The sequence below is a fragment of the Nerophis ophidion genome, linkage group LG11, assembly GCF_033978795.1.
Source record: "Nerophis ophidion isolate RoL-2023_Sa linkage group LG11, RoL_Noph_v1.0, whole genome shotgun sequence".
Lineage (NCBI taxonomy): Eukaryota > Metazoa > Chordata > Actinopteri > Syngnathiformes > Syngnathidae > Nerophis > Nerophis ophidion.
In genome coordinates, this window is record NC_084621.1 from 8704928 (window position 1) to 8849106 (window position 144179).

General features: G+C 39.5%; 4 protein-coding genes across 8 annotated transcripts in view; 1 reads left to right on the forward strand and 3 right to left on the reverse strand.

Moving 5' to 3' along the window:
• The first annotated feature begins 12660 nt into the window (after positions 1 to 12660).
• LOC133561620 (meprin A subunit beta-like) lies at positions 12661 to 68979 on the forward strand. 3 transcript variants are annotated; one of them, XM_061915027.1, is made up of 19 exons: positions 12661 to 12814; positions 20403 to 20493; positions 20564 to 20641; positions 20710 to 20737; positions 23775 to 23813; positions 23904 to 23926; positions 24012 to 24090; positions 30299 to 30416; positions 34983 to 35161; positions 35232 to 35444; positions 38572 to 38712; positions 38795 to 39025; positions 43273 to 43725; positions 51085 to 51258; positions 51342 to 51447; positions 51506 to 51544; positions 60192 to 60248; positions 60326 to 60367; positions 68767 to 68979. In XM_061915027.1, the coding sequence occupies exons 2-19, from the start codon at positions 20479 to 20481 to the stop codon at positions 68840 to 68842; spliced, it is 2091 nt and encodes a 696-aa protein (XP_061771011.1). In that variant the 5' UTR covers positions 12661 to 12814; positions 20403 to 20478; the 3' UTR covers positions 68843 to 68979. The 3 variants fall into 3 exon arrangements, with proteins under 3 accessions (XP_061771011.1, XP_061771010.1, XP_061771012.1); XM_061915026.1 differs by having other exon boundaries at positions 12661 to 12807; XM_061915028.1 differs by having other exon boundaries at positions 12661 to 12807; positions 20719 to 20737.
• Positions 68949 to 83448, reverse strand: tomm40 (translocase of outer mitochondrial membrane 40 homolog (yeast)). 2 transcript variants are annotated; one of them, XR_009808741.1, is made up of 10 exons: positions 83324 to 83448; positions 79155 to 79392; positions 73367 to 73527; positions 73182 to 73283; positions 73001 to 73106; positions 72802 to 72924; positions 70727 to 70803; positions 69529 to 69631; positions 69241 to 69462; positions 68949 to 69169 (listed from the first exon to the last, which is right to left on the reverse strand). XR_009808741.1 is itself a non-coding variant. In XM_061915029.1 (9 exons), the coding sequence occupies exons 2-9, from the start codon at positions 79369 to 79371 to the stop codon at positions 69323 to 69325; spliced, it is 1029 nt and encodes a 342-aa protein (XP_061771013.1). In that variant the 5' UTR covers positions 79372 to 79392; positions 83324 to 83448; the 3' UTR covers positions 68949 to 69322. The 2 variants fall into 2 exon arrangements, 1 of the variants encoding a protein (XP_061771013.1); XM_061915029.1 differs by having other exon boundaries at positions 68949 to 69462.
• Positions 83449 to 86776: 3328 nt separating this feature from the next.
• LOC133561626 (probable ATP-dependent RNA helicase ddx6) lies at positions 86777 to 109166 on the reverse strand. Its single transcript, XM_061915037.1, has 13 exons — positions 108958 to 109166; positions 105900 to 106520; positions 105663 to 105726; positions 104009 to 104113; positions 99195 to 99324; positions 98912 to 99058; positions 94444 to 94538; positions 94246 to 94368; positions 94045 to 94173; positions 91915 to 92095; positions 91745 to 91846; positions 91467 to 91687; positions 86777 to 87461 (listed from the first exon to the last, which is right to left on the reverse strand). The coding sequence occupies exons 2-12, from the start codon at positions 106070 to 106072 to the stop codon at positions 91476 to 91478; spliced, it is 1461 nt and encodes a 486-aa protein (XP_061771021.1). The 5' UTR covers positions 106073 to 106520; positions 108958 to 109166; the 3' UTR covers positions 86777 to 87461; positions 91467 to 91475.
• Positions 109167 to 113031: 3865 nt separating this feature from the next.
• The window catches only part of bcl3 (BCL3 transcription coactivator), a 75341-nt gene continuing 44193 nt past the window's right edge, over positions 113032 to 144179 (reverse strand). Inside the window, exons 4-9 of one of the 2 annotated variants that reach the window (XM_061915040.1) lie at positions 123290 to 123491; positions 121258 to 121346; positions 121074 to 121151; positions 118156 to 118323; positions 115471 to 115567; positions 113768 to 114021 (exon numbers count right to left, since the gene is read on the reverse strand). In XM_061915040.1, the coding sequence (XP_061771024.1) occupies positions 113915 to 114021; positions 115471 to 115567; positions 118156 to 118323; positions 121074 to 121151; positions 121258 to 121346; positions 123290 to 123491 (741 nt within the window). In that variant the 3' untranslated portion in view covers positions 113768 to 113914. Of the gene's footprint in view, positions 114022 to 115470; positions 115568 to 118155; positions 118324 to 121073; positions 121152 to 121257; positions 121347 to 123289; positions 123492 to 144179 lie in introns of both variants that reach the window. The other variant, XM_061915038.1, reaches the window with a different exon arrangement.

Sequence of the window (144179 nt, forward strand, 5' to 3'; positions counted from 1 at the left end):
AGTACCTTGAAGGTAGAAAAGCGCTATACAAGTACAACTCATTTATCATTTATCATATATATAATATATCAACTAATCATCAATCAAAGTTTACTTATATAGCCCTTAATCACAAACGTCTCAAAGGGCTGCACAGGCCACAACGACATTGATCCTAGGAAGAAGCAAGCTTATTAAATCATTTTCCATTTCCATACTTACACATTATTCACTTCCTGTTCTTAGTTTTTATATCAGTGCATTACAAATACAATTCTCTTCATAAATAGTTAAGTCAGTTTTGATTTACTTAATGACATGACTATTTTTTTATTTTTAATAAATTCAAACCACACTGTTCCTCCTGAATCCGAGGTTGGACTATCCGGCGTAGTCTCCTCTCCAGTACACCTGAATAGACCTTACCAGGAAGGCTGAGGAGTGTGATCCCACGATAGTTGGAACACACCCTTCAGTTCCCCTTCTTAAAGAGAGGGACCACCACCCCGGTCTGCCAATCCAGAGGTACCTCCTCCGATGTCCACGCGATGTTGCAGAGTCTTGTCAACCAAGACAGCCCCACAGCATCCAGAGCCTTAAGGAACTCCGGGAGGATCTCATCCACCCCCCGGGCCTCGCCATCGAGGAGATACTTAACTACCTCGGCGACCTCAACCCCAGAAATAGGAGAGTCCACAACAGATTCCCCAGGCACTGCTTCTTCATTGGAAGATGTATTGGTGGGATTGAGGAGGTTTTTGAAGTCCATCCATCTTCTTCCGCTTATCCGAGGTCGGGTCGCGGGGGCAACAGCCTAAGCAGGGAAACCCAGACTTCCCTCTCCCCAGCCACTTCGTCTAGCTCTTCCCGGGGGATCCCGAGGCGTTCCCAGGCCAGCCGGGAGACATAGTCTTCCCAACGTGTCCTGGGTCTTCCCCGTGGCCTCCTACCGGCTGGACGTGCCCTAAACACCTCCCTAGGGAGGCGTTCGGGTGGCATCCTGACCAGATGCCCGAACCACCTCATCTGGCTCTTCTCCATGTGGAGGAGCAGCGGCTTTACTTTGAGTTCCTCCCGGATGGCAGAGCTTCTCACCCTATCTCTAAGGGAGAGACCCAAACTCTTTTGGGCCGCTTGTACCCGTGATCTTATCCTTTCGGTCATAACCCAAAGCTCATGACCATAGGTGAGGATGGGAACGTAAATCGACCGGTAAATTGAGAGCTTTGCCTTCCGGCTCAGCTCCTTCTTCACCACAACGGATCGATACAACGTCCGCATTACTGAAGACGCCGCACCGATCCGCCTGTCGATCTCACGATCCACTCTTCCCCCACTCGTGAACAAGACTCCTAGGTACTTGAACTCCTCCACTTGGGGCAGGGTCTCCTCTCCAACCCGGAGATGGCACTCCACCCTTTTCCGGGCGAGAACCATGGACTCGGACTTGGAGGTGCTGATTCTCATTCCGGTCGCTTCTTCGAAGTATCATATAATATTCATATATTATTCTATATTATACGAATAATATAATTATATTCTACATATATTCTACATTTAAGCGCAGTCAAGAAGGAACACATGCATTCTACAGTCTGATGGCTGTCGGTATGAAGGACCTCCTGTGTGGTTCCGTGTTACATTTAGGGAGTCTGAGCCTTCCACTGAACATGTTCATTGTCTCCGCTAGGTCCGAGTGTAGTGGGTGGGAGGTGTGGTCCATAATGGCTAGGAGTTTTGCTAGACTATTTTCTACCGTTTATTCCCTTTGAGGACACAGGGGGCGCTGGTGCCTATCTCAGCTACAATCGGGTAGAAGGCGGGATACACCCTGGACAAGTCACCACCTTATAGCAGAGCTGTGGAGCTCTTCAATCTGGCCCACCGGACATTCCCCAATTATTTTTTTTTAGTTTTTTAAGATGGAAAGTGTATCTGCCATTGTGATGTTTTTAAATGACCGTAAGTCTTGAACTACACAAAGTAGAGACGGAGAAGGGTCAGCAGTGCAGAGATGTTCCCAACCAATACACAGGCGAGCGGTCCACTCCGAGTCCTGACTCTGGACAGCCAGCACTTCATCCATGGCCACCAGACCTGTGGGTCCCCCCTCATTTTAAAAACATTTTTTCTTGTTTTTGAACACTTGTATAGCACTTTTATACCTCCAAAGTAGCGCTTTGACACTATTTCCACAGTCACCCACTCACACACTGATGGCAGGAGGCCCTAACCAAGACCCATCAGGAGCAAGGGTGAGGTGTCCGTAAATTAAGGTAGCCAAATGCCTCGTCATCTAATTAGTGACGCGCATGAATGGATGAATGAGATTCCCACAAGGGAGAGGGGGGCAGGGGAGAAAAGAAAAGAAACGGCAGATCAACTGGTCTAAAAAGGCGGTCAATTTACGGACACCTCACCCTTGCTCCTGATGGGTCTTGGTTAGGGCCTCCTGCCATCAGTGTGTGAATGGGTGACTGTGGAAATAGTGTCAAAGCGCTACTTTGGAGGTATAAAAGTGCTATGCAAGTGTTCAAAAACAAGGACAAAATTTTTTTAAATGAGGGGTATTTTATTTGAACCAAGCATAATTATCTGCCAAATGAACAAGAAGATTTGGCTTGCCAAGACTTTCCAAAACAAAGGAGTGAATTAGTGAAGTGAATTATATTTATATAGCGCTTTTCTCTAGTGACTCAAAGCGCTTTACATAGTGAAACCCAATATCTAAGTTACATTTAAACCAGTGTGGGTGGCACTGGGAGCAGGTGGGTAAAGTGTCTTGCCCAAGGACACAACGGCGGTGACTAGGATGGCGGAAGCGGGAATCGAACCTGCAACCCTCAAGTTGCTGGCACGGCCACTCTACCAACTGAGCTAAAATTGTTATAGCCTGTAATGTAATGTTATTAGCTAACCTCAATGAACCCAAAAATACCTTAAAATAAGTATATTCTCAATAATAACAAGTGTAATTTTCTTGGTAGAAACTAAATATGAGACCTTTCTTCTCAGTATGTTGAAAAATATTCTTGAATTAGGTAAAAGCTAGTGCCATTATCTTGACATCATGATATGCTCTCGGCATTACATTTCTTGCATTTTCCCCATCGATAAAATGACATCATCGCGCCAAGTGTGTGTGCAAGGAATATATATATATATATATATATATATATATATATATATATATATATATATATATATATATATATATATATATATATACACACACACAAACCCTGTTTCCATATGAGTTGGGAAATTGTGTTAGAATTTCATGGCTGCAACACGTGCCAAAGTAGTTGGGAAAGGGCATGTTCACCACTGTGTTACATCACCTTTTCTTTTAACAACACTCAATAAACGTTTGGGAACTGAGGAAACTAATTGTTGAAGCTTTGAAAGTGGAATTCTTCCCCATTCTTGTTTTATGTAGAGCTTCAGTCGTTCAACAGTCCGGGGTCTCCGCTGTCGTATTTTACGCTTCATAATGCGCCACACATTTTCCATGGGAGACAGGTCTGGACTGCAGGCGGGCCAGGAAAGTACCCACACTCTTTTTTTTACGAAGCGAAGTTGTTGTAACACGTGCTGAATGTGGCTTGGCATTGTCTTGCTGAAATAAGCAGGGGCGTCCATGAAAAAGACGGCGCTTAGATGGCAGCATATGTTGTTCCAAAACCTGTATGTACCTTTCAGCATTAATGGTGCCTTCACAGATGTGTAAGTTACCCATGCCTTGGGCACTAATGCACCCCCATACCATCACAGATGCTGGCTTTTCAACTTTGCGTCGATAACAGTCTGGATGGTTCGCTTCCCCTTTGGTCCGGATGACACGATGTCGAATATTTCCAAAAACAATTCGAAATGTGGACTCGTCAGACCACAGAACACATTTCCACTTTCCATCAGTCCATCTTAGATGTTCTCGGGCCCAGAGAAGCCGGCGGCGTTTGTGGATGTTGTTGATAAATGGCTTTGGGTTTGCATAGTAGAGCTTTAACTTGCACTTACAGATGCAGCGACAAACTGTATTTAGTGACATTGTTTTTTCTGAATTGTTCCTGATCCCATGTGGTGATATCCTTTTGAGATTGATGTCGGTTTTTGATACAGCGCCGTCTGAGGGATGGAAGGTCACGGTCATTCAATGTTGGTTTCCGGCCATGCCGCTTACGTGGAGTGATTTCTCCAGATTCTCTGAACCTTTTGATGATATTATGGAGCGTAGATGTTGAAATCCCTAAATTTCTTTCAATTGCACTTTGAGAAACGTTGTTCTTAAACTGTTTGACTATTTGCTCACGCAGTTGTGGACAAAGGGGTGTACCTCGCCCCATCCTTTCTTGTGAAAGACTGAGCATTTTTTGGGAAGCTGTTTTTATAGCCAATCATGGCACCCACCTGTTCCCAATTAGCCTGCACACCTGTGGGATGTTCCATATAAGTGTTTGATGAGCATTCCTCAACTTTATCAGTATTTATTGCCACCTTTCCCAACTTCTTTGTCACGTGTTGCTGGCATCAAATTCTAAGTTAATTATTACTTGCAAAAAAAAAAATAGTTTATCAGCTTGAACATCAAATATGTTGTCTTTGTAGCATATTCAACTGAATATGGCTTGAAAAGGATTTGCAAATCATTGTATTCTGTTTATATTTACATCTAACACAATTTCCCAACTCATATGGAAACGGGGTTTGTATTTATATATTTACAGCCCTGACCCTGATTAATTTTTTTTAAATCTAATTTTGAAGATTTTATCTGAATGTGCATGAACTATTTATGTTCAAAATTGTTAGAAATGTCACATGTTAAATGCTTAAATATTAACTCTCAGTTTGCTGTACTGTGCTAACTACTACTATATGAGTAAGTATGTTTTATTGTTTGTCCATTTAGCTGTCATCTGTTTTAGATATGAAACACAATTGTGTCAAAGTCAGGGCAGCACGGTGGGAGAGGGGTTAGGGCGTCTGCCTCACAATACGAAGATCCTGAGTAGTCCTCGGTTCAATCCCAGGCTCGGGATCTTTCTGTGTGGAGTTTGCATGTTCTCCCCGTGAATGCGTGGGTTCCCTCCGGGTACTCCGGCTTCCTCCCACCTCCAAAGACATGCACCTGGGGATAGGCCCCTCCCACCTCCAAAGAAATGCACCTGGGGATAAGCCCCTCCCACCTCCAAAGACATGCACCTGGGGATAAGCCCCTCCCACCTCCAAAGACATGCACCTGGGGATATGCCCCTCCCACCTCCAAAGACATGCACCTGGGGATAGGCCCCTCCCACCTCCAAAGACATGCACTTGGGGATAGGCCCCTCCCACCTCCAAAGACATGCACCTGGGGATAGGCCCCTCCCACCTCCAAAGAAATGCACCTGGCGATAGGCCCCTCCCACCTCCAAAGACATGCACCTGGGGATAGGCCCCTCCCACCTCCAAAGACATGCACCTGGCGATAGGCCCCTCCCACCTCCAAAGACATGCACCTGGGGATAGGCCCCTCCCACCTCCAAAGACACGCACCTGGGGATAGGCCCCTCCCACCTCCAAAGACATGCACCTGGGGATAGGCCCCTCCCACCTCCAAAGACACGCACCTGGGGATAGGTTGATTGGCAACACTAAATGGTCCCTAGTGTGTGAATGTTGTCTGTCTATCTGTGTTGGCCCTGTGATGAGGTGGCGACTTGTCCAGGGTGTACCCCACCTTCCGCCTGATTGTAGCTGAGATAGGCACCAGCGCCCCCCGCGACCCCAAAGGGAATAAGCGGTAGAAAATGGATGGACGGATGGAATTGTGTCAAAGTCATGATTTTTTTTTTTTCTCATGCTTGAAATAAGAAATTCCTACTTTGAAAAAAGCCGTTTTATGTCACACCTGTAAGATTATGTTTTGGATTTTTTCCATGTTTGGTCAGGTTATGTTTAGTTTTTGGGACATTTACTTCTGTTTTGGCCCTTTCTGGTTCGTTTTCGTCTCCATGCCAACCCATTACTTTTCCCCTGTCATGTCACGTCAATGTTCTCAGCCTCACACTTATCTTCACTAATCAACACAGCTACTATTTAAGTAATTTGTTTTTTGTCTCCGTCCTGGGATCTCCACACACGCCACCCATGCTGCACCTCTTTCATGTCCTCGTCCATAGTTCCATGCCGTGTAACTTTTTGTATATATTAGGGGTGGGCAAATTAACGCGTTAATTATGAGTTAACTCATCAACCTATTAACGCCGACAATTATTTTATCGCACATTTGCGTATGTTGTTTACATGCTTTTATTTTGTTAACACCTTTTCTTAACAAGATGGCGTGGAGGGGCTCTTGGTAAAGATGGAACATTTGGCAAAAATACCGGACAATTCTGCAAATTTCCTGGCTGGCTTACAGCGTGGTCACTCCGGGATCACTTACGACCGCCAGACAATTCTGGATGTGGATAGATCGGGCCGTTTTGGACTGAATGAGGCGTGCTTGCTAGACCGGCTAGCTAGCATGGGAATACTTTGCCGGCTACATCCAGCGGCCTGTGAAGCAGCGGAGTATATGTGTTGTCTGTCTATTTATGAATAATGCAGACCAGGAGTGTTGGCTGATTTCTTAACGTTTGCTTTCAGAGCGTGCATATCACAACATACAAGATGCCGTCATGGCGACACAACCTATACCGGGCTACCGCGCATGCTCCTCACTCCTGTTGCATGCTGGGTAGGGTAGTTCTTTTTTTCCCTGGCTCGTAACATCACAATATAGTACCATGTATATGATGCCTTCAGTTTATCAAAGCACCAAGCAAACAATCGGAAAATTCCCATCATATCAATTCCTAGATATGGTCATAATTATTTTAAGTGCACTACGCAGAATAAACACAACATTATTAATATTGCTACTACAGATAATTTGATCCAAAATTCCCTAAAACAGCCCACTACCTATGATATAGGTTTTTTAAACATAAGATCCCTGATAAAAAAAAATGTTTCTGCTGTTACCTCAGAAATTGCCTGTTCAGATGTTATGATTGTGGCTCAGAGATTTGTATGTAGATTATATTTATTTTCCATAACAAACAGGATAACTTAAATACCCTGGCAGTGGCAATAAGCTTAAATGTTTGTATTTACATTTTTGGAGTTGATTTTCATCAAATATGCTATTTAACTGCTACTGTTTAACAAGGACTGATTTAAATTGTGTTTGCACAACAAATGTTTTGGCGCTTTTGTTCATGTGGGAGAATATTCCAATAAAGGTGCACTACACACTACTTTTGAATTCATTATTGGGCTTTGTGTATACAATGCAGTTAATCGCGATTAATCAGAGAAATAGTGCGATTAACTTTGATTAAAAATTTTAATCGTTGCCCAGCCCTAGTATTCATGCCATTGTGCTAGTTTTGTTTATAGTTCATTATTATTCATGCCAATCGAGCAAGTGTTTTTGTTTCGTGTTTGAAGTTTGCAGCATTTATGCTCGTCTTTTGTTTCCCAGCCTAGTTTTGTACTTCCGCCCTCGTGCGTGCGTGCCTTTTGTGCGTTTTATTAGTTATAGTGTTAAATAAATAAAAGTTGTATTTACAGTCACGTCTTGCTCGTGCTAATCATCATCTGCGTCGAAGAAACAACCCAAATTCATGTCACGGCTTGACAGTTTTATACTTGTGAGTGTTGATGACACAGCTTTGCATGAGTTGATATTCTAATTTCAAGCATGTTTTACTCAATAAAGGTCATTAAATCTCAGCTACAAGCTGTAATAATTTACTGAGATCATTTAGGATTAAAACTCTTAAAACAAGTAAAACACTCTAACATAAAATCTGCTTAGTGAGAAGAATGATCTTATCAGACAGAAAATAAACAAATATCGGTCTTATTTGAGATATTTCATCTTACTTAGATTTCAGTTTCTGCAGTGTATTTACCATCTATGTCTTCTGTTGATGTTTCAAACACGTGACTTAAGCTAAAACACCTTTTCAACATTTTCACACAACAAAGAGTCAGGTCTTTTTTTCCGCTCGACTGGCAGACGTCCGCACACAATGTGCAACCTGGCGTGGCGAGGCCACCTCCGTCATCGTCTTTTCACACGCTCGTCATCACAAAGTCGATATATGCTGGCCCCACATGATGAACGTGCTAAAGGTCGTCATTTACGCCAGGGGTCACCAACACGGTCGCCCGTAAGGACCAGATGAGTCGCCCGCTGGCCTGTTCTAAAAAATAACTCAAATAGCAGCACTTACCAGTGAGCTGCCTCTATTTTTTAAATTGTATTTATTTACTAGCAAGCTGGTCTCGCTTTGCTCAACTTTTTTAATTCTAAGAGAGACAAAACTCAAATAGGATTTGAAAATCCAAGAAAATATTTTAAAGACTTGGTCTTCACTTGTTTGAATAAATTAATACATTTTTTTACTTTGCTTCTTATAACTTTCAGAAAGACAATTTTAGAGAAAAAATACAACCTGATCCGCCTCCGCTTGAGATGGTTTCCTGTGGACGGGACTCTCGCTGCGGTCTTGGATCCGCTTTGAACTGAACTCTCGCGGCTGTGTTGGAGCCACTATGGATTGAACTTTCACAGTATCATGTTAGACCCGCTCGACATCCATTGCTTTCGGTCCCCTAGAGGTGGGGGGGTTGCCCACATCTGAGGTCCTCTCCAAGGTTTCTCATAGTCAGCATTGTCACTGGCGTCCCACTGGATGTGAATTCTCCCTGCCCACTGGGTGTGAGTTTTCCTTGCCCTTTTGTGGGTTCTTCCGAGGATGTCGTAGTCGTAATGATTTGTGCAGTCCTTTGAGACATTTGTGATTTGGGGCTATATAAATAAACATTGATTGATTGATTGAAAAATAGTTTTAGGATTTTTAAACACATATTTACCTTTTAAATTCCTTCCTCGACTTTCCTGACAATTTAAATCAATGTTCAAGTAAATTTATTTTTTTTTATTGTAAAGAATAATAAATACATTTTAATTTAATTCTTCATTTTAGCTTCTGTTTTTTCGACGAAGAATATTTGTGAAATATTTCTTCAAACTTATTATGATTAAAATTCAAAAAAATGTTGGTCTTTGTTAGAAATATAGCTTGGTCCAAATTGTTATATATTCTAACAAAGTGCAGATTGGATTTTAACCTATTTAAAACATGTCATCAAAATTCTAAAATTAATCTTAATCAGGAAAAATTACTAATGATTCTTTTTTTAATTTTTTCATAAAGATTCGAATTAGATAGTTTTTCTCTCATTTTTTTTCGGTTGAATTTTGAATTTTAAAGAGTCGGAATATATTTACAAAAATATTTATCTGTTTCTTTATATATTTGTTGTGAGAAATCATTAAAATGGTCAGTATTTCCACAAATATAAATATCATTAATTATTAATAATAACTTAGAGTTAAAGATAAATTGAGCAAATTGGCTATTTCTGGCAATTTATTAAAAGTCCTACTGAAAGCCACTACTAGCGACCACGCAGTCTGATAGTTTATATATCAATGATGAAATATTAACATTGCAACACATGCCTTTTTTGTTTTTAGCCCACTTACGGCTAAAAGTCGTCTCTTTTCATCGCATGATTCCACAGTATTCTGGACTTTTGTGTTGCTGAATCTTTTGCAATCCGTTCAATTAATAATGGAGACGTCAAAGAAGAAAGATGTTGGTGGAAAGCGGTGGATTGCAGCTGCCTTTAGCACCGAAACACAGCCGGTGTTTCTTTGTTTGTTGTGAAGCTTTAACACAGAGCGGTCAAGCAAACATGTTTTGTCTACGTCAACCAGCAAGTTTTTGGATGGGAAAATTGTGATATTAAGTCAGCTCTTACCGGAGACTTGAGTGGATTATGCGGCCTCCTCCTGCAGCTGTCAAAAAGGCAGCTGTGATCTTGGGGTCGGCGTGGCGCAGTGGTAGAGTGGCCGTGCACAACCTGAGGGTCCCTGGTTCAATCCCCACCTAGTACCTACCTCGTCACGTCCTTTGTGTCCTTGAGCAAGACACTTCACCCTTGCTCCTGATGGGTGCTGGTTAGCGCCTTGCATGGCAGCTCCTTCCATCAGTGTGTGAATGTGTGTGTGAATGGGTAAATGTGGAAGTAGTGTCAAAGCGCTTTGAGTACCTTGAAGGTAGAAAAGTGCTCTACAAGTGCAACCCATTTATCATTTATTTACTCCTGTAGCTTCTCTCAGAGATACTGGCGTTCACCGCAGCCCTCCGACTTTCAGGTATGACTTTATAATCTCACTAAAACAGTATTAACACAATAAGCAGATAAGGGATTTTCCAGAATTTTCCTAGTAAATGTGTCTAATAACATCTGAATCGCTCACGCTTCCGTCGCCTGGAGCCGTCGCCTTTTTTTTTGTGCTTCACTCCAACTTTCCTCATCCATGAATCTTTCATCCTCGCTCAAATTAATGGGGAAATCATCGCTTTCTTGGTCCGAATTGCTCTAGCTGTTGATGGCCATGATTGTAAACAATGTTCAGATGTGAGGAGCTTTGATCGCATAATTACACAATATTTTGGACATCTGTGTTGCTGAATCTTTTGCAATATGTTCAATGAATAATGGAGACGGCAAAGAAGAAAGATGTAGGTGGGAAGCCGTGTATTGCGGCCGCCTATAGCAACACAAACACAGCCGGTGTTTCCTTGTTTACATTCCCTAAAGATGACGATGAACCTTTAATATGGAACAGAGCGGTCAAGCGAACATGGTTCTCTACCACATGTCAACCGGCAGGTTTCGGTGAGAAAATGGTGGTAATAAGTCGGCTCTTACCGTAGACATGAGCGGAGCTTGTGTTGTTCCTGCAGCAGCTGTCAAAGAGGCAGCTGCAACTCTCTTGGCCCCTTTCGTGGCTTCCCTCAGAGACACTGGCAATCACCACACTCCTCCGACTTACAGGTACGACTATATAATCTCACTAAAACACTAGTAACACAATACGCAGATAAGGGATTTTCCAGAATGATCCTAGTAAATGTGTCTAATAACATCGGATTCGCTCCCACTGCCCTTGTCTTGTTTTTCTTTTCTTTTTTCTTCTAGTCCTTCACTCTCACTTTCCTCATCCATGAATCGTTCATCCTCGCTCAAATTAATGGGGAAATTGACGCTTTCTCCGTCCGAATCGCTCTCGCTGCTGGTGGCCATGATTGTAAACCAGGGGTGCCCATTACGTCGATCGCGAGCTACCAGTCGACCGCGGGGGGTGTGTCAGTCGATCTCCATCCAGGCTTTTAAAAAAAAAGACCTAAAAATGAGTGATCATCAATCTTCACCAAGACGTCACTTAAATGACATTCACGGTACCGGAGGGTCTTGTGAGATGACGCTGGCTGCTGCAAGATCATTATTATGAAAATATGACCGAGAGGAAGGCGAGAAACACTTTTTATTTCAACAGACTCTCGCGCCGTACCTTCCGTCAAAACTCTAAAGGCCGACTGCACATTTCCTATCTTCACAATAAAAGCCCTGCTTCATGCTGCCTGCGCTAACTAAATACAGAGTCTCGGAAAACTGGCGTGCACAAGCGATCCCTCAGAAAGCTGGCGTGCACATCACTTGTGCACGCCAGCTTTCCGAGACTCTTATTTTCTTAGCGCAGGCAGCATGAAGCAGGGCTTTTATTGTGAAGATAGGAAATGTGCAGTCGGCCTTTAGAGTTTTGACGGAAGGGACGGCGCGAAAGTCTGTTGAAATAAAAAGTGTTTCTCGCCTTCCTCTCTGTCATTTTTTCATAATAATGAACTGGCAGCAGCCAGCGTCATCTCACAAGACCCTCGGGTGCCGTGAATGTCAATCAAGCAAGCTACGGAATTTGCCGCCAATGTTTTTCTTGTAAAGTGTATGGAAGCTGGATGAATTAGATGCCAAAAACCAACCACTTTCATGTGGTATTGTACAGAAAGGACAACTTTTTTTCTCCTCCATTTGAAAATGTGGGCGTTATCATCATTACTGTCTGATTCCAATCAATGCAAGTCATCAGAATCAGGTAATACACCAACTTATATTCTTGTCTTCGTGAAAGAAAGACATCTATATGTGTTACACATGCTTGTATTATCATTAAACATATTTAACTTGTTTACAAAAATGTCTCTTTCATAAATAAATAAATATAAATGATATATATAAATGAGGTAGATCCCCTCGAGTTGGTCAATTGAAAAGTAGCTCGCCTGCAGAAAAAGTGTGGGCACCCCTGTTGTAAACAATGTTCAGATGTGAGGAGCTCCACAACCCGTGACGTCACGCGCACATCGTCTGCTACTTCCGGTACAGGCAAGGCTTTTTTATTAGCGACCAAAAGTTGCCAACTTTATCGTGGATGTTCTCTACTAAATCCTTTCAGCAAAAATATGGCAATATGGCGAAATTATGAAGTATGACACATAGAATGGAGCTGCTATCCCCGTTTAAATAAGAACATCTCATTTCAGTAGGCCTTTAAGTGTGTATCAAACTGGTAGCCCTTCGCATTAATCAGTACCCAAGAAGTAGCTCTTGGTTTCAAAAAGGTTGGTGACCCCTGATTTACTCTTTCATGTCCTCCGTCAAGATGCAAAACAATGCGATAGCGTTACGAGCATCAAAGGGTTACTTTTTCCTCTGCCTTCTTTGTGAAAGGTGTAGCCTCCGAAGCGACCAACCTGAGAGGAGGAACAACACCACATTAGTCTGTGACGTCGGGTTGCCATCACAAAAGCCAGATGATCCAGTTTTGAGGCCTTTAGAAGACATTCTCCTCATCCAGCGACATCTGCGCACTTGAAGGTACGCCGTGAGTGCTTTTTTTTTTTTTAATTCCGCTTCCCCGTGGTTTGAGCTTGCAATCATTCAAATTTTAAGTTTTTTTACGTGTGCGTGTGTCGGCTGGGGAGTCGCACAACTGGTGTGCACGTGTGTTGAAGTCTGGCCGAATGCATGAGTTGGCGCATTGAAAGGACGGAAGGTAGGGGGGGGTGAGGATGGCATTTGTTGCGTTCACTGCCCGATATGTCCTGCACATAGTGCCACCACAAAAGGCGCTTTATGAACGTTATCACCTTTACTTGTTTCAGCTCTCATCACGCCGCCATCACCTTTATCTCTGCAGCGGCCTCATCAAGCAACACCTGACAAGTCTTACACCAGGGGTGTCCAAACTTTTTCCACTGAGAGCCACACACGGAAAAATTAAAACATGCGGGGGTTGTTTAGATCTTTTTCATTTTCTAACTAAATATATGGATTCTTTTTTTTTTACCTTTAGGACTCCCAGGGACTATAAAGGGTCTCCGTCATTAACATGTTAAAAATAAGTCAAATTATTATTTTCATTTTTTATGTAACGCTTACAGTAAATCTGTATATCAACTTCAGGTTCATATAAAGTAAAGAAAAGAAAAAAAAAGGTTTTAATCGGTAACCGAATATATTCGGCCGAATATGGCAAAAAAAGCCACATTCGGCCTTCGGTGGAATGAGTTAAAAACAAGGCCGAATAGTGGCGTGTGACGCAATTTTTTGACGCGGTGACGCAATCAACCAACGTGCAGTGACGTTGGGATATGTTGTGTACCTGTATAAGTGTATGAGGTTACAAGCACACACTTATTGAGATTTACTTGAGCCTTCTGTTTACATTATTAGCATATCTACTGTGGCTAAGCAGACTTTTGCCAAAAGGACAATAAATCATTTGTTGTGGGTTTATCCACTTTAAAGCACTTTATTTTTTTTTTGGAATGCATGTTTTGTTTGAAGGCCTAATATAAATGAAAAACTTTGTGCTTTTTTTGAAAAGCAAAGGCTACTGGAATATTAAAAAAATGTCAATATTCCCCAAAAAAATTCTTTTTTTGAAAAACATGTCTAAATATTTATTCTAGGCTATTTATGCAATATTAAAAAAATTGTGAAAAACTGCCATTCGTTATTCGGTATTCGGCCTTCGGCCAAGCGTTTAAGTTTTATCCGGCTTCGGCCACAAATTTTCATTTCGGTGCATCCCTAATTTTATGCCTTTTCAGTCAAAGACAACTTTGTTTTTTCTAGTAAAACTGAAATATGCAGTATTTCCCCCATTGCCCAAAACATTCATAAAGCAATGTTTGATCTGAAGTAATTGGAGCCCTAAAAAGATCAATAAAGCAGGACACCATTGATTTAAATGTATTATTATTTCTGAGGGGCTTCACGGTGGAAGAGGGGTTAGTGCGTCTGCCTCACAATACGAAGGTCCTGCAGTCCTGGGTTCAAATCCAGGCTCGGGATCTTTCTGTGTGGAGTTTGCATGTTCTCCCCGTGAATGCGTGGGTTCCCTCCGGGTACTCCGGCTTCCTCCCACTTCCAAAGACATGCACCTGGGGATAGGCCCCTCCCACCTCCAAAGACATGCACCTGGGGATAGGTTGATTGGCAACACTAAAATTGGCCCTAGTGTGTGAATGTGAGTGTGAATGGTGTCTGTCTATCTGTGTTGGCCCTGCGATGAGGTGGCGACTTGTCCAGGGTGTACCCCGCCTTCTGCCCGATTGTAGCTGAGATAGGCGCCAGCGCCCCCCGCGACCCCGAAAGGGAATAAGCGGTAGAAAATGGATGGATGGATTATTTCTGAGTAATCACAGTGAAAAATAAACAAAATCCCACTAAATATCTTTGGGATCCAAAAGGTCCCCCACTCATAAAGTGATACATTTTTATTATTATTTGTTTTACTTCCAGCACTTAAGTTACGAGATCAACTTCAGATATATCCGTCCATTTTACATTTGAACTATTATTTTGTTGGTTTTATGCTCTTTTGTCAAAGAAAACACTGTTTTTCTATGGCAACTAGACAGTATATGCACATAATATTGTCCACATGAAACATAAAGCGAAATATTTGAAGTAATTAAAGCCTTAAATAGGTCAATAATTCATTATATTTAAAAAAAAAATGTTTTCCTTTTTTTTTTTTTTTTTTTAGAATCGGCAATAACAGCAAAATAAATAAAAACCAAAGAATAACAAACAGCCTGCATGGCAGCTTTGTGTCAACTCTGCAACTTTTCCCCCGTTAGATTTCACCTCATTCTACTTTTTTTTCAATAGTATTTCCAGAATGGTTGGCGGGTTACCTGGGGGCCGCAAATGGGCCCCGGGCCGCACTTTGGACACCCCTGCCTTACACCATACAAAACCCAAAACCAGTGAAACCCAAAACCAGTGAAGTTGGCGCGTTGTGTAAATGCTAAATAAAAACAAAACACAATGATTTGCAAATCCTTTTCATCCTTTATTCAATTGAATGGACCACAAAGACAAGATAATATTAACTCATTTGGAATTTGATGCCTGCGACGTGTTTCCAAAAAGCTTGCACAAGTGGCAAAAAAGACTGAGAAGATTGAGGAATGCTCATCAAAACACTTATTTGGAACATCCCACAGGTGTGCAGGCTAATTGGGAACAGGTGGGTGCCATGATTGGGGATAAAAGCAGCTTCCATGAAACGCTCAGTCATTCACAAACAAGGACGGGGCGAGGGTCACCGCTTTAAGAACAAATGGGCGAGAAGATTGTCCAACAGTTTAAGGACAACGTTTCTCAAATAGATATTGCAAGGAATTTAGGGGATTTCACCATCTACTGTCCGTAAAATCATCAAAAGGTTCAGAGAATCTGGAGAAATCACTGCACAGAAGCGATAATATTACGGACTTCCGATACCTCAGACAGTACTGCATCAAAAAAATGACATCAGTGTGTAAAAGATATCACCAAATCGGTTCAGGAGCACTTCTGACAACCACTGTCAGTAACTACAGGTCGTCGCTACATCTGTAAGTGCAAGTTAAAGCTCTACTATGCAAAGCGAAAGCCATTTATCAACAACATCCAGAAACGTAGCCGGCTTCTCTGGGTCCGAGATCATCTAAGATGGACTGATGCAAAGTGGAAAAGTGTTCTGTGGTCTGCCGAGTCCACATTTCAAATTGTTTTTGGAAACTGTGGACATGGTGTCATCCGGACCAAAGAGGAAAATAACCATCCGGATTGTTATAGGCGCAAAGTTGAAAAGCCAGCATCTGTGATGGTATGGGGGTGCATTAGTGCCCAAGGCATGGGTAACTTACACATCTGTGAAGGCACCATTAATGCTGAAAGGTACATACAGGTTTTGGAACAACATATGTTGTCATCTAAGCGACGTCTTTTTCATGGACGCCCCTGCTTATTTCAGCAAGACAATGCCAAGTCACTTTCAGCACGTGTTACAACAGCGTGGCTTTGTAAAAAAAAAGAGTGCGAGTACCTTCCTGGCCCGCCTGCAGTCCAGACCTGTCTCCCATGGAAAATGTGTGGCGCATTATGAAGCGTAAAATACAACAGGGGAGACCCCGGACTGTTGAAGGACTGAAGCTCTACATAAAACAAGACTGGGAAAGAATTCCACTTTCAAAGCTTCAACAATTAGTTTCCTCAGTTCCCAAACGTTTATTGAGTGTTGTTAAAAGAAAAGGTGATGTAACACAGTGGTGAACATGCCCTTTCCCAACTACTTTGGCACGTGTTGCAGCCATGAAAGTTCTAAGTTAATTATTATTTGCAAAAAAAAATAAAGTTTATGAGTTTGAACATCAAATATGTTGTCTTTGTAGCATATTCAACTGAATATGGGTTGAAAATGGTTTGCAAATCATTGTATTCTGTTTATATTTACGTCTAACACAATTTCCCAACTCCTATGGAAACGGGGTTTGTACATGTTTCAAATACAAAAGCTATTTTTGGGGGGTGCCTTCCTAGTCACTAACATTGTGTCCTTGAGAAAGACACTTCACCCTTGCTCCTGATTGTGGTTAGGGCCTTGCATGGCAGCTCCCTCCATTAGAGAGAGTGTGTGTGTGTGTGTGTGTGTGTGTGTGTGTGTGTGTGTGTGTGTGTGTGTGTGTGTGTGTGTGTGTGTGTGTGTGTGTGTGTGTGTGTGTGTGTGTGTGTGTGTGTGTGTGAATGGGTGAATGTGGAAATAGTGTCAAAGCAATTTGAATACCTTGAGGGTAAAAAAAGTGCTATTCAAGTTTCACTCATGTTAGGGCAGTGTTTCAAGAGTACAAGTGGCACTAAGGTGAGTGGTTGTTTGATGATTATGTGTACTTATGTAACGAGGGAGGCCTAGAAAGATTACATCCGGTCTGTCAAGGTGCACGGAATGATTAAGCAGCTTCTTTTGCTTCTGGCAAAATGGGCAAGACAGTCGAGTTACCGTAGGATTAGATTTAGGTTTAAGTTTGAGGTTGAGAAACGGTCGGTAATAGGGTTCTGTTGGGTTGGGTTTAGGGTTAGAGTGCAGTAATAAGTTAAAGGCCTACTGAAATGAGATGTTGTTATTTAAACGGGGATAGCAGGTCCATTCTATGTGTCATACTTGATCATGTCGCCATATTGCCATATTTTTGCTGAAAGGATTTAGTAGAGAACATCCACGATAAAGTTTGCAACTTTTGGTCGCTAATAAAAAAGCCTTGCCTGTACCGGAAGTAGCAGACGATGTGCGCGTGACGTCACGGGTTGTGGAGCTCCTCACATCTGAACATTGTTTTCAATCATGGCCACCAGCAGCCAGAGCGATTCGGACCGAGAAAGCGACGATTTCCCCATTAATTTGAGCGAGGATGAAATATTCGTGGATGAGGAAAGTGAGAGTGAAGGACTAGAAAAAAAAAAGAAGAGGGCAGTGGGAGCGATTCAGATGTTATTAGACACATTTACTAGGATAATTCTGGAAAATCCCTTATCTGCTTATTGTGTTACTAGTGTTTTAGTGAGATTTTATATTCATACCTGAAAGTCGGAGGGGTGTGGCGACCGCCAGTGTCTCTGAGGGAAGCCATAGAGGAGACAAGAAAGTCGCAGCTGCCTCTTTTGATGACAGCTGCAGGAGGAACGACGGTAAGAGCCGACTTATTACCACAATTTTTTTTCTCACGGACACCTGCCTGTTGACATGTGGTAGAGAAACATGTTCGCTTGACCGCTCTGTTCCATAATAAAGCTTCACAACAAACAAAGAAACACCGGCTGTGTTTTGGTTGCTAAAGACAGCTGCAATCCACCGCTTTCCACCAACAGCATTCTTCTTTGACGTCTCCATTATTAATTGGACAAATTGCAAAAGATTCAGCAACACAGATGTCCAGAATACTGTGTAATTATGTGATTAAAGTAGACTACTTTTAGCCGTGATCGGTGCTGGGAGAACATGTCCGCTACCACCGGTGACGTCACGCGCACACGTCATCATACGCGTCATCATTCTGCGACGTTTTCAACAGGATACTTTGCAGGAAATTAAAAATTGCAATTTAGTAAACTAAAGCGGCCATTTTGGCTTGTGTTGCAATGGGTGTAGGTTAGTGTCGGTGTTGGTGTTAGGGGTTAGAGGTAGGGATTGAGAGTTTTAAGTCAAAGTTAGGATTTGAATAAACACCAAAGAACAATCTGATGTCTATGTTTCAGTAAATAAACACAAGGAAATACAGATTTTTGTGTCCTTTGATTCTTGTCATGTTTGCCAATTATGTCCACAGTCACAAGTTCTAACACACGGTATTTAACCAATAAAACCTGCATAACAGAATCAAGTCAACATTTCCCAAACTCTGACGGACGCATCGCCCTAAAAGTCTTTATGAACTTCTCTTTGCAGGAAATCTTCTATTTATAGAACTGTATCGCTCTGGAATAACCTGCCTCGAATTCTCACCAGCATTGAAAGTAAACCGTTTTTTAAAAGGAAAGTAATATTTTATCTGAGTCTGTAATTAGATCTATTCAGGTGTACTGGAGAGGAGGCTTCGCCGGATAGTCGAACCTCGGATTCAGGAGGAACAGTGTGGTTTTCGTCCTGGTCGTGGAACTGTGGACCAGCTCTATACTCTCGGCAGGGTTCTTGAGGGTGCATGGGAGTTTGCCCAACCAGTCTACATGTGGACTTGGAGAAGGCATTCGACCGTGTCCCTTGGGAAGTCCTGTTGGGAGTGCTCAGAGAGTATGGGGTTTCGGACTGTCTTATTGTGGCGGTCCGCTCCCTGTATGATCAGTGTCAGAACTTGGTCCGCATTGCCGGCAGTAAGTCGAACACGTTTCCAGAGAGGGTTGGACTCCGCCAAGGCTGCCCTTTGTCACCCATTCTGTTCATAACTTTTATGGACAGAATTTCTAGGCGCAGTCAAGGCGTTGAGGGGATCCGGTTTGGTGGCAGCAGGATTAGGTCTCTGCTTTTTGCAGATGATGTGGTCCTGATGGCTTCATCTGGCCAGGATCTTCAGCTCTCACTGGATCGGTTCGCAGCCGAGTGTGAAGCGACCGGAATGAGAATCAGCACCTCCAAGTCCGAGTCCATGGTTCTCGCCCGGAAAAGGGTGGAGTGCCATCTCTGGGTTGGGGAGGAGACCCTGCCCCAAGTGGAGGAGTTCAAGTACCTCGGAGTCTTGTTCACGAGTGGGGGAAGAGTGGATCGTGAGATCGACAGGCGGATCGGTGCGGCGTCTTCAGTAATGCGGACGTTGTATCGATCCGTTGTGGTGAAAAAGAAGCTGAGCCGGAAGGCAAAGCTCTCAATTTACTGGTCGATCTACCTTCCCATCCTCACCTATGGTCATGAGCTTTGGGTCATGACCGAAAGGATAAGACCACGGGTACAAGCGGCCGAAATGAGTTTAGAGATAGGGTGAGAAGCTCTGCCATCCGGGAGGAACTCAAAGTAAAGCCGCTGCTCCTTCACATCGAGAGGAGCCAGATGAGGTGGTTCGGGCATCTGGTCAGGATGCCACCCGAACGCCTCCCTAGGGAGGTGTTTAGGGCACGTCCAACCGGGGAAGACCCAGGACATGTCGGGAAGACTATGTCTCCCGGCTGGCCTGGGAACGTCTCTGGATCTCCCGGGAGGAGCTAGTCGAAGTGGCTGGGGAGAGGGAAGTTTGGGCTTCCCTGCTTAGGCTGCTGCCCCCGCGACCTGACCTCGGATAAGCGGAAGAAGATGGATGGTTATAAATTAGTTTGTGTGTTATAATGATTTGTGTTTGGTTTTGTATTGTGTAGTTATACTTATATGGACTTTATTATTCTGTGAGTGTAAATTGTTTGCTTTCATTTGTTTCTGTATTGTCGTTATAATTATACACTTTTACGTGCGATTGTATTGCGTTCGCGAACCCCAGGTAGACTAGTGGGTTGTTATGGCAACCAGCTAATATAAATACAAATACAAATCAAATCTACATTGACACATCTGCTGTGTAGATTCACTGAAGTAGATACAGTGATGCATCATTTCAATCAGATAGGTGGTATCTACATGTGAGTCTGGAATGTTTTGGACATTGTGTGCTTTTCAACAGGTGCACGTGACGAAAGATGTAACAACGAGCGGGCATTCAGGCGACCTTATAAGTTCTCCTCCAGCTCATTCGGACAATGGTCGAGGCAGAGGTACTACGAGTACGGTATAGTAATATTTAGTTTCACTTTAAATGTTGTAAACATCTTATTTTATGTTTAGTTTGGACTGGTAAGGATGAGAGGCTTCATTTTCCTGCTGGTGACCTTGGTCGTTTCAACAGGCTCGCCTGTTCCCGAGGTAAGATTTTGCGCGGCTTTATTCTCAAAAGAATCGCACAATTCTAATATGAAAATATGTTTGCTTAGTTTTCACAGATGGCACCAGAGATTACGGGTAAGTTTTGTTGTTTTAATTCAAATGTAGACACTGAAGTTTATTTGCATCTTATTTAAAATGCAATGAGCTTATCTGTTGATGTTTTATCAATTGAACAGCTATCTTTAAATTAGGGCTGGGCAACGATTAAAAATTTTAATGTAAGTTAATCGCACTATTTCCCCGATTAATCGCGATTAACTGCATTGTATACGCAAAGCCCAATAATGAATTCAAAAGTAGTGTGTAGTGCACCTTTATTGGAATATTCTCCCACATGAACAAAAGCGCCAAAACATTTGTTGTGCAAACACAATTTAAATCAGTCCTTGTTAAACAGTAGCAGTTAAATAGCATATTTGATGAAAATCTACTCCAAAAATGTAAATACAAACATTTAAGCTTATTGCCACTGCCAGGGTATTTAAGTTCTCCTGTTTGTTATGGAAAATAAATATAATCTACATACAAATCTCTGAACCACAATCATAACATCTGAACAGGCAATTTCTGAGGTAACAGCAGAAACATTTTTTTTTTTAACAGGGATCTTATGTTTAAAAAACCTATATTATAGGTAGTGGGCTGTTTTAGGGAATTTTTGATCAAATTATCTGTAGTAGCAATATTAATAATGTTGTGTTTATTCTGCGTAGTGCACTTAAAATAATTATGACCATATCTAGGAATTGATATGATGGGAATTTTCCGATTGTTTGCTTGGTGCTTTGATAAACTGAAGGCATCATATACATGGTACTATATTGTGATGTTATGAGCCAGGGAAAAAAAGAACTACCCTACCCAGCATGCAATAGGAGTGAGGAGCATGCGCGGTAGCCCGGTATAGGTTGTGTCGCCATGACGGCATCTTGTATGTTGTGATATGCACGCTCTGAAAGCAAACGTTAAGAACTCAGCCAACACTCCTGGTCTGCATTATTCATAAATAGACAGACAACACATATACTCCGCTGCTTCACAGGCCGCTGGATGTAGCCGGCAAAGTATTCCCATGCTAGCTAGCCGGTCTAGCAAGCACGCCTCATTCAGTCCAAAACGGCCCGATCTATCCACATCCAGAATTGTCTGGCAGTCGTAAGTGATCCCGGAGTGACCACGCTGTAAGCCAGACATGAAATTTGCAGAATTGTCCGGTATTTTTGCCAAATGTTCCATCTTTACCAAGAGCCCCTCCACACCATCTTGTTAAGAAAAGGCGTTAACAAAATAAAAGCATGTAAACAACATACGCAAATGTGCGATAAAATAATTGTCGGCGTTAATAGATTGATGAGTTAACTCATAATTAACGCATTAATTTGCCCACCCCTATTTTAAATGCAAAACCCCAAACCAGTGAAGTTGGCACATTGTTTAAATAGTCAATAAAAACAGAATACAATAATTTGCAAATCCTTTTCAACTTATATTCCATTGAATAGACTGCAAAGACAAGATGTTCGAACTGAAAAACGTAATTTTCTTTGCAAATAATCATTAACTTTGAAGTTAATGGAAGCAACAAAGTGGGCACAGGGGCATTTTTACCACTGTGTTACATCACCTTTCCTTTTAACAACGCTCAGTAAACATTTGGGAACTGAGGAAACTAATTTTTGAAGCTTTTCAGGTGGAATTTTTTCCCATTCTTACTTGATGTACAGCTTAAGTTGTTCAACAGTCCGGGGTCTCCGCTGTCATATTTTAGGCTTCATAATGCGCCACACATTTTCAATGGGAGACAGGTCTGGACTACAAGCAGGCCAGTCTAGTACCCGCACTCTTTTACTATGAAGCCAAGCTGTTCTAACAGGTGGCTTGGCATTGTCTTGCTGAAATAAGCAGGGGCGTCCATGATAACGCTGCTTGGATGGCAACATATGTTGCTCCAAAACCCATATGTGCCTTCACAGATGTGTAAGTTACCCATGCCTTGGGCACTAATACACCCCCATACCATCACAGATGCTGGCCTTTCAACTCTGTGCCTTGAACAATCCGTATGGATCTTTTCCTCTTTGTTCCGGAGGACACAACGTCCACAGTTTCCAAACAATTTGAAATGTGGACTCGTCATAGATGAGCTCAGGCCCAGCAAAGCCGGATATGTTTCCGGGTGTTGTTGATAAATGGCTTTCGCTTTACATAGTACAGTTGTAACTTGCACTTACAGATTTAGCAACAAACTGTAGTTACTGACAGTGGTTTTCTGAAGTTTTCCTCAGGCCATGTGGTGATTTCCTTTACACACCGATGTCACTTTTTGATGCAGTACCGCCTGAGGGATCGAAGGTCCTTAATATCATCGCTTACATGCAGTGATTTCTTCAGATTCTCTGAACCTTTTGATGATATTACGAACCGTAGATGGTGAAATCCCTAAATTCCTTGCAATAGCTAGTTGAGAAATGTTGTTCTTAAACAGCTTGACAATTTGTGGTGACCCTCACCTCATCCTTGTTCGTGAATGACTGAGCATTTCATGGAGGCTGCTTTTATACCCAATTAATGCACCCACCTGTTCCCAATTAGTCTGTTCACCTGTGGGATGTTCCAAATAAGTGTTCGACGAGCATTCTTCAACTTTCCCAGTCTTTTTTGCCACTTGTGCCAGCTTTTTGGAAACATGTTGCAGTCGCCAAAATCCAAATGAGCTAATATTTGCAAAAAATAACAATGTTTTCTGATTTGAATGTTAAGTATCTTGTCTTTGCAGTCCATTCAATTGAATATAGGTTGAAAATGATTTGCAAATCATTGTATTCTGTTTTTATTTACCATTTACAGAACGTGCCAACTTCACTGGTTTTGGGTTTTGTAAATAGTTGTTTTAAAATATTCATTTATGTGTTATTATTCTGATGGAATAATAGCACAACTTAGAAAATTCTAATCTTTTTTTAAAATATATATACATATATATATATATATATATATATATATATATATGTATATATATATATATATATATATATACTGTTTTTTTTTTTATTGGATTTCATGCGTGAATAAATGTAATTTAGTTACACCTCATTATTGTGTATTTTTCTAGAAATGGGTGAAGACAAAGACATTACTGAAGCAAACAAGGGTAAAGTAGATATTTCAACACCATAATTGAACCCAGAAAGCATTGTGCAGCCGTTAAATACGAACATATTTGCTTTTTTTTTTTTTTTAGACCTTCTGCATGATGACATTGTGGTGAGTTTCTCCTTCCCTTATTTTTTATGATCAAAATGTAAAAAATGCAATCTCAATTGTTGCTTCCTGTCAATATTGGCCACAGCAAATACAAAGAAGTGCTATTAATTCGGAGAGTCGGTTGTGGACATCTCCTGTCCCTTATGTCCTGGATGAACGCCTTGGTAAATATTTCCCACCTACACTTACAAAAAGACTTTGTAAACTGTCTTCCAAACTGAAGGAAGTTCTTCCAGCAAAAATATGATTAGAATTCTTCAAAGGAAAACTGCCCTTTGTTGGGTCATTTTGCCCATTATCCACATACTCCAGGGGTGTCCAAACTTTTTCCACTGAGGGCCGCTCACTGAAAAAGCAAGCGGGGGCCATTTGGATATGTTTTTATTTCAAAACCCAATACAATATATGTGTAAAAATATACATTTAGGCCTCCACTCAGGCTTGATCCCGGGGACCCCTAAGGATTTTGGTCAAAAAAAAAAATTCAAAATTTGTCATTATTTTGTATTATTGTTATTCAAGGTTTATATCTCTAGAACAGGTGTGTCAAACTCAAATACAGAGTGGGCCAAAATTTTAAACGGAACAAAGCCGCGGGCCAAAGTTGAACAAATTAACCTTTTAATAGGGACCCAAACAAGTTTTGCATTAAATATTGAACAAGCAAGGCTTATATAACTTTAGTAACATGCAAAATCCAGTTTCAAATGATAATAATAATAATTAAAAGAATACCAATGGCATGTCAAATAAAATCTAAATAAAAATTGTATGTCTTTTTTTCTATTTGCAATCTCCCGAGGTAAATATCACATTTTTTCCACAGGCTAATAGTAAATTTGAAAATAAAATAACAATAATGAATGAACCAAACATTCAAGCCTTGAAGTAGCAAGAGAAAAATGCATGAATAAAACGTTAATTATTGGTCAGTTAGCTGGAAGTTTCCCGGAAGACTCAGTGCTGCAAGGGGTTCTGGGTATTTGTTCTGTTGTGTTACGGTGCGGATGTTCACCCGAAATGTGTTTGTCATTCTTGTTTGGTGTGGGTTCACACTATTTGTAACAGTGTTAAAGTTGTTTATACGGCCACCCTCAGTGTGACCTGTATGGCTGTTGATCAAGTATGTGTTGCATTCACTTTTGCGTGTGTGTGTGTGTGTGTGTGTGTGTGTGTGTGTGTGTGTGTGTGTAAAAGCCACAAATATTATGTAACACCCTGTTAGTATGGAGGAAAAGCGAACATGATGACAGGTTGTAGAGAACGCTAAAGGCAGTGCCTTAAATGCATGCCCCCAATATAGTTGTCCACCCTCAGTGGCTGTTGACCAAGTATGCATTGCATTCACTTGTGCGTGTGTGTGTGTGTAAAAGCCACAAATATTATGTGACACGCTGTTAGTATGGAAGAAAAGCGAACATGACGACAGGTTGTAGAGAACGCTAAAGGCAGTGCCTTAAATGCACGCCCCCAATATAGTTGTCCAGGTGGAAATCGGTAGAAATTCGGGAGAATGGTTGCCCCGGGAGATTTTCGGGAGGGGCACTGAACTTCGGGAGTCTACTGGGAAAATTAGGAGGGTTGGCAAGTATGAGTATTAGCGGTGAATGCGGTGTTACAGCGGCGGGCCAGCTCTAATGCTAAATTGATATTGCCTCAAGGGCCAAATTAAATTACACGGGGCCAGAGTTTGACACCCATGCTCTAGATCAACATTAAGTCTAGCTGTCAATATAACGTTTTTATAGATTTGAGTTGTATGCCCTTTTTGTCAAAGAAAACCCTCTTTTTTATGGAAAAAAAAAACAAAATATGTAATAGTTTCACCCAATAGAATTTTAAAGTGGAATATTTCAGATTATAGAATAATTGGAGCCTTAAAGGGGAACATTATCAGCAGACCTATGTAAGCGTCAATATATACCTTGATGGTGCAGATAAAAGAACATCTATTTTTTTAACCGATTTCCGAACTCTAAATGGGTGTATTTTGGCGAATTAAACGCCTTTCTGTTTATCGCTCTGGAGGGGATGACGTCAGAATGTGACGTCGCCGAGGTAACACACCCACCATTTTCATTTTCACATTACAAACACCGGGTCTCAGCTCTGTTATTTTCCGTTTTTTTGACTATTTTTTGGAACCTTGGAGACATCATGCCTCGTCGGTGTGTTGTCGGAGGGTGTAACAACACTAACAGGGAGGGATTCAAGTTGCACCACTGGCCCCAAGATGCCAAAGTGTCTGCCGCCAGACCCCCATTGAATGTGCCAGAGTGTCTCCACATTTGACCGGCGATGCTAAGACAGACATGGCACAGAGATGTATGGATAACCTGCAGATGCATTTGCAACGATAGTCAACGAAATCACAAAGGTGAGTTTTGTTGATGTTGACTGCCAGCTAATCGATGCTAACATGCTACGCTAATCGATGCTAACATGCTATTTACCGGCGGTGCTAAAGTAGACATGGCACAAAGATGTATGGATAACCTGTAGATGCATTTGCAACTATATTACGTTTCCTTCCACCCACATTTAATGCGAAACAAACACTTACCAATCGACGGATTTAAGTTGCTCCAGTGTCAAAAGATGCGAAAGTCCTGATCGTTTGGTCCGCACATTTTACCGGCGATGCTAACGCAGCTATTCGGCCATGCTATGGCTATGAATAGCGTCAATAGCTATTCGCTCAATAGCTTCAGTTTCTTCTTCAATATTTTCATACTCCAACCATCTGTTTCAATACATGCGTAATCTGTTGAATCGCTTAAGTCGCTGAAATCCGAGTTTGAATCCGAGCTAATGTCGCTATATCTTGCTGTGGTATTCCCATTGTTTGTTTACATTGGCAGCACTGTGTGACGTCACGGGGAAATGGCCAGTGTCTTCGCAGAGAGTGAAATTAAGGCACTTTAAAGCTTTATTTAGGGATATTCCAAGACCGGTAAAATTTTGAAAAAAACTTCAAAAAATACAACAAGCCACTGGGAACTGATTTTTATTGTTTGTAACCCTTTTGAAATTGTGATAATGTTCCCCTTTAAACACATAACACCATTCATTTCAATTTGTTGTTATTTTTGTAGCAATGACACAAAAACAAAATTGCACTAAAATTATTGGGGATCCAAAGGATTAAAAATAAAAAAACTTTTTTTTTTTTTTTTACCGTTGACTTTAAATACAATCGTCTTGAGATCAACTTCAGATCCATCTGTCAATTATAACTTTTATTGTTGTTTATGTTTGTTCTTATTAAGCCCTTCTTTAGAAAAAAAACACGTTTGGTTTTTATATGGCAAACACAAGATATGCAACATTTTCCCCAAAAAATATCTTAAAGTGAAATATTTAATGTGACATTGATTTTGATTATTTATTTTTTATTTTTCAAAGAAAGTAACAGCCTGCTTGGCAGCTTTGTGTTATTAGAGTCAACATTGCAACATTTTCTTGTCACTTTTCACCTGTTTAGTCTTTTATACCACTTTTTCTTTTTTTTTCTTCTTTTTTTTATCGTATTTTTAGAATGTGCTTATAGGCCGTTAAAAAAATTACACGCAGGGCCGCACTTTGGACACCCCTGACATACTCCATATGAGACAACAACACCTTCTGTGCGTTGCAAATAGTAAAAAACTGCTAGTAAGAGGTGGCTAACTATACAGGCAATGGAATGAAGCCCTCTAAAAAAAACACATCCAAAAAATGCCCCATTTACATGACCAGCATATTAACAATCAATCAATGTTTATTCATATAGCACTAAATCACACGTGTCTCAAAGGGCTGCCCAAGCCACAACGACATCCTCGGTTCAGAGCCCGCATAAGGGCAAGGAAAAACTCACAACCCAGTGGGATGTCAATCTGAATGACTTTGAAAAACCTTGGAGAGGACCGCAGATGTGGTTGACCACCGGCCCTCTTGGGGAGACAGGATGAAATGGACGTCGAGTGGGTCTTGCATTATATTGTGAAAGTCCAGTCCATAGTGGATCCAACATAATAGTGAGAGTCCAGTCCATAGTGGATCTAACATAATAGTGAGAGTCCAGTCCATAGTGGATCTAACATAATAGTGAGAGTCCATACCATAGTGGATCTAACATAATAGTGAGAGTCCAGTCCATAGTGGATCTAACATAATAGTGAAAGTCCAGACCATAGTGGATCTAACATAATAGTGAGAGTCCAGACCATAGTGGGGCCAGCAGGAGACCATCCCGAGCAGGGACGGGTCCAACCCGGGTCCCGACTTTGGAAAGCCAGCACTCCATCCATGGCCACCGGACCTGTGCCCCCCCCCCCCCCCCACCCCATTCCACAAGGGAGAGGGGGTAAGAAAAGAAAATAAACGGCAGATCAACTGGTCTAAAAGGGGGCATCTATTTAAAGGCTAGAGTATACAAATGAGATTTAAGACGGGACTTAAATGCTTCTACTGAGGTTATATTATATATCAACCAAGCTACAGTAGCATTTTATCAGAAGAGCTAACACAGAGGAACTACTTTTCTGGCATGCGACCACGCTCACACTGCGGTGAACATGCACGAAAAGTCCCGATATTTTGCAGGCACGCCAGGTATGGCTAAAAAAAAATTACATTTTTCGGAAAATTTTTGTGGTCAGTCAGGGCATCGAGAAGGACCTGACTGCAAGAGTCATGCGTGCCAGCCAAATCCCATGAACCCTGCGGTGCAACGAGAGCTTTATTTAACAGGACCTCCGCTCCAAACAGGCTAAGCCCCTCCAACCTCCAAGGACAAAGCTACTCACTATGGGAGACCGGCCTTTCTGCTCTGCCGCTCCCAGTCTGTGGAACGCTCTCCCTGACCACCTGAGGCCACCACAGACTGTGAATGTTTTTTTTTTAAAGGCTTAAAAACCCTTCTTTTTAAAACATATTTTTTATAGATATATGCATACTTGTTCTAGCTATTCAGCTGTTCTAAGTTTTATTTTTATTATCTTTATTGTTATTATATTTATTTTTTATTACACTGTAGAACTTTGAGGTTGTTTGCTCAATGTAAAGAGCTTTTTACCAATAAAATATATTATTATTATTACGAGACAAGTTTCCTATTTTAAAGTATCCAAAAAATTTTACCGCTTGTCCCTCTCGGGGTCGCGGGAGCCTATTGCAGCTCGCATTCGGGCGGAAGGAGGGGTACACCCTGGACAAGTGGCCACCTCATCGCAGCTTGCAAACTGTAATGGAATATATAAATGTATGAAAAGTGATGTCAATATGTATTGTTTTTAAATTGGCAAAAAGGGTAATATTTTATTTGAGAAGAAGAAAAAGGTTGAATATATTTTATCGGTCTTGTTCATGATCCATTTTAGCAACCAGAACAGAGCAATTGAGAAGATACACAAACATGACACAAAGCAATCCAAAAGCAGTCAAACAAAAATTAATAACATCAACAACGTTGTCAATATTAATAAGAATTCTAACATCACAGTGATTAGAAATCCCTTATTTACATTATCATCAGAGCCATTTATAAAAAATTAAATAAAAACATTTAAAAAATGAATAATAGTGTTACAGTGACTCCCAGAGACAACACATTGTGTCCAATATTGTCCAAAAAGATCAAATAAGTCAGATTGTAGGTTAATTTGATAGTTGAAACAAATTTAAATAATGGATCCCATATTCAATATATGACTCATTATTATCTAAACTCAATTGCCCTTTTAATTGCTTTTCTAAATGTTGCTGGGTCGGGTTTGGTTTTGGAAATTAAATTGTATTATTATGATATTATTGTGTATTATTTTGTTGGACTGATTAATCAAAAAAATTAAAAAAGAGTCTTCCAAGGAACGGTCCATCGCTTGAAGATTTTTTAAATTCAATCCACCCTCTGTTAAGGTCTTGATCAAGTGGGGGTGACCCCAGGATGCAGAGACAGGAGACTAGGTGTAATTACCAAAAATGAAAACATTTCATTAGAAAAAAAAGGATAACTAAGGGCGATAGGGCAGAAAGGCACACCATGAAATCTGGACAAAATAGGTTCCTCAGTGGTCGGCAGGAGAAAGGGCCAGGGCACACTGAGCAGGGTAAGAGTCCAACAAAAGAAATCCTTTTACCTCAGGGGGACTTGGAAATAAAGACACAAGAGGTTAGGGAATTTATTGTATCTGGTGAATTGTTCTATATGAATTATATTTTTCTTACTATTTACAATGCACAGACTAGGTAAATATGCATTCTTGTCTCATAAGGATTGTGGATGTTGGGCAACATTCCATAAAAAGTAAATGTAAAATCCATAAAAACAGTCTTCATTTTAACAACCAAATTCAATAATTTACCTTTCATTTGTTCTTTCCTTAAAAGATATGAACGCTAAAGGAGTCACCCTTCGAGCTTTTGAACAGTTCAGACTTAAGTCCTGCATTGACTTCAAGCCGAGGAATTCTGAGAAATACTACATTTCTGTTAAGAAATTCAATGGGTAAGTGTTATTTCTTTGTATTCCGAACATTCCTAACAGTTCAAATGCATCGTTTGAAGAAATATGTTAAGCCTTTTTGCTGTCATTTTGAAAAAATAAAATAGTATTAGCAAAAACATGCAGTTTATTTCAAGCAAATACAAACCCCGTTTCCATATGAGTTGGGAAATTGTGTTAGATGTAAATATAAACAGAATACAATGATTTGCAAATCCTTTTCAAGCCATATTCAGTTGAATATGCTACAAAGACAACATATTTGATGTTCAAACTCATAAACTATTTTTTTTTTGCAAATAATAATTAACTTAGTATTTCATGGCTGCAACACGTGCCAAAGTAGTTGGGAAAGGGCATGTTCACCACTGTGTTACATCACCTTTTCTTTTAACAACACTCAATAAACATTTGGGAACTGAAGAAACTAATTGTTGAAGCTTTGAAAGTGGAATTCTTTCCCATTCTTGTTTTATGTAGAGCTTCAGTCCTTCAACAGTCCGGGGTCTCTGCTGTCATACTTTGCGCTTCATAATGCGCCAAACATTTTCGATGGGAGACAGGTCTGGATTAAAGGCGGGCCAGGAAAGTACCCACACTCTTTTATTACAAAGCCACGCTGTTATAACACGTGCTGAATGTGGCTTGGCATTGTCTTGCTTAAATAAGCAGGGGCGTCCATGTAAAAGACGGCGCTTAGATGGCAGCATATGTTGTTCCAAAACCTGTATGTACCTTTCAGCATTAATGGTGCCTTCACAGATGTGTAAGTTACCTATGCCTTGGGCACTAATACACCCCCATACCATCACACATGCTGGCTTTTCAACTTTGCGTCGATAACAGTCTGGATGGTTCGCTTCCCCTTTGGTCCGGATGACACGATGTCGGATATTTCCCCCCAAAATTTGAAATGTGGACTCGTCAGACCACAGAACACTTTTCCACTTTGCATCCGTCCATTTAAGATGATTTTGGGCCCAAAGAAGCCGGCAGCGTTCTTGGATGTTGTTGATAAATGGCTTTCGCTGTGACGTCTAGGTGACATCGTGGCGTGTGTTTGCGTTCTCGTGGTGCAGTGGAGATGGAACACAGTGTAAAGGTAGGAATGATGATTTATTTCTGACTACAAAAATAAACTAATAACCAAAACACTTGCATAAGGCACTATAGACAAACCAACAGAACTTAGCATAGGAGCTAGAAAGAACAGAAAGTGCTAGTATCTAAACTAGGGACAAGGAAATAAGCAAAATAGCCTGGAAGCTAATCGAATCACAAAAGTACTTTACCTCAATGCGGGAATGAGACGTCATCTGTTGCGTGAGGCAAACTATAGTCCGAGAACGAAAGGCAAACAAAGACAGGCATATATAGGGGCAGAAATCATCAGGGGCAGGTGCGCGTGATCAAAAACCAGAAACAGGTGACACTAAATGCTAGGCAACCGAAACAAACCAGGAAGTGCAACCGGGAACTCCATCCATCCATCTTCTTCCGCTTATCCGAGGTCGGGTCGCGGGGCCAGCAGCCTAAGCAGGGAAACCCAGACTTCCCTCTCCCCAGCCACTTCGTCTAGCTCTTCCCGGGGGATCCCGAGGCGTTCCCAGGCCAGCCGGGAGACATAGTCTTCCCAACGTGTCCTGGGTCTTCCCCGGTCGGACGTGCCCTAAACACCTCCCTAGGGAGGCGTTCGGGTGGCATCCTGACCAGATGCCCGAACCACCTCATCTGGCTCCTCTCCATGTGAAGGAGCAGCGGCTTTACTTTGAGTTCCTCACGGATGGCAGAGCTTCTCACCCTATCTCTAAGGGAGAGACCCAAACTCATTTGGGCCGCTTGTACCCGTGATCTTATCTTTTTGGTCATGACCATAGGTGAGGATGGGAACGTAGATCGACCGGTAAATTGAGAGCTTTGCCTTCCGGCTCAGCTCCTTCTTCACCACAACGGATCGATACAACGTCCGCATTACTGAAGACGCCGCACCGATCCGCCTGTCGATCTCAAGATCCACTCTTCCCTCACTCGTGAACCAGACTCCTAGGTACTTGAACTCCTCCACTTGGGGCAGGGTCTCCTCCCAACCCGGAGATGGCATTCCACCCTTTTCCGGGCGAGAACCATGGACTCGGACTTGGAGGTGCTGATTCTCATTCCGGTCGCTTCACACAACCGGGAACTAAAGATGTCAAATACAAAAACAGGCTGTGATAACAAAACTGAAACAAAACCAGAATGTGACATGGTCCAAGACTTGGACCATGTCACATTCGCTTTGCATAGTAGAGCTTTAACTTGCACTTACAGATGTAGCGACAAACTGTATTTAGTGACAGTGGTGTTCTGAAGTGTTCCTGAGCCCATGTGGTGATATCCTTTAGAGATTGATGTCGGGTTTTGATACAGTGCCGTCTGAGGGATCGAAGGTCACGGTCATTCAATGTTGGTTTCCGGCCATGCCGCTTACGTGGAGTGATTTCTCCAGATTCTCTGAACCTTTTGATGATATTATGGAGCGTAGATGTTGAAATCCCTAAATTTCTTGCAATTGCACTTTGAGAAAGGTTGTTCTTAAACTGTTTGACTATTTGCTCACGCAGTTGTGGACAAAGGGGTGTACCTCGCCCCATCCTTTCTTGTGAAAGACTGAGCATTTTTTGGGAAGCTGTTTTTATACCCAATCATAGCCAGAGGTGGGTAGTAACGCGCTACATTTACTCCGTTACATCTACTTGAGTAACTTTTGGGATAAATTGTACTTCTAAGAGTAGTTTTTATGCAACATACTTTTACTTTTACTTGAGTATATTTATAGAGAAGAAACGCCACTTTTACTCCGTTCCATTTATCTACAATCAGCTCGTTACTCGCTACTTTTTTTTTTATCGATCTGTTAATGCACGCTTTGTTTGTTTTGATTTTGTCAGACACGCATTCTAAGTAGAATCTACGCATGCCTGCGTTTAACCAATCAAATGTAGTCACTGGTGACGTTGGACCAATCAAACAAAACCAGGCGGTCACATGACCGTCACATGTCGAATCGGACCCAAAAAGTTGAAAAACTTATTGGGGTGTTACCATTTAGTGGTCAATTGTACGGAATATGTACTGTACTGTGCAATCTACTAATAAAAGTTTCAATAAATCAATCAAAAGTGTAAAGGAAAAAATACACTTTTTATTTCAACCGTACTTCCCGTCAAAAGCCTAAAGACTGATCGCACAGTTCCTGTCTTCACAATAAAAGCGCCGCTCCATCGCGCCTGCGCTAACAAAATAAGAGTCTCCGAAAGCCAGCGCATACAAGCTAGCAAACTACGGAGTTTGCCGCCAATGTATTTCTTGTAAAGTGTATAAAAACGAATATGGAAGCTGGACAAATAAGATGCCAAAAACCAACGACTTTCATGTGGTATTAGACAGAAAGGAGGAACTTTTTTTCTCCTCCATTTGAAAATGTGGACATTATCAGCACTATACTGTCTGATTCCAATCAATGCAAGTCATCAGAATCAGGTAATACACTAACTTATATTCTTGTCTTCATGAAAGATAGGAATCTATATGTTAAACACGCATGTATATTCATTAAAACACCTTTAACATGTCAACAAAAACGGCAAAATAAATAACTATACATTATATACTGTATATATATATATATATATATATATATATATAAATATATATATATGATATGTGTGTGTATGTATATATGAGGTAGATCACCTCGACTTGGTCATTTATTAAGTAATTGATTAACGTTGAAAAACTTATTGGGGTGTTACCATTTAGTGGTCAATTGTACGGAATATGTACTGAACTGTGCAATCTACTAATACAAGTTTCTATCAATCGATGAATGCCTACTGAGCCTATGGTGCTGTCAAGTTATTGTGGCTCAATTGGCCTTATTTTTTTTATTTTAATGTACTGTTATTTAATATATATTATTGTTTTAGTTGCTTAAGAGATATTCCTGGCTCTGAATTTGCTCATTGCTATTTTTATGTTTTTGTGCATTATTTGTTGCCGTAATCATTAAACAAACAGGTTACTCATCAGTTACTCAGTACTTGAGTAGTTTTTTCACAACATACTTTTTACTTTTACTCAAGTAAATATTTGGGTGACTACTCCTTACTTTTACTTGAGTAATAAATCTCTAAAGTAACAGTACTCTTACTTGAGTACAATTTCTGGCTACTCTACCCACCTCTGGCCATGGCACCCACCTGTTCCCAATTAGCCTGCACACCTGTGGGATGTTCCAAATAAGTGTTTGATGAGCATTCCTCAACTTTATCAGTATTTATTGCCACCTTTCCCAACTTTTTGGTCACGTGTTGCTGGCATCAAATTTTAAAGTTAATGATTGTTTCCCCAAAAAAAAAAGTTTATGAGTTTGAACATCAAATATGTTGTCTTTGTAGCATATTCAACTGCATATGGCTTGAAAAGGATTTGCAAATCATTGTATTCTGTTTATATTTACATCTAACACAATTTCCCAACTCATATGGAAACGGGGTTTGTAGTACAATAATAAATGTGTCCTTGTAGTTGTTACTCCTTTGTGGGGAGGGTTGTGGCCAATGGACAGGACCTCTCTATCGGGACATACTGTGATGACATTTCCACGGTGGAACACGAGTTTCTTCACGCCCTCGGCTTTTACCACGAACAGTCAAGAGAGGACCGAGACGACTACGTGACCATTGCATTTGAAAACATTATAAACGGTTGGACCTGTGAAGTTTTACCATTGTTTTAAAAACAACTAACGCTACATAATAAAACATTCTAACGCAGGTTTTGAGAGCAATTTCCTAAAAGCCGAGAACAGCATCACCCAGGGCGTCTCCTACGACTACTGGTCAGTGATGCATTATGGGAAAAATGCATTCAGCAATGGAAACGGCTCAACAATCGTGACCAACGACCCCGCGTTCCAGGATGTGATTGGCCAACGACTGGAGATGAGTCACAGAGATGTGCAGGAGCTGAACTTGCTCTACAAGTGCAGTAAGTACCTCAAAAGTTGGTAAAAAATAAGCATTTTTGTTGTTTGTTAAACCTGCTGATGTTATAATAGTGAATTTAGTTGATTATAACCTCTGACTTGTACTTTTTATATGTACTTATTAGGCCTGTCAAAAATCATAGTTAACTCGTGATTAATCCAAAAAATATATTGCATTAATCCATACTTGTGAATTATATTTATATAGTGAAGTGAATTATATTTATATAGCGCTTTTTCTCTAGTGACTCAAAGCGCTTTACATAGTGAAACCCAATATCTAAGTTACATTTAAAGCAGTGTGGGTGGCACTGGCAGCAGGTGGGTAGTGTCTTGCCCAAGGACACAACGGCAGTGACTAGGATGGCGGAAACGGGAATCGAACCTGCAACCCTCAAGTTGCTGACACAGCCGCTCTACCAACCGAGCTAAACCAACCTTAAAACCTCCAAATTCGGGAGATTGGGGGGTCGGGGTTAAGAGGGGAGGAGTATATTTATAGCTAGAATTCACTGAAATTCAAGTATTTATTTTATGACATTGACAAGCTTTATTTTGTCCGTTCCCAACATGTACAAGACACATAAGAACTGAGATTACATTTTCGGCACAGTCCCGCTAAGAGCAGACGTACATTACAGGGGGGACAAGACGGGACCGCCAACGGATCAGCCACTTACTGCGCTCCTTAAAAAGTTGAGAAAAGGGTGACATTGGGAGAGGGGGGAGAGTTGAAAAAAAATATCAGTCTAAGGCTAAACCCTCAGGAGGGGTCCAGACTGAGTCCAAGGAAAAAAACCTCACATAGCATGGCACACATTAAACATAGTACATATAGTCACACCAATTTGCAACAGAGAAGGAGTGGGGGCTACTCAGCCATCCACAACCCCAGAGGAATTAAGCGGTGGTGAAGGCGTTGATTTGGAGAGCAGGGGGTGCCGTGTGTGTGCAAGTATGCCCAATTAACTTGGGAGAGATGATGAAATGTTTTTTTTAGACTGTGGCCGATCTCAAAGTTCGACACCAGGTGTTGCTGACAAAAAGGAAGGTCAAAAGCATCCATCTTTGAGGAGTCCCCGGGGGAGTTATTCAGAACCGCCTGTTCCTGATTGCATCAATGCCATTTGAGGGAGTCAATCGTAGATTAAGAAGTGTTTTTTTCTTTGAGAAGACTAAACAGTGACTTGTGTTCTCTGTGTGTCCATGCTGGATTCTCCTATTACAATCTAGTTATTCTTTCTCCGCAAGCTTTTCCAAGATTAAATCCATTTTGCGATTCAAATCAGAAATCGCTCCAGTCTATGTTCCCACAGCCCGACCCAATCCTTCCATTGCGTTGAACAGCCGTTGGGCCCCTTGAGTGGCTGCCATTGTCTTCCGAATTTGACGATACACCAGAGCAATGCCCAGCACAATCAGCAGGTGCCCCGCGATCACAGCTCCAAATAGGTAGATGTCTTCCACGTCCTCGATGGAAAGGGCTGAGAGGCACATGATCCTCCATTTATCCCAGGAGTCTCTCACGTACCCCGCAGCAATGGTTCCATCAGGGCTGGCAGGCTCCCCCGAACCTCTTTTCCTTGTCGAAAAGACTGCGTCAATTGCGTCGGGAGTCCAGCTGATTTTATTCATGTTTGATGTTTAGATTAGAGGACGGCGCAAAGAAAGAGGCTTCAGAAAAGTTCGGACAAAGACAAAACAGAGAGCAAGCGGGGAAGGAGGGAGCGGAGAAAAATGAGACCGCCCTCACCAAGAAGCAAGACATATATATGTATATATATATATATATATATATATATATATGTATATATATATATATATATATATATATATATATATATATATATATATATATATATATATATATATGTAGGTGTGGGAAAAATCACAAGACTACTTCATCTCTACAGAACTGTTTCATGAGGGGTTCCCTCAATCATCAGGAGATTTTAATGGAAGCATTCACATACAATGGTTTATATAGGGCACAGAGTGGGTGGGTACAGGCAGGCGTAGGGGCGTGGTGATTGGCTCATGTGTTACCTAGGAGGTGTTTCCGTCTGTGGCGGCATGTTGAAATGATTTCACTGCGCTTGTTGAGGGATGATAGATCTGGATGATATATAATAAACAGTTTCTCTTTCAAGCATAGGTTGCATCTTTTATTACCACTGTTGTAAGGTGTGCTGGATGCAAGAATTTGTCATGTTATTGCATATTCAACATTATTGTCTTTGACGTTCCAAATGTGCTTGCTGAGTTCTGTAGAATTCCGCAAAGTCTGGTTTCTAAAGGACGCTTTGTGATTATTCCATCTTGTTTCAAACGCTCCTTCGGTTAATCCTACGTACGTGTCGGATGTGTTAATGTCCTTGCGTGTTACCTTTGCCTGGTAAACGACTGATGTCTGTAAGCACCCCCCGTTGAGAGGGCAATCAGGTTTCTTGCGACAGTTACATTCCTTATTGGTTTCAGAGTCGTTTAGTCTGGGGGTAAGCAGTCCTTTTGCAATTGCTTTGTTGTGGTTTGAAATGATTTGTTGTATGTTATTCATACAGCTGTAGCTCAATTTAATGTTGTTCTTGTTGAATATTTTTCTTAGGGTGTTGCCTTTGGGGAAGTGTTTGTCGATCAGAGTGAGGAACTTGTGGCCGATGTTGGTCGAGACGTCTTTGCTGAATGGCGGGTTGTACCAGATGATGTTGTTTCGTTTTCTGCTCTTTTTTGGTTGGTTTCCTGGAGTGGGTTCATAGGTGAGGGTGAAGTTGTATCCGCTTTCATCAAGTGCTTTCTGGTACGGGGGGGTTTTATATATATATATATATATGAGTATGTATATTTATATATATGTTGAAAACGTCGCAGAATGATATATAAATATATATATATATGTATATATATATGTATATATATATATATATATCTATATATCATTCTGCGACGTTTTCAACAGGATACTTAGCGGGAAATTTAAAATTGCAATTTAGTAAACTAAAGCGGCCGTATTGGCATGTGTTGCAATGTTAATATTTCATCATTGATATATAAACTATCAGACTGCGTGGTCGCTAGTAGTGGCTTTCAGTCGGCCTTTGACCTCATTTCTCTGTGCACTCACCTCCACAGACTCCAGCATTTCATTCATGATGTACTGCGGCTTTGTTGGTGGCGGCATTTGCCAGATGACCAAGTGCTCCCAAAGTGGGCTCAAAGGCTGGGAAAAGGTGTCACAGGTGACAGGTGGTCCCAGCTCTGACCAGACCGGTGGTGAGTCACACTGTAAGATACCAACAGTGAAGAGTGAAATATACTCACCTGCGCTGGCTCTCCTTCAACAACAACGTTATAGGTAGTGGGCCAGGTTACTTCATGCACGCCAGCACGGCGTCAGGCCAGGAAGGGGACTCGGCCTGGCTGGAGACCCACAGGATGAGCCCCAGCAGGGAATGTAACGTCCAGTGCCTTCAGTTCTACTACTACCACACCGGGAGTCCGGCAGACCAGCTGAACATCTGGATGAGGGAGTTTGATGATGAGAAGGACTTGACGGGACATCGCAGCCTGGTGGGACAGATCACTGGTAATACACGCAGAAGAAAAAGAAACATGACATGTTTACGTCTGGTCTAGATCTGACCAATCTAAGTCCGTGAGCACGAACTGAAGAAGTATACTGGGATTAGAAGCAAAATGTCTTCTAAGACAAACCAAACATTCCAGTTGCGATCGATTGAATGTTCTGAGATCACAATGGCCTGGATGAATAAGAACATTCATAAACATGAAATATTTACGAAATAAATCATTAGTCCAACAAAAAGCATGTACAGGGGAAATCTTCAACCTACACGCTCAAATAGTTCTAACCAAGCTCATTACTGAAATCGATGTCGTCCATTGAAATCAATTTAAAACACCACAATTTTAGCATTTACCGTACCTTTTAAGAGGAAAATCAAGCTTTTAGATAATCAATATTGTTTGTAAAGCAATATAATAGAATGTACTACAAAACACTACCGTAGTTATAGTAAAACTTCTAAAGGCTTAGTGGCCACATGCGTGGACAGAACTTTTTTGCTCTTATTTCCAAAATTGTGTCCACTACTGAATTAAAGTCTTATGGCCTTATGACAGGGGTGTCCAAAGTGCGGCTCGGGGACCATTTGCGGCCCGCAGCTAATTGTTTACCAGCCCGCCACATATTCTGCAAAAATTGCAAAATTGATAATATTGCAAAAATTATTAAAAAAAACATTTAAAAAAAGTGGAATGAAGTTAAATCTAATGAGAAAAAGTGGCAATGTTGACACAAAGCTGCCATGCAGGCTGTTTTTTTTTTCTTTTGTCTTTCTTTTTTCTTCCATTGCTCAAAAAAAAAGGACAAAAAAATCCGTTATAATAAATTATTACTTAAAAATTATCACTTTAAAATGTTTTATGTGAAAAAAATATTGCATATGTTGTGTGGTTGCCATATAAAAGCATCAACGTTTTGACAATAGAGCATAAAACAAAAAAAATAATAGTTCAAACTTAAAATCGACAAATATATCGGAAGTTGATCTTAAAATTTAAGTGTTAAAAGTAAAAAAAAACTAATAAAAATGTATCACTTTATGAGTTGGGAACCTTACAGATCTCAAATATATTTAGTAGGATTTTATTTAACTTTTCACTGTGATTACTCAAAAATTTTAAATAAATAAAATCAATGATGTCCTGCATTATTGATCTTTGATAGATTTAATTGCTAAATAAATAACTCTCCTGAAGGAATCAATAAAGTACTATCTATTTATCTAAATACTGCATATTTCAGTTTTACTATAAAAATCAAAGTTGTCTTTGACAGAAAAGGCATAAAACCTTATTTGTTTTACTTTATATCAACCTCAAGTTGATATAGAAATTTACTGTAAGCATTAAATAAAAAAAAATAATTTGAGTTATTTTTAACATTTTAGTGACTGAGACCCTCTATGCTCCCCAGGAGCCCTAAGGATTAAAAAAATATATCCATATATTTTGTTATGGTTTGAAAATGAAAAATATCAAAATGGCCCCCGCATGCTTACATTTTTCCGTGTGCGGCCCTCTGTGGAAAAAGTTTGGACACCCCTGCCTTATGTGGGCACTTATACTGCCCTCTAGTGGTGTCAGAAGAGTGTAACATACAATGGAATTGGGTAAAAAAAAAAAAGTGTAAAAATAAGAATTCGGATGTCATTACACATGAAGTACACATTTGTGTACTTATGGACTAAGTACATCATATAAGAAGATGATTCTTAGTTTTTATTCTAATTAGGGTCCAATAATAATCCATATTTATTTGAGTGCTTCCATAACTTCAGATTACAAAAAAAAAAGACGATTGCCGCGACAGAAAGAAAGCATATTTTGCCTAACGTTCCCAATTCTTATGTAAGACAAGCACACCAGGGTTTCCCCGTAATGTAACTAAATGTTCCACATGGCCCCAGACAAATCATAGCCACCACATTTTCAAAATAAAGGTTTTTTACATGTGAACAAATTCAAGTAATATAATGTAGTCTCCAGAAGAACTCACACAAAGTATGACACTATTTTTAACGTTTATTGCCAATCTTATGATAACCAACCCAATAAGAGAGGAAACAAATACAGTATATATATATATATATACTGTATTTGTTATATATATATATATATATATATATATATACACACACAGTCATGGTCAAAAGTCTACATACACTTGTAAAGAACACAATGTTATGGCTGTTTTAAGTTTCCAATCATTTCTACAACTCTTATTTTTTTTGTGACATAGTGATTGGAGAACATACTTGTTGGTCACAAAGAACTTTCATGAAGTTTGGTTCTTTTATCAATCAATCAATGTTTATTTATATAGCCCCAAATCACAAATGTCTCAAAGGACTGCACAAATCATTACGACTACGACATCCTCGGAAGAACCCACAAAAGGGCAAGGAAAACTCACCCCCAGTGGGCAGGGAGAATTCACATCCAGTGGGACGCCAGTGACAATGCTGACTATGAGAAACCTTGGAGAGGACCTCAAATGTGGGCAACTCCCCCCCCCTCTAGGGGACCGAAAGCAATGGATGTCGAGCGGGTCTAACATGATACTGTGAAAGTTCAATCCATAGTGGCTCCAACACAGCCGTGAGAGTTCCGTTCAAAGCGGATCCAAGACAGCAGCGAGAGTCCCGTCCACAGGAAACCATCCCAAGCGGAGGCGGATCAGCAGCGTAGAGATGTCCCCAACCGATACACAGGCGAGCGGTCCATCCTGGGTCTCGACTCTGGACAGTCAGTACTTCATCCATGGTCATCGGACCGGACCCCCTCCACAAGGGAGGGGGGGGACATAGGGGAAAAAGGAAAGAAGCGGCAGATCAACTGGTCTAAAGGGGAGGTCTATTTAAAGGCTAGAGTATACAGATGAGTTTTAAGGTGAGACTTAAATGCTTCTACTGAGGTAGGATCTCGAACTGTTACCGGGAGGGCATTCCAGAGTACTGGAGCCTGAACGGAAAACTCTCTATAGCCCGCAGACTTTTTTGGGGCTTTGGGAATCACTAATAAGCCGGAGTCTTTTGAAGGCAGATTTCTTGCCGGGACATATGGTACAATACAATCGGCAAGATAGGATGGAGCTAGACTGTGTAGTATTTTATACGTAAGTAGTAAAACCTTAAAGTCACATCTTAAGTGCACAGGAAGCCAGTGCAGGTGAGCCAGTATAGGTATATATGTATGTATATATGTATATAAAGGTATATACAGTATAGGTATATATGTAGGTATATATGTACATAAAGGTATATACAGTATAGATATATATGTATATAAAGGTATATACAGTATAGGTATATATGTATGTATATATGTATATAAAGGTATATACAGTATAGGTATATATGTATGTATATATGTATATAAGGGTATATACAGTACAGGCGTAATATGATCAAACTTTCTTGTTCTTGTCAAAAGTCTAGCAGGCGCATTTTGTACCAACTGTAATCTTTTAATGCTAGACATGGGGAGACCCGAAAATAATACGTTACAGTAGTCGAGACGAGACGTAACAAACGCATGGATAATGATCTCAGCGTCTTTAGTGGACAAAATGGAGCGAATTTTAGCGATATTACGGAGATGAAAGAAGGCCGTTTTAGAAACGCTTTTAATGTGTGACTCAAAGGAGAGAGTTGGGTTGAAGATAATACCCAGATTCTTTACCGAGTCACCTTGTTTAATTGTTTGGTTGTCAAATGTTAAAGTTGTATTATTATATAGAAGTCGGTGTCTAGCAGGACCGATAATCAGCATTTCCGTTTTTTTGGCGTTAAATTGCAAAAAATTAGCGGACATCCATTGTTTAAGAACTCAATTTCATGAATGTTTTCTGTGACAAACAAGTATGTCCTCCAATCACTCTATCACAAAAAAATAAGAGTTGTAGAAATGATTGGAACCTCAAGACAGCCATGACATTATGTTAACTTTTGACCACGACTGTATCTGTCCTTTGCGGCTAATATGAAAAAACACCTCTGAAGCAAGGTAGCTGAAACTTGTCAGGTACAAAACTTGACATTACTCGCCTATAGAAATCAACCATTAATAAATATAAAAAAACCTTTTTATTTATTTAGTGGGTGCAGCTTATATATAGGTCTGGTTTATAGTCCGTAAAATAGAGTACTCCAAAAATGTCACTACGTCCTCGTGATTACAATTCTTAGCAGAACTGAATCGGTACACCGTGTAATATGTAAATTATTCATATATAAATCCTGCTTCCAGGTTCTCCAACATCTCATTGGCAGATCCGACATGTCTCCCTGAACGCCAACACGCATTTCCAGGTGGAGTTTCAAGTACGAAAAGGCGCAGGGAAATCTGCAGGCGGCTTCTCCATCGATGACATCAACCTGTCAGAGATGGAGTGTCCTCACGTGACGATGCAGATCAACAACCTGGAGAAGCTTTTGGACAGCAGCTCCTTCGCTACGCCCACTTACAGCCCCAGGCAACACACCCGGGGGGGCTACTCGTACCGCGTGGGAACCATCCTCTACAAGACGTACATCGGGGCCTTTGTGCAACTCCTCAACGGAACTCGAGACGACGACCTGGAGTGGCCTTGCCCTCATCGACAGATGACCGCACAAATGATCGATCAGAACCCCGAAGTCCAGCTGCAGATGTCAAAGATGAGAAGCCTGACCTCTGACCCAAACATGACTTTATCAGACGGTAAGCGCCAGATAAATACAAACCCCGTTTCCATATGAGCTGGGAAATTGTGTTAGATGTAAATATAAACAGAATACAATGATTTGCAAATCCTTTTCAACCCATATTCAGTTGAATATGCTACAAAGACAACATACTGTATTTCCTTGAATGGCCGCCGGGGCGCTAATTCATTTAAAACCTCTTCTCACCCCTGGGCTTACCAATGGAATGCAGTTAAAATTTGAGTGTGATAAAAATAATAATAATAAATAATTAATCTGCGTCCGCGGCCCGGTGGTTGGAGACCACTGCTCTGCAGCTTAGAGCGATAATTCCCGCATCTACTTTGTTTTAGCAATCAAGAATATTTCAGTTGTTTTTACCCTGTGATGAGGTGGCGACTTGTCCAGGGTGTACACCGCCTTCTGCCCGATTGTAGCTGAGATAGGCTCCAGCGCCCCCCCGTGACCCCAGTAGAAAATGGATGGATTGTCCTTCTTTGTGGGGACATTGTTGATTGTCATGTACGGATGTACTTTGTGGGCGCTGTCTTTGCTCCGCAGTAAGTCTTTGCTGTCGTCCAGCATTCTGGTTTTGTTTCATTTGTAGTTCAGTTTTAGTTTTGGTCCGCATAGCCTTCCCCTAAGTGAAGTGAAGTGAATTATATTTATATAGCGCTTTTCTCAAGTGACTCAAAGCACTTTACATAGTGAAACCCAATATCTAAGTTACATTTAAAGCAGTGTGGGTGGCACTGGGAGCAGGTGGGTAAAGTGTCTTGCCCAAGGACACAACGGCAGTGACTAGGATGGCTGAAGCGGGAATCGAACCTGCAACCCTCAAGTTGCTGGCACGGCCACTCTACCAACCGAGCTATACCGCCCTAAGCTTCAATGCTCTGTCTTAGAGGCACTCACCTTTTGTTTATTTTTTGTTTAATCATTAAATACCTTTTTTTACCTGCACACTGCAACCTACTGATATGGGAGAGTGTTACACGGTTACTCTAGACCAGGGGTGCCCATTACGTCGATCGCAAGCTACCAGTCGACCGCGGGGGGTGTGTCAGTCGATCTCCAGCCAGGCTTTAAAAAAAAATAGACCTAAAAATGAGTGATCATCAATCTTCACCAAGACGTCACTTAAATGACATTCACGGTACCGGAGGGTCTTGTGAGATGACGCTGGCTGCTGCAAGATCATTATTATGAAAATATGACCGAGAGGAAGGCGAGAAACACTTTTTATTTCAACAGACTTTCGCGCCGTACCTTCCGTCAAAACTCTAAAGGCCGACTGCACATTTCCTATCTTCACAATAAAAGCCCTGCTTCATGCTGCCTGCGCTAACTAAATACAGAGTCTCGGAAAACTGGCGTGCACAAGCGATCCCTCAGAAAGCTGGCGTGCACATCAATTGTGCACGCCAGCTTTCCGAGACTCTTATTTTGTTAGCGCAGGCAGCATGAAGCAGGGCTTTTATTGTGAAGATAGGAAATGTGCAGTCGGCCTTTAGAGTTTTGACGGAAGGGACGGCGCGAAAGTCTGTTGAAATAAAAAGTGTTTCTCGCCTTCCTCTCTGTCATTTTTTCATAATAATGAACTGGCAGCAGCCAGCGTCATCTCACAAGACCCTCGGGTGCCGTGAATGTCAATCAAGCAAGCTACGGAATTTGCCGCCAATGTTTTTCTTGTAAAGTGTATGGAAGCTGGATGAATTAGATGCCAAAAACCAACCACTTTCATGTGGTATTGTACAGAAAGGACAACTTTTTTTCTCCTTCATTTGAAAATGTGGGCGTTATCATCATTACTGTCTGATTCCAATCAATGCAAGTCATCAGAATCAGGTAATACACCAACTTATATTCTTGTCTTTGTGAAAAAAAGACATCTATATGTGTTACACATGCTTGTATTATCATTAAACACATTTAACTTGTTTACAAAAATGTCTCTTTCATAGATAAATAAATATAAATGATATATATAAATGAGGTAGATCCCCTCGAGTTGGTCAATTGAAAAGTAGCTCGCCTGCAGAAAAAGTGTGGGCACCCCTGCTCTAGACAACACCAACACATCATTTGCAGACTACAATTACTGGTTTGCAAAAAACATTTTTTTTACCATAAATAGGTGAAATTAGATCATCTCCCCCGGCACACCAGACTGTATCTCACGGCGCCGCGGCACAGTGGTTGAAAAACACTGGCGTGGACCATTCAGGACGGACATCGCTTCGCGACAGGTTTATTTTTCAATAACAGCTGCAGTGTCGGTCGGTTGCTCTTTCAGCTCCTCCACCGCTGCTCGCTCAGGTCTGCTTTTCCTCTGCCGTTGTCGTCGTCTCGCTCTTTGGTCACGCCAACTCCTTTCTCTCGATCTTTCCTCCTTCTCCCATTTTATACGCTGAGAGCCGGTGTGTGAGCCACGCACCCCTCCTCGTTCCGCCACATTCTCCGCCTCCTGGCCTCCATCTTGAGTAGGGCCATGGCTCGCCCTGCCCCGCCCTCGGCCCGTCGGCTCCGCCTCTCCACACTAACGACATCCAGAGATGATAAACCAACTACTGTATTTAAGTTACCGGTAAGTTAACTTGAAGTTAAAGTTAAAGTACCGATGATTGTCTCACACACACACTAGGTGTGTTGAAAAATGTCCTCTGCATTTGACCCCTCCCCTTGATCACCCCCTGGGAAGTGAGGGGAGCAGTGGGCAGCAGCGGTGCCACGCCCGGGAATCATTTATGGTGATTTAAAAGCCTACTGAAATGAGAATTTCTTATTTAAACGGGGATAGCAGGTCCATTGTTGATCATTTCGCGATATTGCCATATTTTTGCTGAAAGGATTTAGTAGAAAACATCGACGATGAAGTTCGCAACTTTTGGTCGCTAATAAAAAAGCCTTGCCTGTACCAGAAGTAGCAGATGTTGTGCGCGTGACGTCACGGGTTGTGGAGCTCCTCACATCTGAACATTGTTTATCATGTGAGCCTCCAGCAGCAATAGCTATTCGGACCGAGAAAGCGACAATTTCCCCATTAATTTGAGCGAGGATGAAAGATTAGTGGATGAGGAAAGTTAGAGTAAGGCACAAAATAAAAAAAGCGACGGCTCCGGGCGGAGGCAGTGGGACCGTTTCAGATGTAATTAGACACATTTACTAGGATAATTCTGGAAGATCCCTTATCTGCTTATTGTTTTAATAGTGTTTTAGTAGTAGGCTTCACGGTGGCAGAGGGGTTAGTGCGTCTGCCTCACAATAAGAAGTTCCTGCAGTCCTGGGTTCAAATCCGGTCTCGGGATCTTTCTGTGTGGAGTTTGCATGTTCTCCCCGTGAATGCGTGGGTTCCCTCCGGGTACTCCGGCTTCCTCCCACTTCCAAAGACACCTGGGGATAGGTTGATTGGCAACACTAAATTGGCCCTAGTGTGTGAATGTGAGTGTGAATGTTGTCTGTCTATCTGTGTTGGCCCTGCGATGAGGTGGCGACTTGTCCAGGGTGTACCCTGCCTTCCGCCCGATTGTAGCTGAGATAGGCGCCAGCGCCCCCCGCGACCCCGAAAGGGAATAAGCGGTAGAAAATGGATGGATGGATGGATAGTGTTTTAGTGAGATTGTAAAGTCATACCTGAAAGTCGGATTGCTGCGGTGAACGCCAGTGTCTCTCAGAGAAGCCAATGGAGGAGCCAAGATCACAGCTGCCTTTTTGAGCCGGAGGAGGAAGTCGCACAATCCACTGAAGTCTCCGGTAAGAGCGGACTTAATAGCACAATTTTCCCATCCAAAAACTTGCTGGTTGACGTAGAGAAACATGTCCGCTTCACCGCTCTGTGTTAAAGCTTCACAGCAAACAAAGAAACACAGGCTGTGTTTCGGTGCTAAAGGCAGCTGCAATCCAACAGCATTCTTCATTGACGTCTCCATTATAAATTGAACAAATTGCAAAAGATTCAGCAACATAGATGTCCAAATTACTGTGTAATTATGCGATGAAAAGAGACGACTTTTAGGGTTAGGGTTAGACTGTGAGTGGTGCTGGGCTAATATGTCTGCTACAACCCGAGACGTCACAAACACGCGTCATCATTCCGCGACGTTTTCAAGAAGAAACTCCGCGAGAAATTTAAAATTGTAATTTAGTAAACTAAAGCGGCCGTATTGGCATGTGTTGCAATGTTAATATTTCATCATTGATATATAAACTATAGACCACAGGTGCAACATGCCCGGGACAGCCTGCAGTTTGCGTACCAGGAAGGCGTTGGTGTGGAGGATGCTATCCTTTACCTGCTGCATCGAGCCCACTCACACCTGGATAAGGGAAATGGCACTCTGAGGATCCTGTTCCTGGACTTCTCGAGTGCCTTTAATACCATCCAGCCCCGCCTCCTTCAGGACAAGCTCTACAAAATGCAAGTGGACCCCTGCCTGGTTGCCTGGATTTCGAACTACCTCACCGACAGGCCACAGTACGTCAGACTGAGGGACATCACGTCTGACACTGGGATCAGCAGCACCGGAGCACCGCAGGGAACGGTGCTGGCCCCTCCTCTCTTCACCCTGTACACCGCTGACTTCTGCTACAACTCAGAGTTGTGTCACATCCAGAAGTACCCGGATGACACAGCCATCGTCGGGTGCATCAGGGACGGCAGAGAGGAGGAGTTTGGGAACCTGGTGAGGGACTTTGTTGTCTGGTGCCACACGGACGTCTTGCAGCTCAATCCGTCAAAGACCAAGGAGCTGGTCATTGACTTTGGGAGGTCGAGTCCACGGTCACAACCTATTGTGATCGAGGGTGTTGAGGTCCAGACCGTGGACTCATTCAAGTACCTCGGGGTTTGGGTGGACAATAAGCTGGACTGGACTGTTAACACGGACCACCAGTACAAGAAAGGACAGAGCAGGCTGTACTTCCTCAGGAGACTGCACTCCTTCAACATTTGTAGAAAACTCCTGTGGATGTACTACCAGTCTGTGGTTGCCAGTGTTCTGTTCTACATGGTAGTGTGCTGGGGGGGGGGAGTACATCTAAGAAGGACAGCTCCAGACTTGAGAAACTGATCAGGCGGGCCTGTTCTAAGAGCGGAATAAAACTGGAGTCACTGGTGAGGGTGGCAGAGAAGAGGACTGTGGACAAAGTAGTGAGCATCCTGGATGATGCCAGTCACCCTCTGCATAGTGTTATCAGTAGCCAGAGGAGCCTGTTCAGTGCTAGACTGCTTCATCCCAAGTGCAGGACTAATAGACTCAAGAACTCCTTTGTCCCACACGCCATTAGACTGTACAACTCCTCTCTGGGGGGGGCGGGGGGTATTAGGATGACAGGGGATGCAAAACATTAACAGTGCAATACGTTTTCATAACATGGTCACTACTGCCTACTTTGTCTTGTTATATTCTTATTTTACTGTTATATTGTTATTCCCATTGTTATTATTCTTTTTGTAATATTTCTCTATTTTGTTTCCATTTAAACCCCCATTATTTACTTTTTACTTTTTTCTTTAAATTTACCTCAACTCTGTACACTGCTGCTGGAATTTTAATTTTCCTGAAGGAACTCTCCTGAAGGAATCAATAAAGTACTATCTATCTATCTACCTATCTAAACTATCAGACTGCGTGGTGGCTAGTAGTGGCTTTCAGTAGGACTTTAACCCCCAATTCCAATTTCACTGTTATGCTGATGACCCCCAACTCTACATGCCCCTAAAGCTGACCAACACACCGGATTGTAGTCAGATGGAGGCGTGTCTTAATGAAATTAAACAATGGATGTCCGCTAACTTTTTGCAACTCAACGCCAAAAAAACGGAAATGCTGATTATCGGTCCTGCTAGACACCGACCTCTATTTAATAATACAACTCTAACATTTGACAACCAAACAATTAAACAAGGCGACACGGTAAAGAATCTGGGTATTATCTTCGACCCAACTCTGTCCTTTGAGGCACACATTAAAAGCGTTACTAAAACGGCCTTCTTTCATCTACGTAATATCGCTAAAATTCGCTCCATTTTGTCCACTAAAGACGCTGAGATCATTATCCATGCGTTTGTTACGTCTCGTCTCGACTACTGTAACGTATTATTTTGGGGTCTCCCCATGTCTAGCATTAAAAGATTACAGTTGGTACAAAATGCGGCTGCTAGAGTTTTGACAAGAACAAGAAAGTTTGATCACATTACGCCTGTACTGTATATACTTTTATATACATATATACATACATATATACCTATACTGTATATACCTTTATATACATATATACATACATATATACCTATACTGTATATACCTTTATAGACATATATACATACATATATACCTATACTGTATATACCTTTATATACATATATACATACATATATACCTATACTGTATATACCTTTATATACATATATACCTACATATATACCTATACTGGCTCACCTGCACTGGCTTCCTGTGCACTTAAGATGTGACTTTAAGGTTTTACTACTTACGTATAAAATACTACACGGTCTAGCTCCATCGTATCTTCCCGATTGTATTGTACCATATGTCCCGGCAAGAAATCTGAGTTCAAAGGACTCCGGCTTATTAGTGATTCCCCAAGCCCACAAAAAGTCTGCGGGCTATAGAGATTTTTCATTTCGGGCTCCAGTACTCTGGAATGCCCTCCCGGTAAAAGTTCGAGATGCCACCACAGTAGAAGAATTTAAGTCTCACCTTAAAACTCATTTGTATACTCTAGCCTTTAAATAGACTCCCTTTTTAGACCAGTTGATCTGCCGTTTCTTTTCTTTTTCTCCTATGTCCCACTCCCCCTTGTGGAGGGGGTCCGGTCCGATCCGGTGGCCATGTACTGCTTGCCTGTGTATCGGCTGGGGACATCTCTGCGCTGCTGATCCGCCTCCGCTTGGGATGGTTTCCTGCTGGCTCCGCTGTGAGCGGGACTCTCGCTGCTGTGTTGGATCCGCTTTGGACTGGACTCTCGCGGCTGTGTTGGATCCATTATGGATTGAACTTTCACAGTATCATGTTAGACCCGCTCGACATCCATTGCTTTCCTCCTCTCCAAGGTTCTCATAGTCATCATTGTCACCGACGTCCCACTGGGTGTGAGTTTTCCTTGCCCTTATGTGGGCCTACCGAGGATGTCGTAGTGGTTTGTGCAGCCCTTTGAGACACTAGTGATTTAGGGCTATATAAGTAAACATTGATTGATTGATTGAATTCCAACCCTTGATGCTGAGTGCCAAGCCGGGAGGTAACGGCTCCCATTTTTTAGTAGTCTTTGGTATGACTCGGCCGGGGTTCGAACTCACGAACCACCAAGCCACTGAGTACTCACACTCATGAAATCTCATTTTCTGTCCAAACAGGCACGTTTGCATGGGACGACCCTCGCAAGAATGGCCTCACAGGTGTGGACGAGAACAACCAGACGGTGTTTGTCAGTCGGTTGTTGGGCTGGTCCTACTTTGCCACTTTAGAACAAATGAAGACCAGGGATTTCCTCAAAGGAGGAAACATCGTGCTGAGCTTCAGCTTCGAAGGTAGTCAATCGTCCTCTTCTTTGAAGTGCATTCTCCTCCTGTAATTACCGCTTTTGGAAATAAAGTTGGGGTTTTTTTGCCAGACATAACTCCCTTGGTGGGTGGACATAGTTTGCCGTGTAGCAAAGCCGGGCCAGCGGACATCACACATCCTCCTAAAGACGAGGATGAAGGGCCGTGTTCTTCAGAGTAGGTGTGACATCCTTGAATAACAAAGACTCGGTCTAATGATGATTGTGTTCTACAGTGTTGCGATCACCACAACACCACTTCCCAACACCACCAGGTAATTGCAGCCACCAATGAATTATTTCTTGAGACTCTAATGCAAACACAACCTTATATGAATACTTCTTTTTCACATATTACTTTATGCTTTTAAGACTAAAGACTAAAACTATGACATTTTCATGAAATGGCAAAATAAGATGTGTTTATAATTAAATTAATCCGTTAGATTACAGTTTTTTTTTAATCTTGCAAGTACTGTGATGTAGCATTTTTCCAGGAGTCGGGAGAGAGCCATGAAAGCCAAATATTTTAACCCTTGTATTATGTTGGAAAAAATGACATTGATTATGTTGCGGGTCGTTTTGACCCGGACTGTGTATATGCACTCAAAACAGTCAAGAAAACAGGTTGAACCAATAACAATTTTATTTTAGGTTGTATAAAAATTTAGAAAACTGACATACAATACATTTTTTTATTCCAATTGTATTATGTTAAGGGTCAATTTGACCCATTTCAGTTTTTGTGTTGATCAAAGTACTGGTTATCCTTTCTTTTTCTTGCTGACATCTGGTGACTTTTCCTCATCTAGGGTCATGAACTGGTGTGTAAATCTGGACACTTTGTTGTGTAGTGGAATGTTTGTGCAGAGTTTGTATAAAAAGATGATGTTGCCAGTCATTTTGACCCAGGCGCTTTAATGTGGGTAAATAGCCGTTCAGATCCAAAAATGTACTTTTTACTTTGATGTACAATTGTTTGTATTTTGATTGTCTCTGAGACCCAGAGCCAGGGGCGGCGTGGCGCAGTGGGAGAGTGGCCGTGCGCAACCCGAGGGTCCCTGGTTCAATCCCCACCTAGTACCAACCTCGTCACGTCCGTTGTGTCCTGAGCAAGACACTTCACCCTTGCTCCTGATGGGTGCTGGTTGGCGCCTTGCATGGCAGCTCCCTCCATCAGTGTGTGAATGGGTAAATGTGGAAGTAGTGTCAAAGCGCTTTGAGTACCTTGAAGGTAGAAAAGCGCTATACAAGTACAACCCATTTATCATTTATTTATAACTTTCTCACACTTGTCCTTGTCTCCTCAGATGTCATCCTTCATGTCAAAGAGATGACATGAGAACAGTGACAAGGACAAGTTTGAGAAACTTCCCTCTCTTCACACACCTGGCTCTGGGTCTCAGAGGCAATCAAAATACAAACAATTGTACATCAAAGTAAAAAGTACATCAAAGAGACATGTTTATTTTAGCTATTTACCCACATTAAAGTGTCTGGGTCAAAATGACCCGCAACATCATATTTGTATACAAACTCTGAAAGACATTCCACTACTCAACAAAGTGTCCAGATTTTACACACCAGTTCATGACCCTAGATGAGGAAAAGTCACCAAATTTCAGCAAGAAAAAGAAAGGACAACCAGTACTTTGATCAACACAAAAACTGAAATGGGTCAAAATGACCCTCAACATAATAGAAGGGTTAAAGTGTATTACCATGAGAGCCATATAATATATTTTAACAATGAATACAACTAAATGCATGCATTTTTTAAGAAAGACCAACATTTTTAGAGTATAAATGATAAATGGGTTGTACTTGTATAGCACTTTTCTACCTTCAAGGTACTCAAAGCGCTTTGACACTACTTCCACATTTACACACACTGATGGAGGGAGCTGCCATGCAAGGCGCCAACCAGCACCCATCAGGAGCAAAGGTGAAGTGTCTTGCTCAGGACACAACGGACGTGACGAGGTTGGTACTAGGTGGGGATTGAACCAGGGACCCTCGGGTTGCGCACGGCCACTCTTCCACTGCGCCACGCCGTAATAAGTCTTTTTTTTTTTATATCATTTTTATTCTGAAGCTAACCAATAATAAATAAAATACTTCTTACTATTGATGCGACTTCTTGAACAGGTGCGGTAGAAAACGGATGGATGGATTAAAATGCATGATACTGTTTTATATGTTGTACGTTATTTTTAACACTGATTACCGGCGGAATTATTTATTACTAATCGTGTTGGGCAATTATTTCAACTCGGGGGCCAAATTTAGAGTAAAAATGTTATCTGATTTTTAGGAACACGAATACAAAAACTCACAATAATGTCTGATTGAATGCTAAAAAAAAGTTATGAGACTCTTAAAAAACAGAATGGAATTTTACATTTTTTTCACTGGACGAGACACCCAGAATGTACATGAAAATAAAGCATATTAACTATGAATGATAAAACAATGAATATTGACAACACCACCTTTCGATCGACATGTTTTACAATCAAGCAAAATGCAACAAAAGTGCAACAAACCCATCAAAATATGAAAGTGAGGAGGAAAAAACCTCACTTACAATCTGATATATCTGATATATATCACTAAGCTTTAGAACTTTGTTGTAAAAATGTCTTTCCGCGTCTGTCCCTGACACCTGCATTTAAGGTTGACTGCTCTGGAAACACTCTGTGGAAACGCTCACAGAGTGCCTCGTCAGAGCTGCCTTGACTTAGATTACCATAGTAACAAATTAGATTAGCATGGTAACTAATTATATTACCATAGTAACTAGTATATCATGCAAAAGAGCAGATTTCAACCATTGAATTACTTTGTATAGTTCAAGATTCACGGTCAATTTCCATCTTGAAGATCTAAAACAATTATTTGAGAATGTCCGGTGGGCCTGATTAAAAAGCATAACGCATGTGGCCCCCGGGCCTAATTTGCCCAGGTCTGGTGTTAAGCAATATCAGCTATTATGTATCTGAAAGCCAGATGCAGTCATCAAAAGAGCCACAGGTTCCCTACCCTTGCATTATTCGGTATTAGGAACGGACCTTTATTTTGAAGGCGAGTTGCTCCTTCCTCTGGTTTCCGGAAGTCTGCGTGTGACAGTCTGACGCTCACTTGTTTACACACGAGACGTATTTACGTGATTCAGCGCTTCAAGTTTGTTGTTTCTTCCTACGAAGTGCCTCGGAAACATTGTCTGTAAGTCTTGTGTCAGTTTTATGAGTAACATGAAGACGTTGTGTGCGCGTGTAAATGTAAAAAATAGTACTGTGTGAAGATAGCTTGTTCTCCTGTTTTAGCTTGTTGCTAATTAGCATTTAGCTTCTTTGCTCGCTAGCTAGCTCACTCTAAAGGAGGATGCAATGTTTGTGTCTCTCCTCTTCAGTATATAATCTATATTATCCCGTGTTGTTTACAAACATTCCATATGTACATCTTATTCATGTGTGGCTTTGAGTGTTAGGACTATTTACATACATTCATGAGCACTATTTACATGCTATTGTATGGGCTGTGTGTGTATGTGTGAAAAGATGTTATGCAGCAAAAATGTGTTGTTACTTTGTAGTGTTTATTTGACATATATTTTGTGTCTCTTTATACAGTTTTGAAATGAAAACTTTTTCCTTTTTCCCAACATTTCCCTGTAAAATTAAGATAATTTTTCGATTAACTGAAACGTTTATTAGTAGATTGCACAGTACAACACATATTCTGTACAATTGACCACTAAATGGTAACACCCCAATAAGTTTTTTAACTTGCTGTTTACGGTAGACGAAAACGGGGTCCACGTTAATCAATTCATGGTAATCAATCAATCAATCAATGTTTATTTATATAGCCCTAAATCACAAGTGTCTCAAAGGGCTGCACAAACCACAGAGACATCCTCGGTTCAGAGCCCACATAAGGGCAAGGAAAAACTCACAACCCAGTGGGATGTCAATGTGAATGACTAAGAGAAACCTTGGAGAGGACCGCAGATGTGGGTGAGACATAGGGAGGCCCGAATATAATACATTACAGTAATCGAGACGAGACGTAACGAATGCATGAATAGTGATCTCAGCGTCGCTAGTGGACAAAATGGAACAAATTTTTGCGAAATTACAGAGATAATAATCTCCCTCTGGTCTGCAATTATTTAAATTGTTTATTGCATGTTAGATGACAACAGTCTTGTTATACTCTGATCAAAGTCCAAACCAAAGCTATCAAAGATAACTTGGTAATAACAAGGATAGGATAGCAGAGTAGCTCTTTATTGTCATTGCACTTAAAAAGTTCGGACATTGTACACGGTGACAGGTGGGAAAATGCAAACTGTGGGAAAATTCTAAATATAAGTGGACTATAAGGACAAAGAGTAAGTCCCAGATTAAACTCCTGGCAAGTTACCAAGAGCTTCTTTTAAGAGTAGTATTTTCATTTTTCAATTTCGTGATGAACGTATCTTGAAATATTACAATTCTGTTGTAAGATATCGCCTCCTTTTTTTGTATGATTGAAACAGTAAGAAGGTTGTTGTTTACAGTGTTATAACAACAACCATCACCAAGGTGTTTTCACAATAATGGGGACGGCGTGGCGCAGTGGGAGAGTGGCCGTGCGCAACCCGAGGGTCCCTGGTTCAAATCCCACCTAGTACCAACCTCGTCACGTCCGTTGTGTCCTGAGCAAGACACTTCACCCTTGCTCCTGATGGGTGCTGGTTGGCGCCTTGCATGGCAGCTCCCTCCATCAGTGTGTGAATGGGTAAATGTGGAAGTAGTGTCAAAGCGCTTTGAGTACCTTGAAGGTAGAAAAGCGCTATACAAGTACAACCCATTTATCATTTATTTATTTAATGCACTGTTTTATCTTTGTTTGACATTCATGACTGGCAAAAACACTATTTCCTTCTCGTCTCTCCCAAAAATGTTTTCTTGTAATAGAACACCTTTTTTTTCCATAATTAAATTTTTTATATAAATGTTGTAAAATTATTTCTTTATTCAGAAAAAATACATGTTTATTATAGCCAAAAATGTTTTTTCTTTTTATTAAATGACTAGTAAAAGTAAAAACATTTAAAATAAAACCTTTTTGCTTTCCCTCCTTATACGACACTTTTCTAATTTGATCATAACTTTAATTAGGTTAAATATGGACATTTGTCGTCATGTAATGCTATGGCTTCATTCCTGTAGAATTACAACTTTATTACTTTATTTTTTATTATAACTTTACCGTTTTCCAAACATTTTTTGTAAAAGAAATGTAGGTACCATTGCAACTTTGTCCTAAGATATTGCCTCTGTTTTTGTAAACGGTAAAAAGTTTGTTGTTTGCAGTGTTGTAACAACAACCACCAAGCTATTTTAACAATAATGCACTGTTTTATCTTTGTTTGACATTCATTCTTGTAATACTAAGACTGGCAAAAACACTACCGTGTTTTTCGGAGTATAAGTCGCACCGGCCGAAAATGCATAATCAAGAAGGAAAAAAAACATATATATATATATACATATAGTCGCATTTTTGGGGGAAATTTATTTGATAAAATCCAACACCAAGAATAGATATTTAAAAGGCAATTTAAAATAAATAAAGAATAGTGAACAACAGGCTGAATTAGTGTACGTTATATGAGGCATAAATAACCAACTGAGAAGGTGCCTGCTATTTTAACATAACATATTATGGTAAGAGTCATTTAAATAACTACAACATATAGAACATGCTATACTTTTACCAAACAATCTGTCACTCCTAATCATACTTGCCAACCCTCCCGGATTTTCCGGGAGACTCCTAAAATTCAGCGCCTCTCCCGAAAACCTCCCGGGACAAATTTTCTCCGGAAAATCTCCCGAAATTCAGGCGGCGCTGGAGGCCACGCCCCCTCCAGCTCCATGCGGACCCGAGTGACGTGTCGACCGCCTGTTTTCACGTCCGCTTTCCCACAATATAAACAGAGTGCCTGCCCAATGATGTTATAACTGTAGAATGTTCTAGGGCGAGTTCTTGGTTTCTTTTGTGGGTTTATTGTTAGGCAGTCTCATTAACGTCCTCCCAGCGCGGCAACAACACACAACAGCAGCAGTCACGTTTTCGTCTACCGTAAAGCAGTTTGTCTGCCGTAAACAGCAATGTTGTGACACTTAAACAGGACAATACTGCCATCTACTGTGCATGCATATGTGACAATAACATCTACGGCTTTTAGAGCAGTGGTTCTCAACCTTTTTTCAGTGATGTACCCCCTGTGAACATTTTTTTAATTCAAATACCCCCTAATCAGAGCAAAGCATTTTTGGTTGGAAAAAAAAGAAGATAAAGAAGTAAAATACAGAACTATGTCATCAGTTTCTGATTCATTAAATTGTATAACAGTGCCAAATATTGCTCATTTGTAGTGGTCTGTCTTGAACTATTTGGAAAAAAAGATATTAAAATATCTAAAAACTTGTTGAAAAATAAACAAGTGATTCGATTATAAATAAAGATTTCTACACATACTGCGATGAGTTGGCGACTTGTGCAGGGTGTACTCCGCCTTCCACCCGATTGTAGCTGAGATAGGCACCAGCGCCACCCGCCACCCCAAAGGGAATAAGCGGTAGGAAATGGATGGATGGATAGCTGTAAATATACTCCTCCCCTCTTAACCACGCCCCCAACAATGCCCCGCCCCCAACCACGCCCCCACCTCTCACCTCCCTAAATCGGAGGTCTCAAGGTTGGCAAGTATGCTCCTAATCGCTAAATCCCATTTTATCTTATACGTCTAGTGTCTTACGTGAATAAGCTAAATAATATTATTTGATATTTTACAGTTATGTGTTAATAATTTCACAGATAAGTCGTTCCAGAGTATAAGTCGCACCCCCCGACCAAACTATGAAAAAACCTGTGACTTATAGTCCGAAAAATACGGTATTTCCTTTTCTTCTCCCCCCAAAAGTTTTTTCTCGCAATACTACTACTTTCTTCCAACATTAAATAACATCATTTCATTATTTTATATACATTTTGTAACATTATTACTTTATTAAAATTACACCTTTATCATAACCAAAACTGTTTTCTTATTATTTCTAAATGACTGGTAAAACAAAACAAAAAAAATGTTTCCCTCGTTAAACTACACTTCTCTAATTTGATCATAACTTTAATTAGGTTACATTTTGACATTTGTCATGTAATATTATGACTTAATTCCTGTAAAATTACAACTTTATTACTTCTTTATTTTATGTATATATAATTTTTCCGCACAACTTCTTGTAAAATTTATTTTTTAGGTAACATTATAACTTTGCTTTTAAGACAAGGCCTCCATTTTTTTTTTTCCCGAAACAATAAAATTGTTGCAACAACAGCCAGTAAACCCACGGTATTTAAAGGCCATTTTTACAATGATGCACTGTTTTATTATCTATATCAGGGGTCGGCAACCCGGGGCTCCGGAGCCACATGCGGCTCTTGGATCACTCTTATGTGGCTCAGTTGCATACTTGCCGACCCCCCCATTTTAAAGGGAGGTTTTTCCGGATTTCAGTGCCTCTCCCAGAAATCTCCCTAGGATAACATTCTCAGATTTTCACCCAGACAACAATATTGAGGGCGTGCCGTGACGGCAATGCCTTAAATGTACTCTCAACCATGTCGACGTGTCCGCTCTGATAGTATGCTATCTGAGTGCCGGCCGGCCACATCTAGTGTGCGGCTGCTGACTTGATGGGCGAGTCACTGCAAGGCATACTTGATCAACAGCCATACAGGTTACACTGAGGGTTGTAAAATAAACAACTTTAACACTCTTACTAATATGCGCCACACTGTGAACCCACACCAAACAAGAACGACAAACACATTTCGGGAGAACATCCACACTGTAACACAACATAAACACAACAGAACAAATACCCAGAATCCCATGCATCCCTAACTACCTCCCCTGTGCGTCGGTTGAGGTGGGCGGGGTTTGGTGGTAGCGCGGCTGTATAATGTAGCCCGGAATAGTTTGGGATACATGGGATTCTGGGTATTTGTTCTGTTATGTTACAGTGCGGATGTTCTCCCGAACTGTGTTTGTCATTCTTGTTTGGTGTGGTTTCACAGTGTGGCGCATATTAGTAAGAGTGCTAAAGTTATTTATATCACAACCCTAAGTGTAACCTGTATGGCTGTCGAGCAAGTATGCCTTGCACTCGGTTATGTGTGTCTGCAGAAGCCTCATACAACATACGAATGGGCTGGTGAGCTGTTTGTTATGGTTGTAGAGGGCGCTAAACGCATTGTCATCATAGCACGCCCTTACTATTGTTGTTTGGGTGAAAACCAGCAAACAGTCGAGAGAATAGATGCTCTGAAACTCGGTAGTCTCCCGGAAAAATAGAGATGTTTGGAAAATGTGATGTTTTCAAGCGGCATTCAAATAAAACTCGCGGGCCACACTTATATTATATTTTCATATTAAGGTATTAACCAGGAGACCCCTGGTTAATACATAGCACAAAGCAAAAGAAAACTTTGTACGCAGTGTTATTTCATTTTAAATTTCAAGAGTCTTGTGGCTCCCATAGTTTTCTTTATTTTGTGAAACGGGTCAAAATGGCTCTTTGAGTTGTAAAGGTTGCCGACCCCTGATCTATATGTATGTCTGTATGTACAACTGAAACAAAAAACTGGTACAAACACTATTTCCTTGTTTTCTCCCCCACAAAATGGTATTCCCGTAAAAAAAATTCCCATAAAATTACTTTTTAACTTTAATTTTTTATTACAACATTTTCCTTTTTGCCCAACATTTTCTTGTAAAATTTGGAGTTTTTAGGTAATGTTACAACTTTGTTTTGAGATAATGCATTCATTTTTGTTCAATGAAAACATTGTTCATTACAGTGTGACAACAACCATTATTACCAGCGCCCCAATTCCTGTCACCACAGATGACTTAAGGTACTCTATTTAAAACACATTCACCACGATAATTATTATCCATATGTCTGACATCGAATGACTATTATTTTCCACAGAGGATCCACCACCCTTCCTGTTCCTCACTCCACGGACGAAAGGTATGACAATACACACATGAACTTATACATACATACATACATATGTTTATACATACATACATACTTATGTTAATACATACATACATATGTATGTGTATAGATACATACATATGTATGTATAAACATACATATGTATGTTCCTAGATACATACATATGTATGTACATATGTTTATACATACATACTTATGTATGTTTATACATGCATACATATGTATGTATGTGTATACATACATATGTATGTTTATACATACATATGTATGTATCTATACACATACATACATATGTTACATATATACAGACATATGTATGTTTGTACATATGTTTATACATACATACTTATTTATGTATGTTTATACATACATATGTATGTTTATGTTATGTACGTATGTTAATACATACATATGTATGTGTATACATACATACATATGTATGTTTATAATATGTATGTATATACATACATATGTATATATATATACATACATATTTATTAGGACTGTGAATCTTTGGGTGTCCCACGATTTGATTAAATATCGTTTCTTGGGGTCACAATTCGATAATATATCGATTTTTTCGATTCTTCTCAATTTTGGATTCACAAACGAGATTTTTCCGATTCAAAACGATTCTGTATTCATTCAATACATAGATTTCAGCAGGATCTACCCTGGTCTGCTGACATGCTAGCAGAGTAGTAGATTTTTGTAAAAAGCTTTTATAATTGTAAAGGACAATGTTTTATCAACTGATTGCAATAATGTAAATGTGTTTTAACTACTAAACAAACCAAAAATATGACTTATTTTATATTGTTGAAAACATTGGACACAGTGTGTTGTCCAGCTTATGAGATGCCATGCAAGTGTAAGCCACTGTGACACTATTGTTCTTTTATTTTTATTTTTATAAATGTCTAATGATAATGTCAATGAGGGATTTTTAATCACTGCTATGCTGAAATTATAACTAATATTGATACTGTTGTTGATAATATTCATTTTTGTTTCACTACTTTTGGTTTGTTCTGTGTGGTGTTTGTGTCTCCTCTCAATTGCTGTTTATTGCAGTTCTGAGTGTTGCTGGGTCAGGTTTGGTTTTGGAATTGGATTGCATTGTTATGGTATTGCTGTGTATTTGCTTGATTGAATTAAAAAAAAAATATATATATATATAAATATATTTTTTAAATCGTATTCAAATATATTTTTTACAACACCCCTAGTATTTATATTTATACATACATACATATGTATGTTTATACATCCATATGTATATTCATACATACATTAAAAATTTATGTTTGCACATACATACATACATATTTTTATACATACATACAGGCATGCATACATATGTATGTATGTCTATACATACATATGTAAGTTTATACATACATGCAAATGTATGTTTAAAAATACATACATATGTATGTTTATACATACATATGTACGTTTATACATGTGTACGTTTATACATACATATGTACGTTTGAACATACATACATACATATGTACGTTTATACATACATACATTCATACATATATACGTTTAGACATACATACATACATATGTACATACATATGTATGCATATTCATACATATTTATGTATTTATATCCATACATACATAGATATGTATTTTAATGAATATATACATACATATGTATGTTTACACATATATATGAATATACACACATACATATGTACATACATACATTTGTATGCACATACATACATACATACTAATGTATGTATATACATGCATACATATGTATATACATACATACATATGTATTCACATACATATGTACGTACATACATACATATGTTTATACATATATACATGAAAAGGGTGTTTGTACATACATTCATACTTAAGTTTATACATACATACATATTTATGTTTGAACATACATGCATATGTTTATACATACATACTTACATATGTAAGTTTAAACATACATATGTACATACAAACTTATGTATGTTTATACATACATACATATGTTTAAACATACATATGTATATAAGTTTATTCATACATATATATGTTTATACATACATGCATACACATGTATGTTTATACATACATGCATACACATGTATGTTTATGCATACATATGTATGTTTATACAGACATACATATCTATGTTTATACATACATACATACATGTGTATGTTAATACATACATATGTATGTATGTAAGTATATATATGCATATGTATGTATATACATAGGCATGTATTTACATACATATGTATATACACATGTATGTATATACATATGTATGTGTGCAAGTAAGTAAGTAACATATATAAATACATATGTATATACATAACATAAGTACATACATATACATGTATAATTAGAAATACGTACATACATATCTATGTTTATACATACATAAACATGTATGTTTATATTATGTATGTCTATAAATACATATATATGTTTATTCTTATAAATATATGTATGTTTTTGCATACATACATAAATATGTATGTATATACATACATATGTATGTTTATACATACATATATATGTGTGTTTATATATACATACGTATGTATATTTATATTTATGTATATTCATGTTTATACATACATATATAAGTTTTTTCCATACATTCATATGTATGTTTATACATACATACATAAATATATACGTTTATACATACATATAGACATTTATACAGACATAAATACATATGTACGTTTATACAATCATACATACATATGTAGGTTTATACATACATATGTATGTTCATACATATGTACGTTTATACATTCATTCATACATATAAACATTTATTTATACATACATATGTACGTTTATACCTATATACATACGTACGATTATACATATATATTTGTTTTTTACATACATACAAATGTATGTTCATACATACCTATGTATGCTAATGCATAGATACATACAAATGTATGTATGAACATACATAAACATACATAAATATGTATGTTTATACATACATATGTTTCTACATATATGTATTTTTATACATACATATGTATGCTTATACATACATATGTATGTTTATACATACATATGTATGTTTATATATACATACATGGATATGTATTATACATACATATTTACATTTATACACACATATGTATGTTTATACATACATACATATGTATGTGCATACCTACATACATACATACATATGTATGTATATACATACATATGAATGTATATAAATATGTATGTATTTATATATATGTATGCTTATAAATACATATATACATACTTATAAATACATATGTTTATACATACATAGGTATGTTTATACATACATATATATGTATGTTTTTACATACATACATACATATGTATAATTATACATACATGCATATGTTTATACATACATACATATATGTTTATACATACATACTTACATATGTAAGTTTAAACATACATATGTATGTTTATACATACATACTTACATTTGTATGTTCATACATATGTACGTTTATGAATACATACATATATATGTATTTATAAACATACATATGTATGTATACACATACGTGTGTATAATTATACATACATGTATGTATGTATGTATGTTTATACATATATACATATGTATGTGTATACATATGTATGTTTATAAATACATATGTATAATTATACATGTATGTATGTATGTATGTATGTTTATACATACATACATACATATATATGTATATTTATACATACATGTGTATGTTATACATTTGTATGTTTATACATACATACATATGTATTTATTTTTATACACACATATGTACATACATATGTATAAACATACATGCGTGTGTATGTATGTATAAACATACATATGTAGGTATGTATGTACATACATATATATGTACATCCAAACATATGTATGTTTATACATACATGTGTATGTTTAGACTGACATACATACATACATATGTATGTACATACATACATATGTTTTCAAATACATATGTACGTACATACATACATATGTTTATACATATATACATGAAAAGGGTATGTTTGTACATACATTCATACTTAAGTTTATACATACATACATATTTATGTTTGAACATACATGCATATGTTTATACATACATACTTACATATGTAAGTTTAAACATACATATGTACATACAAACTTATGTATGTTTATACATACATACATATGTTTAAACATACATATGTATGTGCATACCTACATACATACATATGTATGTATATACATACATATGAATGTATATAAATATGTATGTATTTATATATATGTATGCTTATAAATACATATATACATACATATAGATACATATGTTTATACATACATAGGTATATTTATACATACATATATATGTATGTTTTTGCATACATACATATGTATGTTTATACATACATGTATACATATGTGTGTTTATACATACATACATACATATGTATAATTATACATACATGCATGTTTATAAATACATACATATATGTTTATACATACATACTTACTGTACATATGTAAGTTTAAACATACATATGTATGTTTATACATACATACTTACATATGTATGTTCATACATATGTACGTTTATGAATACATACATATATATGTATACACATACATGTGTATAATTATACATACATGTATGTATGTATGTTTATGCATACATACATACATATGTATGTGTATACATATTTATGTTTATAAATACATATGTATAATTATACATAATGTATGTATGTATGTTTATACATACATACATACATATGTATATTTATACATACATGTGTATGTTTAATTATACATTTGTATGTTTATGCATACATACATATGTATGTTTATAGTGGCTTACACTTGCATCGCATCTCATAAGCTTGACAACTCAGTGTCCAATGTTTTCACAAAGATAAAATAAGTCATGTTTTTGGTTTGTTTAAGTTAAAACAAATTTGCATTATTGCAATAACTTGATAAAACATTGTCCTTTACAATTATAAAAGCTTTTTACAAAAATCTACTACTCTGCTAGCATGTCAGCAGACTGGGGTAGATCCTGCTGAAATCTATGTATTGAATGAATACAGAATCCTTTTGAATCGGAAAAATATTGTTTTTGCATCGAGAATCGCGTTGAATCGAAAAAAATCGATATATTTTCGAAACGTGACCCCAATAATCAATATTGAATCGAATCGTGGAACACCGAAAGATTCACAGCCCTAATACATATGTATGTTTATACATACATAAGTATGTCTGTTTATACATACATATGTAAGTTTGTTCATACATACATAAGTATGTTTATACATACAAATATATGTAAGTTTATACATACATTCATATGTATGTTTATACATACATGCATACAAATGTATGTTTATACACACATACATATGTATAGACGTATATATGTATGTATATTAATATATATATATATATATGTATATACATACATATATGTGTATACATTGATATGTATGTATGTATATACATACGTAATTATGTACGTACATACGTACATACATATGTATATACATACATTTGCATGTATCTACGTAGGTATTTTTTTATGTCTGTACATTCGTACATATGTTTATACATACACATGTATGTTTACACATACATATGCATGTTTATTCATACATATTTATTTTTATACACACATATGTATGTATAAACATACATATGTATGTATAAACATACATATGTATGTATAAACATACATATGTATGTATAAACATACATATATATATTTATGATTGTACATACATATGTATGTATGTACATACATAGGTTCATACATACCTATGTATGTATAAACATACATTTGAATGTATGTATGTATAAACATACACACGTGTGTATGTATGTACATACTGTACATATATATGTACATCCAAACATATGTGAGTTTATACATACATGTGTATGTTTAGACATACATACATACATATGTATGTTTATACATACATACATCTATACATACACATATATGTATGTTTATACACATACATATGTATGTATAAACATACATATATATATATTTATGTTTGTACATATTTACATATGTATGTATGTACATACATACATACATGAACCTACATACATAGGTTCATACATACCTATGTATGTATGAACATACATTTGAATGTATGTATGTATGTATAAACATACATATGTAGGTATGTATGTACATATATATGTACATCCAAACATATGTAAGTTTATACATACATGTGTATGTTTAGACATACATACATATGTTTATACATACATATGTATGTTTAAACATACATGTTTGTTCATACATACATATGTATGTTTATACATAGATACATATGTTTATACATACATATTTTTATAAATACATACATATGTACGTTTATACATACATACATAAGTGTATATACATCCATACATACACATATATGTTTTTATACACACATACATATGTATGTATGGACGTATGTTTGTTTATTAATACATATGTATGTATATACATACATACATACATATGTATACATTGATACATATGTATGTATGTATATACATATGTAATAATGTATGTACATACGTATGAATGCATGTACATACACATGTATGTAAGTACATAAATACATATGTATGTACATACATTTGCTTATATGTACGTATGTTTTTATGTATTTACATACGTACATATTTTTATACATACACACATGTATGTTTACACATAGATATGTATGTTTATTCATACATACATATGTATGTACATACATACATATGTATGAACAAACATATGTGTGTATGTATAAACATACATATTTAGGTATGTATGTACATACTGTACATATATATGTACGTACAAACATATGTACAAACATACATACGTTTATCCATACTTACATATGTATGTTTAAACATACATATGTTTGTTCATACATACATACAAATGTATGGTTATACATACATCCATACATACATATATATCTGTTTATACACACATACATATGTATGTATAGACGTATGTATGCATATTAATACATGTGTATGTATATACATACATATATATGTGTATACATATATATGTATGTATACACATACATATATATGTATGTATACACATACATAATAATGTACGTATGTATACCTATGTATGTAAGTACATACATATGTATATACATACATTTGCATGTATGTACATACGTACATGTGTTTATACATACGTATGTATTTTTATACACATATGTACATACATATGTATAAACATACATGCGTGTGTATGTATAAACATACATATGTAGGTATGTATGTACATACATATATATGTACATACATACATATGTTTATTCATATATAAATATATGTATGTCAATTAATACACATGTATGTACATACATTGATATATACGTATGAATGTACGTACATACGCACACATTTGCGTACACACATGTATTTATGTTCATACGTACATAAGTATGTTTTATGTACGTACATATGTATGTATGTACGTATATGCACATGTACGTATACATACACATGTATGTTCATACATGTTTGTATGAACATACGTATGTATGTATTCACATACATACGTATGTAATTATATAAGTATGTATGTATGACATGTATGTACATACACATGTGTATGTACATACATGTGTATACATATTTACGTTCATATGTAGTTACATACATAAGTACGTAAATACATATGTATGAACATACATACGTATGTACATACTATGTATGTACATACGTATGTACATACTATGTATGTACATACATTCATGCGTATGTATTTATAAACATACATATGTATATAAATATGTATACATATTTACATACATACTTATGTATGTAATTACACACGTATGTATGTAAATACATATATATAAATACGTACAAGTGTATATATATGCAAGCGTATTAAAACAGGCATACATACTTATATGCATGCATATATGCATGCATATAAGTATGTATGCATGTACACGTGTATATATGTTTACAAATATATGTAAACACTAAATAAACAAATGTATATTATTGTACTTGTAGGATGGTATGTATATAAACCGGTACATATATATACACAAATTGTGTACTTACACAATGTATGTATACATGTACAATGTGTGTGTGTGTGTATATATATATATATATAAAGAATGAGTGTGTCTTATACATTTTAAGTGTATTTATTTACATACATTAACATTACATTTATATATGTATGTATATATACAGCATATACATATACAAAATGTGTGTGTATATATTGTGTGTTTATAAATATATATACACATATAAAGTGCATTTACATATATTTTGTGTGTGTATATATATATATACACAATTTAATATGAAGAGTATTGTAGCTGAGTATAATTAATATGCATTTTCTTGTATGTTTTTCTCCAGTATTTTCAGCGTTGGTCCCAACATGGATTCTTCTCCTACTCTTGTCTTCTTCATCCTGACACTTCTCTTGTCTTGATGGGAAGCTGAAATGTTCTGAATAAAAAAACATACCTGATCTGGTGGAGGAACTCATGTTACAAGAAATGTGTTTTGTCAAATAAACCTGCATTCTGTAAAGTGTATGACATAACATTAAAAAAGTAATCACATTTATTTCCATCATCACATGATCACCATATATTATGTCTAACCACTGTTTGTTTTTTACAAGACCTTCTCATGCGTCGACCCGGATGTTTTTCTGACATGCGCCATGTTGTCCTCCGCTTTGAATGACACGCCATGACGTAAAGACATTTGTGCTCGGCCGGTCCTGGCCCCTTGGTGGTCTCTGTCTCGCTGTCTTCCCCCAGATATCACAGTAGTAAAAGAGAGTCTCTGAATGTAATGTTGGGAAAAACTCAGTCCGGGTACCTGTAAGTCTCCTCCGTGCCTGTCCAAGCTGGGGCCCGCGAGCTGGCTCCTGGGAGGGACCACGGGGCAGCTCTGAGACCAGCTAACCGATAGTGACGCTGAAGCCGCACTGGAACTTGTTCTTGCGGTGGTTGAGGAAAGCTCCCAGGGCCAGAGTGAGGGGCAGGGGTAGTAGTTTCTTCTCCAGCGTGGCTCCTGCCAACCAGTTGCTGTCTACAGAGCCTGATGGAGGAAGGACAAGATGCTTGCTGCTGCCTTGTTCACATACATGACTGACAACATACTTACCTTTAAAGAGCAAGTTAGCTTTGGGCAAATCTAGCTGATAACCCAAAGATGTTGTGGTCTCCTGCATCCTGGTGCTGGCTTCAAACTCCACTCCCACTTGCAGCTGGAAAGACAACAGAAACAAATCTAATCTAAACGATGCACAACGTAACAAGATCTTCTATCCAAGATAATAAAGCTGTATTATTACATTGCTATGTGTACTTACATACATGTATGTATATATGTTTGTATAACATATACAAACATGTATGTATATATGTATACAGACATGTATGTATACAGACATACAAACTTACATATATGTATACATACAAACATGTATGTATACATACAAACATACATGTATGTATACATACAAACATGTATGTATACATACATACAAACGTACATGTATGTATACATAAACATACAAACTTACATGTATGTATACATAAACATACAAACATGTATGTATACATACATACATACAAACTCACATGTATGTATACATACAAACTTACACGTATGTATACATATACATACAAACATACATGTATGTATACATACAAACATACATGTATGTATACATACAAACATACATGTATGTATACATACAAACATACATGTATGTATACATACAAACATGTATGTATACATACATACAAACGTACATGTATGTATACATACAAACATGTATGTATACATACATACAAACGTACATGTATGTATACATAAACATACAAACATGTATGTATACATACATACATGTATGTATACATACATACATACAAACTCACATGTATGTATACATAAACATACAAACACATGTGTGTATACATGTATGTATGTATACATATGTATACATACATACAAACTTACATGTATGTATACATAAACATCCAAAAACATGTATGTATACATACATATATGTATATGTTATACAAACATGTATGTATACATACAAACATACATGTATGTATACATCTATGTATGTATATGCGTATACATACATGTTTGTATGTATACATACATGTATGTATACATACGTACATGTGGGTATACATACATACATTTATGTATGCATACATGTATGTATACATACATGCATACATGTATGTATGTATACATATACATGTACACATACATACATGTATGTATGTATGTGTACATACATCACATAACATTAGTATTATTACATTGATCTGCTCCAACCCACCTGATCGTTGGCTTTATGATAGTAAGTAGCGTGGCATCCTGCTCCTCCCACAGTCAGCGTTGCAACATAGTTGTTACCTGAGGACGATGGAAACCATCTACTTGTACATTAACATCGTCAACATGAAGCTAAACATTACATAACAGTCGTACAATAATTATTTCAGTCTCAAAAGGTTATGAATATGTTCTGGAAAACTGCTGTATTTCCCTCATAATGTGACCTTATACAAATCAAAGTATCTTTTTTTTTCCTGACCATAATTATTGTACAATTAGTTCAAATGTGTTGTCCTAAAATGACAATATATATTTTCTTGATGGTAAAAATATTTGTTTTAAATGTTAATCCCGTAAAATTATTGGCTTAATTTTTGCAAATTCTCACTTAAACTTGGATAATTACAACTTTACTTAAGTTAAGTAGTACTGTTTTCAATGTAATATGACATAAATTTATCTTATCAAATTGTCTTTAATTCAGTTATAATCTAAATATATATATTTTTTTAATGCAAAATGTATTATATACCGTATTTCCTCGAATTGCCTTGAATTACTGCCGGGTCAAACTCGCTTCACAAAATAATTAGCGCATGCTTAGTATTACCGCCTGGTCAAACTCGTCAAGTCACGAGTGACACCTCCCCTGTCATCATTTTCAAAATGGAGGAGGCTGATTTCAATACCGGTCATTTGAAATCGCATAAAGGGAAGAAGATTAAGAGCTATTCAGTAGGATTTAAGGTCCAAGCTTACATCACGCTCAAATTTTTACTGCATACCATTGGTAAGTGCCGGAGTGAGAAGAGGTTTTAAAATAATTAGTGCATGCTTACTTTTACCGCATGCCTTTGGTAAGTGCAGGAGTGAGAAGAGGTTTTAAATTCATTAGCGCCCCGGTGGCAATTCAAGGAAATACGGTATTCTAAAATGTTATGTTTCAATATTTTTCCCTTCAACTTTTTCCTTCAACATACATACATACATATATACATATACAAACATATACTGTATATATACACATTCATACATATATATACACATATACTGTGTATATATATATATACACATACATACGTGTGTATACACACACACACACACACACACACATACATACATATATATATATATATATACAGTACAGGTCAAAAGTTTGGACACACCTTCTCCTCATGTGTTTTATTTTCATGACTATTTATTTACATTGTAGATCAGGGGTCGGGAACCTTTTTGGCTGCGAAAGCCATAAAAGCCAAATATTTTAAAACATATTTCCGTGAGAGCCATATAATATTTTGTAACACTGAATACAACTAAATGTGTGCATTTTAAGTAAGACCAACATTTTTAGAGTATAGTAAGTCTCTTATTCTTTTTAATAACATGGTTATTCTGAAGCTAGTAAATAAATAGTAACAGTAAATAGTAAACCAGTAATAAATAAAATAATTCTACAATGAATGCAACTTTGTGAACAGGTGCGGTAGAAAACGGATGAATGGATTAAAATGCATGAGAATGTTTATTATTTTGAACGTTATTTATATTTTGAGCGTAATTATTAATTACTTATGTTAAGCAATGTCAGTTAGGATTTATCTGAGAGCCAGATGCAGTAATCAAAAGAGCCACATCTGGCTCGAGAGCCATAGGTTCCCTACCCCTGTTGTAGATTGTCACTGAAGGCATCACATCTATGAATGAACACATGTGCAGTTATGTACTTAACCAACAAGGTGAAATAACAGAAAACATGTTCTATACTCTAGTTTCTGCCAAATAGCCCTTTGCTCTAAAAACTGTTCCGCACACTCTTGACATTCTCTGGATGAGCTTCGAGAGGTAGTCACCTGAAATGGTTTTCACTTTACAGGTGTCATAGTTTTGATGCCTTTAGTGACAATCTACAATGTAAACAGTCATGAAAATAAAGAACACTCATTAAAATGAGGAGGTGTGTCCAAACTTGTAGCCTGCACTGTATGTACATACATACAAATTTGGTTTGAACACTTTTTATGTAAACACTTTTATATGTATAACATTTGAGTGGAACATAATTAAGTGGTTTACCTGTGTACCTGCCCAGGAAGGAGGTGACTGTACCTTCCTCGCCTGGTCTCCGGTGGTATACGAGCTCACCGCCAAGAGCTAGTGAAGGTGTAATCGACTGGAGATAGTGGGCCACCACGATGCCTGAGGAAAATAAAAGCGGAAACATTTGCTTTTAAGACAAAGGAGAACACAAAGGGTATTTTTTTTTTAAACTGACCTGAGCCTACAAGTATGTCAGGGTTCCCTAGCGTCACGGCAGAAGTGAAATCGGCACCACGGTACTCCAAGTCACACTGCCAGTTCACAAACTTTTGCTGCTGAGTCTGGAAAACAAACCCAACAACCATAACTGCAAAGCTGTTGTTAAAACAAAGTCTCTTCCTGCATGTGTGTATTACCTGGATGGCTATTTTGGAGCGGACGGCTGTGCTGAGTTGGTGGATAATTTGAGCATTGAGACTACCTGTGTTGTCCATGTCGCCCACTATGACTGGAAATGACTGAAGGAAGCAGACATGACGGTCAGATCGGGGAACGGTCATCTAAAAGTTGTCGCTGGCTGTGCAACAAAAAAGTCTGTTACCTCTGCAGGTCCTGTCTGTTTACTGCCGACATAGGTGGAGCCAAATCTATAGCCAGAGTCCCCCAGAGTGCTGAGGGTGATGGTATGGCTGACCTGGAAGTGGTTACTCAAGCCCTTGTTAACAATTAGCCGCACACCTTCCATCTGCATTGGGAAAACCTCTGAAACACAACAAAAAAACAACCTTTTGACTGTACATTTACTGTAAATGTAAAATGTATTTATATTATCCACATGTGAATAATGCTGTATAGTAGATTGTATTTATGTTATTCACAGGTGATAATGCTGTATAATAGACTGTATTTATGTTATTCACACGTGAATAATGCTGTATAATAGACTATTTACGTTATTCACATGTGAATAATGCTGTATAATAGAATGTATTTACGTTATTCACATGTGAATAATGCTGTATATGAGAATGTATTTATGTTATTCACATGTGAATAATGCTGTATATGAGAATGTATTTATGTTATTCAAATGTGAATAATGCTGACTAATACTGTATTTAGGGTATTCACATGTGAATAATGCTGTATCATAGAATGTAGTTATGTTATTCACATGGGAATAATGCTGTATATGAGAATGTATTTATGTTATTCTAATGTGAATAATGCTGTATAATTGACTATATTTATGGTATTCACATGTAAATAATGCTGTATAATAGACTGTATTTATGGTATTCACACGTGAATAATGCTGTATAATAGACTGTATTTATGTTGTTCACATGTGAATAATGCTGTATAATAGACCATTTGTTATTCACATGTGAATAATGCTGTATAATAGACTGTATTTATGGTATTCACATGTGAATAATGCCGTATAAGAGTGTATTTATGTTGTTCACATGTGAATAATGCTGTATAATAGACTGTTATTCACATGTGAATAATGCTGTATAATAGACTGTATTTATGTTATTCAAATGCGAATAATGCTGTATAATTGACTATATTTATGTTATTCACATGTAAATAATGCTGTATAATAGACTATTTATGGTACTCACATGTGAATAATGCTGTATAAGGGTGTATTTATGTTGTTCACATGTGAATAATGCTTTAAAATAGACTTCACATGTGAATAATGCTGTATAATAGACTGTATTTACATTATTTACATGTAAAAAATGCCCAAGTGTTTATTGTCTATTGTGAGCGAACTGTGGTGCTGAATTCCCCCCCAGGGATCAATAGAGTACTTTCTATCCGACAACAGGATAACATCTTTGGAATGCCAATGAGTGCATTGCATTAGGGATAAATATGCCTCAGAAACATACAAGGTCCAACAATCACTGCATTGCTAAGCTGCTACTACGCTTTGAACCTCACAGCTAATGTATGTATTTTTCTTTGCTAACGGTAATGTTTTGTCTTCAACAAATAGTTTTCATTTAACACTGACAAGACACTGAAAAAGTGTTATTGTTTGTGCTATGGCGCCATCTTTTGGACGAATTTGCTCACTGCAGGTGGTGCAGGCTGAAAATGTACTTTTTGGAAGTATAGCCTGTCCATAGCATTTCTGCTTGAGACTATTCTTCATTCAGCACTGCAAGCAACATTTCTAAGTTTTACAGTGTAACTAAAACAATTTATACTTACTAAACCGTCTCGTGTGTGTGATGTTTGTCTGTGCTATGTTAATGTAATCAAACTAGCATCATAGGATCACCATTGATGACACGGTATTTACCTTTAGTCCCTCGCTTGTCAAGCTAGTAGTTATTATTATTCTTAAAACCCATTTTTTTCCCACTAGATTTTAACCCAGCATGAGATTTTAAACTGTTTTTAACTTTTTGACTGCTTTTTACACCTACAGTTAATTAACCTATATGAACAATTCCAGTCAGGTTTCCGGCCCCTGCACATCACTGAAACAGCACTAGTAAAAATCACAAACGATCTCCAGGAGGCAGCTGATTCTGGTCTTCTCACGATCCTAATCCTCTTAGATCTCACTGCAACCTTTGACACCATTTCACACACTGTCCTCCTCCATAAATTGCACCATATTGGCATCACCTTAACTGGTTTAGATCATATCGCTCCCACCGCACTCAGTTTGTTCAACTCCCTTTAATTAAAATACCCTGCATCTCCCGTTTCCTCCGGTGTCCCCCAGGGCTCTGTTCTCAGTCCCCTGCTTTTTATCATTTACATTCTTCCCCTTGGCAATATTTTCCATAAATTTAAAATACATTTTTACTGTTATGCGGATGACACCCAGCTCTACATTTCAACCAAACCAACTGCCTCTCTTCCTCCTTCCTCCCTGACAGACAGCTTCAGTGAACTCAAGCAGTGGTTGTCATCCAATTTCCTTCAATTTAATAGTAATAAAACTGAAATCCCACTTCTAGGTACAAAAAAAAATTCTCGCCAAAACCAACAGCTTGTCCGTTACTCTCTGTAATCCCTGTCTCTCCCTCCTCCCAAGTCAAGAGTCTGCGTGTCGTCCTGGACAGCACACTCTCCTTTCAAGCACACATAAACAACATTACCCGCTCTGCTTACTTTCATCTACGGAACATTAATTGTCTTCGCCCATCATTTAAACCACATACTGCTGCCATATTAGTCCATAGCCTGGTCACCTCTCGCCTGGACTATTGCAACTCTCTCCTGTTTGGGCTCCCTGACAAGTCACTTCACAAACTTCAGATTCTCCAGAACTCTGCAGCCCGGATAATCACCAGAACCCCTTCAATCCAGCACATTACCCCTGTTCTGCAGCGACTCTACTGGCTACCCATCAAACACCGTATTCACTTTAAAATAATTCTCCTAACTTTCAAAGCCATCCATAACCTTTCTTCTCCATCATATCCCTCTGACCTGATCCATGTCGCCACGCCCTCATGTTCCCCAGGATCCTCTTCATCCATCCATCTCACTGTCCCTTTATTTAAACTGTCCACCATGGGTGACCCAGCTTTCAGCCGCCCTGCCCCACATCTTTAGAACTCTTTGCCACCCGACCTTCGTAACTTGGACTCAATATCCCTCTTCAAGTCAAGACTCAAAACACACTTATTCCGGACTGCTTATTCACTTTAATCATCTTATCTATCTTTGTTGTTGTTGTTATTGTTTTTATATAATTTGATTCTATTGTTTTGATTTTGTTAGGTGTTTTTGAGTGCCCAGAAAGGCGCCTTATAAATAAAATAAAAATGTCTTATTTATACAACAAATTGTTCTTAGGATAATTCATATTTGCTTTTTCAATGTTTATTTCACTTCTGTTTTAAATGTTATTGTTTTTGTCTGTGCTTTGCCTGTATTTATTTGTGGTGTACAGCCATTTGTTCTTCAACTGGCTGTTTTTAAAGTGCTTTATAAATTAAAGCTGCAAGCAGCGTTGGTCGGGCCCGCCTTTGTCTGCAGCCCCCGAGACCCAAACCCGTAACAGGCTTTAGAAGATGCATGGATAGTAGCTACTATTATTATAGGGTATTGTGTGTAGAATTTTGAGAACCAAAAAGATTTAATTCCATTTCACATTGTCATTGTCTACTGTTAGTCGTAAGTGTCCCAATACTTTTGCCTAGTGTTAGTCCTAAGTGTCCCAATACTTTTATCCAGTGGTAGTAGCCATCTTGAGACAACAGCAGCGCAGCAGCATCAGCGGAGTTGATCTTTGAAGGGTCATAAAATCAAAACCGGAGCAGTAATCAAAACTCTGTTCAATACTTTTAATCAGAAGGGTTTTAACTCTCCTGTGCAAGTTTGAAGCCGAAACGACAAAGGCGCTCAGAGGAGATAACTTTTGAAGAAAGGTGACGGGTTTTTACAAAACTTTTGTTTTGAAGGGGTAATTGCCAACTTCCTGTTGATTTTTGCTGAAGGATGTCAATTATTAAAATGTCGGTCCAAGTGAGACCTACATAGAAGTTTTTGTTTCATGTCCTTCCGACATTCCTACTGGAAGTTATAGGCAGTTTTGTTTGAGTTTTCTTCCTAGGAGCAGTTTTTTCTGTGTTTTATTCAAAAATCGCGTTAGAGCGCAATTTTGAGTTTTGGCGTTTGTTTTTTTTTACTAGATTGCAATCAAGCAATCCGTTTTTTTTTTTTCTTCGTAGGGGGCGTTAGAGCGCATTTTTGAGTTTTGGGGTTTGGTTTTTCTATTAAATGGCAATTTTCGCCAGTTCTGATGAGTGTGTGAAATTTGGTGAGTTTTGAAGCATGGTCAGGGGGTCAAATTACAGTTCAAAGAGGCGGCGGAATAATAATAATAATAAAGAATAATAAAACGCACGAAAAACAATAGGTCCTTTGGCCATTGCCATGCGGGCCCTAATAAAGTTGGTATGGTATGGTATTATACACACACACACACACTAGGTGTGGCGAAATTATTCTCTGCATTTGACCAATCACCCTTGATCACCCCCTGGGAGGTGAGGGGAGCAGGGAGCAGCAGCGGTGGCCGTGCCCAGAAATCATTTTTGGTGATTCAACCCCCAATTCCAACCCTTGATGCTGAATGCCAAGCAGGGAGGTAAAGGGTCCTCAATTTCACTGAATATTGCTCAAAAATGAATATCGTTATATGTATACTTTCACCGAAAAATATATTGCGATATATGTCAAATTTAAGTAAAATATATCAAGATGTACTTTTTTGTCCATATCGCCCAGGCCTACTAGACACTTGACAAATTCCCAACAAGTTACATTGTACATTAAACAGCAACAATTGAAAAATAGAGCAAAACGATACGTTATTAAAAAAATATGTGTTAATACTATTTTGTACCATAGCTTTATTTTTAAATATACACTCTTTTTGAGCCTTTAAAAACAATATCTCATGGAAAATTATGCAAATTGTATGATGGTCATTCATGTTGACCACGACCCTAACCACACCGCCACAGGTATCGAGAGGAAACCCTGCACTGTGTGTATATATATATATATACACACACACACACACACACACACACACACACACACATATATACACATATACATATATATATATATATATACACACACAGTATATACACATATATATATATATATATATATATACACAGTATATACACACACACATATACATACATATATATATATATATATATATATATATATATATAAAACAGTATATTACTTTAATTTGTCTTCAGGTAAATAAAATAATTTTTAATTTGTGACGGCTTTTATTTTTGCAAATTTGTAGAGGTAGCGACTTCCTTGTTTATTTACAGAATCCGGTCTACTTCCCTGTTTTGACGTCGAGGGCACATTGAGGCCTGTGCGCGTTTATACTAGAGTCTGACAAAGATCACGTTTTACTTGTAATCTAAACAGCCGGAAGAAATTATATTTTCTATTTTTTTATAAATCAGAGTTTGTCCACTTTGGTCTGCAGTGTAAACGTCGTCCTTGCGAAGCTTCACTTATGACAAATGAAGTGGTCTTTTTATTTATATTGGATCAAAGGATGACTCAATGTTCGTTTTTTGCTCTGCTACTCATAAACCCTGACCCAGAATCTGGTTGTTTGCGGGTCATTTAGGGCTGGTTAGAGGACCCCTGCATTTTTGTGTTAGTCTCTCTGTGGCCGGGGGTGTCTGCCTTCACTCGTGGTGTCTATCTAGCCTCCCGTCACTCAGCTATCTCTGTCCGTCTGCACCCGGCACCTCTTGTATCATTCCGGCAAGGCGGGATTCTGACTTAGAGGCGTTGCGTCATATCGGCTCCTCAGCCAAGCCTGTGTACCAAACCTCCGTAAATAAAGTGGTCTTTACCTTTACATTTGCGGTGGCACTCCTCGTATGTGCCGGGGTTTGGGAGCGGGGACTCTGTCGCGTCCGTGATCTGCAGGTCGGAGGAGGACGATGACAACGAAGGGACGGAGGGCATGGTGAACCCCGGGGGTACCGACGCCAACCCGGGGACCCCTTGACCACCTCCGACCGTGGCCGGGGCGGGACTGGGGGAGGTGGCAGCCAGTACACTGCCCATAGTCTAGGAGGAATTAACAGACTGGAAGACAAGAAGACAGTAGATGGTTAGTGAATTAACAAATAGTTGACAATTCAGAGATCCACTCGACGTTCATTGCACCGGTCGCCTGGGGAGTGGGATTTTCCCTACATCTGCGGTCCCCTCCAAGGTTTCTCATTGTAACCAATTGGATTGAGTTTTTTCTTACACTCATGTGGGATCTGAGCTGAGGATGTCGCTGTGGCTTGTGCAGCCCTTTGAGACACTTGTGATTTAGGGCTATATAAATAACCTTTGATTGATTGATTAATTGATATCGGATATTAATACTGGACTGTTTGATTGTGGCGGTCCGCTCCCTGTATTATTAGTAGGGGTGTATTGGTAAGTGTATTTGTATTGAACCGTTTTGGTATGGGGGTTTCTGTTCGGTTCGGAGGTGTACCGAACAATACGGACATATTAAATAACGCACCGCGCGCACGTTGTGTAAACAATGCACACCGAGGCACCATGAATTGATTAACGTGGACCCCGACTTAAACAAGTTGAAAAACTTATTGGGGTGTTACCATTTAGTGGTCAATTGTACGGAATATGTACTGTACTGTGCAACCTACTAATAAAAGTTTCAATCAATCAAAAAAACAACAACACGTGGCATGCTAGCAACGACCAGGCTATGATAGACTGACCACACCTCCTCTTTTCACGGGATATGTCCTCTTTTGAGGGGCTGTCCAGGTGGAGTTTCTTAAATGCCTTGAATGTCCAGCATTTTAAGTTAGGGTTGCGTGTATTTTCAATGTACGTTCAGGGTTAAGGGGTTAAAAACAAAAAAAAAGTGCTGCACGCAACAGCATTCGTGAGGGAGGAGCAGAGACAAAGAGACGGAGAGAGTTATGATAAACGCGCATGCGTCGCCAGGCTCTGCTTTTTAACCATAGATTTATCAGATTTTATTTTTTATTATCTCTAGCAGGGGTGTCAAAAGTGTGCCCCGGAGGAATTGATTAACGTGGACCCCGACTTAAACAAGTTGAAAAACTTATTCGGGTGTTACCATTTAGTGGTTAATTGTACGGAATATGTACTGTACTGTGCAATCTACTAATACAAGTTTCAATCAATCAAAGGCCATTTACGGCCCCCAGCTAATGTTTTAAAGGCCCACGGCAGAGTCTAAAAATACTTTTAAAATAAACAAAAACATAAACAAAAGTGAAATAAAAAAGCTTAGGCCCTAGTGTGTGAATGTGAGTGTGAATGTTGTCTGTCTATTTGTGTTGGCCCTGCGATGAGGTGGCGACTTGTCCAGGGTGTACCCCGCCTTCCGCCCGATTGTAGCTGAGATAGGCGCCAGCGCCCCCCGCAACCCCAAAAGGGAATAAGCGGTAGGAAATGGATGGATGGATGAAAGTAATTTAGAAAAAGTTGCAACGTTGACTAATAAAAGAAAGCTGTTTTTTTTTACTTTCAAACTGTCATTGCTCAAAACATAAAATAAAATCAAAATCAATATTATGAATTATTGACCTATCCAAGTTTCAGATTACTTCACATCAAATATTCCACCAAGAAAAATATTTTTGGTGGAAGATTTAGAAAATAATCAAAAAATTTATATTTTGTTGTTTTCTTACTGTACCGAAAATGAACCGAACCGTGACCTCTGAGCCGAGGTACGTACCGAACCAAAATTTTTGTGTACCGTTACATCCTTAATAATTAGGTGTCCGAGCTTGGTCCGCATTGGCGTTTCCCAAGGCTGCTCTTTGTCACCGATTCTGTTCATAACTTTTATGGACAGAATTTCTAGGCGCAGTCAAGGCGTTGAGGGGTTCCGGTTTGGTGACTGCAGGATTAGGTCTGCTTTTTGCAGATGATGTGGTCCTGATGGCTTCAACTGACCAGGATAATAAATTGATTAACGTGGACCCCGACTTAAACAAGTTGAGAAACTTATTGGGGTGTTACCATTTAGTGGTCAATTGTACGGGATATGTACTGAACTGTGCAATCTACTAATAAAAGTATCAGTCAATCAATCGATCTTCAGCTCTCACTGGATCGGTCCGTGGCCGAGTGTGAAGCGGCTGGGATGAGAATCAGCACCTCTAAATCCGACTCCTTGGTTCTCGCCAGGGATAGGGTGGAGTGCCATCTCCAGGTTGGGGAGGAGATCTTTCCCCAAGTGGAGGAGTTCAAGTACCTAGGAGTCTTGTTCACGTGTGAGGGAAGAGTGGATCGTGATATCAACAGGCGGGTCGGTGCGGCGTCTTCAGTAATGCGGACGCTGTATCGATCCATTGTGGTGAAGAACGAGCTGAGCCGGAAGGCAAAGTTCTTAATTTACCGGTCGATCTACGTTCCCATCCTCACATATGGTCATGAGTTTTTGGTTATGACCAAAAGGACAAGATCACGGATACAAGTGGCGGGGCTCTCCCTTAGAGATAGGGTGAGAAGCTCTGTTATCCAGTAGGAGCTGAAAGTAAAGCTGCTGCTCAGAGCCAGATGAGGTGGTTCGGGCATCTGCTTAGATGGATGATTAAGATGCACTTAAGATGTGACTTTAAGGTTTTACTACTTACGTATAAAATACTACATGGTCTAGCTCCATCCTATCTTGCTGATTGTATTGTACCATATGTCCCGGCAAGAAATCTGCGTTCAAAAGACTCCGGCTTATTAGTGATTCCTAAAGCCCAAAAAAAGTCTGCGGGCTATAGAGCGTTTTCCGTTCGGGTTCCAGTACTCTGGAATGCCCTCCCGGTAACAGTTCGAGATGCTACCTCAGTAGAAGCATTTAAGTCTCACCTTAAAACTCATCTGTATACTCTAGCCTTTAAATAGACCTTTTTAGACCAGTTGATCTGCCGTATCTTTTCTTTTTTCTCCGATGTCCCCCCCCTCCCTTGTGGAGGGGGTCCGGTCCGATGACCATGGATGAAGCACTGGCTGTCCAGAGTCGAGACCCAGGATGGACCGCTCGTCGGGACCCAGGATGGACCGCTCGCCTGTGTATCATCCGCCTCCGCTTGAGATGGTTTCCTGTGGACGGGACTCTCGCTGCTGTCTTGGATCCGCTTGAACTGAACTCTCGCGGCTGTGTTGGAGCCACTATGGATTGAACTTTCACAGTATCATGTTAGACCCGCTCGACATCCATTGCTTTCGGTCCCCTGGGGGGGGGATTGCCCACATCTGACTGGTCCTCTCCAAGGTTTCTCATAGTCAGCATTGTCACTGGCGTCCCACTGGATGTGAATTCTCCCTGCCCACTGGGTGTGAGTTTTCCTTGCCCTTTTGTGGGTTCTTCCGAGGATGTTGTAGTCGTAATGATTTGTGCAGTCCTTTGAGACATTTGTGATTTGGGGCTATATAAATAAACATTGATGATTGATTGAATTGTCAGAGCCAAAATCAAATGAGTTAATTTAAATGTCCAACATTAAAACAGTCCTCCACTACGGAGATTGTACCACAAAGGGCAGTTAGCTCAGCAAACATAATAAAAAAAAATCACTAAAAAAAAGCGATTTAAAAAATGAGAATCGCGATTCGTACTCGAATCGATGTTTCCCCGCACACTTACTTAACAGAGTAGCGTCTTGGATTTAGCTAAGGCCCAGTTCATGTCAGTTTCAACAATGTACAACTAAAACCACGTCGCTTCACGTCCACGCAGTTTTATTCCCAGGTTTTTACTGAAGTCGCACCAAGCAGCAGAGACAAGATTTAACGCGCAATGACACATTTAACCTCGGTTAGCTAAAGCTAGTTAGCATTAGCCAGCTAGCTACTTAGCTAAGTGTAACGCGAAGCCATGTGGAGGCCGGCAACAAGAGCCCTCCCACCGGCATTGGCGACTATTGCTGACGGCGTCCGCAGTGGCTGTTCATTCAACACAAGCAGCTATGATACTTTAGCGGGCGACAAAGAGGACATTGGTGGCTAATATACTCACCGTAGCGGCTCGGTTCCAGCGAGGGGGGGAGAGGGAGGGGGGGTTCAGGACCGGGAAAGTTCACCAGCAGTTGTGACAAGTATCCGCCCACTTTTCGGTATCAGTGCCGCTGATTGGCTAGCACTGACCCTAGTTCCACGACCATTGGCTATAGTCGCCAAAGCGTCCGCCCACTTAGGGTGACGTCACAGAACGGGGGTCATTCGGCTATCGGTAGGTTCATTCATTCCGCGCCTGAATGACATTCCAAGGGTACGTAAGGACTTCAGGGCTATGAAGTTATGAAACCAACCTGTTATGTTTGAGGGGATATTAAGCGACATATTTTACGTTATGTGTTTTATAAATAGAAAGATAATCACTCGAGACCTGTTCTTATAGGTCGGGGGTCGGCAACCCGCGGCTCTTTAGCGCCGTCCTAGTGGCTCTCTGGAGCTTTTTTAAAAAATGTATGAAAAATGGAAAATGATAGGAAAAAAATATATTTTTTGTTTCAATATAGTTTCTGTAGGAGGATAAGCTAATTGTTATAAATCCCACTGTTTATATTAAACACGCTTCACTGATTCGAGTATTTGGTGAGCGCCGTTTTGTCCTACTAATTTTGGCGGTCCTTGAACTCACCCTAGTTTGTTTACATCAGGGGTCACCAACACGGTGCCCGCGGGCACCAGGTCGCCCGTAAAGACCAGATGAGTCGCCCGCTGGCCTGTTCTAAAAATAGCTCAAATAGCAGCACTTACCAGTGAGCTGCCTCTATTTTTTAAATTGTATTTATTTACTAGCAAGCTGGTCTCGCTTTGCTCGACATTTTTAATTCTAAGAGGGACAAAACTCAACTAGAATCTGAAAATCCAAGAAAATATTTTAAAGACTTGGTCTTCACTTGTTTGAATAATTAATTGTTTTACTTTGCTTCTTGTAACTTTCAGAAAGACAATTTTAGAGAAAAAAATACAACCTTAAAAATAATTTAAGGATTTTTAAACACATATACATTTTTACCTTTTAAATTCCTTCCTCTTCTTTCCTGACAATTTAAATCAATGTTCAAGTAATATTTTTTTTATTATTATTGTAAAGAATAATAAACACATTTTAATTCTTCATTTTAGCTTCTGTTTTTTTGACGAAGAATATTTGTGAAACATTTCTTCAAACTTATGATTAAAATTCCCAAAAATTATTCTGGCAAATCTAGAAAATCTGTAGAATCAAATTTAAATCTTATTTCAAAGTCTTTTGAATTTCTTTCAATATTTTGGTTCTGGAAAATCTAGAAGAAATAAAGATTTGTCTTTGTTAGAAATATAGCTTGGTCCAATTTGTTATATATTCTAACAACGTGCAGATTGGATTTTAAATGATTTAAAACATGTCATCAAAATTCTAAAATTAATCTTAATCAGGAAAAAATACTAATGATTTTCCATAAATTATTTTTTAATTTTTTTCAAAAAGATTCGAAATAGCTAGTTTTTCTATCCTTTTTTTTCGGTTTAATTATGAATTTTAAAGAGTCGAAATTGAAGATAAACTATCCATCCATCCATTTTCTACCGCTTATTCCCTTTTGGGGTCGCTGGCGCCTATCTCAGCTACAATCGGGCGGAAAGCGGGGTACACCCTGGACAAGTCGCCATCTCATCGCAGGGCCGAAGATAAACTATGTTTCAAAATGTTATTTTTATTTTTTTCGTGTTTTCTCCTCTTTTAAACCGTTCAATTAAGTGTTTTTTTCATCATTTATTCTCTACAAAAAACCTTCCGTAAAAGGAAAATAAATGTAAGACGGAATGACAGACAGAAATACCCATTATATATATATATATATATATATTTATTAAAGGTAAATTGAGCAAATTGGCTATTTCTGGCAATTTATTTAAGTGTGTATCAAACTGGTAGCCCTTCGCATTAATCAGTACCCAAGAAGTAGCTCTTAGTTTCAAAAAGGTTGGTGACCCCTGGTTTTCATGTATAACTTTCTCCGACTTTCTAAGACGTGTTTTATGCCACTTCTTTTCCGTCTCATTTTGTCCACCAAACTTTTAACGTTGTGCACGAATGCACAAATGTGAGTTTTGTTGACGTCATTGACTTGTGTGGAGAGCTAATCAGACATATTTGGTCACTGCATGACTGCAAGCTAATCGATGCTAACATGCTATTTAGGCTAACTATGTAAATATTGCATCATTTGTAGCTATATTTGAGCTCATTTGGTTTCCTTTAATTCCTCTTCATTAAATTTTTATCTAATGACACACTATCTGTATGTAGTATGGCTTTTAAATTTGTTTTGCGGCTCCAGATTTGTTTCTGTATTTTTGGTCCAATATGGCTCTTTCAGGACAAGATCACGGGTACAAGCGGCCGAAATGAGTTTCCTCCGCCAGGTGGCGGGTCTCTCCCTTAGAGATAGGGTGAGAAGCTCTGTCATTCGGGAGGATCTCAAAGTAAAGCCTCTGCTCCTCCACATCGAGAGGAGCCAGATGAGGTGGTTTGGGCATCTGGTCAGGATGCCACCCGAACGCCTCCCTAGGGAGGTGTTTAGGGCACGTCCAACCAGTAGGACGCCACAGGGAAGACCTAGGACACGTTGGGAAGACTGAAGACTATGTCTCCCGGCTGGCCTGGGAACGCCTCGGGATCCCCGGGAAGAGCTGGGGAGAGGAGCGTCTGGGCTTCCCTGCTTAGGCTGCAGCCCCCGCGCCCCAATCTCTGATAAGCAGAAGGAGATGGATGGATGGATCCATCCATTTTCTACCGCTTGTCCCTTTTGGGGTTGCAGGGGGGGGTGCTGGAGCCAATCTCAGCTGTATTGGGGAGGAAGGCGGGGTACACTCTGGACAAGTCGCCATCTCATCACAGGGCCAACACGGATAGACAGACAACATTCACAGTCACATTCACACACTAGGGCCAATTTTAGTGTTGCCAATCAACCTATCCCCAGGTGCATGTCTTTGGAGGTGGGAGGAAGCCGCACTACCCGGAGGGAACCCACGCAGTCACGGGGAGAACATGCAAACTCCACACAGAAAGATCCCGAGCCTGGGATTTAATTCACAACCTTCGCATTGTGAGGCACATGCACCACCCATTAATGGACATATAGAATATAAATGTGACAGATTATAGGGAAAGGCTGATTTCCGTCTGTATTTCATTGCAAAGAAACAAGCCCCCAGGCTCCCACTAATTCAGCGTTTTAGTGTGTTGTATCTTTAATGCACTTATTTTTGCTGTATTTATCTGGCACAAGTGGAAAGCCAGTCCCTGAAAATTATTTGCCAACAATAAGCCGGTCTGTGGTGCAAAAAAAGGTTGGGGACAACTGAAGTGAATACATACAGTTAACGTACCAATAGTTCATGTGAACCAAAACATTTTTTATCACAGATCTTTATCCTATGAAAATGTACTATTGTGGGGGAAATAAAACAAGCCTAAAGCTCATGTCACTTTTATTTGTTCTTCCAGAGGCAATGGCATTGACACAGAAAATAAACGCTTGCCCATTTATTTTATATTGAGGAATAAACCTTTGGTCATGACGGTTTGAATTCAAAATTCTCAACACAGATGGACAGCGCCCCTGCTGGTGCTTGCTGGAACTGCAACTACCCACAATGTTTTGGAATGACAGTTTGACACTGCATCCATGCTTAGTATCTACGAATGTTCAGTTGGCGGCGGTGGAAACAAAACAAAACAAAAAATCCAAAGGTTAAATTCAAAAATAAAACAAACTCAATATTTGTCAAATAAAAAAAAAAAATTGAAAAAATGCATTAAAAATGTACTTTATCATTTGACTTCGAAATGCAATGCTTCAGTTTTGGAAAAAAAAAAAAAAAAGCTACATTTGTATTTATACAACATTTGTCTGGAAAAAGATTGTCATGATATCCTATCAGTGTGTCAAATGAATGGAGTCTAAAGGAATGCTTCCACTTTAAGGAGAGGTTGTGTTCAATGTCAGGTGATGTACAAAATGAAAGGAGAGAAACTGGGTGATGCACATGTACAGATTAGCCAATTGCTGTAAACATAAAATGAAAAGTGACAACAGAAAATCTTCAGATGGTGTCTTCAGCCGAATGCATGCCAGGCCCATTGCCATCTTTTATTCCTGAAAAACAAGAACAAAACAATTTGAAATATGAGACAGTAAGCGGTTGTCACCTGAGCAGAGGTGGGTAGTAACGCGCTACATTTACTTGAGTAACTTTTGGGATGAATTGTACTCCTACGAGTAGTTTTTATGCAACATACTTTTACTTGAGTATATTTATAGAGAAGAAACGCTACTTTTACTCCGTTCCATTTATATACATTCAGCTCGTTACTCGCTACCGATTTTTATCAATCTGTTAATGTTTGTTTTGGTTAATGACAGAGCTTCAAAGTAGAATCCACGCATGCCTGCGTTTCACCAATCACATGCAGTCACTGGTGACGTTGGACCAATCAAACAGAGCCAGGCGGTCACATGACCCGACTTAAACAAGTTGAAAAACTTATTACCATTTAGTGGTCAATAGTACAGAATATGTACTATATGCTGTGCAATCTACTAATACAAGTTTCAATCAATTAAAAGTGTAAAGGAAAAAAAGACACTTTTTATTTCAACCGTACTTCCCGTCAAAAGCCTAAAGACTGATCGCACAGTTCCTGTCTTCACAATAAAAGCGCCGCTCCATCGCGCCTAGGCTAACAAAATAAGAGTCTCCCAAAGCCAGCGCAAACAAACTAGCAAGCTACGGAGTTTGCCGCCAATGTATTTCTTGTAAAGTGTATAAAAACGAATATGGAAGCTGGACAAATAAAATGCCAATAACCAACGACTTTCATGTGGTATTAGACAGAAAAGAAGAACTTTTTTTCTCCGCCATTTGAAAACGTGGACATTATCAGCACTATACTGTCTGATTCCAATCAATGCAAGTCATCAGAATCAGGTAAGACACCAACTTATATTCTTGTCTTCATGAAAGATAGGAATCTATATGTTAAACATGCATGTATATTCATTAAAACACCTTTAACATGTCAACAAAAACGGCAAAATAAATAAATATAAATTATATACTGTATGTGTGTGTATAAATGATATGTGTGTGTATGTAAATATGAGGTAGATCACCTCGACTTGGTCATTTATTAAGTAATTGATAAACGTTGAAAAACTTATTGGGGTGTTACCATTTAGTGGTCAATTGTACGGAATATGTACTGAACTGTACAATCTACTAATACAAGTTTCAATCAATCAATCAATCAATCAAATCAAAGAATGCCTACTGAACCTATGGTGCTGTTAAGTTATTGTGGCTCAATGTGCCATTTTCTATTTTTATTTTAATGTACTATTATTTAATATATATTATTGTTTTAGTTGCTTAAGAGATATTCCTGGCTCTGAATTTGCTCATTGCTATTTTTATGTTTTTGTGCATTATTTGTTGCCGTAATCAGGTTACTCATCAGTTACTCAGTACTTGAGTAGTTTTTTCACAACATACTTTTTACTTTTACTCAAGTAAATATTTGGGTGACTATGCCTTACTTTTACTTGAGTAATAAATCTCTAAAGTAACAGTACTCTTACTTGAGTACAATTTCTGGCTACTCTACCCACCTCTGCACCTGAGTGCTGAGCACATTTATCTTGACTTCTGTTGTGCAGACTGAAGACAGCAAGCCTTGACCTTTCAACTTTAAAACTCTGCTTAATCTTGTTGATGACATCCATTAGCACTTGTAGTAGACACTCTCCAACAACAGAAGATTACGTCCACACTAACCGACCACATTCCTATTATGCAGCTCATTTTGATTTGACAATTATTAAAATATGTGTGTGACATCATGCACAAAAGTGCCCTTTATTTGTTTTAAACTATTAGTGGCGTTTTGTACAAAGAGTGCACTTTAATTTAGTGTTGTTTGATGTCATCTTGGTGAAATCATGAACAAAAGTTGTTTTAAAATATCTCTGACAATCTTGCACTTCCTGTTTTAAAATGACATGAATGTTTGTGCCACTGCTCAATAACTGTTTAATAAATAGAGTTTTGGTCAATTGACTTAGCTGGGATTTCCTTCTATGCATGAAAGTTTCAAATATTAATGCAGTAAGAACAAGAATGTTTTAATGTAGACACAGAATCATCATACTGCCCAGGCCTACTCACAATTTACAACAAAAATGCTCTCATGGATGAATAAAATTCACATTAAGTTGATGTGTCAATCAAAGTGGCAACCTTAGTGACCGTGTGAGCAGCTTTGATTGCTCCAAAGCCACTCTACGTCACATAGCTTGATTCCCCTCTGACGGAGTCTAGTCTTGTAGTTCTTCCGTGTGGGGTGGTGCCAGACTTGTAATTCTCTTCCTAAACACTAAGGGGCAGAGTCTCCAGAAGGAGCAACCCCAGTTGTCGCTGGCTAGGTATTTGCCTTCTTAGGCAGACTGACAAACAACTAAATCATAAACATCTTTGTCTATACTGTAACTAATCATTCAGAATAATCAGTTTACCTTTAATGTATGTTTACTTATAAACCAGAGGAAAATACTTTCATGAAGATGGACTGTATAGGACACTATTATTTGCAACACTATTTGGCTGTTTGGGACATGAAACAAGAGGGACCTATCGTGTAATTGAAAATAAACAGAATCGTTTAATAACTATTTTAAGTTAATGTTAGAATAATTATGTATAAGTTATCACACAACTCTTATGCTTAAAGGCAGTTGCTATAGTTATTAGCTATTGTGCTGAAGTTGTACTTTTCTATCTGTGCAAAGGCACACAACGGGTAATCTTGCTTTGCGAGTTGTCTCGTGTCAGCAGTTTGTTTCCAGACCCTGCCTGCTGACAACCAAGGACGGACAACGAGTATCTTGGCGCAGACAGGACAGAGACAGGGCGAGATAACGAGTGTCAGCACATTGTTACATCTTGTTATATTCTTATTTTACTGTTATTTTGTTATTCCCATTGTTTTTATTCTTTTTGTAATATTTCTCTATTTTGTTTCCTTTTAAACCCCCATTATTTACTTTTTACTTTTTTTTTAATTGATCTCAACTCTGTACACTGCTGCTGGAATTTTAATTTTCCTGAAGGAACTCTCCTGAAGGAATCAATAAAGTATTATCTATCCATCTATCTATTGCCATTCTGAATAATCATCTAATGTGTTGCTTACTGGGGCTGCTTGCAGCCTCAGTGATGTTAACTAGGGACCTTCCGAATAAATAGAGGAGCACGTGGTACTGTACCTTAGAGCGTAAGGGGAAACTGTAACTGAGTGTACAGCACAATACGTCTCTCCTCATGAGTAAAATTCAACTCTGTCTCTGCTTTATTCTTTCTTCTTGTCTTGTCTAAGAGATAGTTCGGTGTTTGAACCTGACAGTTAACCACATGATATTTTTAATGTGTATGGTCACGTGTTATTGATGTTTGGCAATAAAAGTCAAAGGGAGTGTTGTACATTGTGACTTCTTCTGGACAGCAACAACAACAAGCTGAAAAACAACACATTCAGTAATCATTTTTAGAGCGCACCAAGCTATAAAGTACACAATATCGGTTTTCCTACAAATGTTTCATCACTGTTGCTTTATTTATTACAATAATGTGTGCATTCCAAACACAAAGTCTGCTCTACTGTGCTCCAGAAGCCTCCTCTGCAAAAGCTGACCGATCCCAGCTCTCTGACGCGAAGCTAGGATTTTTGGGAAGTGAAAGACTTGTGGGAAGGTACACGGGGGAAGGGGGCAAGACGGCATCGCTTAAGCAAGATACATGACGCGAGAGTATACACCAAGCTTTAGCTTTCCGTAGGAACACGTATCACTGGGTTTCACTATGTAGAGCGCTTTGAGTCACTAGAGAAAAGCGCTATATAAATCAAATTCACTTCACTACTGTTACAACATCATTAAATGTAACTTTTGCATAAAAGGGGGCCTAATTGTATCTGATTAATGTGAAAGAATGGGTTGCCAGGTGTCAAATGCTATCTCAATGAGAAATGCTTTGGAAAAAGGGGGATTTCCAGTTGTTTTATAAAGTGAACTCTGCGAGACAAAGACACATGACAAAAAACAACTTACCGCATTCATTCACGCTGCACCGAGTTTTGTGTTTTTGGGTTCATCGTTGCCATCGTAGTCGTCATCGTCCACAGAGTGAAACTCCGCCACATAAAGACTCTTATCGATGCAGCTGGGGATGGGCTTTATGTCGGTGACCAGCTGGTCCTCGATGCTCTTCAGGTTGTGGCGGTCTTCTGATGTTATCAAGTTGATGGCTAGACCGAAGTGACCAAAGCGCCCTAAAAGGAAACTAGGTTAGTATCTATGACAATATAGATGAGCTGCTTGATCTTCACCTGATCTTCCAATGCGATGCAAATAGGTCTCTGCACTTTTGGGAAAGTCAAAGTTGATGACCACATTGACCGCCTGAATGTCAATACCTCGAGTGAACAGGTCTGCAAAACAAAGCATTCTTTATAAAAGGCAATTTGAGGATAGAACACAATTAATTCCTTCATCATACCTGTGCAGACCAGATTTCTGCAAAGTCCGTTCCTGAAGTCGTGGAACACACGGTTCCTGTACTCTTGCATCATCCTGGCATGGATGTAAAAGCACGAGTAGCCCAACTGGGTGATTTTTTTGGCCAGAAGCTCCACTCTCTGAGTGGAGTTACAGAAGATGATGGACTGATTGATCTGAAGCTGTAGGAGAAACATATAGATAAATGCCTTTGAATTAAATTAAGTTAACATTACTATACACTGCCAATAGGAAACTGGTTCAATACATGTTTACCATGCAAATTTCCAATGGGTTTTCCAAAGAAAAACAAAAAATAGGTGGTCCTCCAGTTATGAGGTTCTGAGTTACATTTTGTGATTACAAACGCACTTTCATAGATTAACAAAAACATCATTCTAATCAGTTAACAAATGATACGCCTGAGCGCTAGATACATAGAGCATGCGAGGCAAAAGCATAGTCGTGTGCGCGCCACGCAGCAGTGTTGGGTGTGAGGTAGCTGCGGGTCTGCTTACTGTCAGAAAGCGACACAGACAAATCTTGGTAATATCAATTCTTAGTTCGCTTTTTGCACTTCATTAAGTCTCCCAAACGGAAAGCTACCAACTAAAAATGGTCACGAACAGCTCAGAGGGCACATATACCCACCAATATAAGCTGTGCTTTTGTTGCCAATCATTAAAAGATAAATATTAGTAATGTAGAGGCATTGTTGATTCAGTGCCGTTACAATGAGGTCTGGGAGAAGAGGAGGTTACCTTTCCAGTGCAATACTTTAAGAAAGAAGAAATGCCTGCAAGACTACCGTGTAGATAAAACAAAAGAGTAACTGGGGATCTTAGCCCTCTTTTTTATCATTATATCAATATACACACACACACACATAATATTGTGTTTGCTGCCGGTACATTTATTGTTATGGCCAGAAGTGGGTACCGTATTTTTCGGACTATAAGTCGCAGTTTTTTTCATTGTTTGGCCGGGGGTGCGACTTATGTTTGAAATTATTAAACACATTACTGTAAAATATCAAATAATATTATTTAGCTCATTCACGTAAGAGACTAAACGTATAAGATTTCCTGGGATTTAGCAATTAGGAGTGACAGATTGATTAGCAAAGGTATAGCATGTTCTATATGTTATAGCTCTTTGAATGACTCTTACCATAATATGTTAGGTTAACATACCAGGCACCTTCTCAGTTGGTTATTTATGCCTCATATAACGTACACTTATTCAGTCTGTTGTTCACTATTCCTTATTTATTTTAAATTGCCTTTCAAATGTCTATTCTTGGTGTTGGGTTTTATCAAATAAATTTTCCCAAAAAATGCGACTTATACTCCAGAACGACTTATACTCCAAAAAATACGGCAATTGGTTTTGGAGCATTATGTGTGACAGTAAGAAAAAGTTGTAAATAAATAATGATTTCAGAACAGTAGCTCACTTCGGGAGTTGTTTTTAATTCAGATTTAAGTTATCTACTGTTCATCCATCTACCCATTTTCTTCCACTTATCCAAGGGGGTTAGCCTAAGCAGAGAAGCCCAGACTTTCTTCTCCCCAGCCACTTCATCCAGCTCCTCCCCGGGGATCCAGAGAGGTTCCCGGGCTGTATTGTCTTTTTCATACTGTTTTTTTTATATGTACTCTGTGTACAGTCTGAGTGACCTAGAAATTATTTAAATAATAATAATAATAATGGATTAGATTTTATATAGCGCTTTTCTATTATTAGATACTCAAAGCGCTTACAGAGAAGTGAGAACCCATCATTCATTCACACCTGGTGGTGGTAAGCTACATTTGTAGCCACAGGTGCCCTGGGGTAGACTGACAGAAGCGAGGCTGCCAGTTTGCACCTACTGCCCCTCCGACCACCACTTTTCATTCAGACATCATTCAGTCACGGCACCAGAGGCAAGGGTGACGGCAGCGATTTGGATGTCAAGAGGCGGGGAGCGAACCTGCAACCCTCAAGTTCCTGGCACGGCCGCTCTACCCACTACGCCATACCGCCCCATTTAGGTATAAGACCTGACTTACATCACTGCCTAGCAACGGAACTGAGGACCACCTTTACATGTGCCATAAGAGAAGAGGCTGCAGTGATTATGACTCACCCTCGAAAACAGTGTATTGAGACAGTGAACCTTTTGCCTTTCAGTCACGTAAGCGTAATACTGAGTGATGCCCTTCAAGGTGAGCTCCTCCATCAGGTTGATCTCATAAGGTTTCTGCAAGTGTTTGGTCTGGAGGCAAAGGATTCACATTTTTAAATCTGATTATTCAGACTTTGAAGTTATCATCATGTCCAACTGTACCATGAATGTTTGCACACTGATGGGGAAGGTAGCAGAATAAAGCAGAATCTGCCGGTTCCTCGGGAGGAAATTGATAATCTCTTCGATGATGACCACAAAATCTTGAGAAAGGAGCTTATCTGCCTAAAAACACATACAATTTCATTGAAGGGAGCAAAAAAATGACACACTTCAATGTCAAGAAAGGTCCAATTTTACCTCATCCAGCACCATCATCTGTGCCTTTTCAAGTTTAGCCACTCCCTTCTTCATCAGGTCTAGTATTCTTCCTGGTGTAGCGATCACTACGTGCACTTTAAAAAAAAAAAAAGAAACAAGCATACACACTCAAATTAACACTTCTTTTCAATTAAGCGCAGTTATTTGTAATAACCAGGTGTGTGGCCTACAAAAGCAAACAAAAAGCAGGGTCCCTATTTAGTGCTGGATCAAAATACATTGGTCACGAGGGATGCTGGAGCCTATCTCAGCTGTTAATACATAACCTTTAATACAAAATTGCAGCTCGATATTTACACTTCTGTAATTATTCATAGCAAAGATCATATTTATTTCTCGGTCATGTATCCTATAGTTTTTTTTGGTTTGTTTTCATGAAAGGAAAAAGTAACATACAATAGTGATACATATAATAGCCATAGCGATTGTTGTGTAGTTTTGCTAAATGACTGGCCACTTGGCGAGTCCATTCCGCCATTTATTCTTTTCAGCATCACACAGTATGTAACCTATGGAAATTAGAATTACACTATAATCCAAATAGGGAAAAAAATGGAATTAGAATTATTTAAAATATTTATATATATATGCCCACATATGCGGTCCTTCTCAAGCGTCCCACTGAGGTGAGTTTTTCCTTGCCCTTATGTGGGCTCTGTACCGAGGATGTCGTTGTGGTTTGTGCAGCCCTTTGAGACACTTGTGATTTAGGGCTATATAAATAAACATTGATTGATTGATTGATATTACAGCTGCAGTAGTAGGCAATCTTGTGATGTAACATTTCTCCACAAGATGGCAGTAGCTCCATTTGAACAGCAGTCAATAGAACTGCTTCAAGCAGCTTCAGCTACCCCAGCTCTGTAAAATGTTGCTACTCAACATGTTTATTGTGGTTTTTAATCCACTCATCAGCGCTATTATCCTTCTGTTGCTGTTGTGTTGAGCTTAGGGATGCACCGAAATGAAAATTTGTGGCCGAAGCCGAAGCCGAATAAAAATTAAATGCTTGGCCGAAGGCCGAATACCGAATAATGAATGCAGTTTTTCATTATTTTTTTAATATTTCATAAATAGCCTAGAATAAATATTTAGACATGTTTTTCAAATAAAGTAATTTTTTATTGAATATTGACATTTTTTTTAATATTCAAAAAAAGCACAAAGTTTTTCATTTATATTAGGCCTTCAAACAAAACATGCATTCCAAAAAAAAAAAAAAGTGCATTAAAGTGGATAAACCCACAACAAATCAATTATTTTCCTTTTGGCAAAAGTCTGCTTAGCCACAGTAGATATGCTAATAATGTAAACAGAAGGCTCAAGTAAATCTCAATTAAGTGTGTGCTTGTAACCTCATACACTTATACAGGTAGCCTACACAACAGGCTAATAATGTAAACAGAGGCCCCACTAAATCTCAATAAGTGTGTGCTTGTAACCTCATACACTTATACAGGTAGCCTACACAACAGGCTAATAATGTAAACAGAGGCCCCACTAAATCTCAATAAGTGTGTGCTTGTAACCTCATACACTTATACAGGTACACAACATATCCCAATGTCACCGCGTCAAAAAATTGCGTCACACGCCATTATTCGGCCTTGTTTTTAACTCATTCCACCGAAGGCCGAATGTAGCTTTTTTTGCCATATTCGGTTACCGATTAATCGGTGCATCCCTAGTTGAGCTATTAATAAGCATGTGACCAAAGTCGGGTATTGCTTGTATTCCGTCAAGATGGCTATTGAACAGCAAGGAAAAGCGAAAATCTTACTGCAAAAAGCAGATACGCGCAACTAATTCAAACTATTTAATAGAATAGATCCCTCAGGTATAGATCCCTATACTTAATCAAAAAAAGATTTGTCGAGTTACATCAAGGATTACGTGTTGGTCGCGTTCCCAGACATATCAAACTATTGTGCTCCAGACACCATTTTACACAACAAAACAGATGGAAACTTGGAAAAGCATGGCAGTGTACAACTTAATCGTGTGGCTGGGTCAAGGAAATTGGTATTAAGATAGTGCCAGATAAATATGCATCACCTTTACTCAGGTAAGGTTGCGTTTCATGTTCTACCGCCATGTTGGTTGCTGTTGCACGCGCCGTTAACGAGTCGCATGTTTTTCCCCGTCTTAATAAAAATATAACTATAGATGTCAACATTGTGTATGTACTGAAAGCTTCATTTAGGATTGTTGCCTTTGGCAAATGCTTAACTCTTTTGGGTTTTGCTATTTATTTAGACCTGCCAAGTTGGTACTTAAAAAAAAACAATTTATATATATATATCTCAACCACGGTGTCTCCACAAACTACAATGGCGGACATGTGCACATTTTCAAAACATATGCAGATCCCAAATACACATGAGCAGGCACCAGAAGGTAAGAAAAGTTGATTTTGAATAATTTTGCAGAACAAAACGCCAGGTAATAGGTCTGTTAATAAGTGCTATTTTGCGGTCCTTATACACACACACCATAATAAAACCAGTATGTTGAATCACAGTACGTCCGACTACGGTAGACGTAATGCTCAGGCAATCCATTAAGCTGTGCAAGCTTAGCTTACCAAAGTCGTACTAAAATATTTTGACAGTTTTTTGAGCGCCGTGTGTAATGTTCTATATTCTCAATGGAACATTTAAAGTTTTGGTGTTGTTTACTGGTATCATCTTGCAGTCTACACATAACTATTATGTGTGACTGCCATGTCAAACTTATCATTACAGCATGTACCAAATAAATTGGCAACAGGGATTATTCCGTACATTAGGCTGTGAAGCGCACATACAATTTTGGCGAAAATGAAAGTATTTCAAGTGTGCCTTATATTCCGGAAAATACAGTACACATATATGCATATACACATATATATTGTTGTTATTAATTTAGTTAGAATGCATTTATTCTGACACTATATAAGTGTGTGTCAATTTCATTTTCATTAGTTTTTATGAGTCCCCTTTTTTAAAGTATATTTGAGTACTGTACTATTTATTTGTGTTGTCAGCCTGACCTAAGCCTTGATATCATTTGAAAAGGTTTATCTTGTTAAACTGTGAGTAGGTTGGATATAATTATTATTGAATATAATTGAAATCAAGAGTAAGATGATTAATTAACTTACAATATTTGAGTGGTCCTCGGGCCCTTATGTTGAGGAAAAATGGGGCCCTGGGGACAAAAAGGTTAAGAACCCCTGGCTTATATTGCACTTCAAGTTATTTTCATATAATTCAAATGCCAAATATGTCGTTAGTATTTAATGGACAAAAGGGTTTTACAAAATAAATGGATGACAAAGTTACTTGTCTTGTCTTATCTTTTTTTGCTGCTCTGGAAAATGATCCGATGGGTGACTCAAAACCGTGATATGATCCGAATCAGGATTTTTTTGATCCATTACACTTCTACTCATTAGCTATGCCAATAAGTGACAATGCACCGCTTGATGGAGTATTATTATGGTGTGTGTATAAGGTGAGACGTTGTTTCGCAACATTATGCAAAATCAACTTTTCTTACCTTCTGGTACCTGCTGATTTGTTTTGGGATATGCATAAGTCATTAAAATGCGCGTGTGTGCGCCTTTGTAGTCGATTAGCTTCTTATTTTTCTCTATCTTCTTGTTATTGGACATTCATCCTCCGCTGTTGCCATTTCTAATATAAAGTAGTGTAAAGTTCTTACTTATATCTGTCAGTAAACTCGCCATGAAAGCTGCAACATACCGGTGTAGTGAGTTTACTTAATTCACCCAAGGAACTTTAGTAATTAGAGAGTTCCGGTCGGACGGCTTTTCACGAGACACGAACTTTTGTAATTAGAGAGTTCCGGTCGGACGGCTTTTCACGAGACACGAACTTTAGTAATTAGAGAGTTCCGGTCGGACGGCTTTTCACGAGACACATTTCTGCAGTTGTTGTTGTTGTTATACTAGTAAACCACGGGTGAGGAGATGCAGCTCCGTTTTTGATTAAAGTCTGAAAGTCATAACAATTAGCTACATCTTTTGACACTTTTTCCACTCCCGTCCTTGCATGCTACACCGCTACAACTAAGATGACGGGAAAAAGACGCTGCCAAAAGGTGAGCAACGTAAAGCAGACCGCCCACAAAAAGGTGCATCCTGAAGCAACTGTCAGAAAGTGACTTGAAGATGGTCTGTAAAACATCTATGCAACATTTTGACCAAAGAACCACCAATACATGTTATGTAGACCACAAGGAAGTGTTTACAATTTAGAAAAAAAAAAATAATATGACCCCTTTAATGCGTCCTATAATCTGGTGCGCCTTTTGTATGGATAAAACCTGACTAAACCCGCTCATCAGCAGTGCGCTTTATAATCCGGTGCGCCCTATGGTCCGGAAAACACGGTACACAAACAAATGCCTTCCTATAAAAAACTCAAGCAATTGTTAGAAATACCTGTGTCGTCTAAGCGCATGATGTCATCCCTTAGATTGGTTCCCCCGGTGGTAGCCATCACCTTGACTCCGCCGAGGTGCTTGCTGAGCTGAATGCTTATCTGGCTCATCTGCAGCGCCAATTCTCTGGTGGGCACTACTACTAATGCTGGATTGAGACACAAGTGGGAGGGCTGATGAAATGTGAGGGTTGATGACATGTGTGGAGAAGGTTAGTCCAGGTTCACCATTTTTTTTTTTTTTTTTTTTTAAGACCTGAGCTGAAGAGAGGGAAACACACTGACCTTGAATGTGATCCTTCCTCAGGTCTATCCTTTCCAAGAGAGGAATGAGGTAGGCTCCACTTTTTCCTGTTCCGTTTTTCGCCCGAGCCAGGATATCTCTGCCCGACAAGGCGATGGGGATGCTTTCCTCCTATGAGGTCATTTAATACCATGAGTTACAGTCCATCCACAAAATATTCACTGTGCTTCACTTTTTCAACATGTTATGTTACAGCCTAATTCCAAATTCATGTTTATCCTCAAAATTTTACAGACAATACTCTATAACGGGTCGGGAACCTTTTTGGCTGAGGGAGCTAAAAAGCCAAATATTTTGAAATATATTTCCGTAAGAGCCATATAATATTTTTTTTAACACTAAACACAACTAAACGCGTGCATTTTAAAGTAAAACCAACATTTCTAGAGTATAATAGGTCTCTTATTCTTTGTAATAACATTGTTATTCTGAAGCTAACTGTGGAGGGGGCGTGGCCTGCGGGCCTGCATCGACAGGTGCGTAGATGGCCCACCTGGGCCTTGTTATCTGATCACCTGTCGCTCTGTTATAAGCAGCAGCCAGGAGGAGAGATGGGGTTGGGGCTGGAAATACAATTGCTGGAAAACAACTGAGAGATTTATTGAAAAATAAAACAATATTGTAACCCTGAAACAGGCTCTCATGTCGGTGCTTTGGGGTCTGAAGAACCCCCAGGAGGGCAAGCCCCACACTAACCAATTATAAATAAATAACTTCTTACCATTGACGCAATTTCTTGAACCGGTGTGGTAGGAAACAGATGGACGGATTAAAAATGCATGAGAATAATTGATATTTTGAACATTATTTTTAACACTGTGATTACAAATGGAATTATTCATTACTTATTGTGTTAAGCAACGTCAGCTCAGATTTATCAGAGAGCCAGATGCAGTCATCAAAAGAGCCACATCTGGCTCTAGAGCCATAGGTTCCCTACCCCTGCTCTATAATGACCAAGTGAACGTTTTTTCTTCAATTTTGCATATGTATTAAAAAGAAAAACTGTCATACATAAATATTCACAGCCTTTGCTCAATACTTGGCAGCAATTACAGCCTTAAATCTGTTTGAATAACAATGCCACAAGCATGGCACACCTATTTTTGGGCAGTTTCGCACATTCCTCTTTGCCACACTATTGATCTTTTGAAATTAATTCCAATATCTAATCCAGGGTGTACCCTGCCTTCCGCCCAAATGCAGCTGGGATAGGATGCAGCCCCCCGCAACCCCAAAAAGGACCACGGATGAAATGGTTGTCAAAAATGACGCATTTTCAAAGAAATACTAAAGCATGGTAATTAGAGATCGGAATTGATAGAGTGGGCAGCACGGTGTAAAACGGATTAGTGTGTCTGCCTCACAATACGAAGGTCCTGAGTAATCAGGGTTCAATCCCGTACTCGGGATCATTCTGTGTGGAGTTTGCATGTTCTCCCCGTGACTGCGTGGGTTCCCTCCGGTACTCCGGCTTCCTCCCACCTCCAAAGACATGCACCTGGGGATAAGTTGATTGGCAACACTAAATTGGCCCTAGTGTGTGAATGTGAGTGTGAGTGTGAATGTTGTCCCCGCCTTCCGTCCGATTGTAGCTGAGATAAGCACCAGTGCCCCCCGCGACCCCAAAGGGAATAAGCGGTAGAAAATGGATGGAACTGATAGGGTATTTACAAATCCGATTCCATTTTAGATTTTGCCTAACAATTTGGTTCTTCGTCGATTCTCACCAGGATAAAAAGGTTAAAAACAGATTGATTAGCATCAGTTTTGTTTAGTGTAGAAAAAACCTAAGTGTACAAACTCAATTTAAGAGGCCCCTAGCCTCGATGGGGTGCCAGGTTTCTCCATAAAAAAACAATATTTTGAAAACAACTATTGTATAAAAATGTAAGTGTATTTTATTGTTGGAGTAAACAAAACAAATATGAGCGCACCACTCAAAAGTACCGTAAGTAAAACTACTACCGCCAGTGACAATTACAGGCCATTCAAGTCCAATGGAACTGTGCAATTTGCATTGTGCAATCCTGTAACCATAAACTATGAACATGAATCATTTTGCAGAAAAACAAGCATACCTGCTTTTTCAGGAACGACAGGCTATTTTTCAGACTAATTACGCTTAGGAGGCGTGGAGCCTCTCAGTCAGACGCTGTCTCATGTATGGCATGAGCATAATTAATTTCACCTTTCTAGTAATAGCAGCTATTATAATAAAGCACTTTGCTGGATTTTGTACCTTACCTGCAGTAATGACAGCAGACAACGCGCTACGTTTTCGCTGCTGGTAGAGATTCGCTTCACGCTCGGACAGGATTGAAAACGCTCTATTCCAACGTTATCTCATGCCGTGTGCACTAATGTTTCTTGTTGTATTTCCTCTCTTTGATGAAATATCAATTGCAAGTTGCTCTGTTTCCACGTTTCCAGTGAGGGTTGGACTCCGCCAAGGCTGCCCTTTGTCACAGATTCTGTTCATAACTTTTATGGACTGAATTTCTAGGCGGAGTCAAGGTGTTGAGGGGGTTCCGGTTTGGTGGCCGCGGGATTAAGTCTCTGCTTTTTGCAGATGATGTGGTCCTGATGGCTTCATCTGGCTGGGCTCATCAGCTCTCACTGGATCGGTTCGCAGCAGAGTGTGAAGCGACCGGAATGAGAATCAGCACCTCCAAGTCAGAGTCCATGGTTCTCGACCAGAAAAGGGTGGAGTGCCATCTCCGAGTTGGGGAGGAGACCCTGCCCCAAGTGGAGGAGTTCAAGTACCTCAGAGTCTTGTTCACGAGTGAGGGAAAAGTTGATCGTGAGATCGACAGGCAGATCGGTGCGGAGTCTTCAGTAAAGCGGACGCTGTATCAATCTGTTGTGGTGAAGAAGGAGCTGAGCCAGAAGGCAAAGCTCTCAATTTACCGGTCGATCTACGTTCCCATCCTCACCTATGGTCATGAGCTTTGGGTCATGACCAAAAGGATAAGATCAAGGGTACAAGCGGCCGAAATGAGTTTCCTCCGCCGGGTGGTGGGTCTCTCCCTTAGAGATAGGGTGAGAAGCTCTGTCATCCGGGAGGAGCTCAAAGTTAAGCCACTGCTCCTTCACATCGAGAGGAACCAGATGAGTTGGTTCGGGCATCTGGTCAGGATGCCACCCGAACGCCTCCCGAAGGAAGTGTTTAGGGCACGTCCAACCGGTAGGAGGCCACGGGGAAGACCCAGGACACGTTGGGAAGACTATGTCTCCCAGCTGGCCTGGGAACGCCTCGGGATCCCCAGGGAAGAGCTGGACGAAGTGGCCGGGGAGAGGGAAGTGTGGGCTTCCCTGCTTAGGCTGCTGCCCCCGCGACCCGACCTCGGATAAGCGGAAGAAGATGGACGGAAGTTGCTCTGTTGTCATCCTCACTCGAGAACAGCTTTCCAGCTTGTACACTGTGCCTTGTGACGTCATACTTGCCCACAGTAACTGATAAGGGAGTGGATAAAAAATTAGTCAGAGGATTCGAAACCGTGGGAACTGGTTTTTGATTCCCATTCCCAATGGTAACTGGTTAGAGATGACCTTAAAGGGTCCCTTTTATGCAAAACCAACTTTTGTTACCTATTGGTACTTGTGTATTTTGGATCTGCATAAATCCTGATCTCCATATATGGTTGAGGTTTACCCAAAGAGCATTGCCATTGTAGTCCGACATTTTTTTTTCCCTCTGTCCTCTTGTTGTGGGGCAGACTGGCTCGTACATGCAGATGCATCCTCCACTGTTGCCTTTTCTCATACAAAAAAGCGTATAGTCCTAACTTATATCTGTCAGTAGCGCTAAAAACTACAAGGATGACGAGTAGAAGACTCACTCAAAGTGGAGGCACGTAAATAAGACCCCCCAACAAAACGCTGCATCCTGAAGAGGCGGTAAGAAAGCGGTATAAAGATGGTCTGTAAAACATAATCTATGCTCAATTTTGACCAAAGGACCACCATTACATGTTAAGTAAACTGGAAGAAGGATACATATTGAACAGACATATTGACTTGAATAAACACGGAAAGAGTCCACCGGCGTGGCAATTATGTCCCGCGTCCTGTGGAAATCCGGGGTAAGTCTAAGTCAATATATACAGAACTTTGTATTGCCACAGTTATATACCGTATTTTTCGGAGTATATGTATAAGTAGCACCTGCCGAAAATGCACAATAAAGAAGGAAAAAAACATAAGTCGCACTGGAGTATAAGTCGCATTTTTGGGGGAAATTTATTTGATAAAACCCAACACAAAGAATAGACATTTGAAAGGCAATTTAAAATAAAGAATAGTGAACAACAGGCTGAATAAGTGTACGTTATATGAGGCATAAATAACCAACTGAGGAGGTGCCTGCTATGTTAACGTAACATATTATGGTAAGAGTCATTCAAACAACTATAACATATAGAACATGCTATACGTTTACCAAACAATCTGTCACTCCTAATTGCTAAATCCCATGAAATCTTATACGTCTAGTCTCTTACGTGAATGAGCTACATAATATTATTTGATATTTTACTGTAATGTGTTAATAATTTCACACATAAGTCGCACCCCCGGCCAAACTCTGAAAAAAACTGCGACTTATAGTCCGAAAAATACAGTACACACAATAAAATTGCTTTGAGTTCTTGTTAATTAACGTATTATTTTTCACCAAATTTTTCCAAACTCCAACTAACAAAACAAACAAGTTAAACACAACTAATATCCACTCCTTCAAAAAATCCCCTTAGTATACCCACAAAAAATACAGAGATTTTGCATAGAAATGTACCTGGACAGGAGAGGGCTTCTCCCATCCCATTTCAAAGATCCCCATGAGGAGTTCCCTCTTAAGGCAGTAGTCTTCAAATTCGTTTCCCTTGGTGGAGGTCACATCCTGGCATTGACAAAGTAGAAAACACACAGACAGCATTAAAAACGTGAATAAATTGTACTTATTATTGATGACTGATGCTGTAAATTGATATACTGTCGATACAGAATACAATGTTTCCTTTTGATGTAATTGATGTGGCGACACCCCACGGCAAAATCACAGTCGCCACGCCCTAATATCGTTTTGTACAAATTAAAGTAGTGCAACATATTGTAGCCACCAGAATAAGTCACAAAGTCAGACGCTATTATTATATTTTATAGCCAATTGTATGATAACAACCATCCCAATTCCAACAGATTTTACCTCCAGTACTAAAACATTGTTTCGGTGCTTCGCTGGACACAGAGTGACACTTCCTCATTCTTTGCCAAATCACTTTCAGGAACGGACGATGCGTTTAAAGACCATGAGAAAATGAACATCAAATCAAAACCACACGAACATAAAACATTACCACCAGCTGGTTGTTACAGTATGAATGGATGTACCGAAAAGTCGCCTGGCAAAAAAAAAAAACTTTGATCACCGAAAACAGCGCTGCCGAAACCGGACATTGTGACGAAGTAAAGTAAACAATACGCAACGGATTCTCTGGTGAGTCGTCAGCATGTTTGCTGTGTGGATTTAACTTGAATATATCGCAGATAGCGATCATAAACATGTACAAATATTAAGAGGAACGTGGCGGCTTTTTAAGGAGAGTAAGTCCATCTGGTGCAGCAGCACGAAACAAGTGTGACGTCATGCTCGCTGCAGCTTGACACCCAAAATTTGAAAATTTCTCAACAAAGTACAATAAGCAGCAACAATAAAAAAAATATAGCAAAGCTATATAATATAAACATATGTTGATACTAATTAATATCACCATCCATCCATCCATTTTTTACCGATTGTGAATTATGGGAATGTGAATTATATTTATATAGCGCTTTTCTCTAGTGACTCAAAGCGCTTTACATAGTGAAACCCAATGTCTAAGTTACATTTAAACCAGTGTGGGTGGCACTGGGAGCACGTGGGTAAAGTGTCTTGCCCAAGGACACAACGGCAGTGACTAGGATGGCGGAAGCGGAAATTGAACCTGCAACCCTCAAGTTGCTGGCACGGCCATTCTACCAACCGAGCTATACCGCCCGGTTGTCCCTTTAAGGGTCGCTGGAGCATATCTCAGCTGCGTTCGAGCGGAAGGCGGGGTACACCCTGGACAAGTTGCCACCTCATCGCAGTTAATATCACCAATTTGTTTTAAATATATATATATATACGTGTATGTATACATTTGTTTAGCCTTTTCAAATAATTTTCATTTAATTTAGCAAATTATACGATGATGTCACTGTAACCACACCCCCACTGCCACAGGTATTTTGGCAATCTAGGGGAAACTCTGGTATTTTTACTGCTTTAAAACCAGGAAATTCCCCATTGCGAGACGAAAGCTTCTCCAATTTTCTTCCTACTATTTCTCAAAAAAGTAATGTGGCTTTATATTTCCAAAACACAAAGTTGTTTTTTTTAATAAGAGCAAATAGGGCTACTTTACCGATGTTTTCATTCGGTTGTCTTTTGGAGGAAGTTCTAGGCACTTTTTCCAGTCATCCCCAAACCTAGGAAATGCAACAACAAAAAAACAATGAATCCAAAAGATTAATTATTCTATTATGATATTTGCCATACTATACTTGAAATGTATATTATTTATCTAACAGTAACCTGTAAAGTGGAACAATTAAGTATGTCACATCTTGAATAAAAGGACATAGGAGGATAGATGTCTTACTTGATGCCCCTGCTACTCTGAGGAATACTGGTCCTGTTTGAGGGCAGCTGCTGCCCACTGAATCCCGACTGTGGAGGAGCCCCGACAAGCTTGGTCAGTTCTCCGTGTTGCCCATTCGCTGGTTTGTTTAAGGCCAACATCGTTGCAGGGTTTGCTGTGCTTGCCGTAGCCATGTCGCCAATGTTCTCCACAGCAAGATTTGTGTCCCTGATCGCTGAAGTAGTAGTAGAAACTAAAATAATAAAACTGCACTGCTCTTTTTCGCTTGTGTTTTAAGGAATATCTGGCAACAGGACCCTTGAAAAGAAGAGCCCTGCGTGTGAATTAAGTTTATTTACAAGGTAACTCTCCCAAAAAAAAGGAGAAATTAACATTCATATGAATAAATAAATGACCGGACACACACTAAAGTTTCACTTAGGGTGTCAATCTAAAAAGTCATCTTATCTTTACCAAAAAAATGTTAAATGTTGTATGTTAGACTTTGATGTTATACATTAGGTAAACCTGATTTCTCTTTTTGGTTTGCACTGCTCTGGTTTAGTTTTGAATGATTCCACCTGGACTCTATTTCTTGCTTATTTGTTGAGGAGTCTGGAAGGTGCTTCAAATCCAGGTAATCTGTAATATGACACACAAAAACAAAAGAAATCACAAAGCAATTAATAAAAATTGAGATATATATATATATATGTCTTTATATATATATATATATATACACACACACACACACACACACACACGCACACACGCACACACGCACACACACAGTGGGGCAAGTGCGTGTTTATTTTGCTGAATGAGACACCCAGAATGTACATGAAAATAAAGAATGTGGGGTTTACAATATTAACTATGAACGATAAAACACTGAATATGAATGTCACCCCCCCTCTCGATCGACATATGTTTTATATGTGTGTGTGTGTGTGACGCAGTTGGGAAAGTGGCTGTGCCAGCATACTAAGGGTTCCTGGTTCAATCCCCACATTCTACCATACTAGTCACGTCCATTGTATCCTTGAGCAAGACACTTCACCTTTGCTCCTGATGGGTGCTGGTTGGCGCGTTGCATGGCAGCTCCCTCCATCAGTGTGTGAATGTGTGTGTGAATGGGTGAATGTGGAAATAGTGTCAAAGCACTTTGAGTTCCTTAAAAATGTAGAAAACCGCTATACAAGTACAACCCATTTACAATACTTACAATGGGGCAAAAAAGTATCGATTGTGCAAGTTCTCCCACTTCAAATGATGACAGAGGTCTGTAATTTTCATCATAGGTACACTTCAACTGTGAGAGACAGAATGTGAAAAAAAAATCCAGGAATTGACATTGTAGGAATTTTAAAGAATTTATTTGTAAATTATGGTGGAAAATAAGTATTTGGTCAACCATTCAAAGCTCTCACTGATGGAAGGAGGTTTTGGCTCAAAATCTCACGATACATGGCCCCATTCAATCTTTCCTTAACACGGATCAATCGTCCTGTCCCCTTAGCAGAAAAACAGCCCCAAAGCATGATGTTTCCACCCCCATGCTTCACAGTAGGTGTGGTGTTCTTGGGATGCAACTCAGTATTCTTCTTCCTCCAAACACGACGAGTTGAGTTTATACCAAAATGGATACATGGATGATACAGCAGAGGATTGGGAGAATGTCATGTGGTCAGATGAAACCAAAATAAAACTTTTTGGTATAAACTCAACTCGTCGTGTTTGGAGGAAGAAGAATACTGAGTTGCATCCCAAGAACACCATACCTACTGTGAAGCTTTGGGGCTGTTTTTGATTGATCCGTGGTAAGGAAAGAATGAATGGGGCTATGTATTTTGAGATTTTGAGCCAAAAACTCCTTCCATCAGTGAGAGCTTTGAATGGTTGACCAAATACTTATTTCCACCATAATTTACAAATAAATTCTTTAAAATTCCTGGATTTTTTCCCCACATTCTGTCTCTCACAGTTGAAGTGTACCTATGATGAAAATTACAGACTTCTGTCATCATTTTAAGTGGGAGAACTTGCGCAATCGGTGCCTGACTAAATACTTTTTTTGCCCCACTGTATGTCTTTTTGAGATGCTACCTCAGTAGGAGCATTTAAGTCTTATCTTAAAACTCATTTGTATACTCTCGTCTTTGAATAGGACCCCTTTTTAGACCAGTTGATCTGCGGTTTCTTTTCTTTTTCTCCTCAGTCCCACTCTCCCTTGTGGAGGGGGTCCGGTCCGGTGGCCATGGATGAAGTACTGGCTGTCCAGAGTCGGGACCCAGGATGGACCGCTCGCTTGGGGACATCTCAGCGCTGCTGATCCGCCTCAGCTTGGGATGGTTTCCTGCTGGCTTCACTTTGGACGGGACACTCGCTACTATATTGGATCCACTTTGGACTGGACTCTCACGGTTATGTTGGATCCACTATGGATTGGACTTTCACAATATCATGTTAGACCCCGCTCGACATCCATTGCTTTCGGTCCCCTGGGGGTGAGGGGGTGCCCACATATGCAGTCCTCTCCAAGGTTTCTCATAGTCATCATTGTCGACGTCCCACTAGAGTGAGTTTTTCCTTGCCCTTATGTAGGCTCTAAAAAGGATGTTGTGGTTTGTGCAGCCCTTTGACACACTTGTGATTGAGGGCTACATAAATAAACATTGATTGATTGACTTTGATGTCGTGCTAATGCCAACATTAATTGACGTCGCACACACAAAACAATAAGGAAGTTTGAACATTGACCCCAGATAAAAGCAAAGTGAAGCAGCGTGCGTTAATAATGTAACAAAACACGAGTGAAAGTGAACAAATCTCCACCATTAACAATACATTGTGCAAAAACTTTTAACGTAAAAATGCGTCTTCAAGCTTCCAGCTTGCGTGCGAACCGCGACGACGACCTCCGGCCTTGTTTGGGTGGAGAAGTTCAGTCCGCGTCATTAATCCCGAAAAAAATTATGTGAGGAAACTTTAAAGTTTGTAACTTTTAGCGGCGACTTCTGCTAGCTAACAACAGTTAGCATGCTATGCTAACTAGCTCGCCCGAGTTCGCTCATCTTACCTGAAGTTTGCTACATCTATGCGATGAGTATTTCCAGCTGCGTTACGGTTTAACGTTACGCGCGTAACGTTTCACTGTGTTTTTACGTGGGGGGGGAAAGTTGTCGTCTTTTTTTTTTTGTTTAAAGAAATCCACAAGCGTTATTAATAACACTCTTTTGTCTCTTCTTTCAAATTATTGACAATTCAACATGGCCGTGCGCTCGCTTTTGGATTGGTCCGTTACCCGGAAGGCGGGGCTACAGTTGACCAATCAGGTGACGGCTTTCAAATTTTAAGCTTTTACATCAGGGGTGTCGAAGTCAATCAATCAATCAATCAATGTTTACTTATATAGCCCTAAATCACTAGTGTCTCAAAGGGCTGCACAAACCACTACCACATCCTCGGTAGGCCCACATAAGGGCAAGGAAAACTCACACCCAGTGGGACGTCGGTGACAATGATGACTATGGGAAACCTTGGAGAGGAGGAAAGCAATGGATGTCGAGCGGGTCTAACATGATACTGTGAAAGTTCAATCCATAATGGATCCAACACAGTCGCGAGAGTCCAGTCCAAAGTGGATTTAGACTGGGGGCCACATGGAGAAACATCTATATATGTACAAAATATATATATCTATATATGGACAAAATATATAGATTTTACCAGTCCAGCCCAAAGTGGCCCGGACTGGTAAAATCGCAGCACAATAACTTAAAAATAAAGACAACTTCAGATTGTTTTCTTTGTTTAAAAATAGAACCAACACAAATGTACAAACTATTATGTTGTTGTTGTTTTTTTACACTTACATGTTGCTATTGTTGATCGTTTATTTGTTGTTATTTATATTTTCTGAATACATTATGCGATAATGTTCATCAGTCAACTCATTGGTGTGTATCAAGATATTACAATTATATCAAAATCAAATTAAGGATGTTATTTATGTAGTTTGATCATTTTCCTCGACTGGTGCACTAATATCATGCGGGTTTTTTGTACATATATTAGATTGGATTAGATAGTACTTTATTTATTCCGTCAGGAGAGTTCCTTCAGGAAAATTACAATTTTCAGCACAATCCCATTCAAGATCAGACAAACATTACAGGGGGACAGAACAGGATCGCTGGGGGTGGGGGGTGGGGGGGGGGGCGGGGGATAGAAGATTAAAATCAAATAAAAATAGCATCATCTACAAAGAATTTACTTAGCAAACTCATCCCGCGGGCCGGATAAAACTTGTTCGCGGGCCTGATCTGACCCTAGGGCCGTATGTTCGACACCCATGTTTTACATGAAGCTGTACAGCACAGGTATCAACCCCAAGGCCCGGGGGCCAGGTGTGGCCCGCCAAAGGCTGGAAATAATGGGCTTTAATACAGAAAAAAAAATCACTGCATATTAGTGTTGGAAATATTTGAATATATTTGAGATAGGCTTCAGCACCCCCCACGACCCCAAAAGGGACAAGCGGTAGGAAATGGATGGATGGATTTAAATATTTTGTGATTCAAATCACAGTATTCAGAATCAATTATTGATTGAAGACGATTCTCGTATTATGTACATCATATGTATATATATATATACCGTATATATATATATATATACGGTATATATATATATATACTGTATATATATATATGTATATATGTATATGTGTGTGTGTATGTATATACTACATATATATGTACATATATATGTATATATACATATACAAATATATATAAATATACATATATACACATATATACATAAATGTATATACATATATATACATATATACTGTATACATACATGTATATACGTGTATATATATAAATATATATACATACATATATACATACAAATATATATATATATATATATATATATATATATATATAAAACTTTTCAATACAGTTTACAGGTTGCAAAAACTCATTTTGGCTGCAGACATATGACACGAGCAGTGTTAATCTTAAAAAAAAAAAATTTTTTAAATATACAATTTCAATCTGACAAACAAAAAAAACATTTGAGAAAACAAAATACAATACTTATTAAACGCAATACTAAAAAAAGGAAAACCAATTATAAAAGCAACAATATCATAATTTCATGTTTTTATTTAAAAAATGCATTCTTTTAAAACATTTAAAACAAAATCATGTGTACTGTATATACTTTTTTTAAAATTCTCAATTATTTTGAATAGATTTAGAAATTAAAACAAAAAATAATGTGATTTGGATTTATCATTTTTTGAGCACCTCTACTCCGTTGCGTATCTTCAAAACTTTTGATATTCATGTATGCAACAATATGTCGATGCATGCAACTTTATTTGGTTATCAAAAATAAATACATACTTGTTACCTTCACTGACGTTTTCTTAGCAAGTTTTCCATCAATCTGTGAGTAAAAAAATGTATAATCAAACACAATTGCCTTTGCAAATTGTGTAACAAGGCTAATATACATTCATATTCATAAATATTTACTGTTACAAATGGCCCTCTAATAATTGCGATGTGGCCCTCACCAAAAACACATTAATTGGCAAAAACAGCACACAACAGAAACATAGAATACAAAATATATTTAATAGTTTTAACAAACACAGTTTCAAACAAACAAAAATAAGAACTAATGCCAAAAAAAGTTCCATCACTTTGAATATAAACATTCAGCATGTACACGTTTTGCTAAATCCCTGAATCAACCTCATGGAATCTCTTGATTTGTTTTTCTTCCAAAATGTTTGACATTATCATCAGCTCAGTAGTCCAACTTCTTTCTGGAATGAAAACAAAATTCCTGCTCTGTCCACTCTCATAGTCCGCCTCGTCTTTTTATATGGCCCGCAAACACCTGGAAAGAACATCTTTTTCGTAAAATACTTAATCATTTTTTACTAAATGTATTTGTTTTTTCCATTTTGACAGAAAAAATACATGCACTGCACGTAATTGCATACCTTTAATCAGGGGTCCCCAAACTACGGGCCGGATGCGGCCCCCCAGCATCTAGCATCCGGCCCGAGGGAAGTCCCAAGTTAAAAAAAATTAACTTTTTTTAAAATTATTATTATTATTTTTTTAAATCTGTCTTTACTAGTCCATTTTCTACCGACAAATCATATTGTCTTAAAATGCATTTTACCATCGATAAAGTGTGCTCTTTACGTCAATTAGGACGCGACGTGTGTGTATATTATATATATATATATATATATATATATATATATATATATATATATATATATATATATATTAGGGCTGCAAATCTTTGGGTGTCCCACGATTCGATTCAATATCGATTCTTGGGGTCATGATTCGATTCAAAATCGATTTTTTTTTTTTTCAATTCTACACGATTCCCGATTCAAAATGATTTTTTCCCGTTTTAAAAGGATTCTGTATTCATTCAATACATAGATTTCAGCAGGATCTACCCCAGTCTGCTGACATGCTAGCAGAGTAGTAGATTTTTTGTAAAAAGCTTTTATAATAGTAAAGGACAAAGTTTTATCAACTGATTGCAATAATGTAAATTTGTTTTAACTATGAAACAAAAAATGTACAGTGTGTTATAATTAATTCTGGTAAAATTGCTCTGTTTATTGCAGTTGTGAGTGTTGCTGGGTCAGGTGTGGTTTTGGAATTGGATTGCATTGTTATGGTATTGCTGTGTATTGTTTTGTTCGATTAATTAAAAAAAAATTGATTTTATATAAATGGGAATCGATTCTGAATCACACAACATGAGAATCGCGATTCAAATTCGAATCAATTTTTTCCCACACCCCTAATATATACATATATATACACATATTATATATATTTATACATACACACATATATATATATATACACATATACACACACATATATATATATATATATATATACACATATATATATATATATATATATATATACACATATTTATATATATATATATATATATACACATATTTATACACATACACATATATATACACATACACACACATATATATATACACATACACACACACATACGTATATACACACACACATACATACACACACACACACACACACACACATACATATATATATATATATATATATATATATGTATCAGCCCAATCAAATTGTTTAACACAATGCGGCCCCGGAGTCAAAAAGTTTGGGGACCCCTGCCTCTAATCATACTTTTTTTTTTGTCAAAATAAAAATAAATACTTAAATATCTGCTGGATGTATGATTTCAAAGCATGTAACCAATCAAATTGTACACTGTAAAAACAATAGATTTTACGGTAAAATGGACAATGGTTTTTCAAGCATATTACCGTAAATTGAGCATATTTTTTATTGTAAAATTCTGTCCATAAAGCTGCCAGTTTTTGAATCTACGGTTGTTTTTTTTACGGTGTATTACTGTAAATGGAAAAACGGTATCACTTTTTTTTTATTGTAAAAAAAAAAACTGGCAGCTCTGTTGCCGGACTGTTTTTCCATTTACAGTAATGTTGTAAAAAAAACACTGTTTATTTTACAGTAAAATTTTGGCGACTGAGTTTTTTTTACTGTAAAATCTACATATTTTTTTAGTGTATGTACAATATAAATATAATAATCTGATGCATAGGCAAACTCCTATATTATAACTTTCACAGGCCCTGCGATGAGGTTGCGACTTGTCCACTGTGTACGCCACCTTCTGCTCGAATGCAGCTGGGATAGGCTTAGGCTCCAGCACCCCCCGCGACCCCAAAAGGGAAACGCGGTAGAAAATGGATGACTTTTACCAGTTGTCCTCTGATGGCAACCAAGACCGTGACGAGGCCCTTACTGAAAACCAGGTTGACACCCCTGGTCAAGTACATTCTACTTGAAGACCAAGTTAGGGCGGTCCAGACGTCTTCATTTGTGCAGCTTTGGCAATGTTGAGGGTCGTTGTCGGTTCTCCCGGCACGACCACTAACTACTAAGCTGTTAAAATGGAAATGCCATGGTGGGTGGAGTCTGTGGTGAGTTGGGGGCGGCGTGTTGTCTTGTCCCGGGTGAACAACCCCGACTGTGGCTTTGCGATGGGGAAGATACTATAAAAAAGATCAAATAAAAACATCGGTGAGGATATTTGACCAAGAAGATATGTTGCTATATTAATACTAAATGTACTTATGGTTACGGTGTTAGTTTATTTCAAACATGCATTCAATTACAATCACATATTTCCAGGCAAGAACGAAAAGGAGCAGGAGGAACCGGAGCTTATTTATTCCTACGCCCTTTTCGTTTAATAGCAATTTCACATTCCACACATTTGTTTGTACTCAACCTATAACACGACTGTGAATACAAACCCTGTTTCAATATGAGTTGGGAAATTGTTTTAGATGTAAATATAAACAGAATACAATGATTTGCAAATCCTTTTCAAGCCATATTCAGTTGAATATGCTACAAAGACAACATATTTGATGTTCAAACGTGACAAAGAAGTTGGGAAAGGTGGCAATAAATACTGATAAAGTTGAGGAATGCTCATCAAACACTTATATGGAACATCCCACAGGTGTGCGGGCTAATTGGGAACAGGTGGGTGCCATGATTGGCTATAAAAGCAGCTTCCATGAAATGCCAAGTAATTCACAAACAAGGATGGGGTGAGGGTCCAAACCTTATAAGCAAATTGTTGAACAGTTTTAGAACAACATTTCTCAACGAGCTATTGCAAGGAATTTAGGGATTTTACCATCTACGGTCCGTAAAATCATCAAAAGGTTCAGAGAATCTGGAGAAATCACTGCACGTAAGCGATGATGTTACGGACTTTTGACCCCTCAGGCGGTACTGCATCAAAAACCGACATCAGTGTGTAAAGGATATCACCACACGGGCTCAGGAACACTTCATAAAACCACTGTCAGTAACTACAGTTGGTCGCTACATCTGTAAGTGCAAGTTAAAACTCTACTATGCAAAGCCAAACCCATTTATCAACAATATCCTGAAAAGGAAAACAATGTACGACGGAATGACAGACAGAAATATAATTTTTTTTACTATATATAGATTTATTTATTAAAGGTAAATTGAGCAAAGTGGCTATTTCTGGCAATTAATTTAAGTGTGTATCAAACTGGTAGTCTTTCGCATTAATCAGTACCCAAGAAGTAGCTCTAGAGTCTATGCCTGCCTCCGGGTGGAGGTCAAAATGCTGATTTTAGCAAGCTATCCTGTAGCTGTGGTCATGATAGTTGAAAAACTTATTCGGGTGTTACCATTTAGTGGTCAATTGTACAGAATATGTACTGAACTGTGCAATCTAGTAATACAAGTTTCAATCAATCAATCAATGGTCAGAAAAGCTCCAATTTTAGCCAAAACTGCGCTAACATGAGCGTAGTTTTTTGTTTTGTGTCCTCTCCCTCGCATTCTTGGTGGTAATGTTGTGTTTCCAGGTTGGATGAAAGATTTAAAGAAATAAAGCATCATAACGGATCACATGGGCCTAATAAAATGTCTCATGTTCAGTATACGCTTACAATTTTGTGTGCCATTGCTCCTATGTGGCGACGTGCTAATGGGTTGCTCTTGAAGTCTTATCAACCTTGACCCCCTCCCTCGTAGAATATCCGCTATCTGCAAAGAAAATATAAAGTTAAAAAAAATATCATCAGCACAGAATCACGAATCCCAAAACCAGTGAAGTTGGCACTTTGTGTAAATGGTGAATAAAAACAAATATTATGATTTGCAAATCCTTTTCAACTTATGTTCAATTGAATAAACTGCAAAGACAATATATTTAATATTTGAACTGAGAAACATGATTTTTTTTGCAAATAATCATTAACTTAGAATTTAATGGCAGCAACACATTGCAAAAATGTTGGCACAGGGACATTTTTACCACTGTGTTCCATGCCTTTCCTTTTAACAACACTCAGTAAACATTTGGGACCAATTTTTGAAGCTTTTCAGGTGGAATTCTTTCCCATTCTTGCTTGATAGCTCGGTTGGTAGAGCGGCCGTGCCAGCAACTTGAGAGTTGCAGGTTCGATTCCCGCTTGTGCCATCCTAGTTACTGCCGTTGTGTCCTTGGGCAAGACACTCTACCCACCTGCTCCCAGTGCCACCCACACTGCTTTAAATGTAACTTAGATATTGGGTGTCACTATGTAAAGCGCTTTGATAGGCCCCTCCCACCTCCAAAGACATGCACCTGGGGATAGGCCCCTCCCACCTCCAAAGACATGCACCTGGGGATAGGCCCCTCCCACCTCCAAAGACACGCACCTGGGGATAGGCCCCTCCCACTTCCAAAGACACGCACCTGGGGATAGGCCCCTCCCACTTCCAAAGACATGCACCTGGGGATAGGCCCCTCCCACCTCCAAAGACATGCACCTGGGGATAGGCCCCTCCCACCTCCAAAGACATGCACCTGGGGATAGGCCCCTCCCACCTCCAAAGACATGCACCTGGGGATAGGCCCCTCCCACTTCCAAAGACACGCACCTGGGGATAGGCCCCTCCCACTTCCAAAGACACGCACCTGGGGATAGGCCCCTCCCACCTCCAAAGACATGCACCTGGGGATAGGCCCCTCCCACCTCCAAAGACATGCACCTGGGGATAGGCCCCTCCCACCTCCAAAGACATGCACCTGGGGATAGGCCCCTCCCACTTCCAAAGACATGCACCTGGGGATAGGTTGATTGGCAACACTAAATGGTCCCTAGTGTGTGAATGTGAGTGTGAATGTTGTCTGTCTATCTGTGTTGGCCCTGCGATGAGGTGGCGACTTGTCCAGGGTGTACCCCGCCTTCCGCCCGATTGTAGCTGAGATAGGCGCCAGCGCCCCCCGCCACCCCAAAAGGGAATAAGCGGTAGAAATGGATGTATTCTGTTTTTATTTACCATTTACACAACGTGCCAACTTCACTGGTTTAGGGTTTTGTAAAATTGGTGCTTCCAAGCCATACATTATGAAAGCACCATTTATGTGTGGCTGCAAGATGGCGACATGAACTCATCTACACTATTTGCATTTTGTTTTTTTTTATGCGTCATTCCTGTGATTGACAGGTCTCGTCTTTCACCCATCTTGCAGATAAAGCAGGGGTGCCCACACTTTTTCTGCAGGCGAGCTACTTTTCAATTGACCAACTCGAGGGGATCTACCTCATTTATATATATCATTTATATTTATTTATTTATGAAAGAGACATTTTTGTAAACATGTTAAATGTGTTTAATGATAATACAAGCATGTGTAACACATATAGATGTCTTTCTTTCACAAAGACAAGAATATAAGTTGGTGTATTACCTGATTCTGATGACTTGCATTGATTGGAATCAGACAGTAATGATGATAACGCCCAAATTTTCAAATGGAGGAGAAAAAAAGTTGTCCTTTCTGTACAATACCACATGAAAGTGGTTGGTTTTTGGCATCTAATTCATCCAGCTTCCATACACTTTACAAGAAAAACATTGGCGGCAAATTCCGTAGCTTGCTTGATTGACATTCACGGCACCCGAGGGTCTTGTGAGATGACGCTGGCTGCTGCCAGTTCATTATTATGAAAAAATGACAGAGAGGAAGGCGAGAAACACTTTTTATTTCAACAGACTTTCGCGCCGTCCCTTTCGTCAAAACTCTAGAGGCCGACTGCACATTTCCTATCTTCACAATAAAAGCCCTGCTTCATGCTGCCTGCGCTAACAAAATAAGAGTCTCGGCGTGCACATCACTTGTGCACGCCAGCTTTCTGAGGGATCGCTTGTGCACGCCAGTTTTCCGAGACTCTGTATTTAGTTAGCGCAGGCAGCATGAAGCAGGGCTTTTATTGTGAAGATAGGAAATGTGCAGTCGGCCTTTAGAGTTTTGACGGAAGGTACGGCGCGAGAGTCTGTTGAAATAAAAAGTGTTTCTCGCCTTCCTCTCGGTCATATTTTCATAATAATGATCTTGCAGCAGCCAGCGTCATCTCACAAGACCCTCCGGTACCGTGAATGTCATTTAAGTGACGTCTTGGTGAAGATTGATGATCACTCATTTTTAGGTCTATATTTTTTTAAAAGCCTGGCTGGAGATCGACTGACACACCCCCCGCGGTCGACTGGTAGCTCGCGATCGACGTAATGGGCACCCCTGAGATAAAGGATAGATGATAACAAAGAGACTTCCATTAATGAGGTGATCAATCTCCTTCCCTTACCTTCTTGTTCTTGGCCACCATCACCGGCGTGTCGTTGTAGTAGTTCTTGAGGCTGCTGTCGGCCCCGTTCTTCAGCAGCAGGCGCACCATGTCCGCCTGGGCCCGGCCGCAAGCGCAGTGCAGGGCCGTGTTGCCGCTGTAAGATGGCCTGTTGACGTCACAGCCGCTCTGCGTGAGGCGAGCAGAGCAAAAAGGGGCTAAGACATTGCACTGGATGTAGGAAACAGTTTTTTGTTGCTGACTTCCATTAAATAGAGGGACTCTTTTCATGTTTCTTAACCGGGTGTCGATCCAAGGCCGGTGGGCCTTCTGGAAGCGACACCCTCCTTGACACTCTGTCATATTTTCAGCTTTTTGTTGCTGACTTCAGTGGACAAGGGCCAAAGGGTAGCAGTGCCCTATTACATACAGCAGAGGGTGCTGTTTTTACATATTTTTAATACACTATAAACCCTGTTTCCATATGAGTTGGCAAATTGTGTTAGATGTAAATATAAACAGAATACAATGATTTGCAAATCCTTTTCAACCCATATTCAGTTGAATATGCTACAAAGACAACATATTTGATGTTCAAACTCATAAACTTTATTTTTTTTTTTGCAAATAATAATTAACTTAGAATTTCATGACTGCAACACGTGCCAAAGTAGTTGGGAAAGGGCATGTTCACCACCGAGTTATATCACCTTTTCATTTAACAACACTAGGGCGGCGGGCTTCACGGTGGGAGAGGGGTTAGTGCGTCTGCCTCACAATACGAAGATCCTGCAGTCCTGGGTTCAAATCCAGGCTCGGGATCTTTCTGTGTGGAGTTTGCATGTACTCCTCCGGGTACTCCGGCTTCCTCCCACTTCCAAAGACATGCACCTGGGGATAGGTTGATTGGCAACACTAAATTGGCCCTAGTGTGTGAATGTTGTCTGTCTATCTGTGTTGGCCCTGCGATGAGGTGATGACTTGTCCAGGGTGTACCCCGCCTTCCGCCTGATTGTAGCTGAGATAGGCGCCAGCGCCCCCCGCGACCCCGAAAGGGAATAAGCGGTAGAAAATGGATGGATGGAAGGAACACTCGGGCGGCATAGCTCGGTTGGTAGAGAGGCTGCAGGTTCGATTCCCGCTTGCGCCATCCTAGTCACTGCCGTTGTGTCCTTGGGCAAGACACTTTACCCACGTGCTCCCAGTGCCACCCACACTGCTTTAAATGTAACTTAGATATTGGGTTTCACTATGTAAAGCGCTTTGAGTCACTAGAGAAAAGCGCTATATAAATATAATTCACATTCACATAATTCACAATCGGTAAAAAATGGATGGATGGATGGTGATATTAATTAGTATTAACATATGTTTATATTATATAGCTTTGCTATATTTTTTTGATTGTTGCTGCTTATTGTACTTTGTTGAGAAGTTTTCAAATTTAAAGGTTTGAATGTAACTTAGATATTGGGTGTCACTATGTAAAGCACTTTGAGTCACTTGAGAAAAGCGCTATATTAATATAATTCACTTCACTTCACTCAATAAACGTTTGGGAACTGAAGAAACTAATTGTTGAAGCTTTGAAAGTGGAATTCTTTCCCATTCTTGTTTTATGTAGAGCTTCAGTCGTTCAACAATCCGGGGTCTCCGCTTTGATGGGAGACAGGTCTGGACTGCAGGGGGGACAGGAAAGTACCCGCACTCTTTTTTTTACGAAGCCACACTTTTGTAACACGTGCTAAATGTGGATTGGCATTGTCTTACTGAAATAAGCAGGGGCGTCCATGAAAAAGACGGCGCTTAGATGACAACATATGTTGCTCCAAAACCTGTATGTACCTTTCAGCATTAATGGTGCCTTCACAGATGTGTAAGTTACCCATGCCTTGGGCACTAATACACCCCCATACCATCACACATGCTGGCTTTTGAACTTTGCGTCGATATCAGTCTGGATGGTTCGTTTCCCCTTTGGTCCGGATGACACGATGTTGAATATTTCTAAAAAAATTTGAAATGTGGACTCGTCAGAACACAGAACACTTTTCCACATTACATCAGTCCATCTTAGATGATCTCGGGCCCAGAGAAGCCGGCTGCGTTTCTGGATGTTGTTGATAAATGGCTTTCGCTTTGCATAGTAGAGCTTTAACTTGCACTTACAGATGTAGCGAGAAACTGTATTTAGTGACAGTGGTTTTTTGGAGGGTTCCTGAGCCCATGTGGTGATATCCTTTAGAGATTGATGTCGGTTTTTCATACAGTGTCATCTGAGGGATCGAAGGTCACGGTCATTCAATGTTGGTTTCCGGCCATGCCGCTTACGTGGAGTGATTTCTCCAGATTCTCTGAACCTTTTGCTGATATTATGGAGCGTAGATGTTGAAATCCCTAAATTTCTTGCAATTGCACTTTGAGAAAGGTTGTTCTTAAACTGTTTGACTATTTGCTCACGCAGTTGTGGACAAAGGGGTGTACCTCGCCCCATCCTTTCTTGTGAAAGATTGAGCATTTTTTTGGGAAGCTGTTTTTATAGCCAATCATGGCACCCACCTATTCCCAATTAGCCTGCACACCTGTGAGATGTTCCAAATAAGTGTTTGATGAGCATTCCTCAACTTTATCAGTATTTTTTGCCACCTTTCCCAACTTCTTTGTCACATGTTCATGAATTTGAACATCAAATATGTTGTCTTTGTAGCATATTCAACTGAATATGGGTTGAAAAGGATTTGCAAGTCACTGTATTCTGTTTATATTTACATCTAACACAATTTCCCAACACGTATGGAAACGGGGTTTCTATGCAGTTTTAAGGCACATTATTTGTTGGTGCTTGCTCATTCTGACTTGTAGCATAAAAGTTTGAAGATATGAGACAAACAATATCATTATGAGAACTGAGTCACGATTTTTCCCGCACATCTCGTTACCTCAATGAGGAAGTGGACCATCTCTGCATTGTTGCTCTCCACCGCCAGAACGAGTGGACTCTTGCCGCTTTTGATGTCCTAATAAAGCCAGGCGGGCGCGGTGTGGGAGAGCACGGTGAGAAAAGCCATCAGACGCAGGGAAAGGTCAACTGTAGGTCAAATGTATGGCGAGCCAGTGACTGACCATTGTGTTGATGTCAGCGCCAGCTCCCAGCAGCATAGTGGACAAATCCGGGAGGTTCCGGATCACGGCCAGATGGAGGGGACTCAGACCTGGTGGGGGGAGGGGAGTTGAAATGTGACCATACATCATACTTGCCAACCCTCCCGGATTTCTAGGGAGACTCCCCAAATTCAGCGCCTCTCCCGAAAACCTCCCGGGACATATTTTCTCCCGAAAATCTCCCGAAATTCAGGCTGAGCTGGAAGCCACGCCCCCTCCAGCTCCATGCAGACCCGAGTCCCGACCCAGGTGGTGATCCACGGCGGGTGGGCCTTCTTGAAGGGACACCCTCCTGAACACTCTGTCATATTTCCATTTTTTTTCCTCTGACTTCCATCAAATAGAGGGACTTACGTGTCGACAGCCTGTTTTCATGTCCGCTTTCCCACAATATAAACAGAGTGCCTGCCCAATGAGGTTATAACTGTAGAATTATTGAGGGTTTCTTATGTGGGTTTATTGTTAGGCAGTTTCATTAACGTCCTCCCAGCACGGCAACAACACACAACAACAGCAAATCACGTTTTCGTCTACCGTAAAGCAGTTCGTCTGCCGTAAACAGCAATGTTGTGACACTCTTAAACAGGACAATACTGTGCATGCATATGTGACAATAACATCTACGGCTGTTAGAGCAGTGGTTCTCAACCTTTTTGTGAACATTTTTTTTAATTCAAGTACCCCCTAATCAGAGCAAAGCATTTTTGGTTGAAAAAAAAAAAAAGATAAAGAAGTAAAATACAGCACAATGTCATCAGTTTCTGATTTATTTAATTGGGCGGTTTAGCTCGGTTGGTAGAGTGGCTGTGCCAGCAACTTGAGGGTTGCAGGTTCGATTCCCGCTTCCGCCATCTTAGTCACTGCCGGTGTGTCCTTGGGCAAGACACTTTACCCACCTGCTCCCAGTGCCACCCCCACGGGTTTAAATGTAACTTAGATATTGGGTGTCATTATGTAAAGTGCTTTGAGTCACTAGAGAAAAGCGCTATATAAATATAATTCACTTCACTTCACTACTTGAATAAAAAAAATGTCCACAGGGGTACATCACTGAAAAAAGGTTGAAAACCACTGATGAATTGTATCAGTGTTCCTAAAAAAAATCAGATATAGAAGATAAAGAAGTAAAATACAGTTTCTGATTTATTAAATTGTATAACAGTGCAAAATGTTGCTCATTTGTAGTGGTCTTTCTTGAACTATTTGAAAAAAAAAAAAGGTATTAAAAATAACTAAAAACTTGTTGAAAAATAAACAAGTGATTCAATTATAAACAAGCAGCGTTGGTCGGGTCGGCCTTTGGCCGCTGCCAAGCCTTGGTCTAAGTCAGACCAACATAGAAGTTTTTGTTTCATGTCTCTATGACATTCCTATCAGAAGTTACAAGCAGTTTTGTCAGGGTTTTTTCTTAGGGGGCGCTAAAGCGCAATTTGGATTTTTAGGGTTTGTTTTTTTATTAGATGGCAATTTTCGCCAGTCCTGATGTGTGTGGAAAATTTGGTGAGTTTTAAAGCATAGTAAGGGGGTCAAATTACAGATTGGCGTTTCTGGATGTTGTTGATAAATGGCTTTCGCTTTGCATAGCAGAGCTTTAACTTGCACTTAGAAGCATTTTAAGGGGGTCAAATTACAGCTCAAAGAGGCAAAAAAGGCATTTTTTAGGAAAATTTGCGCATAAAGATTTCTACACATACTGCGATGAGGTGGCGACTTGTCCAGGGTGTGCACCGCCTTCCGCCCGATTGTAGCTGAGATAGGCACCAGCGCCCCCCGCCACCCCAAAGGGAATAAACGGTAGAAAATGGGTGGATGGATAGCTGTAAATATACTCCTACCCTCTTAACCACGCCCCCAACAACACCTGCCCCAACCACGCCCCTCGTCCAACCCCCGACCACGCTCCCACCCCCCACCTCCCGAAATCGGAGGTCTCAAGGTTGGCAAGTATGGCATACAGCGGAACCCCCGTCGAGCGGTGCGGAGATGTCCTGACCTTCGTAGTTCTTGATCTCCAGGCAGGCGGAGGACGCGGGCAGTGAGAGCAGCACGGACAGACAGTCTCTGTGGTTGTACTCGCAGCAAAGGTGCAGCGCCGTCTGGCCGTTGCGGTCCAAAGCGGAGGGGTCCGCCCCGGCCCTCAGCAGAGCATCCACCATGTGCACTTGCCAGGTTATCACCGCCAGGTGAAGAGGGGTCTGTTGGGGGTGGAGCAGAAATAATTAAAGCTGCAAGCTGCGTTGATCGGGTCCGCCTTTGGCTGCTGCCGCTGCTACTCAAGCCCTGGTCTAAGTCAGACCAACATAGAGGTTTTAATTTCATGTCTCTACGACATTTCTAACAGAAGTTACATGCAGTTTTGTCTGGGTTTTTTCCTAGGGGGCGCTAGAGCGCAATTTAGATTTTTGGGGTTTGGTTTTTTATTAGATGGCAATTTTTGCCAGTCCTGATGTGTGTGTAAAATTTGAAGAGTTTTAAAGTATGAAAAGGGGGTCAGATTACAGATTGACGTTTCTGGATGTTGTTGATAAATGGCTTTCACTTTGTATAGTAGAGCTTTAACTTGCACTTTGAAGCATTTTAAAGGGGTCAAATTACAGCCCAAAGAGGCAAAAATGACATTTTTTTAGGTAACTTTGCGCAGGGGTTCTTTGAAGGCGCGTAAAATCAAAACCGGAGCAGTAATCAAAACTCTGTTCTACACTTTTAATCAGAAGGGTTCAATCCCTCTCCTGTGCGAGTTTGAAGCCAAAACGACAAACGCGCTCAGAGGAGATAACTTTTGAAAAAAGGTGACGGGTGTTTACAAAGCTTTTATTTTGAAGGGGTAATATTTAACTTCCTGTTGATTTTTGCTGAAGGATGTCAATTTCAAAATGTAAGTCTAAGTGAGACCTACATAGAAGTTTTTGTTTGTCTTTCCGGCATCCCTACCGGAAGTTACAAGCAGTTTTGTATGTGTTTTCTTCCTAGAAGCAGTTTTTTCTGTGTTTTATTCAAAAATTGCGCTAGAGCGCAATTTTGAGTTTTTTTGGGGTTTTTTTTCCCATTAGATTTCAATTTTTGCCAGTCCTGATGTGTGTGCCAAGTTTGGTGAGTTTTGAAGCATTTTAAGGGGGTCAAATTACATCTCAAAGAGGCAAAAATAGCATTTTTTGCGAAAATTTTGCTTTGAATGAGTTTTTGCAAAATTTCTGTTGATTTTTGCTATAGAAGTTTCCAATTGGAAATGTAGGTCTAAGTCAGACCTACATAGAGGTTTTTGTTTCATGTCTCTACGACATTCCTAACGGAAGTTACAAGCAGTCTGTTTTTTTTTTTTTTCTAGGGGGCGCTAGAGCGCAATTTTCATTTTTGGGGTTTGGTTACCTAATAAGTTGGGAAGGTTTGCCATACCGACGTCTGTGTCAAATTTGGTGAGTTTTGAAGCATGTTAAGGGGGTCAAATTAGGGTGTGAAGGTGCGGAATAATAAAGAATAAAGTATAAGAATAAAACCTTACAGTTTCAATAGGGTCCTTGGCCCTTGGCAATGGGCCTGGTGGACCCTAATTACGGATACGGTCTGCTTTTTGCAGTGTTACTCATCAGTTAAAGCAGGGGTAGGGAACCTATGGCTCGGTAGCCAGATGTGGCTCTTTTGATGACTGCATCTGGCTCTCGGATAAATCCGAGCTGGCATTGCTTAACACGATAAGTAATGAATAAATTCACTTGTAATCACACTGTTAAAAATAATGTCCAAAATATAAAACATTCTCATGCATTTTTAATCCATCCATCAGTTTTCTACCGCACCTGTTTAAGAAGTTGCGTTAATGGTAAGAAGTTATTTATTTATTATTTGTTAGTGTGGGGCTTGCTCTCCTGGGGGTTCTTCAGACCACCAAGCACCAACATGAGTGTCTGTTTCAGGGTTACAATATTGTTTTATTTTTCAATAAGTCTCTCAGTTGCTTTCCACCAATTGTCTTTATCTCTTTCATTTTCGCTCGCGCTCTGGCTCAAGCCCCAACCCCGTCTCTCCTCCTGGCTGCTGCTTATAACAGAGCGACAGATGATTAGATAACAAGGCCCAGGTGGGCCGTCCACGCACCTGTCGCTTATTCAGAGGCCGGTCCTGGCAACACCCCATTTCACTGCAGGCCGGCAGGCCACGCCCCCCTCCACAGTTCTTGCTATTCTTCAGAATAACAATGTTATTACAAAGAATAAGAGACCTATTATACTCTAGAAATGTTGGTCTTACTTAAAAATGCACACGTTTAGTTGTGTTCAGTGTTAAAAAAAATATTGTATGGCTCTTACGGAAATATATTTTAAAATATTTGGCTTTTTGGCTCTCTCAGCCAAAAAGGTTCCCGACCCCTGAGTTAAAGTCCTACTGAAAGCCACTACTACCCACCACGCAGTCTGATAGTTTATATATCAATGATGAAATATTAACATTGCAACACATGCCAATACGGCCGCTTTAGTTTACTAAATTGCAATTTTAAATTTCGCACCGAAATATTCTGCTGAAACGTCTCGGTATGACGACGCGTGACGTCACGGATTGTCGAGGACATTTTGCTCCAGCATCGTTCCCAGCTAGTAGCTCGTCTGTTTTCATCGCAAAATTCCGCAGTATTCTGGACCCCCAACCCCCAACCCCCCACCTCCAGAAATCGGAGGTCTCAAGGTTGGCAAGTATGCACTCCCCCCTTTTCCGGACGAGAACCGTGGACTCGTATTTGGAGGTACTGCTTCTCATCCCAGTCACTTCACACTCGATATGGACGCGTTAATAACAAAGACCGGTAGGAAGACCCAGGACACGTTGGGAAGACTATGTCTCCCGGCTAGCCTGGGAATGCCTCGGGATCCCCCGAGAGGAGCTGGACGAAATGGCTGGGGACAGGGAAGTCTGGGCTTCCCTGCTTAGGCTGCTGCCCCCGCGACGCAACCTCGGATAAGTGGAAGAAGATGGATGGATGATATGACCCTTTTAAAGGCCTACTGAAATGAGATGTTCTTATTTAAACGGGGATAGCAGGTCCATTCTATGTGTCATACTTGATCATTTCACGATATTGCCATATTTTTCCTGAGAGGATTTAGTAGAGAACATCCACGATAAAGTTCGCAACTTTTGCTCGCTAATAAAAAAGCCTTGCCTGTACCGGAAGTAGCAGACGATGTGCGCGTGACGTCACGGGTTGTGGAGCTCCTCACATCTGAACATTGTTTACAATCATGGCCACCAGCAGCCAGAGCGATTCGGACCGAGAAAGCGACGATTTCCCCATTAATTTGAGCAAAGATAAAAGATTTGTGGATGAAGAAAAGTGAGAGTGAAGGACTAGAAAAGAAAAAGACAGGGCAATGGGATGTTATTAGACACATTTACTGGGATAATTCTGGAAAATCCCTTATCTGCTTATTGTGTTACTAGTGTTTTAGTGGGATTATATAGTTGTACCTGAAAGTCGGATGGGTGTGGTGACCGCCAGTGTCTCTGAAGGAAGCCACGTTTCTCGACGAGGTGAAGGTTTCCCCCCCCCCCCTCGACGGTGGAAACATCCCACGTTCGGGGGCGGCCGGTCGGAAGAGGCAAGAGAGTCGCAGCTGCCTCTTTCACATCTGAACATTGTTTACAATCATGGCCACCAACAGCCACAGCGATTCGGACCGAGAAAGCGACGATTTCCCCATTAATTTGAGCGAGGATGAAAGATTCGTGGATGAGGAAAGTGAGAGAGAAGGACTAGAAGAAAAAAAAAAAAAGACGAGGGCAGTGGGAGCGATTTAGATGTTATTAGACATATTTAATGGGTTAATTCTGGAAAATCCCTTATCTGCTTATTGTGTTATTAGTGTTTTAGTGAGATTATAAAGTCATACCTGAAAGTAGGAGGGGTGTGGTGACCGCCAGTGTCTCTGAGGGAATCCATGGAGGAGCCAAGAAAGTCGCAGCTGCCTCTTTGACAGCTGCGGGAGGAATGACACAAGCTCCGCTCATGTTTACGGTAAGAGCCGACTTATTACCACCATTTTCTCACCGAAACCTGCCGGTTGACATGTGGTAGAGAACCACGTTCGCTCGACCGCTCTGTTCCATATTAAAGCTCCACAACAAACAAAGAAACACAGGCAGTGTTTGTGTTGCTACCAAACAATCCACCGCTTTCCACCAACAGCATTCTTCTTTGACGTCTCCATTATTAATTGAACAAATTGCAAAAGATTCAGCAACACAGATGTCCAAAATACTGTGTAATTATGCGATTAAAAACAGACTACTTTTAGCCGCGATTGGTGCTGGGAGAACATGTCCGTTACCACCTGTTACATCACGCACACGCGTCGTCGTACGTGTCATCAATCTGCGACGTTTTCAACGCGGGAAATTTAAAATTGAAATTTAGTCAACTAAAGCGGCCGTATTGGCATGTGTTGCAATGTTAATATTTCATCATTGATATATAAACTATCAGACTGCGTGGTGGCTAGTAGTGGCTTTCAGTAGGCCTTTAACATGCTTTCTTTTTGAAACATATATGCTATTTAACTACCAGCTGTCTTCATAACGGCATGCAGGATGTTCCTGGTGGAGTTTATGCAACATCCAACAACACTGTGGCCATCACGGTTGCTTGGATCGATCGACTGAGGGCAAATTGAGCAATGCAGGATATTCCTGGGTGTCGTCCTGCTGATTATTCAGTCAGAACATTTTTGTTTGTATAAAAACAGTCATTTAAAAAGGGAAGTTCCCTTATTTGGACTTTTTTTTCTTTTCTTTTTAAAGCTCATATTTGTACAAGTTGCTCAATGTGCAGCAACCGGGAAGACGTCATTATCTCCAGGTTTCACTTTCGGCCATGCTGAACTGTCGCCGTGTGTTTTCCACACACAGTAATCCACTCATATTTCTGCAAACATCTTCCGCAGGGACAAGACTATGAGGATTCTCACCCTGGCCTGGACACAAACTATTCTCCCCTCAGGCAGGAGACTACGGTTCATCAGACCCACACCTCCCACCACCTGAACAGTTTTTTCCCCTCAGCCATCAGACACATGAACTATAACAAGATCTGATAGCTCAGTTAAACCTCATCTTATTAGGGTCCGCAGGCCCATGGCAAAGGACTCCATGGGCCAAGGACCCTATTGAAACTGCTGTGTTTTATTATTATTCCGCACCTACGCGCTGTAATCTGACCCCCTTTACATGCTTCAAAACTCACCAAATTTGACACACACGTCGGTATAGCAAACCTTCCCAACATATTAAGCAACCAAACCCCCAAAATGAAATTTGCGCTCTAGTGCCCCCTAGGAAAAAAATTACAGACAAAACTGCATGTAACTTCTGTTAGGAATGTCATAGCGACATGAAACAAAAACTCCTATGTAGGTCTGACTTAGACCCAATTTTCATACACTCACATCTTTCAGCAAAAATCTACAGGAAGTTGGCAAAAACCCCCTTCAAAATAAAATTTTCGCAAAAAATGCAATTTTTGCCTCTTTACGCTGTAATTTGACCCCTTTAAAATGCTTCAAAAGTCATCAAACTTGGCGCACACATAAGGACGGGCGAATATTGCGATCTAATGAAAAAACCAAACCCCAAAACTCAAAATTGCGCTCTAGCGCTATTTTTGAATAAAACACTGAAAAAACTGCTCCTAGGAAGAAAACACAAACAAAATTGCTTGTAACTTCCGGTAAGAATGTCAGAGAGACATGAAACAAAAACCTCTATGTAGGTCTCGCTTAGACCTACATTTCATAGATTGACAACCCCCAACAAAAATCAACAGGAAGTTTGCAATCCCCTATTCAAAACTAAAGTTTTTTAACAACCGGTCAACTTTCAAACATTATCTCCTCTGAGTGCGTTTGTTGTTTGGGCTTCAAACTCGCACAGAAGAGAGATTGAACCCTTCTGATTAAAAGTATAGAACAGAGTTTTGATAAGTTCTCAGGTTTTGATTTTACGCGCCTTCAAAGAACCCCTAACAAGTCCACATTTCGAATTGTTTTTGGAAATATTCGACATTGTGTCATCCGGACCAAAGGGGAAGCGAACCATCCAGACTGTTATAGCAAAGTTCAAAAGCCAGCATGTGTGATGGTATGGGGGTGCATTAGTACCCAAGGCATGGGTAACTTACACATCTGTGAAGGCACCATTAATGCTGAAAGGTACATACAGGTTTTGGAACAACATATGCTGCCATCTAAGCGCCGTCTTTTTCATGGACGCCCCTGCTTATTTCAGCAAGACAATGCCAATCCACATTCAGCACGTGTTACAACAGCGTGGCTTCCTAAAAAAAAGAGTGCAGGTACTTTCCTGGCCCGCATGCAGTCCAGACCTGTCTCCCATGGAAAATGTGTTGTGCATTATGAAGCGTGAAAATACGAAAGCGGAGACCCCGGACTGTTGAACGACTGAAGCTCTACATAAAACAAGAATGGGAAAGAATTCCACTTTCAAAGCTTCAACAATTAGTTTCCTCAGTTCCCAAACGTTTATTGAGTGTTGGTAAAAGAAAAGGTGCTGTAACACAGTGGTGAACATGCCCTTTCCCATCTACTTTGGGAAAAGTAGATGGGATAATAAGTTAATTATTAGTTGCAAAAAAAATATTAAGTTTATGAGTTTGAACATCAAATATCTTGTCTTTGTAGTGCATTCAACTGAATATGGCTTGAAAATGATTTGCAAATCATTGTATTCTGTTTATATTTACATCTAACACAATTTCCCAACTCATATGGAAACAGGGTTTGTATAATCCTTGATATCACTCGACAAATCAATTTTTTTGTGAACGTATCAAAAAAGATTTCATTGCATTGTTTGACTTTTAGCTTGTATCTGCTTTGAGTGGGTAAGATCTAGGCCCCTGGCGTACGCAGATAGTTTGCGGCACAGTAGCCATTATGGTTTGGTGGGTTTACCACTTTGTTTACTTCCGTTCAAAAGTCAGGTGACGGAATACGACCTATAAATTGTCCCTTTTAAGAGAGGCGATACATTTCTAGATAAAAACAATACAATGGGTCAAGGAACTGAGCGCCTCTTTATGGACTCAATCCAGTGATGTGCTTCGGTTTCCTTGAAACATGTGACTCACTCCTGAGCACACAAACCTGCGGGACATTGCCGTCATTTGTATGCAACCGTGGTTTATTGGCAGCGATAAGCCTCGTCACATTCTGACATCCTGACCTCACGCAAACACTTGTGATCCGCTATCGAGGGAGGAACTGACCCGTAACCCGCTCCATTTTTAGACCTTTTAGGACCTTCCTGTAAAAAGCCCTCAGCGTGTGACTAAAACAAAACTGGAGCATCGATAATAGGAAGCGTGTGTGTTTGTGTGTGTTGGGGGGGGGATGTGTGTGGAAGCCCCAAGAGCAAAGAGTCTGGGATAGCGAGGGAAAATCCCTCATCTGTCCCTGATTGTGTACTCTTCACATTCCTTGGAGATGAGCGGACTGATATCATCATCAGGCAGATACTGACGAGCAGTTAGACGAGTCGGTGCGATAGCGACTCGGTGAGACGGAGAGAGATGTGCAGGCAGGGAAAGTCCCTGCCAACCACCCGGCGAACCGCAGGTATGTTATGAAACAGGCCTCAGCAAGACGAGGAGAGGGGAGGGCGGTCATGTGACTTCTCGGAAGGAGGACATTAAAGTGCAAATAAGTGCGAGAGTAAAAACACAAAAGGAGTGCTTAGTTTCCAGCATGGCCGGCTCTACGCGGGGGCAAGAGGGGGCAGAGCCCCCTTAAATAAATGTCTTGCCCCCTCAAATCAAAATTTGAGAAAGCAAATTTTAATAAACTCACAAAATTACTACATTACAAGTTGACAAAATTATCTGCACTAGCGGAAAAATCCGCCGAAAAAGGGACACACACGATATAGTAGTGTCGGCTTCCCTCTCCTCACTCCCTCCGCTGTGCGTGTATTCACCATTCCACAGGCTGCGCAGCAGACACACACCCGCACACACCCCTCAGTAAACATCCAATCACTGTTGCATTATGAAAGTAAAAGAAAAGGAAAAGTTGTCTACATATATCATATACTTGTTAGGATGGGTGTATTTGTGTAGTCTTATCTGTCATAAACACGTTTATCGTCGCAGACTTTCGGTGCTACGGAGTTCCTTTTTTTGTTGTTTTTTTTACAACTTGACGAGAGCAGTGACAACGGAGGCTCTGAGCAGCAGTGGTTTGGAAGGCAGAGCGCCTCCACTACTTACACATCTGTGAAGGCACCATTAATGCTGAAAGGTACATACAGGTTTTGGAACAACATATGCTGCCATCTAAGCGCCGTCATTTTCATGGACGCCCCTGCTTATTTCGGCAAGACAATGCCAAGCCCCATTCAGAAGGTGTTACAACAGCGTGGCTTCGTAAAAAAAAAGAGTGTGGGTACTTTCCTGGCCCGCCTGCAGTCCAGACCTGTCTCCCATCAAAAATGTGTGGCGGATTATGAAGCGTAAAATACGACAGCGGAGACCCCGGACTGTTGAAGGACTGAAGCTCTACATAAAACAAGAATGGGAAAGAATTCCACTTTCAAAGCTTCAACAATTAGTTTCCTCAGTTCCCAAGCGTTTAACGAGTGTTGTTAAAAGAAAAAGTGATGTAACACAGTGGTGAACATGCCCTTTCCCAACTACTTTGGCACGTGTTGAAGCCATGAAATTCCAAGTTATTTGCAAAAAATAAAAATAAAGTTTGAGTTTTAACATCAAATGTCTTCTTTGTAGTGCATTCGATTGAATTAATCTTATTACCTATTCTGTCTTATATGTATTTTATGTTGCACGATTGCAGCAATAAAAATTCTTAGTTTGTGAACCCGTTCTCAAACAATGGCAATAAAAACTATTCTGATATGGGTTGAAAAGGATTAGCAAATCATTCTATTCCGTTTATATTTACGTCTAACACAATTTCCTAACTCATACGGAAATGGGGTTTGTATATATATATATATATATATATATATATATATATATATATATATATATATATATATATATATATATATATATATATATATATATATATATATATATATATATATATAAGGGCTGCGAATCTTTGGGTGTCCCACAATTCGATTCAATATCTATTCTTGGGGTCGCGATTCGATTAAATATCGATTTTTCCGATTCAACGCGAATCTCGATTCAAAAACGATATTTTTCCGATTCAAAAGGATTCTGTATTCATTCAATACATATATTTCAGCAGGATCTACCCCAGTCTGCTGAAATGCTTGCAGAGTAGTAGATTTCTTAAAATAAAAGCTTTTATAATTGTAAAGGACAATGTTTTATCAACTGATTGCAATAATGTAAATTTGTTTTAACTATTAAACGAACCAAAAATATGACTTATTTTATCTTTGTGAAAACATTGGACACAGTGTGTTGTCCAGCTTATGAGATGCCATCCAAGTGTAAGCCACTGTGACACTATTGTTCTTTTTTATTATTTTTATAAATGTCTAATGATAATGTCAATGAGGGATTTTTAATCACTGCTATGCTGAAATTATAACTAATATTGATACTGTTGTTGATAATATTCATTTTTGTTTCACTACTTTTGGTTTGTTCTGTGTGGTGTTTGTGTCTCCTCTCAATTGCTGTTTATTGCAGTTCTGAGTGTTGCTGGCTCAGGTTTGCTTTTGGAATTGGATTGCATTGTTATGGTATTGCTGTGTAGTGGTTTGTTGGATCGATAAAAAAAATAAAATGAAATAGAAAATCGATTTAAAAAAAAAAAGAGAGAATTGATTCTGAATCGCACAACGAGAGAATCGCGATTCGTATTCGAATCGATTTTTTCCCCACACCCCTAATATATATATATATATATATATATATATATACACATATATACATATATAAAAGCTATAAATATACTCCTCCCCCCTTAACCCCTCCTCCCGGCCCCAATACCTCAACCCCCCACCCACACAATCTCCTGAATTCAGAGGTCTCAGTGTTGGCAGGTATGGATGCCATGACACCAGCACTGCGCTCTTACAGTCCTCGAATGTGTGCAAATTAGTGAAGTGAATTATATTTATATAGCGCTTTTTCTCTAGTGACTCAAAGCACTTTATATAGTGAAACCCAATATCTAAGTTACATTTAAAGCAGTGTGGGTGGCACTGGGAGCAGGTGGGTAAAGTGTCTTGCCCAAGGACACAACGGCAGTGACTAGGATGGCGGAAGCGGGGATCGAACCTGGAACCCTCAAATTGCTGACACGGCCGCTCTAGCAACCGAGCTATACCGCCCCAAATTAAGAGTTTTCTGTCTTTTTCTACATCTTTCCGTTTTTGTGATGTATAGAAGTGGTTTTCAACTGGGGTTACTTGAAGGTATGCCAAAGGGTACGTGAGATTTTTAAAAAATATTCTAAAAATAGCAACAATTCACAAATCCTTCATAAATATATTTATTGAATAATATTTCAACAAAATATGAATGTAAGTTCATAAAGTGTGAAAAGAAATGCAACAATGCAATATTCAGTGTTGACAGCTAGATTTTTTTGTGGACATATTCCATAAATATTGATGTTAAATATTTCTTTTTTTGTGAAGAAATGTTTAGAATGAAGTTGATGAATCCAGATGGATCTCTATTACAATCCCCAAAGAGGGCACTTTAAGTTGATGATTACTTATATGTGGAGAAATCTTTATTTAGAACTGAATCACTTGTTTATTTTTCAACAAGTTTTTACTTATTTTTATATCTTTTTTTCCCCCAAAGAGTCCAAGGAAGACCACTACAAATGAGCAAATAGCCAAAAATGCTAGTGCAGTGGTTCTCAACCTTTTTTCAGTGATGTAACCCCTGCGAACATTTTTAAATTCAAGTACCCCCTAATCAGAGCAAAGCATTTTTGGATGAAAAAAAGAGATAAAGAAGTAAAATACAGCACTATGTCATCAGTTTCTGATTTATTAAATTGTATAACAGTGCAAAATATTGCTCATTTGTAGTGGTCTTTCTTCAACTATTTGGAAAAAAAAGATATAAAACAAGTAAAAACGTGTTGAAAAATAAACAAGTGATTCAATTATAAATAAAGATTTCTACACATAGAAGTAATCATCAACTTAAAGTGTCCTCTTTGGGGATTGTAATAGAGATCCATCTGGATTCATCAACTTCATTCTAAACTAGGGGTGGGCAAATTAGTGCGTTAATTACGAGTTAACTCATCAATCTATTAACGCCGACAATTATTTCATCGCACATTTGCGTATGTTGTTTACATGCTTTTATTTTGTTAACGCCTATTCTTAACAAGATGGCGTCGCCCGGCGTGGAGGGGCTCTTGGTAAAGATGGAACATTTGGCAAAAATACCGGACAATTCTGCAAATTTCATGGCTGGCTTACAGCGTGGTCACTCCGGGATCACTTACGACCGCCAGACAAATGTTGCATGCTGGGTAGGGTAGTTCTTTTATTCCCTGGCTCATAACATCACAATATAGTACCATGTATATGATGCCTTCAGTTTATCAAAGCACCAAGCAAACAATCGGAAGATTCCCATCATATATATCAATTCCTGGATATGGTCATAATTATTTTAAGTGCACTACGCAGAATAAACACAACATTATTAATATTGCTACTACGGATAATTTGATCAAAAATTCCCTAAAACAGCCCACTACCTATAATATAGGTTTTTTAAACATAAGATCCCTGATAAAAAAAATGTTTCTGCTGTTACCTCAGAAATTGCCTGTTCAGATGTTATGATTGTGGCTCAGAGATTTGTATGTAGATTATATTTATTTTCCATAACAAACAGGATAACTTAAATACCCTGGCAGTGGCAATAAGCTTAAATGTTTGTATTTACATTTTTTGAGTCGATTTTCATAAAATATGCTATTTAACTGTTACTGTTTAACAAGGACTGATTTAAATTGTGTTTGCACAACAAATGTTTTGGCGCTTTTGTTCATGTGGGAGAATATTCCAATAAAGGTGCACTACACACTACTTTGGAATTCATTATTGGGCTTTGCGTATACAATGCAGTTAATCGCGATTAATCGGACAAATAGTGCGATTAACTTTGATTAAAATTTTTAATCGTTGCCCAGTCCTATTCTAAACATTTATTCACAAAAAAACAAATCTTTAACATCAATATTTATGGAACATGTCCTCAAAAAATCTGGCTGTCAACACTGAATATTGCATTGTTGCATTTCTTTTCACAGTTTATTACATTCATATTTTGTTGAAGTATTATTCAATAAATATATTTATAAAGGCAAAAATCCTTTATAAATATATTTATAATTGTTTAATTGTTGCTAGTTTTAGAATATTTAAAAAAAAAATCCATTGTACCCCTTGGCATACCTTCAAGTACCCCCAGGGGTACGCGTACCCTCATTTGAGAACCACTGGATTTGGGGGTACTTGAATAGAAAACATGTTCACAGGGGTACATCACTGAAAAAAGGTTGAAAATCACTGATATATTGTATCAGTGTTCCTAAAAAAATCCGATATATCGGCCCCCAGACAATTTTTTTTCTTTAAATCCCCCCTCTGAGTCAAAACAATTGCCCAGGTCTGCTGTACAGGACGCATGTGTGTGTGTGTGTGTGTGTGTGTGTGTGTATCAAACAGCTGTCATACTGCACTACTTAGGGGACAATCTTGCAGTATTGTTCATGAAGGCCACCGATACTAACACTTTGTCAATAAGCTCCTACCACAGAAAGTCAGGATTGGTCAGCAGTATCAGAAATATTTCTCTTCCATATCAGACACATCACCATTTGTATCCCAATACACAACAGGAATGTGCTGGAGTCTGTTTGCATCCAGAGAGGCATCACAGCAGGTCAGTGTGTGAGGAAAAAACAAAAACAAGGTTTGTTTTCATGCACGAGCAAACAGGATATCACACAAGCTAGGGAGATGAGAAAAAGCAGATCCGGTGTTATTTCTGGTAAGAGAGAGGCGTCGATGAGGTGAAACCTCCGATACCATGAAGCTCTGCATGTCTCTGGTGGGGTATCTGTTTGCAAGGATGCAAAACCAGCCTTGAAGGTGGGCTTCTAGTTACCATGGCAACAGAATGGTCATAACTAGAGATGTCCGATAATGGCTTTTTTGCCGATATCCGATATTCTGATATTGTCCAACTCTTAATTACCAAATCCGATACCAACTGATACCGATATATGTAGGATTTTAGTTACCTTGACAGCACAATGGTCAAAACAAGAGATGTCCGATAATGGCTTTTTTACCGATATCCGATATTGTCCAACTCCTAATTACCGATACCAATATATACAGGGTTTTAGTTACCTTGGCAGCACAATGATCAAAACTAGAGATGTCCGATAACGGCTTTTTTGCTGATATCTGATTTTGTCCAACTCTTAATGACCTATTCCGATATCAACCGATTTATACAGGGTTTTAGTTACCTTGGCAGCACAATGGTCAAAACTAGAGATGTCCGATAATAGCCTTTTTTTTTTGCCGATATTCGATATTGTCCAACTCTTAATTACAGATTCCGATATCAACCGATACCAATATATACAGGATTTTAGTCACCTTGGCAGCACTATGGTCAAAACTAAAGATGTCAGATAATGGCTTTTTTGCCGATATTTCAATATTGTCCAACTCTTGATTACCGATTCCGGTATCAACCAATACCGATATAAACAGTGGTGGAATAACACATTATGATGCCTAATTTTGTTGTGATACCCCGCTGGATGCATTAAACAATGTAACAAGGTTTTCCAAAATAAATCAACTCAAATTATGGAAAACAAAATGCCAACATGGCACTGCCATATTTATTATTGAAGTCACAAAGTGCATTATTTTTTTTAACATGCCTCAAAACAGCAGCTTGGAATTTGGCACATGCTCTCCCTGAGAGAGCATGAGGAGGTTAAGGTGGGCGGGGTTGGGAGTAGCGGGGGTGTATATGGTAGCGTCCTGGAAGAGTTAGTGCTGCAAGGGGGCCCGGGTATTTGTTCTGTTGTGTTCACGTTGTGTTACGGTGCGGATGTTCTCCCGAAATGTGTTTGTCATTCTTGTTTGGTGTGGGTTCACAGTGAGGCGCATATTTGTAACAGTGTTCAAGTTGTTTATACGGCCACCCTCAATGTGACCTGGTAGAGCGGCCGTTCGAGGTTCGATCGCTTCTTGAAGTGAAGTGAATTATATAGCGCTTTTCTCTAGTGACTCAAAGCGCTTTACATAGTGAAACCCAATATCTAAGTTACATTTAAAGCAGTGTGGGTGCCCAAGGACACAACGGCAGCGACTAGGATGGCAGAAGCGGGAATCGAACCTGCAACCCTCAAGTTGCTGGCACGGCCGCTCTACCAACCGAGCTATACCGCCCCAAAGTACATAACTCCACGTGTTCGTTCATAGTTTTTTATGCCTTAAACCTCTTAAACTGTTTATTTTATTTTTCTTTGCTATTTAGGGCTTATTGGACCCAAATTAGAATAAAAACTAAAAATAATTTTTTGATGTGATGTACTTAGTCCATAAGTACACAAACGTGTACTTCATGTGTAGTGACATGCTCTTTTTTTTTTTTACACTTTTTTTTTCAAAATTCCGAGCTATACCGCCCCAAAGTACATAACTCCACGTGTTCGTTCATAGTTTTTTATGCCTTAAACCTCTTAAAGTGTTTATTTTCTTTTCTTTGCTATTTAGAGCTTATTGGACCCAAATTAGAATAAAAACTAAAAATCATCTTTTGATGTGATGTACTTAGTCCATAAGTACACAAACGTGTACTTCATGTGTAGTGACATGCTCATTTTTCTTTTTACACTTTTTTTTCTCCAAAATTCCGAGCTATACCGCCCAACAAAAGTCTCCAACACTCAATGTGTCCAAACTTTTGGCATGTATTGTAAAAAAAATGTTTAAATTTTACTAAATTATGCATGTTTGACTATCAATAGGCTGTAGTCTAATGCAAAAGCGTGAAGAACTATGAAATGATTTTATATATATATATATATATATATATAAATATATTTTGGAAAAAAAAACATTTCTTAGGTGCGAATTGGCAAATTTCTTCTTCTATTCCTGACTTCAACTGCAGCACAGCAGCCTATCATGCAGTTTCTTGACTAAAATAAGCTTAGTTTCACGACAGTGATGTCACAGTAAGACTGTTATTGTGTTATTGTGGGCGGGTTTGGAAGTAGCGGGGGTGTATATGGTAGCGTCCCGGAAGAGTTAGTGCTGCAAGGGGGCCCGGGTATTTGTTCTGTTCTGTTCACGTTGTGTTACGTTGCGGATATTCTACCGAAATGTGTTTGTCATTCTTGTTTGGTGTGGGTTCACAGTGTGGCGCATATTTGTAACAGTGTTCAAGTTGTTTATACGGCCACCCTCAGTGTGACCTGGTAGAGCGGCCGTGCCAGCAACTTGAGGGTTCCAGGTTCGATCCCTAGTTCAGCCATCCTAGTCACTGCCGTTGTGTCCTTGGGCAAGACGCTTTCCCCACCTGCTCCCAGTGCCACCCACACTGCTTTAAATGTAACTTAGATACTGGGTTTAGTATGTATAGCGCTTTGTGTCACTAGGGAAAAGCGCTATATAAATATAATTCAATTCACTACCATTTAGTGGTCAATCGTACGGAATATGTACTGTACTGTGCAATCTACTAATAAAAGTCTCCAACACTCAATGTGTCCAAACTTTTGGCTTGTATTGTAAATGTTTTTTTAAATTTTACTAAATATGCATATGTTTGACTATCAATAGGCTGTAGTCTAATGCAAAACAGTGAAAAACTATGATATATATTTATATATATATATATATATTTATTTTTATTGTTTTTTTAAAAACATTTCTTAGGTGCGAATTGGCAAATTTCTTCTTCTATTCCTGACTTCAACTGCAGCACAGCAGCCTATCATGCAGTTTCTTGACTAAAATAAGCTTAGTTTCACGACAGTGATGTCACAGTAAGACTGTTATTGTGTTATTGTGGGCGGGTTTGGAAGTAGCGGGGGTGTATATGGTAGCGTCCCGGAAGAGTTAGTGCTGCAAGGGGGCCCGGGTATTTGTTCTGTTCTGTTCACGTTGTGTTACGGTGCGGATGTTCTGCCGAAATGTGTTTGTCATTCTAGTTTGGTATGGGTTCACAGTGTGGCGCGTATTTGTAACAGTGTTCAAGTTGTTTATATGGCCACCCTCAGTGTGACCTGGTAGAGCGGCCGTGCTAGCAACTTGAGGCTTCCAGGTTCGATCCCTGCTTCAGCCATCCTAGTCACTGCCGTTGTGTCCTTGGGCAAGACGCTTTCCCCACACTGCTTTAAATGTAACTTAGATACTGGGTTTAGTATGTATAGCGCTTTGTGTCACTAGAGAAAAGCGCTATATAAATATAATTCAATTCACTACCATTTAGTGGTCAATTGTACGGAATATGTACTGTGCAATCTACTAATAAAAGTCTCCAACACTCAATGTGTCCAAACTTTTGGCTTGTATTGTAAAAAAATGTTGAAATTTTACTAAATTATGCACATGTTTGACTATCAATAGGCTGTAGTCTAATGCAAAACAGTGAAAAACTATGATGTGATTTTTTTTTAATATATGTATATATAAATATATTTTGAAAAAAAACATTTCTTAAGTGCGAATTGGCAAATTTCTTCTTCTATTCCTGACTTCAACTGCAGCACAGCAGCCTATCATGCAGTTTCTTGACTAAAATAAGCTTAGTTTCACGACAGTGATGTCACAGTAAGACTGTTATTGTGTTATTGTGGGCGGGTTTGGAAGTATATGGTAGCGTCCCGGAAGAGTTAGTGCTGCAAGGGGGCCCGGGTATTTGTTCTGTTGTGTTCACGTTGTGTTACGGTGCGGATGTTCTGCCGAAATGTGTTTGTCATTCTTGTTTGGTGTGTGTTCACAGTGTGGCGCATATTTGTAACAGTGTTGAAGTTGTTTACACGGCCACCCTCAACTGCAGCACAGCAGCCTATCATGCACTTTCTTGACTAAAATAAGCTAAGTTTCACGACAGTGATGTCACAGTAAGACTGTTATTGTGTTCTGGTAGAAAAACGGTTCAATTTTGCACACCCATTTTGTCGTCCGAATGATTATGCAATCACAAACATTTTCAGACCTGTTGGCCGAAAAAGGACACATTCAGGTTTAGTGAATCGGAATAATATGAACTGCATGAACCAGGAAGCAAGCTAAGTGTTATTTATATCTGCTTCCTGCATAAAGTTGATCATGGATATTATAAAAGCACTGCAGCAGCTGGAAATGTCAACTTTTTCACATTAAGGTGATGCCCTAAAAATACGATTCTGGTGTTATTGCTGACTGAAAGATACAGGAATACGGCAAAGTGCGGATATGATACTTGGCAGCAACAGTGTGTGACATACAGGTGGTCAGAAAAAAGGTAACTTCCAGTAAAAAAAATGACAGGGCGCCACGGCCATTAGACTTTGTGCGAGCAGAACTGGAGGCAGAGCAGGAAACTGAGTGACTTCCTCTTTCATTCTTTCCCCCGCCAGCTTCATTAGTGGGGTGAGGCAAGGGAATGTGTTTACCTGTTAAGGCCGCGCGGACCTAAGATATGCATTGGAGTTTTTTTTTTTTGTATTATTAGTGAAGTGAAGTGAATTATTTTTATATAGCGCTTTTTCTCTAGTGACTCAAAGCGCTTTACATAGTGAAACCCAATATCTAAGTTACATTTAAAGCAGTGTGGGTGGCACTGGGAGCAGGTGGGTAAAGTGTCTTGCCCAAGGACACAACGGCAGTGACTAGGATGGCGGAAGCGGGAATCGAACCTGCAACCCTCAAGTTGTTGGCACGGCCGCTCTACCAACCGAGCTAAATGTAACAAATGCAGAAGTTGCCAGACTGAAGGCACCACAGACTGTTGATGCTTTAAAAAAGGCATAAAACCCTTGTTTTTTTTTTAAAAAAGCCTTTTTATTATGTATTATTATAATGACCCTTTTTTGAAGTTTTATTATTGGGTCTATGTTTGTTTTATAAACATTTCCCCAAATTTCAAGACAATACGTTAAATATGGAAAAATAAAAGCGAGTGTGTACGTCCTGATTAAAGTCTAAAAATACATTCTGAAGCCACTGTGATCTTATAGTCCTGGAATTTGTGCAAATTAGGAGTTTTCTGTCTTTTTCCACATCTTTCTGCATTCAGCGAGGCAAGCAACATATTATTCATTGTTTAAACCAAAGGTGTCAAACCCGAGGCCCGTTTGTATATACAAACCCCGTTTCCACATGAGTCGGGAAATTGTGTTAGATGTAAATATAAACAGAATACAATGATTTGCAAATCCTTTTCAAGCCATATTCAGTTGAATGCACTACAAAGACAACATATTTGATGTTCAAACTAAAAACATTTTTTTGTGCAAATAATCATTAACTAATTTGATGCCAGCAACACGTGACAAAGAAGTTGTGAAATGTGGCAATAAATACTGATAAAGTTGAGGAATGCTCATCAAACACTTATTTGGAACATCCTACAGGTATGCAGGCTAATTGGGAACAGGTGGGTGCCATGATTGGCTATAAAAGCAGCTTCCATGAAATGCTCAGTAATTCACAAACAAGGATGGGGCGAGGGTCACCACTTTGTAAGCAAATTAGTCAAACAGTTTTAGAACAACATTTCTCAACGAGCTATTGCAAGGAATTTAGGGATTTTACCATCTACGGCCCGTAAAATAATCAAAAGGTTCAGAGAATCTGGAGAAATCACTGCACGTAAGCGATGATATTACAGACCTTTGATCCCTTAGGCGGTACTGCATCAAAAACTGTCAGTGTGTAAAGGATATCGCCACATGGGTTCAGGAACACTTTGTAAAACCACTGTCAGTAACTACAGTTGGTCGTTAAAACTCGACTATGCAAAGCCAAACCCATTTATCAACAACACCCTGAAACACCGCCAGCTTCGCTGGGCCCGAGCTCATCTAAGATGGACTGATGCAAAGTGGAAAAGTGTTCTGTGGTCCACATTTCAAATTATGTTTGGAAATAGAGGACGTTAGTATTCCATCCATCCATTTTCTACCGCTTATTCCCTTTTGGGGTTGTGGGGGGCGCTGGCGCCTATCTCAGCTACAATCGGGCGGAAGGCGGGGTACACCCTGGACAAGTCGCCACCTCATGGCAGGGCCAACACAGATAGACAGACAACATTCACACTCACATTCACACACTAGGGACCATTTAGTGTTGCCAATCAACCTATCCCCAGGTGCATATCTTTGGAGGTGGGAGGGGCCTATCCCCAGGTGCATGTCTTTGGAAGTGGGAGGAAGCCGGAGTACCCGGAGGGAACCCACGCATTCACGGGGAGAACATGCAAACTCCACACAGAAAGATCCCGAGCCTGGATTTGAACCCAGGACTGCAGGACCTCCGTATTATGAGGCAGACGCACTAACCCCTCTGCCACCGTGAAGCCGACGTTATTATTATTATTATTATTATCATCATTATTATTATTATTATAGCTCGGTTGGTAGAGCGGCCGTGCCAGCAACTTAAGGGTTGCAGGTTCGATCCCCGCTTCCGCCATCCTAGTCACTGCCGTTGTGTCCTTGGGCAAGACACTTTACCCACCTGCTCCCAGTGCCACCCACACTGGTTTAAATGTAAAAAAACAAAAACAATAATAATAGATATTGGGTTTCACTATATAAAGCGCTTTGAGTCACTAGAGAAAAAGCGCTATATAAATACACTTCACTACATTATTACAAAATATGCACAGGGCAACCCGCTTAAGTCGACAACCAGTCAACACGTCAGGTCGACTTTTGACGTATGCAGTGCATGCGAAAAGTATTCACAGCGCTTCACTATGTCCCCACTTTGTTAGAGCCTTACTCCAAAAGTCTAATAAACAAATGTTTGTCCTGAAAATTCTACAGAAAATACCCCATATTGACAATGTAGAAAGGTATTTTATTTTCCAAATATATTAAAACAAAAAAATGTCACTTACATAAGTAGCGATGTCCGATAATATCTGCAGTCTGATATTATCGGACGATAAATGCTGATATCGGAAATTATCGGTATCGGTTGCAGAAAGTATTTTTTTTTAAAAATGCAGCTGTGTACTTGGACGTATGGAGAAGTAAAGAGAGCTAATACACCTTAAAGGCACTACCTTTGCGTGCTGGCCTAGTCACTTCTCACACACAAGTGAATGCAAGGCATACTTGGTCAAGCCATGCTTGACGATATATTGACCTACAAATTATTGCAGAAAAACAATATTATTGCCATTATTTTTATGACACCACATCAACTCCTGATGTAATGATAATACATAATAATAATGCATGTGTATCCTTTCAAATGCAATGAACTTGTATTTTAACATTGTGATTGGACTGAGAACGTTTAAAACTCTAAGTTAAATGAAACAAACAATAACAATAAAATACACTTTCTCTGTTTGCAAAATTTTGCACTTCAATAGAAATTAAAGCTGCAAGCAGCGATGGACGGGACCGATTAACCTGCTGCCCCCGGTAGAAGATGGATGGATGGATTATTACATGGAGAAAAAGTTGTATACACATGTATTATACATCAGTCTCTGACATTTGTTTTAAACTCTTTCATCAACTTTTAATCAGAAGGGTTCAATCCCTCTCCTGTGCTTATTTGAATCAGACACAACAAACGGCCTCAGTGGAGATAACGTTTGAAAAAAAGCTAAATTTTTTACCCAACTTTTGTATTGAAGG

Excerpts from the sequence above, each read along its gene's own strand:
- LOC133561620 (XM_061915027.1), top strand. Across the intron at positions 51,545-60,191 it reads CCACTTCCCAACACCACCAG|TGTGACAACAACCATTATTA; the intron begins GTAATTGCAGCC and ends TGTTCATTACAG. Across the intron at positions 60,368-68,766 it reads CCTCACTCCACGGACGAAAG|TATTTTCAGCGTTGGTCCCA; the intron begins GTATGACAATAC and ends GTTTTTCTCCAG.
- tomm40 (XM_061915029.1), bottom strand. The coding sequence starts at position 79,371 with ATGGGCAGTGTACTGGCTGCCACCTCCCCCAGTCCCGCCCCGGCCACG. Across the intron at positions 72,925-73,000 it reads TGACATACTTGTAGGCTCAG|GCATCGTGGTGGCCCACTAT; the intron begins GTCAGTTTAAAA and ends TATTTTCCTCAG. Across the intron at positions 69,632-70,726 it reads ATCATAAAGCCAACGATCAG|CTGCAAGTGGGAGTGGAGTT; the intron begins GTGGGTTGGAGC and ends TTGTCTTTCCAG.
- LOC133561626 (XM_061915037.1), bottom strand. The coding sequence starts at position 106,072 with ATGGCTACGGCAAGCACAGCAAACCCTGCAACGATGTTGGCCTTAAAC. Across the intron at positions 99,059-99,194 it reads GAGGAAGGATCACATTCAAG|CATTAGTAGTAGTGCCCACC; the intron begins GTCAGTGTGTTT and ends GTCTCAATCCAG. Across the intron at positions 94,174-94,245 it reads TCAGTGTGCAAACATTCATG|ACCAAACACTTGCAGAAACC; the intron begins GTACAGTTGGAC and ends CTTTGCCTCCAG.